Source organism: Eschrichtius robustus, chromosome 12, assembly GCF_028021215.1.
Source record: "Eschrichtius robustus isolate mEscRob2 chromosome 12, mEscRob2.pri, whole genome shotgun sequence".
Taxonomy (NCBI): Eukaryota; Metazoa; Chordata; class Mammalia; order Artiodactyla; family Eschrichtiidae; genus Eschrichtius; species Eschrichtius robustus.
Genome location: NC_090835.1, coordinates 1,096,872 through 1,209,627, shown reverse-complemented (window position 1 = coordinate 1,209,627; position 112,756 = coordinate 1,096,872). Strand labels below are relative to the sequence as shown.

Here is a 112,756-nt window from a genome sequence, read left to right as displayed (position 1 = left end):
GGGAGCTGGACTCCGTCTCTCCATGGGAAGAGCTGCACAGTCACAAATGCAGATGGCGTGGGGACTGAGTGGCCCTTCACGGGGGCCGTTCATGCAGCAAACCTCGACACCTGCTGAGGAGCAGTTTCTCGGGCCCTGTCCTCCACACCCACGCCCAGCAGTTGGTCCTGCCTCTTTAAGGAGCCACTAGAAATTCAGTTACTCTCACTCCCATTTGGTGCCCTTGCATCTTACTTCCTCCCTTCCTCCTCATAGACGTTTCCGGCATTTCCCACTCTCCTCAGACCTCAGAGTGTGTCTGGAAGGTCACTCGAGAACCTGCAGGGCGGTTACCTCTGGGGACAGGAGTGGGAAGGAGACTCAACATTCACTGATAACTTTTTGGTTCTCGCTGGCATTTTTAACACATGCACATATATTACCTTAACTTAGAAATCGTGAGGTTTTATTGTACCAGGCGCTGTGCTAAGTACTTGACCTGCGCTGTTCTCTTCAGCCCTGTGAACTAGAAAGTAATCGTAATTATTCTCACTTTGTAGAGGCACGAAGAGGGTAAACCACCCGCCCAAGATCATGTCGCTGAAGTCAGCACAGCTGGGCTCTGCATCCAGGCTGTCAGGCCCCCAAACCCATCGACTTCACCACTGTGCTCTTCTGCCCCTTCTTCACAGAAAATATCCTGAGACGGTTGTCTCCACTCGCTGCCTCACACCTTTTCCACTCACTTCATAATGCAGTTCGGGCTGTCTTCTGCCCTGATTAACCATGAACTGGGTTCTCTCCAAGGTCACATGTGACCTCCTTGTCATCAAATCTATTGTGCACACCTCAGTCCTCTTGATTGACTTCTGGACAGTAGTATTAGACTCTGTTGGTCCTTTTTTCTTACCATATGCTGTACCTTTGGATTCTGTGAGATCACACCCTCCAGATCATCTTCCTCTGTCTCCATCACCTTTGCAAACTCTCCTCCCCCTCCCCCTCTCCCATCCTCCCTCCTCCCCCTCCCCCCTCCCCCTTCCCCTCCCCCTCCTCCTTCTCCCCCTCCTCCACATTTCCTGGACAAGTTACTCCATTCTCATGACCTCAATTAACAATTATTTCCAAATGTCTGAGTCTCATTCTGCACCTGCTACTGCCCATCAGGCCCCTCCTCGGATGTCCCAGAGAACTCAAAATGTCTAGAATTACATGTCACCCCACCATCAACACCTACTCCCCCTCCTTTATGTTCCAACCCAGTAAAATAGACCAGAAACCTTAGGATTGGAGTTTTTGGAGGTGGGCATGGCAGAGGGGCTGGCAGATGGGCACATACATGCACCACCTGAAATAAAAAGCCCAAGAGATGGGTTCAAAGGCAGAATGGAGGTGACAGAGGAAAGAATCAGTGAACTGGAGGATAGGACACTAGAAATTACCCAGTCTGGACAACAGAGAGGAAACAGACTGGAAAAAAGTGAGCAGACCCTCAGGGACCTATGGGAATATAATGGAAGATCTAACATTCGTATCCTCAGAGTCCCAAAGAGAGAGGAGAAAAGATGGTGGGGCTGAAAAAGGAACAGAAGAAATAATGGCTGAAAATGTCCTAGATTTGGCAAGAGACATAAAGCTGTGACTCCAAGAAGGTGAGCAAACCTCAGATGGTAGATACTCTATAAGAAATCCATGCCAAGACACACCATCGTCAAACTTCTGGTAACTAAAGTCAAAGAAAAACCTTGAAAGCAGCAAGAGAGAAATGACATGTTGCCTGTAAGAGAAAAACAATTTGAATGACAGTGGATATCTCTTCAGATTCCGTGAGGCCAGAAGAGAGTGGCAAAACCTGTTTCAAGTGCTGAAAGAAAAGAACTATTAACCAGAATCCTATATCCAGCAAACATATCCTTCAGGAATGAAGGGGAAATCAAGACATTCTCAAATGAAGGAAAATAAAGAGAATTTTTTTCCAGCAGACCTATCCTCAAAAAATGGCTGAAGTAAGTTCTCTAAACAGAAAGAAAATGATAAAATGATCCTTGGAGGGCTTCCCTGGTGGCGCAGTGGTTGGGAATCTGCCTGCCAATGCAGGGGACACGGGTTCGAGCCCTGGTCTGGGAGGATCCCGCATGCCGCGGAGCAGCTGGGCCCGTGAGCCACAACTGCTGAGCCTGAGCGTCTGGAGCCTCTGCTCCGCAACGGGAGAGGCCGCGATGGTGGGAGGCCCACGCACCGCGATGAAGAGTGGCCCCCGCTCGCCGCAACTGGGGAAAGCCCTCGCACAGAAACGGAAGACCCAACACAGCCAAAAATAAACATAATAAATAAATAATAAATAATAAATAAATAAATAAATAAATAAATAAAATAAAAAAAAAAATGATCCTTGGAATACCAGGAAGGAAGAAAGAACATGGTGAGCAAAAATACATGGAAATAAAATAGGTTTTACTTTTCCTCTCGAGTTTTCTAAACTATATCTGATGGTCAAAGCAAAAATTATAACACAGTCTGATGTGGTTCTCAAAGTACACAGAGGAAATATTTGACAAATGTAGTATAAGTGGGGGAGAGTGAAGGGACATAAGGAGATGTTAGGTTTTTACAGTTCACTAGAACTGGTAAAATGACATCAGTGAACCATGATATATGTGTGTACATATATGTATATATGTGTAATATACATGCAATATATATATGCTATATATATATGCAATACTAGAGCAACCACTAAAAGTCTATACAAAGAAATACACTCAAACACAGTACAGATAAATAAAAATGTATAGAATTATAAAAAGATCCTGTTCCAGTAACCCACAGGAAGGCAAGAAAAAGAAAACAGAAAAAGGAAAAAGAAATAACAGAAAACAAGTAAAATGGTGGACTTAAGCCCTAACTTAACAGTCGTTACAGTAAATGTTCTAAATATACCAATTAAAAGACAGAGATTGGCAGAATTAATTTTTTAAAATGAACCAACTATACGTTGCCCACAAGAAACTCACTCCAAATATAATGATAGTCTATATGGAAAATCCCAAGGAAGCTACAAAAACAAACAACAACAACAAACACCCTCCTACTAAGTGAGTTCAGCAAGGTCAGAGGATACAAGATGAACCTACAAAAATCAGTTGTCTTTCCATGCACTGGAAGTGAATACATGGAAACTGAGATTAAAAATACATGACATTTACAATTATTTGAAAAAAGATGTAAATCTGACAAAACATGTATAAAACATGTATACTAAAAACTATACGACACTGAGAGAACTCAGAGAAGACCTAAATAGATGGAGTGACATACCAAGAAGAATCAACATAGTAAAAACATGTCATCAGCAGATTGATGTACATGTTTAACACAATTCCTATCAAAATCCTACCAAGACTTTTTATAGATATAGACAAGATTATTCTAAAATTTATATTGAAAGGTGAAGGAACTAGAATAGCTAAAAATGTATAAAATAAGCATAAAGTGGGAGGAATCAGTTTATCCAATCTTAAGATTTATTAGATTGCTGCAATAATGAAGACAGTGAGGTACTGATGAAGAAATAGACACATAGATCAGTGAACAGAATAGAGAATCCAGAAACAGATCTAACAAGTTGGGCAATTCAGTGGAAGGCGGGGGAAGCCTTTTCAGCAAACTGGAGCAATTGGACATCAACAGACAAAAAACACAAAAAACAAAACTGATCTAAGTCTCACACCTTATATAACAGTTAACCTAGACTAAATCAGAGGCTGAAATGTAAAATATAAAGAGAAAAACATAGGAGAAAATCTTCAAATGTAGTACGAGGTAAAGAGTTCTTAGACTTGACACCAAAAGCAGACTCCATAAGGTGAAAAATTGATAAACTGTTATAAAAATTAAAAACTGCTTTGCAAAAGACCACATTAACAAGATGAAAAGACAAGCTACAAATGGGAGAAAATATTTGCAAATCATATCCAACAAATGATTAATATCTAAAATACAGAAAGAACTCTCAGGACTCACAGTAAAAACAAAAACTAAAACAAATAGGAACTAAAACAAAATCCAAACAAGATGAAAAGACAAGCTACAAATGGGAGAAAATATTTGCAAATCATATCCAACAAATGATTAATATCTAAAATATAAAAGAACTCTCAGGACTCACAGTAAAAACAAAAACTAAAACAAATAGGAACTAAAAAAAAATCCAACTAGAAAATGGTCAAAAGCCGTGAAGAGGCATCCAGTAAATTGGATATACAGATGGCAAATAAGTACATAAAAAATACTCAACATGAGCCATTAGACAAATGAAAATTAAAATCACAATGAGATACCACTACATATCTAACAGGATGGCAAAACGAAAACAAAGAAACAGTGACAACAGTAAATGCGGACGAGGATGATGAGAAACTGGATCTCTCATACATTTCTGGTGGGAAAATGAAATGGGACAACCACTCGGAAATACATTTCGGCAGTCTCTTAAAAAACTAAACATGCAGTTTCCATAGGGCCCAGCAAATTGTACTCCAGGACATTTATCCCAGAGAAATGCAAAAACCTGCAGATGAATGTTTACGGAAGTTTCATTCATAGTAGCCACACACTGAAAACGATGCAGACGTCCTTCACCTGGTGAAACTGTTAAACCATGTGGTACGTCCATACCATAGGATACTACGTGACAACCTGGAAATGCTGAAAGAAAAAAGCGAATCCTAGAAGGCTACACACTGTGCAATTCAGTTTATACAACTTCTTGAAGTTACAAAAGTTTAGAGATGGAGAACATCTTAGTGGTTACCAGTGGGGGTGGGAGAGCAGAGGGTGTGACTAAAAGAGGGCAACATGAGGGATCTTTGTGGGGTTGGAAGGTTATGTCAACATCCATATCCCAGTTGTGACATGGCCCTATATAGTTTTGCAAGATGTTACCTCTGGATTAAAGGGTACACAGCATCTCTCTGAATTGAATCTACATTTATATAATTGAATAATCGAGTCTACAATTTTCTCAGAATAAAAAGTTTAATTAAAAAAAAAAGCCAGATACAGAACAGCGCAATCCCACTCTCTTAACTCCCAGTGTGGGCGCTGACCAACCCCCCGTGCTGTCGTTTACGTTGGTAACCAAACTAGGAGAGACTCTTCAGGCTCTTAAGCACCACTTCCACTGGGGTTCTGCTGAAAACTGTCCCCCAAACTTTCACAGTGTGTATTCAAAATCATGAGATGCTGGAGCTGGGAAAATCTGAAAGCTGCATACAGGGGACTTGGTGGGCTTTGGGTCCCCCACAACGTCCATTGGTCCCCAGTGGCCACTTCTTGAATAAATTCTAATGCAGGTGCTCGCAGCGTGCCAGCCTCCGCCTCCGGGCTCTCTGCTCCGAGACGGCCGCTCCAGACTGGCCGTGCCTGGGTCCTGTCACTTAGCCACCCCTCTCCGCAGCGCTTACCCCCAAGCGGCTTCTCAACGGCTTCGCTCGTTGTATTTCTTAATTTAGAGCACAGGCCTTAAGCAGCCTGGGTCTCCTCCCCCTTCAAGACGTGTGACCCTGAGATGGCAGTTTCTGGAGGACAGTGGTTCTTTTCAACACTGCTATGGTGTAAAGTTGTTTGTGAAAGAAGGAAGGACGCGAAGGCCTTCCGAGGTCAGTGTGAGCGGGGGCACCTGTCACTCAGGGACAGAGGTATTGTCAGTCGTGGGTTGCAGGTGAGGAGACGAAGCCCCACAGGCAAATTGGAGGTGCTGATGCTGAGCCCAGGTGGTCTAGACTCTGATCCAGTGCTGTCCCTGTGCCCCAGCTACACTGCCAGCTGCACTGGATGCTGTTCGGAACTCCCTGTTCCCAGGGGTCTTGTTAGGCGCCCAGGGAGGGTTTCTGGGGCAAGGCCTGCACTTGTCTGCCTCTACCCTACCTCTTGGCGATTGTGCACGTCCTCCCCCAACCCCCCAGCTTTCTGTGTGTGTGTGTCTGTGTGGTGTGTGTGTGTGTCTCTGTCTGCATGGGGTGTCTGTGTCTGAGTGCCTCTCTGTTCCTTTTTATGTGTTATGTGGGTTTGTGTGTCTCTGTGGATCGCATGTGTCTTTGTGTGTTGAGTGTGTATCCGTGCGGTTTGTTGTTTGCATGTGTGTATGTGTGGTGCCCACGTGTGTGTGTCTGTGGGGAGGTCTGTGTGCATGTGTGTCCCTGCATGTGTCTCTGTGCGGGTGGGTGTGTGCGCGTGGTGTGTGCGCGCGTGGGTGTGGCGTGTCCTCCCGCCGCGGAGGCTCCCGAGAGCCGTCTCCGTTCGGGGAGTGACAGTCCCCGGCGGCCACCCCGGGGCGCGGCCGGCGGGGAGGAGCGCGTGGTGGGTCCGCCGGCCGCACACGTGGGCCCGGCGCCGCCTCTCGCGTTCCCACCCCCTCCGGCCGCCCCCGCCGAGAGCCGGGATAAGTGGCGGCGCGGACGCCGCGCCCTGTCTCCTCGGAGCCGGCGGCGCGCAGCTCTCTGGCCCTGGCCCGCCACAGACGAGGACCAAGCTCGGGGACGCGACAGCGGCGCTCGTGGCCCCGGTAACTGCCTCCCGTCCCCGCCCCCGGCTGCCGCGCCGTCCCCGGGTGGGGCAGCCCCGGGTCCCCGCGCTCCCGCGTCCCCGCGTCCGGGCTCGGCGTGGGCTCCCGCGCCCCTGCGCGCGTGTGCACGAGTGCGCGCGTGTCTGTGTGTACATCGGTGCGCGCGCGCCCCGCTCCCCAGCAGCAGCCCCGAGCCAACTTGGACCCGTCAACTCCGTGTCCCCGTGCCCGCCCGCGAGCAGAGCAGCTGGCGGCACCTCCAGAGACAGCGCGGGGCTGTGCTGCCCGCGCTGGTGGAGACGGGAGGGGAACAAAGTTTGTCGGGAGCCCGGGTGACTTTCCTCGGGGACCCGCATGTGTGCGTGTGCGGGGGCCTGGGAGCGCGGAGCTGGTTCCCTGGCTTCCCGGGCAGTGGGCGCCGGGCTCCCGGCCCCCCCTTCACCCCGCCTCAGTGGTTTGTTTAGGAAAAGTGATGGTGAACTAGTAGTGGAGGCTCGCAGGCGCCCGCTGCCCGCCCCGCGGAGGGAGGGCGGCCCCGGAGAGCTGAGAGGGCGCCGCACCCTTCAAGCCCAGGCGGCATCTGGGAGCCAGGGCGCGAGGTGGGAAGCAGGGGCGTGGGGCGCTGTGCAGGCCGCCCTGTGACCGCAGAGATGAGGGAACAGCCCGTGTTTGCCTGGCTCTAACTGTCAAGGCTGTGTGGTTGTGGACCGCAAAAGCCAGGACGTGATGGAAACAGGTTTGTCATGGCATCCTTGGAATTTCAGACAGGAGGAATTAATCGGACTATCATCCACCTCATTATCGCGCCCCTTTGAAACTTCCTTGGGGATTTTAAGATAGATGGGTCTTTTGCAGCTGGGTCTTTATACCCACAGAGCTGACTATAATTTCCACTTGATTACAGCTAAAATAGTCTTTAAGATGAAGTTTCCTGAAATGATTTAAAATAAACACAGATGGGAAGGGGGAAAAAGCTGTAATGAGGCACTTAAAAAATAAAGTGAGCATTTTTCTTAAGAACAAATGGGATTTTTCAGTCTTAAGAAATATATATGTACTTTAAAAAATCTTTGAAATGGAGGTTTTTTGTTTTTTGTTTTTAACCTGCTTTAAAAAATTGTTACTGACTCTGAACAAGGTTTCCTTCCTGATCTCTATGTGTTTTGCCATATCCCTGACTTTGGAATGTGTCCTTCTTCCTTCCCAGGACCTGAAGATCCTTTCAGAATGCCGGAGGAAAGTTCTCCCAGGCGGACCCCGCAGAGTGTTCCATACCAGGACCTCCCTCACCTGGTCAACGCCGACGGACAGTACCTCTTCTGCCGGTACTGGAAACCCTCAGGCACACCCAGGTAAGTCTCCCCCGAGAGCTATCCGGCTGTGCCCTGGGGGGGGGGGTTCGTGCCCCCCTCCCCCTTTGGGTGCAGCTCTTGTGCGGCCACTTTCTCCGTGACCAACTTCACGTGCCATTTTAACATCAGGTACAGCGGGCTAACAGAACTGAGATTTATACATCATCTTTTTTTAAAATTAAGAAGCAGACGTTCTATTTTCATTATAACAACTAGGATACGGATTCTACCGTATGGCAGTTTTCAAAAATTCCACATGACTTTATTTTTTGTACTGGAGTTGATTTCCTGTTGTACAGGCATTCCTTTAAAATCCAACCCAACAATTACAGAAAACCACCTAATCAGATAAGAAAATCAAAATCATGTATATATAGTAACTTTTGTTCTCTTTTCCTGTTTGAGTATGAGCTTCAGAAGGTGTCATACCTATGTCACAGAAAGAAAGGGGTCTGGGTGTTTCCTTCTGATTTCTTGCCAGCTCAATTACTTTGTACATTTTCCATCAAGGATTTGTCTTGCTATTAGAAACAGGCGTTGGGACTGCACACAGTAAGACAGCTGGTCTCCTGCTTCCCTCCTCTTGTACGAAATAGGGAAAACCCTGCTTGTTTGTGTTGTTCAGGGAAAGAAATTATTTGCGGTAACCAATTGGCCTAGTGACAAGTGAACATTTTCTGTTCCATGGACATGTTACCTGTTTCACAGGCCTTTTGTCTCCTAGGGGACATGTATGGTGTGGTGTGGATTATAGGATTATGTCTCCCTTTATGTTTCAGTCATCACCCAACCCTACTACGGGTACAAAATTCCTCCTACATTTTCAACAAGGTGTGTATAATCCAGGTAGCTGCACATTAAAAAACGAAAGCAGAGATATGGACTTTAAAGACCTGGTTTAAAATCATAGCTTCAGGGCAGCCATATAAACCGGCTATTGCAATGGGCAGTTAAGAGTTCCTACAGGTCTGGCCATCTCCTTCTTAAAGATTTCCTCTAGAAGAGAGAGTGTGTGTGTATATGCATGTGTGTCAGACAAGGAGGTGGGGTTGTCAAGCGTTATCATTAATTCTCCATTCTGACTTAAGTGGCAGTACAAGTGCACACTCTTGGTTTAATTTCTAACAACTTCGTGGTATGTAGTGCATTATTTGATCAATATACAAAAAAAAGACAAAGAATTGGGAGCTAAGTTTGTGATGTTTGAGTCTCAGACTTTGGGGGCTTTCCTGGTTAAGTGGGGAGGTTGTCCTCGCTCGAGGTCGGTGGAAGGGAGACCCTGCGGTCCTCAGATGGGGCGGGGCGGTGCTGAGTGGGTGGGCGAAAGCCGATGGCTGCCCTTACTTGGGCTGAGAGTGGTCTTCACAGTCTCCACCCCGAGTCGCACTGTGGGGACCTCTCGTTAGAGGTGGCAGACCGCCACTCCCAGTTGTTTAAACCGACAGTCTCTTGGGGTCAGTGTTTACCTTGCAGCGGACGCTGATGGGAATAAGAACGGGGGTGGATGGTTGAGGCAGCTGGGCCCTGGGCTGTGGAAGAGAGGCCGCCCGCCTACCTGCCCAACCTCCACCCCCTGAGATGATGCAGGTCAATAAACTCCCTCTGTCAGGGGGTCCTTAAAACATTTCCCCACCGGCCCTGACCAGTTGGAAAGTCCTGGAGGCCCCCGCGGTGACAGATGCCGCATCCTGGCGTCCTGGGGGAGGGGTCAGGGCAGGCCGAGTGGTGAGGACGCAGCGGGGGGCCTCAGGGCAGAGGTCTGTGCCGACTGGTGAGGGAGCGCGTCCCTATCGGAGAAGCTGAGCCCAGCTGCTCTGGCAGATAGCAGTGTGGCAGCCCTGCCCTCTTGCTGCTCTGGGTCAGCTCTGCTGCTTCTGTCAGCACTGCTGCCTCGAGGAGCGGGAGGGGACCACTGGCCTCCGCCTTTCCCCTCCAGGGAGTGTCCTCCACGGTCTTTCCCCCAGTTAGCTCAGAGTCTTGTCTGCTCTAATCGGTGGGGAAAACACCAGCAAATGTCCCTTTTCTCTGCTCCTTTTAAAAAATCTTTCCCGCAGAGGCCCTTGGGACCTCAGAAGCCACTGTCTTACAGACAGTGTCCAACAGAGGGGTCGGTGCCTGTCTCTGTTAGTTGGCACTGGGATGGGTTGGATTTCTGGTCAACAAGTTGGGCCTGTTCAGAACACCTGCCAGAACATTCAGCCCCCGGAGGATTTGCTGGGTTCCCAGACCAGCTCTGCAGGCGGCTCAGAGCGACACAGGGTCATGGGCATCAGCCACACTGGGAAACTGGCTTAACCTGCTGATGGAAACAAATTGTGTCTCTACAAATACTGGCCTCCTCACACTGGGCCCTGGGAAAGACGAAGGCGATTCCTGGGATCGCTGTTACCACGTGTGCGTCCAAACTCAATGCTGTTTTTAACAGAGCAGGCCAGAGGCTCAGTCTTTAATCATTATGAACCAGAGGCTTAAAGCCTACGCTTGGTAACGCCAAGGCAGATTCGTGCTCATCTGGTAGTATTTACGGTAACAACAAACGTTGTACTTAAGGTGTAGCAGAATTATCTCATATTAATCGAGTATCGTGTGTTCTGGAGTCTGGACTAGTCTCTTAGACATGATCCCATTTTATCTTCACATCAACCTGTGAGGCAGATGTTATCATTATTTTCCCTCTTTTAAAGCTGGTCCAACTGCATTTTGTCCACATTCCTCTGGTTCCAAGTCTCTTACTAAGGAAGACAGACTTTTCGTCTAGGTATTGTCTTCCTGATAAATTCTTATATTTTTTGTTAGGGTGAAGGTCACTTCTTATGGTAAAGAATAATAGAATAATTAATCCTCCCTAATTGTTTCTTCATAATATATTAAAAGTGGGAAATAGATTAAAATATGATCCATTCTGAAACAGAATCTTCTGATGCCCTGGGGGCTGGCTGCCTTATCGAGACTCCGTACTTTGGAATTGTAAAATACTGGTTCTTCAGCAAGTTTCCACTGATGGTGTTTTCAGGGTAGTGGAGACTAGCCCAGGTGAGGCTTGAGTTGCTCTATGGTCTCTCGTGCCCTTGGATAGTATTTCACACCTTTGGATTCAGTCCACCATGGGGCCTTCAGTCCACTTAAAGGGCAACCTTGAATTAACTTCTGAATATTACTTAGCCATCCTGCCCCACGGGATGAATGACTGGGCAACATCGTTGGGGGGCGGGGGTGGGGGCCTGAAACAATACTCAGTTTGATGACTTGGCTCCAAAGAAGTCCTCCCTTGGTTCTGCTGGACCAGGACGGCTAGAGAGCTCGCTGTAATTGTGTGATCGCACAGCTGCAACCTTCTGGGCGGTTAGTTCCCGGCATGGGCCGGTCATGCCCATCTGTCTGTCCGCAAGGCCGGTGTGAAGTAGACACTTGTGGAATAAATGCCCAGATGCTCCTTCGAGCAGGGGCTCCCCCCGTGCTGAGTGTGCTGTCTCTGGGGAGCACCCCACCCCCGCCCGACGCTGAGGAACTGACCGGGCTCTCCTCCAGCTTCTGTGGTGATAACAGCCAGTGTGCCGAGGGGGCCGTTTCAAAGAGCACTGTCCCTCCACGGGCCGATGGCCTGATGCAGATGCCTGGGTGACTCCTCAGTGGACGCTCCAGAGCCCCTACCTTTGCAGGGGCCTCCCAACCTGAGCCCCGGAGCCCCTTCTCCAGGCTGCGTGGCTTTGCCCGCTTCTCTTTTCTTGCCTCCACTCAGGAGCTGGCCTTCCTCCAGTGACCCTGTGGCCACTGGCCGCCGTGGATGCCTCCTCTCCCCTCCCCGGCTCCGCCCGCCCAAGCTGCCCCCTCGCATTCTCAGCCGGTGTGGTTGTCAGGACTTTCCTCTTGGTGACAAGGTGCTGGGAGTGGGGCCCATGGCAGGGGCTGGACTAAGGAGGGTGGCGTGGCGTCGTTTCCGGAACCTCCCTGTGTTCTCAGAGCCGTGGCTGTTGTCGGTGGATCTAGAATCAACATGCCAGGACTCCTCCTCCCCTCTTTATTCCCATTCCCCAGAGCGGGGCTCAGCTGACATCCCCTACCCCTGCCCTACCCTTTCCTGGGTCACTTTGCTCCCTTTCTCCACGAGGCCTTCGCAGTCTGTGTCTGGAGTTTCGGGCGATGACGCCTTAGGGCACTTCCTCCCACCTATGCATATTTACCTGGAGAAGAAGCCATTCCCTGAAGCTGGGATGTAGTTAAATGCTAGAGAACGTCCTCCCTTCCTGCCACCCTCATTATGTCCTTCCATCAGCCACCAACCACTTGGGTGTGGCATCTGTGACTCTAGGAGCTGGGCCCCTCCCGGCCAACCTGGTCCAGACCACAGGGAGGCAGAGTCTCCATCATCTGGTTGGACTTGATTTCGACGGCCCGCCCTCTGGAAATTCTGTTCCCTTAGATCAGATTGGCATCTGCCCGTCCTCTCCTCCGCCTTAGGCTTTCCAATTAGGTTGTGTGTCAGTTACTTGGTGCCTTTCTCCCCGCTGCTCACGGTGTGGGTTCAGTGTCGTGGGCAACGTTCCCCGGGGTCTGTGTTTCTTGGAGTGTTTCTTCCTCTCTGTGGGCCCCTGCAGCCCTCGTGACCCCACCCCCTCTGAACTCCTGCCGCCTGTGTGGCTAGGCGTTACCGAATCACTTACCTTTGGTTGGTACGTCCCCAGGGCCAAGCAAATCACATCCTTTCACTGTCCCTAAAAGTAGCCACTTTGAACTCCATTCTCTTGGTCTCCAAGGGTGTGAGGACCGCCATGCATCTATCTCCCAGCCCAGCCCCTTGGACCTTCCCCCGATTGTGAGGGTCTGGGATAGCTCTTGGGCTCCCCAGAGCCTCTGCAGGAAGGCAGGCCCTGAGGGCTCAGCTCCATGAGTGTCCGCTCTTCCCGCTTAGCCATAGCCATGCTGCCACCCAAGAAGTCGGTTAGCAGACCCTGGTTTATTGAAGCCTGCGTGTCCCAGACAGAGCTGGGCACCAGGGTGGGGAGAGAGGAGCAAAGGCCGCTGTGTTTCAGGAAGCGGTGGGCATAGTTATTGTACAAGGGGCAGGTACCTGGAGACGGGACCGCTGCTGGCCACACAACACCTTGGTTCAAGTTAGACAAAGGAGCCCATCCAGGTAGACGTGGCCTCACAGGTGTGAGGTTTGGTGAGCAGAGCGTGGGCTGAATTTCAGCTCCTCCTCACCCTTCCAGCCAGCGCCCTTGAGCGGTACTGCTCCTGTGAGAAGGGCGTGCAGGGCAGGGAACCAAGTGAAGCTAGAAAGGTGGATGGGTGGGGCCAGGCGCCCAGGATCCAGAAGGCCAAGCTGCAGGCTTGAACTTGAGCCTCAAGGGGTGGGGAGCCATGGACAGGTGTTAGGCCAGGAAGTGGTGCAGTCAGGCTTGTGACTTGGACAGCCAGCTGGCTGGAGGTGTTTGCCATCATCCAGGTGGCAGGTGAAGGGGGCTGAGTCAGGCGTGGTAGTGGCACCTCAAGTTGCAGGGGACTGACCGTGTGTGGTGGTGATGGTGGCGGGGGGCGCTCCCAGGTGTCTCCCTGGGTGACAGCGCACAGGGAACACCTTTAGATTGCTCCGCTCTGAAGACCCGGGGCTGCTCTCTGACAGGAGGACATGTGGCGCTCCAGGCGCTGTGGGACACCTTGCTAGAGCATCCCTGATAAGCCAGTAGGAAAAATGGAGGAGAGAGAGGTATCGGGGCTGCACAACGAACCACACTGCGGGCATCACCAGGAAAATGCTAATGCGGGAGCGGTCGATTGCATGAAGGTAGGAGAGGAATCCTGTCTTCCATCTTCTCCCCCCGCTGAGGAATCAAAAGCCACCTTTGACTTATATGTGTTGGCTCATGAAATTCCTACGTAGACACTGAGAAAATGGACCTTACTATGCGTTTTATAGCAAGGACATTATTTTTAATCAGATCACTGCCTTCCAGTACTACTTCAGACTTCTCTTGCCTATTTTAAGAATTTCCAAAAGTTCCTTCCTCTTGTGAGGAGCCGTTGGTCCTCCTCCTGGTGCTTCTGCCTTTCTTACAGCACAGCAAACTGCCTTATTTTTAAATAGGGCATCTCTTCTGGGCTTTTTTTTTTTTTTTTTTTTTTAAAGATTCTTCAAACAGCAAAGATCTTTTGATGGCGAGAGGAAAGGCCGCTGCTCTTCTTGCAGTTGATTTTTCCAACAGCTACGTTAAGGGATAATTTTTTCCAGTTGCTATAAGAATGTTCTGCAGATACAAGTCTGGCTTTGTTTGCAGTGGAGTTGAAGAAAAAAAATAGCAAAATAAGCTGCTTCCTGAACGAGAGCCATGTTCACCATTGTCTGTCTCTTGGCAGCTTTTAGGTAGAGATGCTGATCCCAGGCGCACTTTGTCCCCCAGTGCCAGCCAAACATGGGTTATTGTGTCAATGGGGAAACGGTCCTTAGTGGTGCGAATCTTTGCAGCTGAGATTACAGGATGACCCTTGTCCCATATTAAGGGTCAGCCGAGTCTCTTGTTGGAGGAGGTGCTTTCACTTCACAAGACTTGTTCACTGGGGTGGGGGTGGGGAGGCAGTGGTGGCCATCGAGTGGGACTGGGGGTGACGTTTTCTCTGTATCGAGGGCCTGGTCCACTCCCGGGGGGGGGGTGCAGGGAGGAGGGCCGCCAGAGGAGCTTGCTCTGTGTCACGTTGTTGCGTCTCGCGGCAGGCGTCCCTCCCGCACTTTGCTGGCCATCAGGCTCTGCTCTGGCGTTCGGCAGGCTCTCTGGTATGCAGGGGTGGAAAGCTTCTCACTTTCCTCAGAAAGGTTCAAAGGAGCTCTTCTCATTAACCTTCTGGAAGGAAATGGGGAGGAGGGAGGAAGAGGAGGGGCAGAACAGAAGGAGGGTTTGGGCAGTGCGTCCTCCCTGGGGGCTTCCCGCGGCTGGTGGAGGGTTTAGGGGGTGGAGTCTGCGGACCTGTTGCCATCATGATGTGCGAGTATATGCCGTTTCCCAGAAAGGACGGTGGGTCACAGACTCCCCCAGACTGTCAAGGTCGGGGCGGCCCGTGACCCCAGCACTCTGTGCAAGCTCATCATGTGCTGGGGAGGTGGCTCAGAGGGTGAGCACGGTCACGGGGGGCTGGCGGGGCCAGAGGGCAATCCCGGAGTTCTTCCACCCCACCCCGTCTCTCAGAAGCTGCTCCCACACCTTCCTCTTGTGGGTTTAAAGCACAGATCAGCCCTTCCCAGTAAGCGTTTAAACAAATGTCTGGCTTGGGGCCCGGCTTAGAGAGGTCCTAATTGCCACCCTTCTCCCCGCCCCCTGCCCCCACCAGAGGAATCATCTCCCACGCCTCTGTTCTGGTGGTTCTGTTTTCAGTGGTGAAGAGTGTGTGGGCACCTATGCGGTGCCCAGGGGGGGCTGAGGAGCAGGGGTAGACGGACCTCAGGAGGACGCAGGAGACGGACTTAGACCCAGAGGTGGGAAGAGGAGCCCAGGAGGCCTCTGGGAACAAAGGAGAAGAATCAGAGGAGGTAGGGGCCCCGAGTGGAGTGGGGGGAGGGTGGGAGAAAGAATGGCGAGAGAAGGAGCTGGAAGGCAGGGAGGAAGCTGCAGGCTCTCCTGGTCAAAGCAGGCCAGTTTCCCCCAGGCTGTCCACGGCGGCTGGATTAGAGATGAAAGGCCCCCGCTTAGGAAGCGCTGCCTTTAGACATTTTAGGAGCTCCGCTCTGTTCTTCCCGTTCAGTCACTCTTGTAGCGGTATGTGCACGGCCGGATGGTGCAGCGGAGAATGGCGAAGGCCGTGGAGCCAGGCCCCAGGACCAGCCTGAGTCCACACGGACGGGGTGGGGGCCGTCACTGGACCAGTGTGTCGGTCTTCTCACCTTTCCCCCAGGTGATTATACAGTTAGACATCAGTGGGTGGTCAGTGCCTGGCACCCAGTAATGAGATGTGTGTCCTCTTTGCCTCCACCGTCTGGCTGGTGAGCTCTGGGGACCGTGGGCATGTCTGTTACTCACCACCCTTCCTTACTCCCTTCCACCTTCCTGGCCGGCATCAGTCACATAGAACCAGAGGCGAAGCAGTAACCTTTACAAACTCCACCTTGACCTCTCTCGCCATGTTGCAGGCTGTGTGCTTTCCCCAGACTCCAGGTTTTTACTTTTTTTTTCCTTAACAGTTAAAACTCAGTTCCATTTCAGTGAGATTTCAAACTCCATGATAAACTTCTATAGATGCTTAGTTTACAAAGTCATGGGGAAGCCGTTGGTGGTGAAATTCTTTTTGAGATAACACATAGTTAGCAAATTAGATACTTTCTTTCATGTCACATGAGACCTCTGTGACAGTGTTTGAGGTGTCACTCTTGACTGGCTGGAGGACCAAACGACTCTTAGGGAGGGAGGCTGGGGGCCAGTGCAGACAGACCCACCCGCTTCTCAGAGTCCCATCTTCAGTGGCTTCAGTCCTTGCCGTGTGTTTCTCCTTCGGTCCCGATTGCGGGCCCGGGTGTGTGGAGATGCTTGTGCTACAGAATGAGCTTGTGCTACAAGGGCCGTCCTGGCACCTGCCGTGTCTGCAGTGGCAGGGGGTCGGTGCATCAGGAATTCTCTGGGTTGGTGCCCTGTGCTGGGCTCAGCTGGGCAGTCCTTGTGCTAGTCTTGGCTGGGCTCTCCATGTGTCTCTGCGCAGGGCTGGCGGCTGGCGGGGGGCTGCTGGTCTCAAGTGTCTGGCCCTGGCAGGCTGTTGGCGGGAGCACGGCTGTTCTTCCCCACATCCCCTGTCCTCCTTTCCCAGGCCGTTAGGGTGGCAGTGTTTCGTGAGCAACAACGTGCTTTCCAAGTCTCTGCTTGTGTCGAGTTTGCAAATGTCGAAGTCAGTCAGCCAGAGGCGGTGGGGACGCATCCACGGAGCAAGGTGAGGGGAGGATAGTTTGTGGCCATGGTTGAATCTATCACATTCAACAATGGAAAAGATTTTTGTGCTGAGATTTGGGAAACCAGTGTTGAAATTTTATTTCTGCCTCTGAGTGACTCTAGACAAGGTACCCTCAATTAGACCTTCCAGCAAGTTCCCAGAGGGTTTTGTATTTTATGTAGCTCTGGTGTGTTTTGCATCTCATAGTGGTAGAACAACCTGTGAGCTTCTCCAGGGCAGAATTCATGCTTCCTTAGTGCGTGCCCCTTATATAGAGTTTTGTGCCTGGCACAAACTAAGGGATCTAAACATGTTTGTTGAATGAATGAATGAACTTCCCGTATTTAGAGTAAGATGATTGGGCTAGATGAGTCTCAAAAATCCCTTCTGGCATGGTTTTCTAGGAAAAGAACAGAGCATTTCCATCAAGTGTAGGTCAGAGGGGCTAACTGTGCAGGAAATGCAGCACCTAAATCCAGAAGTATGAATGAACGAGTTAGTAACACCTAGGATGGGAACATTCCCTACAGGTGATCCCCTGGGATACTAGGTGGCTGGGTTTTAGCCAATTTAACTTTGAAGTAAAGGTCTGTGTGTGAAGACACACCTACAAGTGGGAACTGCAGGACGGCAGACAGTGTTTTCCGTGTTGGCACAGAAGTCAGCGTGGACACCAGAATCTGGAGTGGCGTCAGCTTCCTCTTGATGTGGGGGATGATTCAGTGGGCGTTAACGGAGCTCCAGATGTAAACTCAGCGCTGTGGTAGACAGCGATGGGGGGGGTCCTCAGAGCGACATGGAGACCCAGGGTCTGCTTGACTGCAGACCTCCGATCCCGTGAGTTCTTTCTGAACATCTTGTGCATGCCGTGTCTCATTCTGGCTTGGAGATATGGAAATGAAACAGCCCCCTGTCTGCCTTTGAAGACATCTCCCCACATTTATCAGGGAGACAGTTCCAAGCACCGTGGGAGTTCGCTTGTGAGGGCAATTTATTCGGGGGGAGGGGGTGGTTTCAGGGAAAAGTTGAGGTGACTTTAAGCCGGCCCTTGAATGTGGTTGGAGGAACCACTTTCACACAGGCATGGAGGTATGTTCTGAAAACGACAGGAAGTCTTTGGAAACTGTAGTCTACAGTACATGGCAGAAGAAGAGTTTGGAATCACAGGAGCCTGAATTTGAATGGCCCTTGTATTAGTCTGCTAGGGCTGCCATAACAAAATACCATAGACCTGGTGGCTTAAACAACAGAAATTTATTTTTCTCACAGTCCTGAAGGCTGAGGGTCCAAGATCCAGGTGCTGGTTGGGTTGGTTTCTGGTGAGAGCTCTCTTTTGGCTTGTAGATGGCCACCTTCTCGCTGTGTCTTCACGTGATCTTTCCTCTGTGAGTCTTTCCTCTAATTGGGTAAATCTTCCATGATTCAACTTGGATGAGGATCCTGACTTTTCACATTTTTGCTTCTGTGATTCCATGGTAGATGCCCCAGCCTGTATGAAGTTGCCTTTGCCTTGATGTCTTGTGTCTAAGACCACCTGGTTTCAGCAAACCCTACTGGCCGGCTGGCCTGAGGCAGGTTCAGACACAAGAGTGGGAGATACCAGGGACAAACTCTGTCAGTACTGTGCAGACCCAGTAGTTGCCTTCTCTCTAGCCATTCCTCCTTCTTTCTTACTGATTTTTGTCCCCGGTGGGGAGGGGGGCACTAATTGGAATATTTACACCTGATTAAAACCATTCTCACTTCCCAGTGTTATTTGTAGCTAGAGGTGGCTATAGGACCAGTCTATCTCCTTAAGACACTAGAAAAAGAACAGTAAATTAAACCTAAAGCAAGCAGAAGGAAGGAAACAATAAAGATGAGAGCAGAAATTAATGAAGTAGAAAATAGAAAAACCATAGAGAAAATAAACAAATCCAAAAGTTGGCTGTTTGACAAGATCAACAAAACTGACATCTCTAGATTGATCAAGAAGAAAAGGGAGAAGACTCAAATTACTAGAATCAGAAATGAAAGAGGAAACATTAGTACCAGTCTTTCATAAATAAAAAGTTATAAAGGAATAGTATGAGCAATTGTACACCAATAAATTAGGTAACTTAGGTAAAGTGAACACATTTCTAGAAAGATGCAAACTAGCAAAACTGACCTAAGAAGAAATAAATAAAATCTGAATAGACTTATAACAAGTAATGAGATCGAATTAATAAGCAAAAAAACTACCCACAAAGAAAAGCCCATGCCCAGATGGCTTCACTATTGAAATCTACTAAACATGTAAAGAAGAATTAATACTAATTATTCACAGATTTTTCTTAAAAGAGAAGAGGAAGCACTTCCCAACTCATTCTAAGTGGCCATTATTACCGGGATACCAAAAGCAAACAAAGACATGCAAGAAAAGAAAACTACAGGCTAATATTTCTTATAAACATTGATGCAGAAATGCTCAGTTAAATACTAACAAACTGAATCCAACAACAGAAAAAAGGATTATACAATATTACCAAGTGAGATTTATCCCTGGAATGCAAGGATGGTTTAATATCTGAAACTCAATTACTACAATACACTATATTAGTAGAATAAAAAAAACTCACATGATCATCTCAGTATATGCAGAAAAAGTGTTTGACAGAATCCAACACACTTTCATGATAAAAACATCCAACAAACTATGAATTGAGGGAACCTTCCTCAGCCTGATAAAGAACAATGACAAAAGTCTCAAGCTAATACCATACTTAATGATAAATGACTGTATGCTTTTCTCCTAAGATAAGGAACAAGACAAGGATGTCCATCTTACCACTGCTATTCGTTACTGTACTGAGGGTCTAGTTATGGCAGTTAGGCAAGAAAAAGAAAGAAAAGGCATCCAGATTGAAAAGGAAGAACTAAAACTATCTCTGTTTGCAGATGAGATGATCTTGTATATAGTAAATCCTAAGGAATCCACTAAAAACTATTAGAACTAATAAATGAATTCAACAAGATTGGAAGATACAAGATGAATATATAAAAATCGATTGTATTTCTATATACATGCAGTGAACAATCTGAAAATGAAATTAAAACAATTTCATTTAAAGGAGCATCAGAGAGAATAGAAATGCTTAGAAATAAATTTAACAAAAGAAATGCAAAACTTGTACTCTGAAAACTGCAAAACGTTGCTGAGAGAAGTTAAAGAAAATCCAAGTGAGTGGAAAGACATTCCATATTCATGGATTGAAAGACCTTAATATTGTTAACATGGCAATACTCCCCAAATTGATCTACAGATTTAATATAATCCCTATGAGAATCCCAGATGGCTTCTTTCTGGAAATTGATCAGCTGTTTCTAAAATTCATGTGGAAACTCAAGGGGCCCATAAAAGCCAAAACAATCGTGAAGAAGAAGAACAAGGTTGGAGGACTCACATTTTCTGATTTCAAAACTTACTATAAAACAACAATAATCAAACCAGTGTGCTGTTGGCATAAGGATGGAAAAGAATTGAGAGTCCCGGAAAACTCATATATCTATGATTAATTGATTTTTGACAAGAATGCCAAAAGAACTCAATAGGAAAATAATAGTCTTTTCAACAAATGTTGCTGGGACACTTGGATATCTACATGCAAAAGAAGGAAGTTGGACCTCTTCCTCACACCATATACAAAAATAAACTCAAAAACCAAAATGCAAGGGCTACAACTATAAAACTCTTAGAAAAAGACATAGGAGCAAATCTTCATGACCTTGGATTTGACAGTGGTTTCTTAGATATGACACCAAAAGGACAAGTTACAAAAGAAAAAACTGATATATTGGACTTCATCAGAATTAAAAACTTTTGTGCTTCAAAGTAAACTGTCAAGAAAACTAAAAGACAGTTCACAAAATGGGAGAAAATACTTGTAGATCATCTATGTGGTAAGGAAATTGTACCTAGAATATAAAAAGAATGCTTGTAATTCAGTGATAGAAAGACAACCCAATCAAAAAAATGGGCAAAAGACCTGAGTAACATTTGCCCAAAGAAGCTATACAGATGGCCAATGAGCATGTAAAATGATGCTCAGCATCAACTGTCATCAGGGAAATGCAAATGAAAACCACGTGAGGTACCACTTCCCATCCACCAGGGTGGCTGTAATAAAAAAGACAAAGTGACAAGTATTGGTGAGGATGTGGAGGAATCTGGGCCCTCATGCACTGCTGGAGGGAATTTAAAATGCTGCAGCCACTTTGGAAGGTAGTCTGACAGTTACTCAAAAGTTAAACACTGTTAGCATATGACCCAGCAATTCCATTCCTAGGTATATAGCAAAAACATTTCGGGTTTAACAGATACACACTACTATGTATAAAATAGATAAACAAGGACCTACTGTATATCACAGGAAACTGTAATGTTTTGTAATAACCTGTAATGGAAAAGAATCTGAAAAAGAATATATACATATATTGATTTGCATTCCCCTGATGACAGTTGTACACAAATATTCATAGCAGCATTATTCAGAATAGTCAAAATGTGGAAACAATCCAATGTCTATAAGTGATGAATGGATAAATAAAATGTGGCGTATCAATACAACGGAATATGATTTGGGCATAAAAAGGAATGAAATACTTATACATTGGTGAACCTGAAACAATTATGCTGGGTGAAAGAAGCCAGTCACAAAAGGTGACATATTATATGACTCCATTTACATGAAGTGTCCAGCATAGGCAAATCTGTGGAAACAGGAAGTAGATTAGTGGTTGCCAGGGGCTGGGGCAGAGGTTGGGAAAGTTGCGGGGTGATAGCTAAAGATACAAGGTTTCTTTTTGGGGTGATGAAAATGTTCTAAAACTGATTATGATGATGGTTGTGCTACTCTGTAAATATACTAAAAACCACTGAGTTGTACACTTTAAAACAGCAGATGATATGATCTGTGAATTATATCTCATTAAAGCTGTTACCAAAAAATGCAGATACCTAAGGAAATGAGTTAAGGAATGTTATGCAAACATTTTTAACGATGTTTACCAAAAAAACTAATGACACAAAGTTATTTAAGATATAATGGTACAGAGAAAAAATATAAATTTAAGTATAAAACTGTGATCTCAACCATATTAAAAATACAATCATGGAAAAGAGGTTAGAAATTTGACTACAAAAATTGAATGCGTGTCTTCAGGCCTTGCATCATCTTTGGAAAGGAAAGGCAACTAGTCTTCAGAAAGGCCCCACCCGAGTCTGACACCTTGCTAGATACTTCTTTGGCTTCACCTCCCTGAATCTCACAGCACACCAGCGGGTTGGCATCGTTCTGGATATTTTATTGACGTGGAAACTGGTCCCAGAGAACCATGGGCTAATGAATGCAGAGCCAGGATTTGAACCCTCATCTGTTTGCTTTAAAGGCACTGTTCTCTCTCCAGCACCCAGCTCTGCCATGTCAGACGCTTACGGAGCCGCTCATAGAACCCGGCTGTGTGCACAGGCGCTGTTTATAATGCTCATGGCAGCTGGTGAAGGTAGGGATGACAACCCCACCTTATAAATGAGACTGTTGCTTGGAAAGGCATGGTGGCTCTGATGAGGGGCCCTGGTGAAGTGACAGGTCGTGGTGTGAGCCTATGGTCCGTGGTCCATCCACCTCCATTCGCGTCCAACTCTACCGTCTGCTCTGATTATGCCGTCCTGACTGTAGCTGCCCGTCAGGGTCATAACAGAGCTCTGAGCTCTGTGCCCGTAAGATTGTGACCATTTCCCTTAAATTCATCACTGTGTGCTCGTCTTACCTCTCCTGCAGTCTCAGTAAATTCCCGATTGTTTATTGCCATCCGTTCGGCATTTCACCACCCAGAAGAACTTGGAGCCATCTGCAGACTTGGAAAGTTCATGCTGTTCTCCTTCCAGGAAAAGAAAAATTAATGTTACATAAGATGGGACCGAGCACATTCTAATAGGAAGGTTGGGAGCCACTTCTCAGCCTGAAGAATCCCTGTTACCTCTGCCCGTTACTTCCTGTTTCATCCAGGTCCAAAATCACACTGCAGCTATCTTTGCAAACACGGTTCCTTGCAAAACCTCTAAGAATAGGTGTTGCCTCCATGCCCACATAGAACCTGCCCTGTCTTCAGGGTCTCCTCTGGGTCTGAGGAGAGGTTCCTCCTTGAGAACTCACGGGCCTTCCTCTGGGCAGTCCGTGCTGGTCACATTGTCCTCCGTCCTTCAGGCAGGGATAGGGGTCATCTCTGGGGGTGGAGGTCCCCAGGACCCTCGCCCACCTCCTCCTAGCGCCTCTCCAACTGTGGCCACTTCTCCCTCGTGGAACAGTCTCTCCCCGACTCGCTCATCTTGGGTCATTTAATTTTGTCTTTGTAAATAAAATTTGCTCTCTTCTTCTGTGGACATATTCATGATAAGACATTGAGAGATTAAGGAAGAGTGGAAAGCTAGGACGACGGGCCACCCCAGGACAATCCTTGCTAACATTCGTGGATTCTGAGAAACTGGAAAGCACCATAAAGATTATCAGCCCCTTGGCTCTACAGATGGGGCGCCAGAGGAGCTAGGACCATTCAGCCACCTGCAGAGACCTGGTGCCTGTGGCAGGAATCGGGGTCTGAGCCGAGTGAGCCAAGGGTCCCCCTCCAGGAAGCCAGAAGTCGGCAGGCAAGCGAGAAAATGAGGGGCAGGTGGCCAGTGAGCGGAGGCGATCGCCTGACTCTGCTGGGGCGGCTTCGAGCTGAGGTGACCTTGACCTGGGTCTGGACGTGAGCCTGCTGCCCAGTGAGGAGGCGGCCCGGAGCTCTGTGTCCACCTGCCATCCAGCACTCTGCTGCCCGCGGCTCGCTCCGGTGCTTGCCTCACCGGCAGTGGGGCTTTCTGCCTCCTCATCCTCCAGGACCATTTGAAGGTTTGCCTAGTAAATGTCCACCTCTCGTGCGGGTCATTTCTGTCTCCAGCCTCCTCCATCTGTGCTCTCGGTGAGTCTTCAAATGCCCGGTGGTGAGAGAGGGGCCTGGTGACCCCCTCCCTGTCAGAGGAAGACCCTGCGTGTCCTCGTTGCCACAGGCCACCAGCGCTGTGGCGGCTGCAGCTGTCTGAATTGAGTTATCATTTCCTCATTGTTCTCTTTGACTCAACTTTCTTTTTCACTGGCAAGCTATTTTAAGAGGAAGGGCTATTCTAACTCGGGAAATGGAAAACCAGTATCAGGTGCCATCAGTGGAAGGTGACCACAGGACAGAAGAAAACCCTGGTGCCGAATCCCAGCTGTACCCCGGGCTTGCCCCCAGCCTGGGCCTGTGGCTTCTCTCTGTCCTGAACACGGAGGCGGGTCATGTTGGAGATCTCTTTCAGACAGACCGGCACCTTGCCCAGGGCTCCCCGCGCTCAGGGCGGAATGGGGGGGATGAAGCAGTAGTAGCGTCGCCCTGCGCACGTTCCCGTTCCTCGATGCTGTGCCTCCAGCCCTCCCCGGTTCAGCCTGAGCGCTGCCCGCACGGGGGCCCCACAGGTTGGGAGCCTGAAGACAGGCGTGCCACCCCCCACCCCCGTGACGTGTTGCACCAACTGGGAAACGTCGAGGCTTGCACCTTCCCTTCCAGAGACTGGTGGTCTGGCATCTCCAGGGGCACGCATGTTCACACCACACACCTGCATTCACGAGTCCCCCGCGAGAGCCTGCCACTCTCTTTTCTGTGGAACGTGACACTGCAGCAGGAGCGTCCCAGATGGCATGGGGTGCCTCCATCACCGTTGCTGTGCATCTGGCTGGCCTCTGGGAGGAGGCAGGGGAGCAGTGGGAGGCCAGAGCACCCCTCGGGCACCTCCACGTGGCCTGCAGGCGGCGGCCCGCTGTTGGGAGCGAGAGCAAGCACAGGTCCTTTTCTGTGCAGGGAGAAGGAGACCTGGGCTTGAAGACAGAGCTCAGAGCTCCTTCACGCAGAAACCACGTCAGTCACACCAGCATCTGCCCTTGGCTTCCCTTTTCTGAAATCTTGGGACAGCTGTGAAGCTCTTCATTAATGGACCATCCGAAGAGTCATGCCATGTGCCTTCCACAGACCATTAGTGATTTCCCAGAAGGCCAGTTCCAAACATTGATCTCGACAGCGGCCCCCCGAGGAGCCCTTTGGCACGAGAACCTTTTCAGAGCCGCAGGGCCACGGCTGCCAGAAGACGCCTCCGAAGAGATCACACATGTTAATGAAGGGTCTTAATCTCCTGGCCCCTTACAGTTCGGAACTGCTTTGCGATTGAAGATAAATCATTCCTGGAGGTTGCATCCCCCAAAGCGTAGGAAAGTACTTTGAGGCAGGAGGAATAATAATTTCCGTATCAGTTTCGAACTTGGTTTATGGAAGGCAATTATCTACCTCGCTTCACTGGAACTGACGTATATGCTGCACCTTTAGCAGATGATAGGAGGGGGGGGCTGACGTGGGAGGGGCTGAGTCATCTCCGTCGGGGCATCCAGGTGCCACTTTTGCTCACTGCATTTTGGGCACTGGAACTGCCAGCTGCTGGGTACCTCAGAGGGCCCCGTATTTGGTGGTTTCTGCATTTTATTGGCAGCAGTAAGGCAGGCAGCTGAGTTAGTGACACCCTCTCGGACCAGACTCTTTCTGTTGTTGCTGATGTTGCTTTCCAGTTTTATTGAGATGTGACTGACACACAGCCCTGTATGAGCCTAAGGTGCGCAGCATAATGATTTGACTTAAAGGGCTTAGAAATGATTATCACGTTAGGGTGGTGAACATTGCTCATCTCATATAGATGCAAAAAAACAAGTTTTTTTTCCCCTCCTTGTGATGAGGACTCTTAGGATCTGCTCTCTTAACAACTTTCCTGTACCATGTACCGCAGTGGTAACTGTGGTCACCGTGCTGTACGTCACATCCCAGGACTTACTTATCTTATAACTGGAAGTTTGTACCTTTTGACCCCCTTCCTCCATTTCCCCCTCCTCCCACCCCCATCTTTGGTAACCACAAATCTGATCTCTTGTTCTGAGAGTTTTCTTATTTTGCTGCTGCTGCTGTTGTTCGGTTCCACGTATGAGTGAGAGCACGTGCCATTTGTGTTTCTCTGACTTATTTCACTTAGCATAATGCCCCCAAGGTCCATCCATATTGTTGCAAATGGTAGAATTTCCTCAATTTTTATGGCTGAATTATATTCCACTGTATATATTGGGTTGGCCAAGAAGTCCGTTTGGGTTTTTCCATAACACCTTGCGGCGACACCCGAACGAACTTTTTGGCCAGCCCAATATATGCCACATCTTTATCCATTCATCTGTTGACGGACACTTAGGTTGTTTCCATAACTTGGCGACAGTAAACAATGCTGCTATGAACATGGGGGTGCAGATATCTCTTGGACATAGTGTTTTCATTTCCTTTGGATATATTTTCAAGTGAAATTGCTGGATCATATGGTAGCTTTATTTTTAATTTTTGAGGAACCTCCATGCTGTTTTCCACAGTGGCTGCACCAATCTACACTCCCACCAACAGTGTAGGAGGGTTCCCTTTTCTGTACACCCTCTCCAGCATTTGTTATTTGTAGACGTTTTAATGGTGGCCATTCTGACCAGTGTGAGGTGGTACCTCACTGTGGTTTTGATTTGCATTTCCCTGATGACTAGCGATGTTGAGCATCTTTTCATGTGCCTGTTGGTCATCCATGCATCTTCTTTGGAAAATGTCTGACCGCAGTCTTGGACCTGGTGTGTCTGGAGTGTCTGGTGCTGCAGGAAGCAATTCTGCACTGTGAGGGGTGGAGCACAGTGGCCCTTGGCCCCCTAACCCTGACTGTTTTCTCCATGGTGCTTTAATGTGACCAGGCATATGTTTATTTGCTGATTATCCTGTCTCTGGCCCTGGACGGGAAGCTCCACCAGAGTAGGGACTTTATCTAATTCAGATGTGTCCTCAGAGCCTGGTCCAGAAACCCAGCGCTCAGTCAGTCTCTGTTACTGAAGAAATGAGGGGCTGAGAGCCAGGCGGCCATTGGACTGTGCCAAGTGGTCCTGTTGCTCCTCCACCTGGTGTTACGGGTGGAGTCATGGCAGCCGTTCATCCCCTTTCATGGGGCTTCGTCTTCTCTAGGGAGAAATATGTCTATGTCTATCTGCATATAGATGGATGGATGGATGGATAGATAAGATTTTTTTTTTTTTAAGGAAATAGATGCTCTGGGAAACATGCTGGAGGAGACTTGCAGCATTAGGACTTTGCTCTGCAGTTCTTACCACTGTGCTTGTTAGGATCTTGCGTTAAAATGGATGTGAGGACAGTAATATCAGTTGGGGCGTGAAGACAGTAGCTGACCACATGGGACCCACATAAAACCTGCCTCCTCCAGCACAGGGTGACTGACGGGGCTGTTGGCAGGAGAACACTCTACTACGCTGACAGTAGCCAGCTTTGTGGTGTGTGTGCTGTGTCATCTGCACTGCCGGTCCTGTGTTATCCTCATTTCACAGGGGAGGAAGCAGAGAATTCAGCAACTTGCCCACCGTTGCAGTTAGGGAAAAGCAGAGCCTGGGTTTGAACCCACATCAGCTTGCGCCTGCATGTGTGAGGGATCTCGTACATGAGGGTCTGCATTTGTTAAGGTTCAGCCCAAGTGTTGTGAAGAAGAAACGTGGTGCTCATGAAAGATGGAGGTCTATGTCTCTCTCCGTCACCAGTCCAGGGGTCCACACAGCCGCTCAGGGCACAAGTCCCTCCCGCCTTGTTGCCCCACCCTCCGAGGGTGTGGTCCAGTGACCACAGCTGGGTCCTTGCCGCCTGGGCTCCAGACCATGGGAAGGAGAAAGCCAGTGTGCGTCGGGCAGATTGTCTTCAAGTGGCTGTTGTGGAAGCCGCATACATCAGTTCCCTTCACATCCTGCGGCGTGAGCTGGTCGTGTGGCCACATCTCGCTGCAAGGGGAGGGTGGGGACTGTGGTCTGTGTCTGGCAGCCATGTGTCCAGGTCAAACTTGGTTCCTCTGGAGAGGGGAGTGGAGTTTGGGGCGGTGGATCTGCGTCTGCCATGAAGACCTCTCCTCTTTCATGGATGTCAATGCCGGGCCAAGCAAGGGAAGTGCTCTCTGTTCATTATTATCATGCAGGCATGTGGTCATTTATTCATTTAATAACAGTTATTAAGAGGTTTGGGGGCTTCCAAGAAGCGCAGTTCACTGTCTCTGCCGGTAACGTAGCTGGGAGATGAGCTGTCGGCCACCGAACAGGGAAGAGTAAAGAGGCTGAGTCACGATCTCACTCGTCCTTCACTCCCCTTCGTTTGCCAATCTCGCCCTAAGAGAGGGCTTGAGGCTGGTAGCTGGTCACATACAGTTGGCAAAATGCAGTCCGCACGCATAGGCTCTTTCATCTTCTCGCCGCCCCCCCCCCAAAAGGGGCAGGTAGGTCCATACTGGTGAGGGCTGGAGCCATGAGCTGGGGCCCTCGGGGATCCTGGTGGGATGGGCAGAGCACAGGTTCAAGGTCAGGTGGATCCAGATTCTACTTCTGACTCTTCTGATTGCTAGTGCGTTATCTCAGCTCTTTGAGTTTCAGTTTTCTCATTTGCAAAATTGGCTACTTATGTCACAGGGCTCCTGGGAAGAGTCTCCTGGGATGAAGGGTGTGGCTTTGGGTAAGTGGACAGTCCCAGGCGTATTTCCTTCCCTCCGGCTGCTTCGGAGCCCCCGGTCCCTGACGGTTTGCCCTGCGTGTTTGGCGACGTCTGAGGTGGCCCTGCCTGTCCCTTCCCTCGTGGGAACTCTGCTGGCCCTCGTCCTGAGCCTTGTTACCTGTGGTCCTGCGACTCCTCCCACCACCCGCTTGCTCTGCCCATGGTGTCTCTTGGCCGCTCCCCGGCTGGGCCGCGTCGTCCATGGCCTCAGCTCCCTGCGGCCGCCCTGACTGCCCATGCCCTCCCCGGGCCGCCATGGCCGGAGCACCCCGGGAGGGCCAGGAGCAGAGCGTCTTAGGACAGGCAGAGGTGCAGAGCCCGGGCAGGGGCCTGGCAGGGGAGAGGGCCCAGCGAAGGTGCAGGTGTCAGCACGACAGAAAGCTGGGGTTTGTGTCGGCACAGATTGGAGTGGGAGGGCTGGGGGCAGGGTGTGGAGTTGGAGGCTGTTGTGATCCTCGATCTGGGGGAACGGGGGCCGGGGGTGGTAGCAGAAGGGGTGGAGAGAGCGCACGTGAGAGGCGAGGCCCATCTCGGGGAGTCAGGCCCAGGGCTCCATGTCCAGAGGCTGCAGGGGTGGCCAGCGCGGCCGCAGAGGTGGGCCTGGGGCTCAAAGCAGAGGCCGAGCTGGAGGCTGGCTGCCTGTGACGCGCGCCCAGGATGCACCTCGAGCGCCGGAGGCTCAGGGGGCCGGCGAGGAGTACACACCTGTCTTTTCACCTAAATCGAACTTCCCACCTGAACCCAAACTACCCTCTGCTGGAATGAGCAAGTTTTCCTTCAAAGCTGATGGAATCCATCAACATAGTGAGCGGCTTGCTCTGTGCCGGGCGTGGTTCTTTTTTTTTTTTAAATAAATTTATTTATTTTTAATTTATTTTTGGCTGCATTGGGTCTTTGTTGCTGCATGTGGGCTTTCTCTAGTTGCAGTGAGCAGGGGCTACTCTCCGTTGTGGTGCGTGGGCTTCTCATGGTGGCTTCTCTTGTTGTGGAGCACGGGCTCTAGGCACACGGGCTCAGTAGTTGTGGCTCGTGGGCTCTAGAGCGCAGGCTCAGCAGCTGTGGTGCACAGGCTTCATTGGTCCGCGGCATGTGGGATCTTCCCGGACCAGGGCTCGAACCCACGTGTCCTGCATTGGCAGGTGGATTCTTAACCACTGTGCCACCAGGGAAGTCCCATTTTGTCTTGTTTTCAATTGTACACTGTTTTCCTAAGCTGGCATATTTTAGGATATTAGTGATAGTCAGAATACATAAAATCGTAGGCATGTAAGTAAGGAGTTAGAGACAATTATAATAAAAGGATGGTGTCAGATCTCAGTCTTTTTGCCCCAGGGTTCTGCTTTCAGAGGGCTTCCAGCTCAGAAAAAGGCTGTGTGCAGAGCAAGACTAGATCGAGTCTTGAAAGGTCAAGAGACATATCACTTAGGAGATGTGTGGTAGTCTTGTGCATCCTGGAGACACCTTTCTTTGCCTGCAGACATTAAGGCTGTGGGCTGGGGAGGAACCTCAGCCTTGCTCTGCCAGGCCCAGGTCTTCTCGGGGACAGCCACGTGGGGCGGAGGGCTGAGGGGAGCCAGCCAGGAGAAGCTGGCGGAGACCCAGGAGTGCGTGTGCTGGAAGCAGAGTGGAAAGCAGTCTGGGGATACGTCCTCTGCAGAGAAACAGTGGGGCTGGGGGCGAGGCTGGTGCGGACCCCCCGTGCCTGGTGCCGGGGTGGCACCGCATGCTGCTCCCTGCTGGCCCTGACTGCAGGCACACCTGTCAGTCGCAGGAGCCCACGGGCTCTGCAGAGTAGGTGAGATATCACCTTAGCAGGCTAGGTAAGGCCGGCATCCGGGTGGCCCGGGGGGTGGGGGGGGATGCGATAAGTGCCCAAAGAGAGATGTTAGCAGTGTGATAAATTACGGGTTAAAAATGCATCAGACTGTCCATCCCCCTCTGCTTCAAGCTGGTTGATGCTGGATTTGCTTTTGCACATTTGTATGGAAACACACCTTAGGTGTGGCCTGTGATTTCCTAGTTGACTGACTTCAGGGCAGGCCAACTCTGGGATTTCATTATCCTTGCACAGGGAAGCCTTTGCTGAGTGGGGTCAGTGCTGGAAGAGTGGCTGCTCCAGGCGTCCTGTGACACCTCCTGGGGCACCATCGGCTTCCGTGTGTTGCTGTCTGGAGGGTTGTGTGACAGTGTTCCTTTGATGGCCCAGGAATCGAGGAGCCCTGGTCTCAAACTGAATCCAGCCCCGTCACTGTCGTTCTGCTGGGACGTCTCCCATCTACTGGATTCCTAGCGAGAGAATTTGAGGCCAGACCCCGATTTTGGAACCTATGTGCAGTGGTTTCACGGTACTCGTTCGTGAAGGCCGCGCTGAATGCAGAAGGACCAGCTGCAGGTCCACAGAATGCGAGAGTCTTGATGCTCCAGGTGGTGGTGACATCATCCTGGGGGAATTAGGAATTGAAGCTGTTCAGAACCAGCCTTTTCAAAACCAGGGCCCAGTGTAGGAACACAGTATGAGTCCAGAGCATGGAGCTGAAAAGGCTCAGGCTTCCTGGGTTCAGCAGAACAGGGAGCTGTGGTTGATTAGTGATGTCTGCTCTGGATGCAGGAGGGGTGTTTATCGTCTAACCGTGTCCTGGGTACTTCCCAGGTGTGGGTGCAGTGCCGGGGGGCCTTCTCAGGTGTTCTGTCCGTTCACTCACAGCAGCTCTGGAAGTAGGTGGTGCCGCACTTCCTGCAGGAAACTTCATGGAAAGACGTTGAGGAATCAAAAGAAGGGTCCAAGAGGGAACATAGGTGTGATTACAATTATAAACCATAATTACAATTGTAGGTTGTAATTATAAATTTATAATTAACTTACAAATGATGAAAAACAAAATTTAATGTCTGTGGAGAGGGAGAACCTGGAAGGAAATATAATGTTCCTGACAGTATCACTGGGTGGTGGGATTATGGATGGATTTGATTTTTCTTTATGCTTGTCTGTAGTTTTCCATTTTTCAAAATGACCCATATTCCTTTTTCAAACTTACATAAATTATGTGTGTGGGTGTGGGTGTGTGCGTTTTTTCATATTATACTTGTGGAGATTTGGTGGCCTTTTTGTCCCTTCATAAATTCACCAGGAACATTCATTACTCCTCCTCCTGTGAGTCCTGGTAGCTCCCTAGGGGTAGTTCCGCACCTTTTGCTTCATCTGGACTAAAAGGTTTGGGCAGGACCCTCACAATTGCCCCTCAATTCTTGACACTGGGCACATCTTGACCTTTTTCAAAAAGGATGAGCAAACGATGAAAATCACCAGAAACCCAAAAGACTTTGCAGCTCCACAGAAGGGCATCCTTCTGAGGACTTGAGGAAACGTATTATCATGTAGCTTCGCTGCAAGAAATTTAGAAACTTTCCAGTAACTTCCAACAGGATCCAGGAAGACTTGGCTATAAAACATTCTATAAAATAAGAATGGGCACTTATGAAGAGGGAATAAACTGACATCTGAAAAGGCTCCAGGAGATCCAGAGCTTTTCCAGCCTGGGAGATGAGATTGTGCATACAGAGTGCAGAGCCCAACACCTGGCACACAGGCTCTCAAAATATGCCGTTCTTATCATTTTTAAAATAAAATTATATTTATGTTATAACGTACACACACACATTACCTGTTTTTTTTTAACGTTTTAATAACGTTGGCATATGAGGATTTAGGCTAAGTGGGGTTTTTGAAAGCACCCCGTCGTGCAAATCTGCCAAGCCAGGCCCTTCTTGCCGTGGACGTGCGTGGGTCGCAGTGAGAGCTGCTGAAGCAGCCAGGGTCCCGGGCGGCTGTCGTCCTGCTGCATGCCTGCTTCCCCTCTTTGGTGGGAGCCGGGGAGACTTGTGTCTGGCTGGCAGCAAGGGGAGTGGAGAGGCCCTGCAGACTTGGGTGGGCTGACAGTGATCAGCACTGCTCCCACGTCAAAATGGCTCGAGTCGCGACCTCCTGTTGGGTTTAGGTCCATATGGGGCACAGGTGGGCCTGCTTATGTGTATACAACCCCGAATACCCTGGCCGGAAGACCAGGAGGTGACCTGCCTGGCAGCCACATGGCTGTGTGGAGCAGTGGTTGCAAGTGCAAGCACCCTTGGCGTGTTCTCAGATGGCCTGGCTCACGCAGTGCCACCACGGGCTTGACAGGGAGAGGAAGCCGTGCACCATGCGCTGGGCGGGCATCTCGAGGGCATCGTCATTTACACCTCTGTGAGGCGGGGCTGGTTTTTCCCTTTCTACGGGTACCTACCTGAGTGACTTGCTCAGATAGCGGAGGTGGGGTCCGAACTCAGGGAGAGCTGATTTTTAAAGCTCACCCATTTTTGGTGACTCTAGGTTTTCTCTGTGGCCTTCCCGTCAGGTCTTACAGAAGGACGTTTGTGGACCACAGCTGTGTTTTTCTGCAATGTTACTGGTCTGTGAGATAAAAATAAAGTGAATGGATTGATTTAGCACGAGTATCTTAAAGCCAGGTCTGTAGGTGTCGATCTCCATAGAGAGAGATGTGTGGACTTGGCCCCCTGAGTGGCCCCAGGCACAATGCACTCGAAAGGACGGGGGCCCTGGCCGCTCCTTCCCACGAGGACGGAACTTCAGCAGATGGAGCCAGTTGCAGCATGAAGGATTTCCATGGAAGTGAGGAAGAAACTCCTGGCCTCAGGGGTTCAGTGCTGGGCTAAGTGGGCCACGTGGTGTCCTGGGGGGCGCAGTAAGCAGGGAGCTCATTCAGCAGGGTGACTTGACCACACTCAGCAGATAAGAGTTTCTCCGCTTCTGTGTCTTGGGGCAGCTAAGAGATGCAGAAGACACCTCCAGCCTAGAGACAAGTATAACCAACTGCCAGGGTGTGGAGTAATCAGGGCGTGGACATGAGCTCCGGCTGGGCAGTGGTCACCCTGGAGGCTGCAGGGTGCTCTGAACCAGGAGGGCACGCAGACCAGAGGGGAAGGGAGGTGGGCGGCTCTGTCTGCAGGGCATGTGGGTGCGCAGGATGAGCTTTCAGCTCTCTAGATCTGGCCTTTCGGGTGACCCGGAAGCAAGCTCGTGGTGAGGGGTACAGCTCAGAACGCAGGGATGTGGGGAAGCTCGGTGGTCTCCGCTCGGCTTGTCTTCTGTTTCTGGGAGCATCTTGGTATTGGGTGGGGGGCATGTGCGTCATCGAGAGGAAGTGGAAGAGGGCCTCACAGGGGCTCGCCGGCCACGCCTTACACGTGCACTCTGGGGACCCGGCCACGCTCTCTAGCGGGGAAGGCAGGAGCGGCCGGCCTGGAGGACCAGGGTCAGATCAGAGCAGGAGGGAGGGCGGTGGGGAGTGGGGGCCCAGACGGGAGGGGGAGTCACATGGGCAGCGGGCAGGCCAGGCCTCCGCTCTGGAGGCTCTGGGAAGGCAGCACCATGGGTTACTCCAGGCCTTCAGCCCCGCTTTGTATTCGTAAGTCCAGTAAGTCAGGGGGAACGAAGGGCCTGCTGTGCTTATATCTCAGGGTTATTGACTCAGAGCAGACCTTCCGTAGGTGGTCTGCAGTCTCCCACTACTGCTCAGGGCGAGGGCCATTGGGACACCACCTGACTGCACATCTGGACATGGTCACGTGGTGTCTTCCCCTTATCATGTGGTCCCACAGTGGCCCAGCGTGCAGGGTTCAAAACCTACAGCTGTGTGACCCCAGGAGAGCTGCTTAGCCTCTCGGGGCCCCACTTTTCTCATCCGTAAAATGGGGAATCTAGCAGTGCCCACTTCTGGGTTGTGAGCCCTGAGTGAGCTAGCGCCCAGCACACTTAGACCAGTATCTGGCCAAAGTAAATACCAGCTGTCAGCACTGGCTGTTACATAATGCCTGGCTGCCCACCGCGTCCTGCTGGGTTATTTTCCATAAATTCTCTCAATCATTCCTCACAAGGCCCGGGAGATAGGCATTATCGATCTGTTTTACAAACGACAGGTCTATTTCTAGTTTCCTCTGTGAAGTTTTAGACCCCCTTCACTGGCTCTGTTCTATTTCTGTCCCCGCTGCACACTGTTCACGCTGTGGGAGCCCTGCCAGGGAGGAGGAAACAAGTCCTCCGGCAGCTGGGTTTGGACTCTGCAGAGCCCGGCGTGCTCCCGCTCTCGTTATGGGGAAGGGGTCCAAGCCAGCCTCACGGTCCCACCCGCAGGCCTGGTGACACATGTGCTGGGGGTTTTTTGTTTTTTTTTTTAAGGCTGCGTTGGGTCTTCGTTGCTGCGCGCGGGCTTTCTCTAGTTGCGGTGAGCGGGGGCTGTTCTTCACTGCAGTGCACGGGTTTCTCATTGGGGTGGCTTCTCTTGTTGCAGAGCACGGGCTCTAGGCACACGGGCTTCAGTAGTTGTGGCACGTGGGCTCAGTAGTTGTGGCTCACGGGCTCTAGAGCATAGGCTCAGTAGTTGTGGCTCACGGGCTCTAGAGTGCAGGCTCGGTAGTTGTGGTGCACGGGCTTAGTTGCTCCGCGGCATGTGGGATCTTCCCGGACCAGGGCTCGAACCCGTGTCCCCTGCATTGACAGGCGGATTCTTAACGACTGCGCCACCAGGGAAGCCCCGGGGGAATTTTTTTAAGTCATAAAATTTGGCAGTAAAGAGGGTGGTGGATGTGGATGATTCTCTGACCATCTAGTTTTCTGAGTGGGACGCCTTGGAAATAAGCAAGTACAGCCCCTGAAGAGGCAGGAGGATCCCCTCCCGCCCCCTGCATTGGGGGACGTTATGAGGGTCAGTGGGGCTGGTGCCCACAAAGGCTGCCGCTTCCTGGGTCCGGTGACCCCACCTGAGCTGCTGCCTGGTGGTGCAGACATCTACTGTGTCCCTCCGACCAAAAATCTCCTCCAAGAAATCCTTGGTTTTCTGAATTTTTTCCCTAATGAAACGAGCAGAACATCTCTTCAGCTGGACAGTCAGTTCTTCTTGATGAGTCGGCATGTCTGGGAGAAGGGTGCACAGGAAGGGGGCTGACGTCTTCTCCTGCAGCCAGGCCAGGCCGAGTGTTTGACGTTGTTCCCCTCAGTTCTCCCGATGACCATGTGCCCACCCTGCCGGTGTGCAGACGGAGGTGGGGGCAGGTCCCAGCCGAGGCCAAAGTCCTGTAGGAAACAGGTGGGGATGAGTTCTTTGCATCCCAGCACCGCTCTCTGCCTTCGAAGCACGTGAGGCGGCTGGCCCGTTCCCCGCCCGCCCTTCCGGGGCCTCTGCCCAGTGTGGGTCCATGAATGGGCTCCCTGTCCAGCGGCTGAGTGAGGCAGAGCCCATGACAGGGGCTGAGGAGCCCCTCAGCGTATTTTCACATACATTCTCTCATTTCATCTCCAACCCCATCAAGGAGGCGCCAGTGCCCCCGTTTCACAGGTGGAGAAACCGAGGCCCACAGAGGTGCAGGGCCAGCTCATGGGGGCTGCAGCGTGAACCCGGCCTCCAGGCTGCAAGTAGGACCCCCTGTGCCGTCGGAGAAACATCCTCACCGAGGACAGTGCCAGGCAGGACCCAGAGCATTCCACACCTGTTTTCTTGTTTACCTTGTGACTCCTCTGTGGTCAGTGGTTTTACGATTGTCCCCCTTTTACAGCTGAGAAAACTGAGCCCCAGAGAGGTCAGTCACTTAAACAGTGAACAAGCAGAGGAATAAAGAGAATCAGTTATTTGATGGAGGGCAAGTTCCGCTTTGTCAAACCTGGGCACAGATAAACCGGCCCTGGCTTGTAAGTGCCGAGGAGCTCCGCAGTGTGTTCATCTCAAGGCGGCATGTGCTTTATTGGGAGCTGCCCCACCTCCCAGGGCTGGATGCCAGGCAGGCCATCTGCTCCTGGGGCCGGGCCCGGCAGTCACCCTCTCCCGGAACGGGAACGACTGGCTCCCTACTGGCTGCAGCCGGTGAAGAAGTTCCAGGAAAAAGATCTTCGCCAGCGTCTTCTGGGGCCTCGTTCCTGCCGCTGCGGGTATTGCCTTGTCTGCATAAACGGCCTCGCTGATGTTCTGCTGCCGTCCTTTGTCGAGGATGCAAACATGAGGGGAGGAAGGAGGGAGGGGATCGCTTTCCCTGGCACCTGCTGGGGGCCTGGCCACGCGGGTTCCTCGGCAGACGTCGTCGCCTGCCTCCCTGCTCTGTTGTCCACAGCAGCCCCGGGGGCTTCAGGAAGTCAGATCAGGTCACTGCCCTGCTCGGTCCCATCCTCTGCATGCATAACCCCCGGCTCTTCGCAGCAGCGTCCGGATGGGAGGCCTTTTCTCTGGGCCTGGGGTGGGCAGGACCCTGCCAAGGACAGCTCTCGTTCCCACCACGCCTGTCTCTTTCTCAGCCTGCCTTCCCGGCCGCTCCCACCAGGGCAGATCAGGCTCCCTGCCGCCCCCCTCTGTGTTCACGGTGCTTCTCACAACACACACTGACATGTGTGGTCTCTGCTGAGATCTGTCTTTCCCACTAGACTGTCAGCTGTGTGAGGGCAGGGACAGTGCTGTTGGTCCATCTTGTGTCCCTGGGGCCTGGCACGTGATAAGCCTTGAGTCAGTATTTCTGGGCGATCTCAGTCAAAGGACTGCCGTTGCTGCCATCCTGTGAGTGGCTAGGGGCCTTGCCCGGGGTCACGCGTGGCAGTGCCGGGAATCAAACCAAGTTGTGCTGGCTTCAGCCGTTGCTCCCTGTTCACAGCCTTGAGTGAGGCTGGTGTTTATTTACTTGGCATGCTGGTTCCACAGTGCTATGTTTCCCAGAGCTGAAATGTAATCACGGGGTCTCCACGTGAAACCCCAAAGGAGCAATGCCAAGTGGCGGCCAGCATGCAGTGGTGAATGTGCTGGGCGGGGGGGTTCCCTTTTCCCCAAAGACACAGCGTAAACACGCAGCTCGGGACATGGCTGGATGTTCCCGTGGCAACGAGGTGGGGACCTGGGAGAGGCTGGGGCCCGGCCTCAGGTTTAGATCACAGGATGGGACAATGAGCCGAGGCTCCACCTACAGCAGCCCTTGGGGGTGGGGGGAGGCAGGAAGGTCTGCCGGGGGGAGGGGGGGTGTCCTGGCGGGTGGGTGGGGCCAAGCAGAGGGACACCCTGGGCATGAGGTCTGAGCCTGTGGGATGCGGTAGGCAGAGGGATCCAGGCTCCAGGGGTCTTGCAGCCGGTCAGCACATCCTTCTAAGCTCCTGTGTGCGCCAGCATCTTCCTCAGCTGGGAACTTCGTCATAAATGAGATAAATGAGACCTCTGCTCTGGAGAGTACATGCCGGTCGGGGGTCAGGGGAGGCCAAGCAAAGCGTGGCCGTGGACCAGTAATTCAGACGGTGTCGCGTGCTGAAGGGACCCTTCACCTGAAGTGGTCAGAAAAGGCCTGAGACCCAAGCGACAGTCCAAGCACAGTCAGAAAGAGGGGTCCCCAGAGAGGCCTTGGTTGGCGCAGGGGTTCCCTGCTGGCGCCCACGTGCCTAGCTCTCGGGAGTCGACTGTGTACACCTCTCCCGAGCACCGTGTCCAGTGGTGTCACGTTAATAACTTGAAATCCGCTGTGCTGAGAGCATTTACACCATGGAAACTGGCAGACGCTACAAATGAGGACCACTCACTACGGTTATTAAACATTTAGCAATGCACCCTGATCTGCTTATCTGAGCGCTAGGAAGAAGGGTAGCCCTCGGCCGAGGGGAGAAGGGAGATGAGGGCGTGAGCACGGGGCCAGTAGCTCCTCTCTGACGCAGCGGGAAGTCTCATGTGACTGGATCTTCTCTTTGCTAGACAGATTCTACAAAATAAAGGCTCAGGTCCAGGGAACAAGGAAGTGTGGGGAGCAGGAGGGGAGACTGATGTTTCAGAATCGGGGTCCAGGTGAGAGCTGAAACCAGGAACTACGGAGAACCCCACTTATGGCAGCAGCAGCTCAGGACGGGAACGAGGCCAGTGCCGGAGGGCGTGTCTGTGGAGAAGCCTGGCCTGGGTCTGGGGGAGGCGAGCGTGCAGGTGCTGCCCACCTGTGCGGGGGGTGGGGGGTGGCAGAGGCCTGTGCTGCCCGCAGTGGATGGCCACGTCGGTCTGCTGGTTTCCACAGGGGTGGCGGCAGCATGCCTCAGAAGCCTCTGCCGTGGTCCAGATGAGCCTGTGGTTTTCCCAGCGTGTCCCCCCGGGAGGTAAGAGGCTCCCAAGCGGCTGGGAGTCTCCACGCCAGGAGGGCTGCTTTCTCGCCACTGGGGGTCCCACGTGGCGCCTGAGCGGCATCGTTGGCCACGCTGCACGTGGTGAGAGGCGCTTCTCTGCCTCGGCCACACAGCGGAACCTCTGGGGCACTCTCCCACCCAGACCAGTTAACCAGAGCTGCTTCCGGGGGTGGGACACAGCCTTGGCACTTTGGAAAGCTCTCCATGTGATTTCAGGTTGTGGCCCGAGTTGAGAACCGCTGGGGAAGAAGTTCTTCCTGTGCAGTAAGAGCACCCGTTCTCCCACACGTGGTGTCCAGGGTGGGTTCTGTTAACAGACAGTTCCCAGCATGGTGGCGGTGATGGCCGTGTGCCACTCCTGTGGATGCAAATTGAGACTCCGAAGTCCTCCTACACCCAGTGGGTCCTGACCGCAGGGAGAGGCTGGCTGTCACGTGACCCGGCTTGTCTGTCTGTGTTAACTGTGGGCTGAATTAATCCAGCAGCTGCCACATTCCCCAAGGATATTAAAGTGCTTGAGCTGCCCCTTCTGGGAGCACAGCCCCTTGTGCCGATGGCCGATGATGGCTGTTTAGAGGTTCCAGCCATGCTTCTGGGTAGCTGAGAGAAATCCCATCAGCCGACCCCGGAAGTGTCAGGTGGGCAGGTGTAATCTGCCCAAATTGATGTCTGATCAAACAGAGGTGGCTGGACATTCCATGGAGCAATGAAGAGGGTGTGAAATGTCTGTTGTATTTTAGGAAAAGGGCAGGGAGGACAGATGCAAAAGGAAACTGAGGTTAGTGCTGGTGCTTTGTGCACTGCTCAAAGAATAAAATGCGGGGTCCCTCTGCCCCTACACACCCTGGCAGAGGGGAGCCGCAGAGAGAACACAGGAGTCTGTTCGCTCACCACATATGTGCCAGTGCCACTTGGCTGCGGCAGCTCTGGGATTCTGCCAGCAGCAAGGTGGACAAGGCTTCTGGCCTCTTGAGCTGACCTTGAAGTGGAGGAGAGAGCCAGGAACCAGGTGAGCAAGTGAATAGCAAAGCAGTGGCAAACTGTGATGTGCAGTACGGGCCCAGTGCAAACAAGGGCAAACTGTGATGTGCAGTACGGGGCCCAGTGCAAACAAGGGCAAACTGTGATGTGTAGTGAGGGCCCAGTGCAGGTCAGAAAGGCCTGAGGGATGGAGGCCGCTCTAGGAGACGTCTTCCATGAGTCCCGGGCACGAGGAGCAGCCATGGGAGATCTGGGGGAGGGTGCTCCGGGGAGAGGGGCCAAAGACCCTGAGGTGGGAAGAGCTGGCGCTGCTGAAGAATGGCTGGAAGCCCCTGGTGAGGACGGGCGGTGAGCGGGAAGGGGTCGAGGAGTGGTGACACAGGAAGGGACAGGACGACTTGTACTCTGAGCCTGCTGGTTGCCCACTGGAGACCTGGAAGCCGGGTGGTGACATGCTCTGATCTACATTCTACCCACTTGCTGTGTGACCTCTCTGGTTTTCACTCTCAGCTGTAAAGAAGGTAAAGGTAGGATGATTATGAGGATTAGAAATCCTGTATGTGGACTTAGCAGAGGAACTGACACATAGGAAATGCTCCGTGAAGGGGCAGCTGCTGTCCTCCCCTCTCCTCCCCCTCCCCCTTGTCTTTATGGGCGTGGCTCACAGCAGTTCCCTCCTTGCCTGAAGGGGACTCTAGCCTCTCTGGGCCTCATGCTACGAGTACTAGTCTGGGCAGTTGTATATTCAAGAATCTGAGTGCCCTCCTGTAGCCCTCCACTGCTGGCTGACTCGGGGGTGAGCGCGGTGTGATGGGGGCCGCTCTCTGTGTCCGCAGGTGGGCTCACCGCATGGAAGCCTTTCGGCGGGGGTGACTGAGCGCCCAGCCAGGCTCTGCTTTCAGTCCTGAGGCTTCCGCTGCACAGATCTTGGGTGCGAGATACCGCGTTTATTTCAAAATGTCACAGCCTCTTCCTTCCTTCCTTCCTTCCTTCCTTCCTTCCTACCTACCTACCTACCTACCTACCTACCGCATTTGCAGAGTGCCAGCTGTAGCTCAAAACTGTGCCAGCCACAAAGAGGCAGCAAGAGAGAGAGAGTCAGTGTGTCCTCAAGAAGGCTACAGCCAGCGGGGAGGGCAGCAAGCCGCCTGGCCCCTGCTGGACAGAGGGTTTGGAGCCCAGAGGAAGCTGTGGAATCTCCCTCCTGAGAGGGCCTGGAAGGGAGGGAGGAGGGAGCCAGGTGGGCAAAGGGGGGAAGAGAAGAAAAGCTGCACATGGAGCACAAACTCCAGCAGCTGAGGGCAAGCACGTGCGGAATGGAGTTATCCGCACGACAGTGGGAAGAGCTGTCTGTCGGCACAAGTGACAGAAAACCCAGTGCCTGCACAGCACAGCCAGGAGCGGGGCTGGGAGCAGGGCTGGAAGCGTGCTGGCTTCGGGTCTAGCTGGATTCAGGGCCCAGACAGCACCGTTAGGGCTGGCTTCCCCCTTCGTGCCTCTCCTCCCTCGGGTTGACCTGTCCTCTAGGGTCGGCTCCTCCTGGACCCATTCGCTTGGCTGGAGCCACTTGAGCCAGTGACTGCGGCTGCGACCACGGTGCCCTGATTGGCTCAGGTCTGGCCCCTTGGGTGGGGCCGATGGAGGACCCCCCGTACGCCAGCACCTGCAGAAGTGAGCTCCCAGGACTCCCTCAGCCCGCGGCTGGAGACACTGTTGTGGTGACTGTTCTCTAGGAACCGGCTCCGTTCTGGGTGACCCTGAAGCCCATGTTTTAACAGCGTGCCCTCTCACTTAGACCCGTGATTTAGTCTTTGACTCTCCGCTGATGTTGCGGGAGCCCTGCCCCGCCCTGGACACGGCCTCCGTGGCCTGCGCCTTCCTAACGGCCATCTCTCGTCCCTGCAGGGCCTTGGTCTTTGTGTCCCACGGAGCGGGGGAGCACTGCGGCCGCTACGACGAGCTGGCTCGGATGCTGGTGGGGCTGGAGCTGCTGGTGTTCGCCCACGACCACGGTGAGTAGCCCGGGGCTGAGCCCCCGCTCCGGGGCGCCCCCTCCCAGTCCTCCCTCCTCCTCAGCTTTCCACTTCTGATTCATGCACTGAAACTGGGAAAAGACGTTCTCCACGGGATGTTTGTAAGTGAAAAATGTGCAGTTATGTCAACAAAGAATGTGTCTGACCAGCAGTTTCTGTTGAGTCTGGGATTGAATGCAGGCTGATTAGAAACCTCCACTGAAAAGCCCGGATGTGTTTGTGTAAGAACTTGCCCCAGGCCAAGTCACCCTCTCTCACGTTTATAAAGCGCTCTCTGCACAGAACGGGCCCTGGTTTCCCCCACAGGACTTCAGACAATGCCATGCTCAGTACAAGTGCCGTACACAGCCCAGTGCGGCCTCAGGATGCTTCCAAAGCATTCAGACCAGGAGAACAGTAAGGGTCTCAAGGGCCGTGTGGTCATGAGAAAACCCCGAACACGGGCACATTCACAAGCACATACAGATGCACGCACACATGTGCACACACACATGTCCCCAGGCCAAGTCTTTGATTCTTCATCAGTAACAAAATCCATAGTAACCATCAGAATGCAGCATTTGTTGCCTAAATCAGTATGTAGTTCCTCAGTCCTTTGGGTGACATTCTCTGTGGCTGGGAAGGCTCCCAGTCGAGATCTTTCTTTGTCTAACAGTCTTAAGAATGAAGAGTTCCTTGTGACTGACCATGGTGATTTCTGCACTGCTTCAATGTAGAAATCTATCATCCTGGCCCAGATCCAGAAACGTTGCTTCCGTTTTATCTGATAGGGAAATAATTAAGTGAAAAGAGGGGTAGGGGAGAAGTGACAGGCCTGGGAGTCCTTGTGACAGGAGGGAAAGCTTGCCTGGGGCGTTTTGTATATAAGGAACTGCAATTTGGTCTACCAAGAGCCCCTTTTCAGCCACATATGTGCAAGGGTCCTCATAACTGAGAATATTGACTAAATTCTTTCTTACTATGGTCGTAATGTTCTGTAGTGCTTTGCAAACAGTCCCAGTGATATTTGTGAGACTGTTTGAGAGAGAATATTCGAGGATTATCTTGATTTTCACTGTGGGACTGTCATTATTTACTTTGCCACCTTCTACACCGTAAGACCCATGATAGGAATGACTTTTTTCCTATCGCGTTTGTCTCTGTTAACGTTTGTTGCAATGAGCTGAACACCATGGGGGCATTCTGAAAGAAAAGAATGTTTGTACTATGCAAACACGAAACACCTCCTACGGAATTTTAAGTTACCTGCTTTTAATCTGGAGGTCAGCTACCTTCTTATCAGCTGCCTTTGGCCAAATCTGTGGGGGGGAGTAACTGTCCTGCCTTGTTTATGTTGTCTGGGCGTAGAAGTTTGAAAAACAATTTGAAAAGCCTTCTTTTTTAGAGTAAAGAGAGAAAAGAAACAGCCTGCCTTTTGATGTTTCCAAATTAACATCCAAATCTGAGGCCTGTCTCTCTCTGACATTCTAAATATAGCTGAAAGCTGGTTGCTTGCATTCACCTGTTTTAAGTTCCTTGATTGATCAGTTTCTTCCAACGACTCACAGGAAATCTCCCGGGCAAGTGCGTGTGGGCGGTGTTTTATTCAAGAAATGAACCCAGTGTGACTTTGGTTGTCTAGAGATGAGTGTGGCTGTGGCTTCCTTAGTGGGAGAAAGCGGGTGCTGGGCTGCCTCTGTGCGGTCTTGTGCCGGCTGGGCAAGCAGACGCTGGTGGTTACGCCCTGTGCCTGGTTGCTTCTCGCAGGGGTGTGGAGGGGAGCGGGGGGGCCGGAGGGACTTGAGCCCAGGCCTGCTGGTTCTGCAGCCCAGCCTCCTTTATCACACCGCACATGACTCGGTGTTCACACCGGCATGACGCCTACAGAGAGGTGCTTCATTCTTTCCCACATAGCTTTTAAATTTAAATAAAGTCTCTATGGGGGAAATGTCAGGGCATTTATGGGGCCAACTGGAGGGATACAAGGATTAAAAAACACAGAGCAAAAACACCTCCCAAGGCCCCAGGGCCTCGCCAGTGCCAGGCTGGCCTAGACCTCCCCGTTTCCAGTCATGCTGTCGGTTGTCATCTGCACTCCTGTGCTTCCGGGGGGACCTGCCCCCCAGATGACAGAAGGGCCCCGACGCAGACATACCTGGGTCCAGGTGTCTGCTGGACTGCGATTCCAGCCGTGAGACTCGGATGCCTGACCATTCCGAGCCTTAGTTTTTTCATCTACCAAATGGGCCAGACAGGGCAGTGATAGAATAAAATAAGGCTACGGGGGCCCAGGGGAGGGTGGTACCTCCTCCCCTTCACTCTGCCAGCCCCTAGACCCCCTCCATCCCCAGCGGGGGACACCGAGGCTGGGAGCAGGGGTGCCGGGTTCTCGGGTCCCCTGCCTGGTTGCAGGGGCTGCAGTGAAGATCGGCTGAAGGATAGATGGAAAACGCTTCACAGAGTAAACAGACCTACCAAGGGCGGTTTCATGGCTGGTTTCTGTAACACAATTTGTAGAAACCCGGGTTTCTACAAATGCTGTGCTAACTTGATTTTAAGGTAAATCTCCTTGCTCAGCTGTGCTCCAGCAAGAAACCTGGAGACTCTGGGTTGGGTGGTGTGGCTGGCAGCCTGGTGTGCACGGCAAGGTGCTCAGTTAGCACCCCGCTTACCTGTGTTTTCTGTTTGACCTTAGAATGTTCCAGGATGACCTCATGGGCCTCAGGGCTTTGCCAGAAATGAGAATTATATTCCTGCCCTTTACTGAGTGCCATCTGCATGCCAGGCTCTGACCAAGGCCCTTTTCGTGCAATTTCCAACCCCTCATAACAGTTATTAATACGTTACCCCGTTCAGAGGTGAGGGTCTGAGGCTCTCCTTGTCCACCAGAGCACACGTACCAGTCGGGGGGCTGTTTGACTGCATCAGACCCCTGACCTCGGTAGCTTACCAAACAAAGGTTTATTTTTCTCCCATGACATGCGAAGCCCGAGGCGGCTTCGGGACGCCGCCGTGCCGTCCACGCCCAAGGCTCCCTCCGTAGCTTGGCTCAGCTGTTCTCAGCGCATGGCTTTCATGCCCACGGGTACCAGCTCCAGCTCCCGGGCTCAGCAGGAGGCAGTGCAGAGCTCCCCGTCGTGTTGCAGCTACACCGCAGGTGCCAGGACAGCATCACGCGGCCAAGGCCAGCTGCAAGGGAGGCAGGAGATCTAACTTGTTTGCTGCGTGTTTGCTGGTTCAGACAAAACAGGGCCCTGTTGCTAAGAAAGGCACCCAGGATGGACGCTAAAGCACCGTCTCCTCTGACAGCCACGCTTCCAGGCGTGTTCTTTAAGAGAGCATTTCTCATCCGTTTCTGCTTTATATATTTTCTGAGCTATGTTTAGCACAGTGTCACCTTTCTATGTGCTTTCAGAAGGTGTAGACGTGAAGGTTATTATTAGGATCGTCAGTGTGTAGTGGTGAAGGTTGCCAATCGTGCGTTAACCTTGGGTCAGGTGCTGTACGAGGAGCAGTGCACGGACACAGGCACTGGCATCCTGATGGCCGAGGGACCTGCCCCCCCCGCCCCCTTAAGCAGCCCCTGTGAAGCGCTCAGCTTTGTCCTAGTACTTTTACCCTGAGGGGTAACTCTTCCTTTGGTGGAGGCAACGGAAACTGACTTACGGTGTCGTGTGCTCGCTTCTCGCTCAGCCCCACAGCCTTCTCCTTGCTGTGCGGCCCAGGCCTGGGCAGAGAGTAGAGGCATCAGCAGTGTTTGCCGAATGAGTGAAGGAGGGAGTGTATGACCCAGAATAGATCAGACCAGAGACGCTAGGAATATCAGCAACCACTCACGTGAAAGGACCTGCGTCAGCAGGGTGGAGAGGACCCAGCAGGGGGACCAGGACTTGGTCTGGTGGCCGAGGCTGGGGCAGGGCTGCTGTCGACTGAGCTGGGGCAGGGGAGCCTTGAGGCCTCTAACTCGGGTGCTCGAGGCAGGCTCGGCCACCCACCGGCACACGGCTTCCCAACGCCTGGCAGGCTGACGAGGTGCTGGGTCTTGTCGGCTGAGTAGAGGAGCTTGAGGGGAGAAGAAAGGGTGTAGAGGAGGGGCCCATAGCTGAGAGCCGTGGTCCTCTCCGGGGATGCCCCTGAAACACTGGGGGTCTTGAAAAATACTGATGCTGGGGCCCCTCACTCCACAGAGACTCTGATCTCTCGGGACTTTGGTGTGGCCGTGGTGTCAGGACCTTTGAAATCCCCCAGGTGAGTCTAGCAAGCAGCTGAGGTTGAGAACCACCGTCCCAGGCAGAGGAGGCCGTGCCGTACCGGCAAAACTCAGACGCATGGGATCGCACGCTTACGTCCTGTTCAGGTGGGACTCCCGGCCCGAGGGTTTAGCTGGACCCTGGAGTCTAGCCCCAGGAACGGAGGGGGAGCCAGCCCCTGGCCTGCGAAGCTCAGGGCTCTGTGGTGAGACCCTGTGGACGCTCGGGAAGGACGCTAAGCAGGGAGTGACCACCCGGCGAGATGGGATCCAGGGCAGGGCCAGCGAGGGAGGGGGCGGCAGGCGGAGTTGGGGGAGCTTCCGGGAGGTCTGAGCAGGTGGAGAAGCAGGGGTGGGAGTTTGTGTGCTGTTCTAAATACAGCACCGAGGAAGCCGGGCCTCTCGTTCACGCCGTCCCTGGTCACCAGCTGCTCACGGTGACTCACTGGAAGCCCCTTGGAGCAGTGGTATGAGCGGGAGAGAGGGGCCGGAGAGGCGGGCAGCCCCCAGTCCCGCCTGCCGCTGGGGCGGGGTGTTGGGAGGACGTGGGCGGCGGGAGCCCTTCCGTCTCCAGCACAGCGGCTCCAGGCCCTTCCCGTGAACAGCCTCCCGACTGCACCGCGGTGCGTTCGCAGTTACACTGGTGGGGCCCGAGTTGCCCTCTCTTTATTGACAGAGTATAAAAGACCCATTCCTAACTGATGAACAGTGAACTAATTATGTGCAAATGTTTGAGGGAAAGTGTTAAAGGCAGTTTGTATGTGTCTTATTTATCTTTTAACTTTTTAAAAAACTCAGCCGGGGCTGGGGTGTATGTGAGAAGAGGAAGCTCTGGGGGAGTGTCTGTGGGCGGCGGTTAAGCCTGACTCTCTTTGGTGGGAGCCCTGCCCAGTCAGAAGAAGAGTATTTAGGAAATTCAAGGGGAGAAGGAGGTACGTGTGTGTTTTCCACGCAGGGAGTTTTGAGTCAAGGCCCCTTGCGGGATCTAGTCTATAATTGCTGTCAGTTACACTCATATGTTCTGTTTCCAGTGTTTGAAAACTGTGTACATTTGTTGCTGTAGTAAACATGAGAGTGAAATGGACGCCTGGAGAGTGCACGGGGCCCCACCCGCGGTGGGTGCAGGCGTCCGACGCAGAAGGCAGGCCCCAGCCGCCTCTGGGTCCCTTCCAGGCCCTCGTGGTCCCTCCTCCTTGCCCTTCTGTATGCGCGTTATGCATCCCCAGACCTGCCAGCTTGGATATCCGTCTCTGACGTGGGATTGTTTGGTCCCTTGCCTCTTTCTTGCGTGAAGCAAAAGCCTCCACGAGCCTCCGTTTCCTCATCTATAAAATGAAGAAGATGATGATGATGACACAGCAGTGAAGCTGCCTGTGGCTGAGACAGATTGAGAGAGACCGGGTTCACACCTGGGGGCAGCAGGGTCCCAGGAAGGCCGGTGGAAACCCAGACGGCTGGGCCCACCCCCAGATTTTCAGCTTCAGTTGGGCAGGTTCCAAGGAGTGGGCCAGGGTCACCACAGGTGTTTCTTGGGTAGAATTTACTTTAAGTAAGGTGCAGCGTCGGGAATTCCCTGGCGGTCCAGTGGTTAGGACTCCGCGCGTCCACTGCCTGGTCGGGGAACTAAGATCCTGCATGCCATGTGGTGCGGCCAAAAAAATAAAAAAAAAAAGTGCAGCGTCAATGTCGTTGAACTTGGAAGTGTAATATCTGCAGTCAGCAGACTGGGCATCTCCTGCAGCAGATACAGCCCGGGGACCTCCCTTGTGCAGTCTGTGCTGGGCGTGGGCTGCAGAAATGACACAGACCCGGGTACCTACCTCCAGAGCCTCCCAGGGCAGGGAAGGCGGCAGGTACCCTGGGCCTCTGGTGGAAGTGTCCCTGGGGTAAAGGGGGACGGGTCTTCCCTGGAGGGGGAGCATGGGGAGAGGCTTCAGAGTACACGACTCCGGTGACCTGGGACAGGGCACTAAGCCTCCCCGAGCCTCCGTTTCCCCACCTGTGACTGAGTCATAGCATCTACCCGGTGAGGAAACATGATGTGGTAGCTGCCGGGCGCCTATCAATATCAGTAGATATCGGCGCTGCCCTCCGCCACCCACAGACCCCTGCCGTCTTCATCCCCAGACGCGGTCTTCAAGACGAGGACCTCATTGTCCCCAGACTAGGGGCGTACTTCCCATCTTCTCTGAAGCAAGGGGCTCACGCTCCCCGTTTTATTTAAGCCGAACTCCATGTCACCCTCGACGGGACCTCTTGAAGGATGTCCCTGTCACCGAGCGCCCTCTTTATCACCATCTGGGGGCTTCCCTTTATCATGTCCGTTCTTTACCCGCTACTGATTCCATTTTTAAAGACATTTAGGGGACTTCCCTGGCAGTCCAGTGGTTAAGTCTTCGCATTCCAGTGCCGCGAGTGCGGGTTCGATCCCTGTTCAGGGAGCTAAGATCCCACGTGCCTCACGGCCAAAAAACCAAAACAAAATAGAAGCAATATTGTAACAAATTCAATAAAGACTTTAAAAATGGTCCACATCAAAAAGAAAAAAATCTTAAAAAAAAAATGAATAAAAATAAAGACATTTAGACAGTGATTGCTGGGGAAGGTGCCCTGATCTATTCATTCACATGTGAAGCAGGTGACAAAAACACGCAGCCCTTTTGAGGGTCAGAGGCAAGTTTTGGTCTGAATCCTGCATCAGGCTCAGCGTGAGGGGCTTTGAGAGCCACATGGATGCTTCTGGAAGCCCAGTGCCGTCTTTTCTCGTCTCAGGGCAGGAAGTGCCTGATAACTTGTCACCCTGTTACCTTTCTAAAGGAATTTCCTCCAAAGGAGTGTTTGTTCACTCAGAACTACTCACCTGGCCCCGAGGTGGAAATATTTCAGGCTTTCTGGTAAGGGGAAAACAGACTCCACTCTCCGTCTCTGGAGGAAGCAGTTTCTGGAGTGTTCAGGTGTGTCACGTGTTGGAGGAGGAGAACAGTCGAATTACCTACATGTGGTGCTGTGCTAAAAAGGAAAAGTGGGTAATTCTAGGGAAGGGAGCTCTTCTCAGCACCACGGATGCTCTGTGCACAGGTCAGGAACTGAGAGAAGATGGACCTCATTTTAACGTATATGTAGGTTATATTTGAAACTAGAGCAAAACATGTACCTTGGTTATCTGGGAGACTTGAGTTCAAGTCAGTTCAACCACTTGCTGGCCCTGTGACCCCAGACAAGTTGCCCAAGCTCCCTGAGCCTCAGTGTTCTCAGCTACAGCAAGAGAAGGATCACAGTCTCTACCTACCCCATAGGGTCAGTGAGGGGATCAAGTGAGGTAGTGCATGTAGAGGGCCTGGCCCCGTGTGGGGACTGGACACGCGACACCCACACAGGCCCCACCCCCTCCAAGTGCAGGTCACTAGGGTAAGGGAAGCAGGGAAGAACGAGACAGGCAGGGCGGGGGGACAGTCCCTGCAGAAATGGCTCCAGGTGAGCTGAGACTTGAATGACAGCTGGGACTCCATCCAGGCAGAGGTGCAGAGGCGCAGGGGCCCGGGGCAGGACGCGGGCGCGGGCTTCCCCGTCACGAGCTAGGCACCATGAGTCAGAGGCGTGTCCTCCTGCATTAAAGGTGAGCATCCCAAGCTTTGGAGAGGCAGAGGCCAGGTCACGTCGTAGGAAGGGCGTGCGGGTTCCCTGCACCATCCAGGATGCGGATGGTTGAGAAGAGAAGCCGTGATCGGGCTGGGTGACCAAAGCCTGGGGCTTGGGGACCATCAGCCGCTCGGGAGGAAGGGAACCTGCTGCTGCCAGAGCCTCACAGATGGCCTGGACCAGGGTGCCGAGCAGGGCTTGGCTGCTTCAAACGGATCAGCTCCTGGGTCGCTACGACCACCGTCAAGCAGCTTGGTGGCCAAGGGATTCTGGAGGCCTGGGTAGCATCAGCCACCTCCTAACGCACTGCTTTGTGTGGGCGCTGGACCAGCGTGTGCCTGCGGCTGCAGCCTACCCGGCGGCCCGGCCACCTCCAGCACCAGCTGCGGGCCTGCCACTGCCCACCCTCCCGCCGGGTCTCCCTGCCCCGGGTCCCCTCAGTGTTCCTGCGACACCTTCCAGCAGAGGAAGGTTCTTCTCCACGGTGCCTTTTCGGCTGTCTGTCCACACGTTGGCCTCTTAGCTCCTCCAGCTTTGGAGCCGGGACTTTTTCTCCTGGTCACTCCCTGAGGGGAGGTGTCATGACTGGGAAATAAGGAAGCTGAGTGGCCTCTGAGGTCGCTGCCATCCTCTCTCTAGTCGGGGCCCATCCCTGGGGGGAGCGAGGTAGGGAGAGACAGGGTCGGGGGAAGGAGGATACTGGAGGAGACCCCACAGAGGGCAGGGTCAGGGGCGCAGAGCTCAGAGCAGAGCAGGAAATGGACACCAGCCCGGGCCTGCACCGGGTCAGCAGCAGGACATGTCCGGGGGCCTTGTGCTTGGACAGCAGAGGTCCCCACCTGGTTTGGGCAGGAAGGAGGGGGCCTGATGGCCTTCAGTATCCGGAGCCTCCCGTTCCGGGCTGAGTCAGAGCTGTCCTTGACCCTTCAGAGCCTACAGCCGTGGACGGGTTGCTGGCCAGGCGGCTCGGGGGGCTGGTGCCTTTAGCTGTCGATTTATGACACCCTTGGTCACGGGCGTCTTAAAAACGAGCTGTGGAGATGTGCTCTCTGGGCCTTTTCTTCCCGGGCAGCTGCTCCCTGGCTGCTGGGTTCGTGTGCCGGCAACCCTGGCGACCCCCGAGCACGCCAGCCCGTGCCCTGCGTTGCGCTCCACGAGGCCAGCTCCTCCCCACCGCGTGCCAGGCGCCTTCTAAATTGAAACCGTCTGCACCCGCTTAGGTAACAATTACTTTGGATTATTTTTTCCCATCTGCAAACGCTGAGTCTTTTCCTGAAGACGTTCAAGTCGGGTGGATCGGCACCTGTCTCCAGTGTTAGGGACCCGCAGACTCTTCCAGCGCACGTGAGACCAGGGGCCGGGAGCGGCCAGGGTGAGAGGCAGGACCTGGAGTGATCGCCTGGGTTCAAACCAGCAGGCAGATGGTGTGGTCAGGGACGCGACCCGGGGCCCCCCTTCCTTGTGAGGTGGGGATGCTGGCGGTGGTGCCTGGATGCAGAGCTCCCGTGGTCGCCACCCGGGAGGCCCGAGAGTGAGCAGGCCTGGCCCAGGGGAGCCTGGCAGGGGTGGCCGCGGGTCCTACACGTGGACTCGTGACTGGAGCTAAAATGGTGATTGTGGCTGCCGTCCTCTTTTGGTCCCCGACAAAGCCGCAGGCCGCAGCAGGCCTGCAGGGACGGCCCGTCTCCTCGATTCAGGCGTGGTGGGTGCGGGTTCAGGGTCCCACCCTGAACAGCAGGCTGGGGCCAGGACCCAGGTCCCCACACGTCTCCCCAGGCTTGGGAGCTGCCGCTGCCCTTCAGTATGTTAACATTAGAAATAACTGGCTGCAGATGGACCAGGAAGAGGAGCCACCGAAAGAAATTTTAGAACAGGTGGGGCCAGAGTCGGCTTCACTGGGATGTGTCCCTGGGGAAGGCCACGCTGACGGCCCCATGGGGGGCTGCCTGGGGGAGGGGCCTCGTCTCTGTTCTGTGAGCTGGAGCCTTTCGGAAGTGGGAGCCCAACAGCATGGGACGGGGCCTGGCCGGCCCACCAAGAGCTAAAAATAACTGCTGAGATGCCGCCAAGGGCCAGGGCCTCTGGGAGAAGGGGAGCAGCCGGCGGGTTCCCTCCCCCCACCCTGGGAAAGGACCCCAAGTGGCAGACGAGGCGCTTCACAAGTGCCTGTTACCCACCTGCAAATAACGAAGGCCCAGCTGCGCCTGCTTCTTTCCCGAGGGTGTTTTGTAGCCTTTGCTTAATTTCGCTGCACACGTTGCTTCCAAGGTAGCAAGAGGGATCTTCGCTCCATTTCCCAGGTGAGGCAACGAGCCGGGCGGGCCGGGACCAGAACCAGAACTCCTGCTCACAGCTCTGGGAAGCGCCCTCAGTGCCTTGATTTCTGTCCCATTAGCGGTAAGAGGAAGAAGTCAAAGGCCGCCGAGGACCCCAGCGGGATACTCAGACCAGGGGCATCTCATGGACAAGCACCCTGGGGGCACCTCGCGTATTCGGCACCTGCCTGGACATCCGAGAAGGAAGCTCTGCGTGTGAAACCTGGGCGAGTCGGAGCCGGAGAGCTGGGCTCCCAGGGGCCAGGCCGGAGAAGTGAGTTTGCAGGACACGCTGGGACGGACGTGGCCTGAGTGGCTGCACCCAGGCTCTGCCCTAGACGAGCTGTGTGCTGGGCCTCTCTGGGCCTCTGCATCTGCAAAAATGAGACCAGAGAAACCTGCGGCGTGAGCTGGACCTAACGCAGAACATGCTCGGAACCGAGCGTGAAGTCGGGGTGCGGTCTCCGCCCGAGGCCACTGCACGGTAGCAGCTTCCCCAGGAGGACCGTGGGCTCCTGCCTTGATTCTGGAAGCAGAGGGTGGGCAGCAGGGGCCCTGCCTGCTGGAGCTGGAGGAGCCCTGGAGAGACCCCTGTTCCTTAGCATCTCACGCCCACCCAGATCCAAGCCAGCCAGCCCAACACAGCAGTGTGGAGGAAGGGGGTTGCCTGGTGAGCCCCAGAAAGCAGGCAGACTGTCATCGCCTCCTGGGGGGCGACCCCCACACTGCAGGCCCCTCTCAGCATGGTCAGCCAGAAGCACGCACCCAGCTGTAAGCGCCAAGACAGCAACTCAGTGACCCGGCTTCCTGGGTCCTGCCTGGAACCTCCTGCGTAACAGGGTCTCGGTGAACGTCTGCTGAATTATGAGGCAGTTGACGAAAAACGATCATTTCTCTGGGTTTGCCCAAGTTCAGACTCGTGAATCGTGTGTGTGTGTGTGTGTGTGCGTGTGTGTGTGTTTATGTTTATGAATTTGGACTAGAGGATGGGCCCTGTTTAAAGAAAATCAAATAACGCTTTCCCACTGGGGAACATCCATCTTCTCCGTGCTAGTATTTTTTTCCATGGATCACCCCCCACTTACCCCTTGCAGCAATGTGGTGAGACAGCAAACGTGCCCATGGAGGAAAAGCAAGCTCGCTCAGAGATGGAGAGTAACTTGCCCAAGGCAACACAGCCAATGCGGGGAGGTGTGGGGCGGGGGGGGGAGCAAAGCTGGATTCAAATCCCCAAACCCTTTGCCTTGCTAAGACCTTGACTTTTGGAAAACTGCTTTGGAGTGAGGTGTCGCAGGCCCTGTCCGACCGGCGATGGCTGTGAGCAGCCTGGCTTGGAGTGCAGTCCCCAGGCAAGTGGCCCTGGGGTTTCTGCACCTCCCAACAGAAGTGCCCAAGCAGCTCCAGGAACAGCTTGTGACGCACAGTCTGTCGGGGGAGGGGTGCCAGCTCCCCACCGAGCCCTCCGCCAGGGCTCTGCTCGAAGATGCTCTGACCCCCGTGGGCGGCACCCAAGCTCAGCCAGCGGACAGAGAGTGCTGGGCCGATTCCAGGAGTGGAAACGCAGTCCTTCTGCCCCCCCGATTCCTCAGAGACGGTGTCGCCGCATTTCCCACGCTGACTGCATCCTCTGAGCACCACGGGGGGTGGGGCTCCCCGTTTTCAGAGTGAGCCCAGCCTGGGCGAGCTTTGTGTGATGCTCCAGAGGGACGCAGCTCGGGGTCTGGCCCCGTGTTTCTGGCTGTGTGACTGGGACAGTCCAGTCTCTCTCTCAGAGCCACGTTATCCCCGTCTGTGTGACGGGCCTGAGGCTTCCCCTAGAGACCCTAAATCACTGCAGCCAGCATAAACTCCATGTGCAGTAAATGCATGATTCTTCCCCTCCCCTCCGCTCTGCTCTCGTTAGGAAGTTTGAGACCGCCCTCCCGGCCACGCTTGCTTCCTTACTTCAGCACAGGAAACCAAGTTGGCTGGCAGGGGCCAGCTGTCTTCCCCAGAGTCGAGGAGAAGGGCCGGATCATTTTGGCACCATAATAGTAATTATTTCTTTCCCTGGCTATTGTGCAGATGTCACCAGGTCGGAATACTCGCTTAGAGGGTTTTTTCAGTGGAAACTTGCTCTTTTACCAAAAAAGGAGAGGAATCATCTGTGGTGCTTCATCTCAAGGCCCAGGGACAGAGTCCAAGGCCCCTGGGGGGTGGGGGGAGGGCTGGGCTGATCTGGAGCAGGTCAACCCCTCCTTGTGTCCACCGACCCACCAGCCAAGAGCCCCTGAGGTCATGCGGCTCCCGGGCTTGAAGCATCTTGGTAAAACGGCACCGTTTCTGTGAACTAAAGTTTCTCCAAGCGGGAGAAGCTGCCGTGAGATGTGAGGACAGGCCTGTGATGAGATTTCTAAATGACGCAGGTGGACACAGGCGTCCCTCTCGAGCTCGAGACCCAGAACGGGGGTGAGCTGACCTCTACTGAACACGCTGTGTGCCGGGCACGATACTGGGGGCGCTCTCTCGCATCTGTGTGGGGACAGGTCTGGACACAGTTGAGACGTTGGCTGGCCTCCCGGGACCTGCCTGACCCCGTGCGTTTCCCCTGCCGCTGTCACAGAATAGGGGACCATTTGAAGTAGCTGTTGGGAGCCTCCTAGACCATCCTCACCTGCGAGGACACCAGTCACAGTTTGAAGCTAGTGTGTCTATACACATTTTCAAGTTTCCCCTTTAGCGATAGCTTGTCATCGTCATGGTAAATTGGCTGGTTTTCCCATAAAGTATGTGTGACTTTAAGGCCTTTTTAAAGAGCGATCGAGAAAAGAAAACTGTAAGTGATGTCCCCACTCTCCATGCTCCAACAGCAGAACTGCTGAGAGCACAGAGGATGCTTTGTCTCCCAGTGCCGGGGACGGGGGGCGCCCGGGAGGAGGTGCTGTGGGTTGAACCTGCTGCGGGGCCGGGATCGTGGGTCAGTTTGCACAGAGAACTCGTGCCATTTCCTCCACATCCGAGAGCTTCACTCCTTCATCCGTTCATTTCTTCATTCACTTGTTCATTCTGTGATTTACTGATCACCTGCCAGGGCCAGGCCGGCTTCACACCTGTGAAGGAGACGGCGCAGTCCCTGCCTTGTCAGACACTAAGCGGAAATGAATGACTTCAGAGTGTATAACTCAGAGATCAGTGTCAAGAGGAAGATGAAACGGGGTGGGGTGGGCAGTGGAGCAGGAGGCTGGCCTCACTGAGGTGGTGACAGCTGAGCCGAGACCAGAGGAGGGGAGGGAGGGGAGGGGGGCCGTGAGTGTCCGGGCCGCAGGGCACCTGCAGAGACCAGGCGGCAGGAGAGCAGGCGCCGTGGGCGGAGGGGGAGGTGACACAGGTGACAAGGGCAGGCCATGTAGGGCCCAGTGGACCCTGGGCCCCTCGTCTGTAAAATGGGAGTAAGAGACCTCACGCGCTGTGCTGCAGACTTGATGGCATCGCCGGCGCCAACACGTGTGGGGGGAGCTCAGTGACCTTGAGCAAACACGTACCCCTTTCCTGCAGCACAGACGCAGGCTGGCAGCCTTCATCCCAAGGCGCTGATGCACCTGGCCAGAGGCAGCCGAGTTGGGGTGCCCTGAGCCTGCTTCAGGTGTCCCCCAGCTCACGACACCATCGCAGCTTCCTTCGTGTCCCCAGGGCTCTTCCGGGACTTTATCTTTTAGGAGTTCAGGGAGGAGTTTCTTCCTCTGGGGGAATCCATTCATCTGGGAATGGGGACACATCTCCTGCCAGACTCAGGGCTGGGCCTCGAGCTGTCTCACTGGTTTTGGGGAGTTGGAGGGTCCCAGAGCTAAGATGTAGGATCCTTGAGGACAGGAACCGTGTTGCTAATTGTACATGTATGTGTGTATTATGTACTGTATGTTGTATGTGTGTATTATGTATTGTATGTCGTATGTGTGTCTGTGCCCTGGGATATGCCTCGTAAAGGTTCTCACAAACAGTAAGAAATCAGTAGGGAAGTTCCTGGTGTTCCAGTGGTTAGGACTCAGCGCTTTCACTGCCGAGGGCCTGGGTTCAATCCCTGGTCGGGGAACGAGGATCCTGCATGGTGCAGCCAGAAAAAAAGAAAAGAAATCAAGAAATACTTGTAGATCACAGCTTTTCTGACCGAATCAGTCAGCAATTGCCACAGTAATATTGTGTAGCAAAGCCCCCCAGACTCGTGAGCGTAAGACAACAATAGCTTTGTTTTTCTTGTGTGCCTGTAGGTTAGCTGACTTGGGCCGGGCCTGGCTGCGCTCAGATCGGGTCCGGTCCTCTCCATGAGCTCTCATCCTCCTTGGGCCAGTGGTCTAGCCAAATCCTGCTCCTCCCAGGGTGATGTCAGAAGCATGAGAGAATGGTGGGACCATGTGATGCTTTTTAAAGTCTCGGCTCAGACTGGCCCCACCATCACCTCTGCCCATAGTCCACTGGCCAAGCCCAAGGTCGGGACATCATACATTCCTCACCAGGTGTGAGGACCCACAGTGACTTGGGGCAGAGAGCTCAGGTGGAGGAGGTTTCCCTAGAAAAGAGCTGAGGCTCATCCCAGTGTTGACCTGGGCCCAGGTTATCAACGATGGAGCCCAAGGTGATTTTAAACAGTACGTAGGCAATCACTTCTTATTTTATTATTTTTACTAATTTTTGGCCATGGTATTCTATTCTATTCTATTCTGTTTATTGATTGATTGATTGATTGATTGCTGTGTTGGGTCTTCGTTTCTGTGCGAGTGCTTTCTCTAGTTGTGACAAGCGGGGGCCACTCTTCATCACGGTGCGCGGGCCTCTCACTATCGTGGCCTCTCTTGTTGCGGAGCTCAGGCTCCAGACGCGCAGGCTCAGTAGTTGTGGCTCACGGGCCCAGCCGCTCCGCGGCATGTGGGATCCTCCCAGACCAGGGCTGGAACCCGCGTCCCCTGCATTAGCAGGCAGACTCTCAACCACTACGCCACCAGGGAAGCCCCCCTTATTTTAAAAGATATATGTTTATTGACCAGAGGGCAGACAGCAGAAGCAAGGAGAACTACAATCCTGCAGCCTGTGGAACAAAAACCACATTCACAGAAAGGTAGACAAGATGAAAAGGCAGAGGACTATGTACCAGATGAAGGAGCAAGAAAAAACCCCAGAAAAACAACTAAATGAAGTGGAGACAGGCAACCTTCCAGAAAAAGAATTCAGAATAATGATAGTGAAGATGATCCAGGACCTCGGAAAAAGAATGGAGGCAAAGATCGAGAAGGTGCAAGAAATGTTTAACAAAGACCTAGAAGCATTAAAGAACAAACAAACAGTGATGAACAATACAATAACTGAAATGAAAACTACACTAGAAGGAATCAATAGCAGAATAACTGAGGCGGAAGAACGGGTAAGTGACCTGGAAGACAGAATGGTGGAATTCACTGCTGTGGAACCGACTAAAGAAAAAAGAATGAAAAGAAATGAAGACAGCCTAAGAGACCTCTGGGACAACATTAAACGCAACAACATTCGCATTATAAGGGTCCCCGAAGGAGAAGAGAGAGAGAGAGAGGACCCGAGAAAATATTTGAAGAGATTATAGTTGAAAACTTCCCTAACGTGGGAAAGGAAATAGCCACCCAAGTCCAGGAAGTGCAGAGTCCCATACAGGATAAACCCAAGGAGAAACACGCTGAGACACATAGTAATCAAATAGGCAAAAATTAAAGACAAAGAAAAATTATTGAAAGCAGCCAGGGAAAAATGACAAATAACATACAAGGGAACCCCAATAAGGTTAACAGCTGATTTCTCAGCAGAAACTCTACAAGCCGGAAGGGAGTGGCATGACACATTTAAAGTGATGAAAGGGAAGAACCTACGACCAAGATTACTCTACTTGGCAAGGATCTCATTCAGATTCGACGGAGAAATCAAAAGCTTTACAGACAAGCAAAAGCTAAGAGAATTCAGCATCGCCAAACCAGCTCTCCAACAAATGCTAAAGGAACTTCTCTAAGTGGGAAACACAAGAGAAGAAAAGGACCTACAAAAACAAACTCAAAACAATTTAAAAAATGGTAATAGGAACATACATATCGATAATTACCTTAAACGTGAATGGATTAAGTGCTGCAGCCAGCAGACACAGGATCGCTGAGTGGATACAAAAACAAGACCCATATGTATGCTGTCTACAAGAGACCCACTTCAGACCTAGGGACGCATACAGACTGAAAGTGAGGGAATGTAAAAAGGTACTCCATGCAAATGGAAATCAGAAGAAAGCTGGAGTAGCAATACTCATATCAGATAAAATAGACATTAAAATAAAGAATGTTACAAGAGACAAGGAAGGACACTACATAATGATCAAGGGATCAATCCAAGAAGAAGATGGAACAATTATAAATATATATGCACCCAACACAGGAGCACCTCAATACCTAAGGCAACTGCTAACAGCTATAAAAGAGGAAATCGACAGTAACACAGTAATAGTGGGGGACTTTAACACCTCACACCAATGGACAGATCATCCAAACAGAAAATTAATAAGGAAACAGAAGCTTTAAATGACACAATAGACCAGACAGATTTAATTTATATTTATAGGACATTCCATCCAAAAACAGCAGATTACACTTTCTTCTCAAGTGCACACGGAACATTCTCCAGGATAGATCACATCTTGGCTCACAAATCAAGCCTCAGTAAATTTAAGAAAATTGAAATCATATCAGGCATCTTTTCTGACCACAATGCTATGAGATTAGAAATCAATTACAGGGAAAAAAACATAAACACAAACACATGGAGGCTAAACAATATGTTACAAAATAACCAAGAGATCACTGAAGAAATCAAAGAGGAAATCAAAATACCTAGAGACAAATGATAACGAAAACACGACGATCCAAAGCCTATGGGATGAAGCGAAAGCAGTTCTAAGAGGGAAGTTTATAGCAATAGAATCCGACCTCAAGAAATAACAAACATCTCAAATAAACAATCTAACCTTAACACCTAAAGCAACTAGAGAAAGAAAAAACAAAACCCAAAGTTAGCAGAAGGAAAGAAATCCTAAAGATCAGAGCAGAAATAAATGAAATAGAAACAAAGAAAACAGTAGCAAAGATCAATAAAACTAAAAGCTGGTTCTTTGAGAAGATAAACAAAATTGATAAACCATTAGCCAGACTCATCAAGAAAAAGAGGGATGAGGACTCAAATCAATAAAATTAGAAATGCTAAAGAAGTTACAACAGACACTGCAGAAATACAAAGCATCCTAAGAGACTACTACAAGCAACTCTATGCCAATAAAATGGACAACCGGGAAGAAGTGGACGAATTCTTAGAAAGGTATAACCTTCCAAGACTGAACCAGGAAGAAATAGAAAATATGAACAGACCAATCACAAGCAATGAAATTGAAACTGTGATTAAAAATCTTCCAACAAGCAACAGTCCAGGACCAGATAGCTTCACAGGTGAATTCTATCAAACATTTAGAGAAGAGCTAACACCCATCCTTCTCAAACTCTTCCCAAAAATTTGCAGAGGAAGGAACACTCCCAAACTCATTCTACGAGGCCACCATCACACTTATAACAAAACCAGACAAAGATACTACAAAAAAAGAAAATTACAGGCCAATATCACTGATGAATATAGATGCAAAAATCCTCAACAAAATACTAGCAAACAAAATCCAACAATACATGAAAAGCATCATTCACCATGATCAAGTGGGATTTATCCCAGGGATGCAAGGATTCTTCAATATACGCAAATCAATCAATGTGATACACCATATTAACAAATTGAAGAAGAAAAACCACATGATCATCTCAATAGATGCAGAAAAAGCTTTTGACAAAATTCAACACCCATTTATGATACAAACTCTCCAGAAAGTGGGCATAGAGGGAACCTACCACAACATAATAAAGGCCATATACGACAAACCCACAGCCAACGTCATTCTCAATGGTGAAAAACTGAAAGCATTTCCTCTAAGATCAGGAACGAGACAAGGATGTCCACTGTCACCACTATTATTCAACATAGTTTTGGAAGTCCTAGCCACGGCAATCAGAGAAGAAAAAGAAATTAAAGGAATACAAATTGGAAAAGAAGAAGTAAAACTGTCACTGTTTGCAGATGACATGATACTATACATAGAGAATCCTAAAGATGCCACCAGAAAACTACTAGAGCTAATCAGTGAATTTGGTAAAGTTGCAGGATACAAAATTAATGCACAGAAATCTCTTGCATTCCTATACACTAATGATGAAAAATCTGAAAGAGAAATTAAGGAAACACTCCCATTTACCATTGCAATAAACAGAATAAAATACCTAGGAATAAACCTACCTAGGGAGACGAAAGACCTGCATGCAGAAAACTATAAGACACTGCTGAAAGAAATTAAAGATGATACCAACAGATGGAGAGATATACCATGTTCTTGGATTGGAAGAATCAATATTGTGAAAGTGACTATACTACCCAAAGCAATCTACAGATTCGGTGCAGTCCCTATCAAATTACCAATGGCATTTTTCACAGAACTAGAACAAAGAAATCTTAGAATTTGTGTGGAGACACAAAAGACCCTGAATAGCCAAAGCGGTCTTGAGGGAAAAAAACGGAGCTGGAGGAATCAGACTTCCTGACTTCAGACTATACTACAAAGCTACAGTAATCAAGACAATATGGTACTGGCACAAAGACAGAAATATAGATCAATGGAACAGGATAGAAAGCCCAGAGATAAACCCACGCACCTGTGGTCAACTAATCTATGACAAAGGAGGCAAGGATATACAATGGAGAAAAGACAGTCTCTTCACTAAGTGGTGCTGGGAGAACTGGACAGCTACATGTAAAAGAATGAAATTAGAGCACTCCGTAACACCATACACAAAAACAAACTCAAAATGGATTAGAGACCTAAATGTAAGACTGGACACTATAAAACTCTTAGAGGAAAACATAGGAAGAATGCTCTTTGACATAAATCACAGCAAGATCTTTTTTGATCCACCTCCTAGAGTAATGGAAATAAAAACAAAAATAAACAAGTAGGACCTAATGAAACTTAAAAGCGTTTGCACAGCAAGGGAAACTACAAACAAGACGAAAAGACAGCCCTCAGAATGGGAGAAAATATTTGCAAACAAATCAACAGACAAAGGATTAATCTCCAAAATATATTAACAGCTCATGCAGCTCAATATTAAAAAAACAAGCAACCCAATCCAAAAATGGGCAGAAGACCTAAATAGACATTTCTCCCAAGAAGACATACAGATGGCCAAGAAGCACATGAAAAGCTGCTGAATATCCCTAATTATTAGAGAAATACAAATCAAAACTACAATGAGGTATCACCTCACACCAGTTAGAATGGGCATCATCAGAAAATCTACAAACAACAAATGCTGGAGAGGGTGTGGAGAAAAGGGAACCCTCTTGCCTTGTTGGTGGGAATGTAAATTGATACAGCCACTATGGAGAACAGTATGGAGGTTGCTTAAAAAACTGAAAATAGAATTACCACATGACCCAGCAATCCCACTACTGGGCATATACCCAGAGAAAGCCATAATTCAAAAAGACACATGCACCCGAATGTTCATTGCAGCACTATTTACAATAGCCAGGACATGGAAGCAACCTAAATGCCCACTGACAGATGAACGGATAAAGAAGATGTGGTACTATATACAATGGAATATTACTCAGACATGAAAAGGAATGAAACTGGGTCATTTGTAGAGACGTGGATGGATCTAGAGACTGTCATACGGAGGGAAGTAAGTCAGAAAGAGAAAAACAAATATGGTATATTAACGCATGTATGTGGAACCTAGAAAAGTGGTACAGATGAACCGGTTTGCAGGGCAGAAGTTGAGCCACAGATGTAGAGAACAAATGTATGGACACCAAGGGGGGAAAGTGGCAGGGTGGTGGTGGTGGTGGTGGGATGAACTGGGAGATTGGGATTGACATGTATACACTAATATGTATCAAATGGATAACTAAAAAGAACCTGCTGTATATTAAAAAAAGAGAAATCATAAAATAAATATATATCAGTTAGGAATTAAGTTTGGTTGCTGGAATAAAGATGGATCATAACAGTGGGTTAAACGAGAAAAAGTTAGTTTCTCTCTAACTGGAAAGATGTCGAGATATTCCAGGCCTGTGTTTTAAGATGTAGGTTTTATTATTACTCAGGTATGGGGAAATCAACAGATCAGGGACAGGAGACAACTGCCATTGAAAAGATTGTTGTAAGAAAAAAAAAAAGATAATTGTTACAGTCCCAGAAGTGGGGGATGCCACCCCCATGCAGGGCCACATGGGGAAGGACCAGGGAGGGGCAGAGGGAGCAGGGAACTGCGGACAGGACGCTTTATTGTGGTTTCCCTGGAGAGGGGTGAAGCAGGGTGAGCAGGCTGAGACTGGCTGGTTTGAATAACTTCAGTGGGCTCTGGGGAGTGGGGGCCTGCTCTAGTTGTCTGGTACAGACCCTGGGGTGATTAGGGCAGGAGGATATTGGCCTGAGTGTGAGAGCCAGATAGAGGAGAAGGGGGTGGGGTGAGTGGGCTCTGGATTGGTTAGTTTGCATATGAAACGCACCCTGGAAGGCAGGTTGATAATTCTGTGGGAATTGGATAACCCTAGGAGGGCTTCCCCCTGCTTTCCCCAGGGTCCATAAGGCCCCAGATGTCAAAATGTTATAACAAGAGACACGTTTAATACACCCTGGGATGACAGCTCTGTTGTGTTGTCAAGAAACCAGCTTTTATCTATCTGTTCTGCCAGATAGAAGAGCATCCAGCCTCAAGTGTCCCTCTTGGTCCAAAACGGCAGCCAGAGTTCCACCCGTTACATCACATTTATATTTCAGACATTAGAAATGCTGCCTACCTTCCGTCTAGATAGTTTCATCCATCAGTTTCCTCATATATCTTAATGACTAGAACTTAGTCATGTGGCCACACCTGATTACTAGGGAGGCTGGAAGATAGAGTGCTCTAGCTGGGTTTATTGCCAGTCTGAATAAAATCAGGGTGAGGTTACTAAGAAGAAGGGAGAGAACGGATATCGGGTAAGCAAATAGCAGTCTGTGCCAGTTAGTCTCTGTTTATGGGAAGCGACTCTGGTTCTCCATTAACAGGAGTGTTAGAAAATGTCTGATAAGTGTGTTGGTATAAGATATGAGTCCCCGTGTAAAGAAATATACTGGGTAAATGTTAACACATTTGGTGCATGACCAGGACACAACTGTGAAGGTGGTACCAGTGATGGACGCTGGGTGACTGCCTGCTGTGGAAGAGGTTTGGGGCCACAGAAGGCTTGGTGCATTTGCCGGGGCCCGCGGTGGGTGCCCCTCGTTCTGGGTTCGGAACAACAGTGACCCACGTCCCACAAATCTGCCAGCGTCCAGTTGTGCTGAGTCACCGCCGGCTGGTGGCCGCCCTCCTGACCATGCTTCACGTCTGCATGCTCCCACCCACGTGCGCTCAGAAGCAGCCTTTTCTTGCAGCTGTCGTTAAAATGTCCTTTGATACATGCCTGACATTCCGTGTCACTGCCGTGTGTGGGGAGGGGGCTGAGACATGGGAGAGCGGGCGGGCCAGGACAGCGTCCTGTACTTTATGGAGCTGCACACAGATATTTAAACCTGTCACAGAGACCAGAGCACACAGCTCATGTGAACCCAGTTTTAACCTTGGATTTTCCCCTGTCCCCGGGTCATGGTGGCTCATGAGAAGTGAAATTGAATTAAGGCTTTATCTTCTGCTTTTCTTTCTGAGGTTGAGCAATGTTGGGGCAGCCCCGTGCAGATGGGGCTGAGTCAGCTGGGAGAGTGGCCGGAGTCTGATGGCCCTCCTGTAGCCAGCCCCTCCCAAAGGCTAAGGGTGCCGGGAGACACGCGTAAAAACAAAACACCCGATGCCTTGTCAGAGGTTGCGTCCCTCCTACACGGTCCCCTCCCTTGGGCTCAGGGCAAATTTTGAAACAGAAAGCATCGGGGGACGTTCCTGTCTAAAGGGTGCAGGATATGTGAACGTGAGTGCACACATTTGAAAATACATCTCAGAAGATGCCTGCCCAGAAAACCCCTTTCTTTTCAACATTCCCCTCTCCCTCGCCGTGGTTGTGGTTGGTTTCCTCAGGTGCTGAGTGGGAGAGGGTATGGGGAGCCCAGCTGGGTGCCCTGCAGGGGGAGGCTGGGTGCAGGCACGAGCCTCCCCGCCTCCCGAGACAAGGCCTTGGGGAATTCGGGCACGCCTCCCTCTCCCAGGCACCGCTCAGGACCCTGCCTCCTAGCCTGTAGGGTGAACCTGCTGGGACTAACAGACGAAGGTGGCCAGCTGTGGACCCGGGCGCCGCGGGTCTCCTCCTCCTGGGTCAGATGGGGGGTCAGCAGCAGCACCTGCCTGGTAGGGCTGCTTTGAGAAGTAGTCCAGGTGTGATGTACATGGAGGCCCTGGCTGGATGTACAGTATTTCTAGGTTTCCCAGTAGCCTTCCCTCCCTCAGCAAGAGGTTTAAGAATTCTCATCTTATGGTCAAGGAAACTGGAGCAGAAGTGAAGTATTTCTTGCAATCTTGGAACATTTTGGTATGGAGCTTTTTATATATATTTTTTGTTTCTTCTTTATTTTGCCTTTTATGGTTGTGAGGGTGACAGCAGGACTGATTCCCTAAAATGGAGAAATTTTCTCACTCAGTCTGGGTGCCTCCTCCTTTCAAGGGGATCCCAGGAGCTCAGCGTGAACTGGGTGGGGCCATGGATGGTGAGCCTGGCGGGTCACAGGGTCGGAGGTTGCCACGGGGGCTCTCGCCGGGAAGCACCAGCAGGAGAAGGAAGCTCAGAGAAACGGGGGAGCGGGGTAAGTGCGGCCCCCCCACCCCACCCCAACCGCTGAAATGGCCACCAACCAGAAGTGACCGAAACAGAACACTGGCGTGCGGGAGGCAGGGCCTGCAGAACCAGGAGGAAGCCAGCTGAGATGTGCACGGCGGGGCAGAGCCCCAGAGGCTGTGACATGGCTGTGACGGGAGTGCCACCCAAGGAAAGACGGGGCTCGGCCAGTACCAGCTGGTTCAGACTGGTCCAGGCTGGCCCACCCTGCACACCACGCCAGAGGCAGGGGTGGAAGTGGAGACCTATCTGCGAGGACCGGGTGCCTGCTGGGGGTGGCGAGACGTGCATGTCCCGAGGACCAGGGTCCTCGTCATCTTGTAGCATGTGGCCCTGTGTCATCGTGGCTTCCGAGCTTCCTTTTTTTTTGCAGAAGGAACTTTCCTCCCCGTGTACCATATGCTGCCCTTGTTACTGTCACCACTTCCAGCGAGGAGAGAGGTGACAGTGTTTGCACAGGGCTCCCGAGTGGCAGAGCCAAAACTCAGGCCCAAGAGTGTCTGATGCTGATTCAGTGAAGCTGCAAGACACCCAGCTCAGCAGCCGACCCACACACGCCCAGAGAATCCATGGAACAGAGATCCGTGCCAGCTTGGAAAACCTTGGGTCCAGGGCCGTTGTGCGTGACCCCTGAGGGCATCCCCGGGTCCTTCAGCACCAGGGAGAGGGTGCGGAAGCGAATCTGCCTTCACTGGGCCAGGTGGCCCCCATCAGGCGGGGGCTCCATGCTGCTTCACTGTTTGTTCTGCTGCTTCTCTTCCTTTTGTCTTTTTTCTTTTTTTAAGTCTTTTTGGGTTCCTTTTGCACTTCTGTGAATGGTGTCTCCCATTTTCGTACTGATCCCTTTCCTAGTCTTTCTCCCGTAAGAATCTGATGTTTATTTTACAATGCAAAAGTAGAAAGTCTTTTTTTAAAAATTTTTTTGAATGCAAGCCTGTTGACTCGGAAAAATCAATCAAAGGTACAAGAGCAAGGAAATGGAGGGCAGTTTTTTCCTCTCTTGGATAAATATAGCAACTTCAGCCGACATGCTTTTTTAGATTAAGGCAGGAAAGATTAAACTCTGTTTGACAGTCCTGTGCTATGTGGGCTTGAGGCTGCAGGAGGGGAGGAAAGGGAGGGAGCCTGAGAGAGATGGGAGCGGCAGAAACCAGAAGCACAGGACCAGGGACGCTCCGCTGGCTTTTCAGGAATCGTCAGTTCAGTGGTCTGCGTGCGGCTTTTGGCGTCTCCACCCACTGCTTGCTTCTCTTTAAAATGCTTGCTTGACCAATGAGGCCACATTCCTCTTTCCCCCCAGAGGGGCCCAGCGTGTATGCACAAACCTGCTCTAGTTGAAAAGTTGGGAACAGCCCTCGTGCCCACCCAGAGGGGTGGCTAGTCCAGACCAGGGCACACTCAGACCCCGCCTGCTGAAAGGAAGGAGAGAGAGGTATAATTTTGGCTATGGAAAGGCCTCTAAGACATATTGTTAAGGAGAAAAATAGAGTGCCATTTATGGAAAGAAAAAGAAGAGCATAACACAAAATTATCTGGAGGCACAGACGTGAGTGTGACTGTAGAAAAAAGGCCTAGCAGACACACACCCAAGTGATAGGGTTAGCAGATGGGAGGCTGTGTTCATGTGCCTTGTCATTTAAAGTAAATAACAGCTTAAAAATCAACAGATGCAAAGCTTGTTGACTGAGGTATTACTTACGGCTCTTCACCTGCCACAGTGCTTGGCCTGGCCAGGCCCTGGGGGGCTGGGAGGCCCAGATGCCCATCACAGGAGAACGAGCCTCAACATGTCAGACAGCATTCTCTGAGGGCGGGTTCAGACTGTGCCACGGTTTTCTCACCCAGGACAGTGTGACAGTTGTTGTGAGAAGCCACCTGCCATGTGTCTAGCCTGTGGTCCTGTGAGTCCACGCGGTGGCCTGGGCTGTAGAGGTGCCGGGCGGGTCAGCAGGGCTTCTGGAAGCTGCGAGACCTCTGGAGGCTGGGCCCAGATCTGGCCGACGTCACCGGCGCTGCGTGCGGTCAAAGCAAGTCCAAGCCGGGGTCAGGCCCGGCGGGGAGGAGCTGCGGGCCCACTGCGAAGGGCGCTGCGGGGGGAGGTGCAGCTGTGTTCCCGCCAGCGCAGCAGGGGACCACGATGAGCCCACAGGTGTGTTTCCGAGAAGGCAGAGATGGCAGAATGTAATGAGAAGTGTTTCTTGGAGCTATGTTTGATAGCTGCTTTTCTCCGTCTCGGTGGCGGGTAGGGAATTGTGCTGATTCCATCTCGGTGGCGGGTAGGGAATTGTGTTGATTCCATCTCGGTGGCGGGTAGGGAATTGTGTCGATGGCGCTGATCCAGGCCAGCAGCCGCGGCATCGCACCTTAAAGGGCCCTTCAGACTGATTGTCGTTACCTCCTTACCCCCCACCCAGATCCCTAGGCTCCAAGCCCGCGACACCTAGCTGAGTCCCAGCCTGTCACTTTCACACCTGAATGCGCTACCTGCAAGTACAGTCACTTCTCGAGAGCAGATATGATTGTAGGCTGGTTGCAGAGATGGCTGATTTTATTTTCGGGCTTTATGTTTCTGTACTTAACGTACAAGTGTGATTGTTTTAAAAAATGATTAAAAAGCCTTAATGTTTTCCGCCTGATGGCAAAATCCCTGTTCAGTGTAGAAATTTTGGGAAACACACACAAAAAAAAAGACAAAAAAACTAACCTTAATCTGATTTCCCAGAGACAGTACCCCATTTTGTGGTATATTCGTTCGGCTGTGTGCGTGCGTGTGTGTGTGTGTAAATGACACCAGAGTGGATAGATGTCCCCTTACAGGTCACTGGGCCGGCCTCCACCTGCTGTCTGGGGCGTTCTCTGTCTCCTTCATTTTTGCACTTCCCTCTGCTTTTTCTGAAATGGGAAAGTGGGAGCACAGCATCTTGAATCTCGAGGGTAGCAGATATGGAGGCCGTGTCCTTAACTGCACAGATGGAGAGGCAAGGCCCAGAGAGGGCAAGTATCTTGCTCAAGGCCACCCAGCAGGCTGGGGACAGGATGGCGCCTCGATTCCTGGCCCAGGGTCCCAGACCACCTGTGTGGCCTCCTTGTCCCTCGGAGGCTTCGCCTACAGCAAACCCCAAAGAAAGAAGGGGCCTGAGTTTCACCAGGAAGCTGTGGTGGTCCCACTCGCTTGGGCTGGGCTGGGCTGGACTTGAGACCCGGCGGTCCGTGCCCGCGGGCCTGTCGGTTGACCTGGGGAGGCCCTCTCGCTTGTGACCCGCGGCGGCCCTCTCGCTTGTGACCCGCGGCCTCTGGCTCCTGTTGCTCCTTGCGTCCTTGGGGGTCTGCTGTGGGCCTGGAGATGTAGGGATGAGGTGAGGTGTCCTTGCCCCAGGAGCACTGTCTCTGGGGGGTGCGGTTCTCCAGGTAGAGCGTGGTCACCCCGTCGTGTGCTGACACTGGAGCCGGGGGCCCCAGAGGACAGGGAGAAATCGGGGGGTCTCCTGGGGGGGGGACAGGATGAGACAGGAGAGCTGAGCTCCACGAGGTGGGGGGGAGTGTTCCAGAAGGAGCCCCGGAGCATGTGCAAGGCTGGACGTGCGTGGTGCCTGGGGAGGGCAGAGGGCAGAGGCCTGGGAGGCGACCTCGGTACTGACCCTTCCTCTGAGCCCCCAGGCCTTCGAAGGACAGGAGCTGGAGAGGTGCCCAAGGAGCTCCCCGTTTCTGCTGAGTAGGAGGGGCAGGACCTTCTCGCACCCCGTGGCCCACTCGCTCACAGGGGCGTCCCCGTCAGGGTCTAGAACAGGGCCCATCAGATTAGCAGACCCCCTTCCTGGGAAAAATGAGGAGGGAGGAGGGCGGGGGCGGGAGCACGTCCCCGCTGGGCCCGAAGACCCGGGAGGGTTTTGCGGGCAGTGCTGGGCCAGAGGGGGCCGGGCGCTGCAGAGCATGGGGGTCGGGGAGAGTGTGCACCAGTGAGTCGGCGGGCAGGCTCCCCGGGAGGGGTGAGCGAGGGGCGGGGGCAGGCAGCGGAGGACCCTGTGGTCCTACCACCAGAGCAGGTGAGGGACGCAGCACGAGAGGCCTGGGCTGGAGGCGAGCTGCGGGGAAACATGGCACTGGGACCTGGGAGCCCAGTGAGACGGGAATTTGCCCGGGCTGGACCAGGGAGGGGAGGGGGGGCCGCCGTCTGCACAGGGCGTGAGCAGCTTGGAGAGACTCGGGGCACACAGGAACATCAGACGCTTGGAGGAAGTGGCCGTGGGTACTTAGTTTTGGTTTTTCCCCGAAGGAGAATGAAGATGACGTGCCCGTTGGAGCTGGACTCTGCTCCGTGTTGGCCACCCCCCGAGCCCCCTGGCTGTCTCCCCGACCTTCTGGCTCCACCGCTCTCCCTCTTCCATTCCCCCTGATTTGTGCCCGTCTGGGCCATCTCTGTCCCAGGCTCCTGGCCACTGAGTGTCCTGTTCTGGTTTTTTAAAAATAAATGTATTTATTTTATTTATTTATTATTTTTGGGTGCACTGGGTCTTCGTTGCTGCGCGCGGGCTTTCTCTAGTTGCGGCGAGTGGGGGCTACTCTTCGTTGCGGTGCGCAGGCTTCTCATTGCGGTGGCTTCTCTTGTTGTGGAGCACGGGCTCTAGGCGTGCGGGCTTCAGTAGTCAAGGTACGGGGGCTCAGTAGTTGTGGCTCATGGGCCCTAGAGCGCAGGCTCAGTAGTTGTGGCGCACGGGCTCAGTTGCTCCGCGGCATGTGGGATCTTCCTGGACCAGGGCTTGAACCCATGTCCCCTGCATTGGCAGGCGGATTCTTAACCACTGCCCACCAGGGAAGCCCTCCTGTTCTGTTTAAACTCTGTTCTTTGTGTTTGCTGCAGAAAAGTCAAAGCCACTTTGTTAGCAGGGGGGGTGAAAGCAGGAGATTTCACAGCCGGTCTCCTAGGAGCTGGTGCCCTGTGCAGCCACTCCTTCCATGCTCCACGGCCAGTCCCCACGACAGGCGCCAAGGGGGCTGCTCTGGGTGAGGCTCAGGCCTCCTCGGCCTGAGTGGGGGCCATGTCGTAGAGGGGGGCAGACCCCATGCTGGGACTCAGGCGTCCCCGCACAGGCTTTCCCGTTCCTGGAGTTGCCACCGCAAGGACGAAACGCAAAGTGTGGAAGAAGAGGAGCAGCGTTTGCTGGTTGGCGTTGGCTGCTCTCACCTGCGCTCTCATTTAATCCTCCAGCACCTGCCGGCTAGGATCAGGGCAGTTTTAACTGATGGGAGAAACAGGACCACAACAGGGAAGCCGTTGCCCAAGCTCACAGCCAAAACGCAGCAGGACTTGAACCCACACCTGGTGCCAAAGCTGTGTTCTTTCTTCTTCCAGAAACTCTGCCAGTTGAGGGGTTTACGGGGTCGAGGAAAACATGCGAATCAGAACGTGGTCTATTTAATCTGTTCTCTAACAAAAATAAAGATGATCTTAAGGACACGGAGAAGGTAGTTTAAAAAGGAAGTATCTGTAAAAGCCAGGTCAGGTCGGGCATTCGCCTGATCCGGGCATATTGTTGCCCATCCCTTTGACATTATATGAAATTTTTTTTTTTATTAACATCTTTATTAGAGTATAATTGCTTTACACTGGTGTGTTAGTTTCTGCTTTATAACAAAGTGAATCAGTCATACATATGTTCCCATGTCTCTTCCCTCTTGCATCTCCCTCCCTCCCACCCTCCCCATCCCACCCCTCCAGGTGGTCACAATATATGAAATTTTTTTTAACATTAAACCTTTTTCTGAAGTTTCGAGCTCTTGGGATTGCTGATCTCGTGGAGTTCTGTCCTTTGCCTCCAGCGTCATTTGGGATTTGCCGAGCATCCTGTTATTTTGTCACAGACTTTTATTCCTTGATCTCATCGCATGCTGGAGTTTCTGTTGTGAATGCCTCTCCCTGCCCCACAGCTGTTGCCTGTTTATAAGCCACGGGCACTTTCTGTATGTATTCAACTTTCGAGAGATCTGGGTGAAAGGTCTGGCAGTTCTGGGTGATTCTGGCTCACCCAGAGTCGCCCAGAGCCCCGCCTGCTCAAGAGACAGGAAAAGAACGTGATGTGTGGGAAGGGGTGGCTGATCCCACGGGGGAACCGGCCTCGCCCAGTCATCCTGCAGCTTGATACAAAAGGAAGATCATCTCGCTAGACACCACGAACCATAGTTATGACACTTTTTGTCATGCTGTTTCCTCTTATTTATGCAGTGGAGAGTAGGATGTTTTCAAATAAACCCTCTAAATATGAAATCCTGAGAATGCATTATTTCTGAAACGCTGCACCGTTAACAGCCTTTTAGCTGGTTATATTATAAAGCATGTTGTAACAGCTCAAAAAAAAAAAAAATATATCTGAGCCGAAATGTGTTTCCATAGCCCATATGCTGAATTCTGGCATCTTTATACCTTTTTCAAGCTGTTGTCAATTAGTAGAGAAATTAATTTCTGTCTTTGTGTCCTTCGTACAGTCGAGCTTGTGTATGGGTGCCGCAGAGAACTCCCCTTTCTCCTCCCATCGAGGGGAGCTCGTGCAGCAGGAGTTCAGGAGATGAAAGCGTGTTGGTCCAGGTGTCCATGATGGAAGCCTGGACCATCAGCAAACAGAAAAAGAGGAAATGGCTTTTGTTGAGGGAAACAAACTGTTTTCCAGGCCAGCAAGCTGTGATCGTGGACTTTCTGCCATATGCACGTTTTTTTTAAAGAGAGAGAGAGAGAGAGACAGAAGCAGAACCTCCCGGATCACACGGTATTCCCCGAGAGGCAGCACGAAGGTCCTGTCCAGCCTGCACCAAATCGCCTGTGACCCCTTCGCCCTCCGAGTGTCCTTTTGTCCCACACTCTCTGCTCTTGGAGCCTCACAAGGGCGTTTTTAGCATTGGCAGACTCTGTCGGCTGATGATTGAACATGGTTTTTGGTGGCCTTTCAGCTGAAGGATGCAGCTCCTCTACTTTTTTTTTTTTTTTTTTAAACATCTTTATTGAAGTATAATTGCTTTACAATGGTGTGTTAGTTTCTGCTTTATAACAAAGTGAATCAGTTATACATATACATATGTTCATATGTTCCCATATCTCTTCCCTCTTGCATCTCCCTCCCTCCCACCCTCCCCATCCCACCCCTCTAGGTGGTCACAAAGCACCGAACAGCTCCTCTACTTTTAACTTGTCTTTGGTCTCGTGTCCTTACTCTTCAGTATAGAATGCTGTTGCGCATGGGACTTCTGCAACATGAAATCCCATGATTGGGGATTGTCACAGGAGTGCAGAAAACAAGCCAGACCTTCGTTAGAAACGGGCTTTGAAACACTGATGGCTAAATTTTAAGTAGCATGATCACGTTGCAGCCTAAGGGTAGGGAGGATCTATGGGGATTCTGGCATCCTCGTTCCAAAAGAGCATTGAGGGGAACTCAATGGAAGCAGAAAACACAGAACAGTCTCAGGGAAACCTGCCGGACCTGGAATGTGTGCGTTTTCTGTCACACCTCTTCTGGGTGCACCTGGTATGGCCCAAGTAGTCACACAGTTGCTCCTGGCAGTCGGGACTTCCAGCTGGGTCAGCCCAGAGCCCTGGTTATCTTTCGAACCATTGTTTGGGTCACATATGTGTTCTGTGGCTCTCTCCCTACCACAGGTAGAGAAATGAACTGCCTTTAAAAAAGGAGAGAAAAACATTTGATTACAAGTTCTTCAGACCCAAACAGTAGCTTTCCATAGGGTTTTTACCTGGAAGCAAAGTACCGTAATGGGAAGAAAGTGGGTTTGTTACCTCCTCTAATAAAAAAAGAGCTGGAACTCCCGGTGTGGACGAGGATGTGAGGAAATTCAAATTTCTGTGCTTGGCTGGGGACAACGGAAATTCTCAAGTTGGAAGGCATTTTTGGTTCTATAAATGAGGACTCCCCAAAATATTCATATCTTTTGATCTAGAAATCCCATCTTGGCAAGTTTATCCTGACAGTTCTATAAATATCTGTGAAAAGATGTTCATCTCAGTGTTCTTTAGAATAACAAACATTGCTGGCAACCTCAATGCTCCACCACTGAAAGTAAAGTGAGTTTCGATTTTTATCCCCCTGATGGGACATCACGCAGTCAGTATAAATCACAAGTATAAATTATGTGTCAAAGTGGGGGAAATATTACAGTCTTATGTGTTAAGTAGAAAATCAAGCCCCTGCCCCAGAGCCTAGCCAAGACCAGACACCCAACAGGTAATTGGGAAGCGTTTGTTCCAGTTGAAGCGGTCGGCTTTTACCTTCTTCCTGCAGCAGCCCCTACAGAGGACCCTTGTCAACGGCAGGACTGACCTCCCCAACCCCATGCTGACGTGTACCCCCTGAATGGGAGGTGAGGGTGCTGACTGAACGAGGAGTCCGGTTGTACTCCCGGCTGCTCTGGCTGGAAAGCACTCCTGGCCACCTCCACCAGGACCTTCTGCCCCACTGTGAGGCCCATGGGTGCCCCAGCGGGAGCCTCTCGCCCGGCAGAGGACACGGTGGCTTTGTCTCGTCTGGGAGAACTCAGGCTGGCTGGGAAGAGCCAGGAGGCCGTGCCAGCCGGCCCTGACCCTGCCGAGGTAGCACCCAGGGCCACAGGCAGGACAGGGAACAGACAGTATGGTTTGGTGGCTTGTTAAAAACATAAGTGGTGACAGTGGAGGCGTCCCTCACAATTTGAGTTTTTTTTTCTCCCAGTGATGTGTGCTGGAGGGTGTCCCAGGTCAGTTGGTACAGTTCACTTTGGCCGCCACAGAAACGAGACCAGACTTTCGTTGTGTTTACTTCTGCTTGGCGAGGGCAGGACTGGTTTGTTGCTTTAAAAAAAAAAATTTATTTGTTTGTTTGTTTGGCTGCGCCGGGTCTTAGCTGTGGCGTGTGGGATCTTCAGTTGCTGCACGCGGGCTCTTAGTTGCGGCGTGCATGTGGGCTCTAGTTCCCTGACCGGGGATCGAACCCGGACCCCCTGGTTTGGGAGCACAGAGTCTTAGCCACTGGACCGCCAGGGAAGTCCCTGTTGCTTTTTTTGGTTAATTTTTCATTTCCACAACTAATATTTGCCGTCCACTTTGTGCCCAGCCCTGACCTGTGCACTTCACACAGGTGGTCTCGGTTCACGTTGCCCACGGTCCGAGGAGCGGGAGTGAGGAGACAGGGGCCCAGAGGAGCTGAAACCCTGCAGGAGGCTGCACCCTGTGGGGGCCGGGTTAGGTCCAAGGACGTCTGATCCCAGAGCCGTCCCGTGACCCATACTTGGGCTGCCCGACGCTTTCCTGGCTTTCCCCAGGAATCGGCCTTGAACGTGTGTTACTTCCGTAATCAGAGGAGGGGTGCAGGGTTTTATTATTTAAGTAATATTTTAAATGCAGGCCAACGGATGCAGGTGTTTTTCCTAATTCCACATGGCGCCTCTGCAATAGAAATTGTTTTTAACGCTGCTGAACGGAACGTTCCACGATGGGGCTGATGAGGCTGAGGGCCTGCGTTTTGACGGTTTGCTCTTTAGTTAATTTAAATTTGCCCCACGTGGCTGTGGCTGCCGCCCCTCCAGAGTCACTGCCCCATGGCATCCGGGGACCAGGCACCCTTGTCCGGGGCCCTGCCGCCACCCTCCTGCCTGCTCCCCCCAGGACCGAGCTCCGCCCTCCACAGGGAGCCGAGCCTCGCGCCCAGGTGGCCCGTCTTTAACCCCTTCAAGGGCAGGCCCGGGGTGGGGAGTGGGCGGGGCCAGCAGGACGCCCACGGTCCAGCCGATGGCCTTGGCACAGGGCCTCCTGCTGCCTTGTCTGTTGCTCTGACAACACCGGAGGGTGGAGGATGCCCGAGGCCGGACTCCAGGCCCCGCCCCGCCCCCCCCCCCCCCCCCCCCCCGCCTCCACCCCATGCGGTGATCCCACGGGACCCCCACTGGCTCCTTAAGAAGCAGAGCCCTGGGGTATGTTTGCTCCTGCGTCTGCTTGAGGAATCAACAGGAAGGGTCCAGACTTCCCGGGACCACCAGCACGCTGACCTCACCCTCGCCTCCTAACTTCATAGCCTCGTGTGCAGTAGTGACGCTGACGCATAATTAACGCCGGTTTTGAGGGTCGAGGATGCTTCTTTCACTGTGTCCTGGGGGTAGTTGGTGTGTCCTGGAGTTGACAACGGCAGGGAACACTGCCCAGAGAACACAGGGCTGCTCTGGGTCCCCGCCCACGTCCTCACCCTGACCAGCAAGGCAGTGAGCGTTTATTGAGCGCTTGCTGTGTGCTGCACTCAGGGCTGACCACTGTGCCTCGCTCTCCCTGACTCCCCACGCACCCTGTGGAGTGGGGTCCACAAGCGCCCCTTTGTGCAGGCGGGGAGGCTGAGCCGGCTGAGGTGAAGTCACCGGCCGGAGCTCACAGGGAGGTGAGGTGGAGCTGACTCCTGACCTCCACCCTCGGCTCTGTCCTCCCTATCCCGTCCTTCCCTGGTTCTCCGGGTCCTTAAATGGGGTGGTGACCCTTCCTCGAGACTTGCGCTGTTGTCATCAAACAGGAGGAGCCACGGGTCCAGGGGCTGGCACAGGGCTGGGAGCTAGTAAGTGCTCCTCTTTTCGCCTTTGTAACATTGTAGCTGAATTTGAACTTGCAGTGGTGTTGGTTCAGTACCCGGATGTGGAAGGGCGTGCCCCCTGCCGGGCCCTGCCTGGGCCTCAGTGTGTAGAGCTGGCCCTTTGTCAAGGGCAGAAGGGGCCGTTTCTCCTGCCCGCTCGCTCTGTGGTCACTTCCATTGACTCTCTGTGGTTGAGAAACGCTGACCACCTTCTGTCTTTTCTGAAAGCTCTGGGGTCCTGACTTCAGCTAGTTTTAGTTGCTGGCATCTCCAAGGCTTTCAGAGAGTTCTGCTTCCTAAATATTAACAATACAACGTCTCCCATCCTGGAGAAAGGGATCTGTGCTTCTTTCTAAAGCAGTTCACTTCACCATGGGTGATCTCCTTTGCTTTTTAAAAGTAGCATTTGTTACAGTTTCAACAGAGGTTAAACTTGGGTTGCCCGGTTTTCATGTTTTCCTGTGGGTTGCAGAAGCTCCAAACAAATGTCAGGCAGCACATGGGAGCTTCTGTCATCTGGTGGGGACTGAACAGACCTACCTTAATGTTTTGAGGAGAAAAGTTCTGTTAGATGTTAAATTTATTTTTAGTTAGAAGGAAACTGAGGCGAAAGCAAGCCATGATTATGCAGAGGAGAAATACAGGTTAGACATGCAGAAGAATCTCTGATGGAGAAGAGCACTAAACACCACAACTTGTGGGTTTTCTCCTCGGAGACTGTATGGGGATGGAAGTGAGTGTTTGGTGAAGACCCGCTTCCTGCCGGGTGTGCTGCTCTGGCTCGTTTACTCCAGCAGCTTTATGATGAGGTGAGGAGATGTCTCCTGGTTTTACAGACGGGCAAGTGACTAGTGGTAACTCCCGTCGTAAAATTGGTGTTTCGTTCCCTTGCTTTTTTATTCTCTGCTTTTATCACATAGGTTTGGCTCTCTAAAGAATAGTTTGCTTTTGCTTGTTTTTTCGTTTTCTTTTTTGTTTTTTTTTTAGCTTTCTATAAAATGGCTAAACTTGAATACCTTACTTTCTTTTTTTCACTTTGTATTTTGTTTGTAAGGTTCCTACATGTAGATTTCGTTTACTCGTTTTTTCACTACTGTAGAATAATCCCTTTAGCTACAATGTGTCCATTCTCCAGCTGTGACAACAGGCTGTAGCGAACGATGTTACCCCGTCTCCTATGGTGCCAGCACAGGAATTTCTCTTGGGTGTGTGAATGCCTGGGGGTGGGATGGCTGGGTTGTAAAGTATGGAATTTGAACCTTGCGAGATGCCAGATAGGCTTCCAAAGTGGTTGTACTGGTTTCTCTCTGTGTAACATATACGGGCTAGTGACTCCCTTTAAGTTTGGACACGGGAGCTCAATCAGGTCTCCTCCCGGCCCCTCACAGTGCTCTGTTACACCGGAGCTCGTCCAAGTGGCTTTATTCTCCCTCTGGGTCTGTGTGGCCCTGATTCCCACACGTGGCTCCTGCCCGTCCAGGCCTGTGGTTCTGGCGCCACAGTGGGAAAAGGTCAGAGGCGCCACAGTGACCGTCTGTCTCGCTGGCCTGAACCACACGTCCTGCAGGAGTCCCCCTCCTGCTTCGTGCTGGCCTGTTCGCTGGCCAGGAGTGCAGGGCCAGCCCCCGCGGGATGGAAGTCCATCCTCTTACTGGTCAGATCTTCCCAGGGAGACAAAGCCACGTCCCTAGAGCCTGGGTCAGGGAAATGCTGTCTGCCTGGAGCCTCCAAAGGAGCAGAGGCGAGAAATGAGAAATCTCTGTTTGTGCAGACTCCCCAGTGGGGAGCGTGTGGTCCGCAGTTAGGGCCCTGCTGTGGACCCCTCACCAGACAGGGCGTGGCGATGCTTTTGCTGTGAAAATGGCAAAATTGGGAGCCTGGTACCCCAGTGTCTAGAGGAAACCATGTTTAGACTTGCGGGCCTGGTGTGAACGCCTGCCTGTGTTTTCAATCACACACGCCCATCTCTTCTGATTAAAACAGGAAGAATGTTTGAGGTAGATGTAGGGGTAGAATAGAAGAGCGCAGAGGCAGCGTGTTGAGACACCACCGTGTAGGGGGGCGGGCTCTGGAGCAGACTTCCCTGGGTCAGATCCAGCCGTGCCGCGAGGCCCTGGTCTCCTTGTTGGCAAGGGAAGTGGCAGTAAAAGCACCAGATTTGGGGTCTGAAATCAGTGCTTGAGGCCTTGCCCGGCCTGTAACTCACCGGGAAGCTGAGCTCCATCCATTCTGTCCGAGGGTCACTTTTCTCTGCTAGAAAATGGGGGAAAGAATCTCTAACTCATGGGGTTGTGAGGATCAAGTGAAATAACCCTGGGAAAAGGGCTGTGCAAATTACAACCTGCTGCGTAAATATCGGGTGTTGTCATTACTGGTTTTTTAATGCTTTGTCTCTCTTTCCTTACTCGAGGCTACGTTTCACCAGATTTTTCTTCTCTAAGAAAAGAGTACTGAGCAGAACTGGTTCCCTAAGAAAAGGGAAGTCAGATGCTCATTTCTTCCTGTTCCAGCTTTAACAGGATCATCAGCTCTCTGGATACGTCCTCGTGATCTCTTTTTAGCACACGGTGGTGCCGTGGAAAGTTATTTCAGGTAGAAATATTTTGTATGAGACAAAGAGACAGGGATTATTTCATCATTCAACAAAGAATTATTAACTACTTAATTGTGCACGGAATACGACGCTGGAGTGTTTTGAGGGTCCTTGGGGTTGGTTTTAATCAGATGTGGTGAGACACACAGATATGGAAATGGCTGTCACGAGGGAGAATTGATTATATTCACAATTCCTTAGAAAGGGGGCAGGGCACCCCACACAGGGCCACTCAGGGAAGCACCAGGGCTGGTCAAGAGGCAGAGGGAGTGGGGGGAATGTAGACGGGAGCCTTTACTGCATTTTCTACGAGGAGGAATGGTGAGGCGGGCTGAGCAGGCTGAGGGTTGGCTGGTTTGAATAATTTCAGTGGGCTCGCGGGCTTAGGGGCTGCCCTGGTTGTCCGGTACCTGGCCCTGAGCGACAAGGACAGCAGGAGAGTAGCCCAGAAAGTGAGAGGTGGGATGTGGGCTCTGGGTGGGTTGGTTTGCATGTGAAAGGCCAGCTCACAGGCCAGTTCTTTCCTGTCTCTAGAAATTCGCTAACCCTGGGAGCAGCAGTCCCTCCAGGGACAGCTTTAACCAGATGGTAAAGCATCAAAATACAGAAAATAAAAAACACAGTACATAGCAGAATCAGGGCAAACAAAACAAAAAATATGCTGGATATAAGGCCTGTGATGCAGGGTTCTTTCTTGTAAAAAATATGAGGAAAAGAATTTTAATTGCAAATGCAGAACTGTTGCTCGGTATACGTGGCGGGAAAGGAAATGTATCAATCAGTGTGGCCAGGGTAATGGAGATGAATCTCTGGTGAGTGGCCATTATGGAAATACTGGCTACAGTTCATTTCAACAGGTGTATAGCAGGCACCTGCCCCCTGCCAGGCCATTGCGAGGAGCCCTGAGGAATATGCAGAAGAACAGAATGGGATCCTTGATCCCGAGGTCAGCCCTGGCAGGTGTGGGGCACGTGCGGGCCCAGCCTCCTCCTCGAGTCCGTGGCAGACGTCACCAGTTGCCCACAGCGCAGTGCCGTGGGGGCCGCCAGCCACCCGTCAGAGCTGCTTGTCAGCCGGGCTCTAGGGACCCTCGGTCCATGGGGGAGGAGTGGTGCTGGAGGAGAGAAGGAGGGGGAGCTCCAGTCAGCTCACCTGTGATAGAGACAAGACCTGGTTGGGGGGGGGAAGGAGAAACTTGCACCTGTGTGGAGGGAATTGACTCCGTGGAAGGGTTAGGAGTGGCGATGGGCCTTAAAGGATTTGCTCCTGGCCTGGTGCAGGGCAGAGGGCCCGCAGCAGGGGGCCGCTGTATGAGAGGCGCAGCAGAAGAGCGTGGATGTGCTTTGAGGGGCAGCGGCAGGGAGGCGTGAGTGTGGCTCCGATGGTGCTTTCTAGTGCGGGAGCAGGACCAGTTGGAGCCTTTACCCGAGGCCCCGAAAAGGGCTGGCACCCGTGGACCGAGCTCTGAGACAGCGGAGACGCTGACCCCTGCAAGGTCAGAGCAGCTTCCAGAGGGGTGCGGAGGGGGTCAGGGCAGGCAGGGGGGCTGGGTGGGAAGCTCTCGCCAGGTAAAAGGCGATGAGCGTCTCACCCCCTGCAAGTGGCATAGGCATGCAAAGGCGCAGGCCGATCCAGGGGGCTGAGGACCTAGAAATCTGGAAGGGTTTGGGGGCCAGCTCGACAGAGGGTAGAATGAAGGTCAAAGACAGCAGGCCTGTTTTGAGCCTGAATGATTCAGAAGGTGAATGGAACCCAGGAGCAGAGCCACTTTGGAAGCTGTCGGGGGACTCTTCTGACCAGGGGTTCACGAGGCGGACCTGCAGCTCTGGAAGGAGCGTGCCAGAGCTGGAAGAGCGGGCGGGCGGGCGGGCAGTGCGCATCGTGGGGAGAGGCAACCACGGGACGGGGGAGAGGGGCAAGGGAGAGCTTGCGGGGCGGCCGGGGCGGGTAGCACTGCAGTGCCTTCGTCACGGGGCCTGACGTGTGAGCAGGCAGACAGCAGAACTGAGCAGCAGTCCAGAGATAGGCCAGACTCGAGTCGAAGGGGAACCTTCGTATGGGATCGGGGGGACACCACAGTTCAGCGAGGTGATGAAGGACTTCTTCATGAATTCTGCTAGAACAATTAAGAACCATTTAGGAACTTGATAGAGGTGGTTGAACAACATTGTGAATATACAAAATGCCACCGAATTGGTACACTTTACAATGGTTAACGTTATGTTATGTGAACTTCACCTCGATTTTAAGAAGAAAAGAACCATCAGGAAAGAGGCCCTGTCTCACACCACGTTCCACAATAAGCTGCAGGTGGATCAAAGATTAACATGTAGAAAATGAAACCAAATCTGGAGATGATGGTGGCGATGGTTGCACAAAAGTGTGAATGTACTTAATGCCACTGAGCTTGTGCACCTGAGAAAGGTTAATGTAGGACTTCCTGGCGGTCCAGTGGTTAGGACTCTGCGCTTCCACTGCAGGGGGCCCGGGTTCGATCCCTGGTCGGGGAACTAAGAATCCCACGTGCCGTGCGGTGTGGCCAAAAAAAAAAAGGTTAATGTAAATTTTGTGTTATGTATATGTTATCCCCCCCACAAGAAATGAAACCATAAAGGAACTCATAGAAAAAAATGCTGAGTTCCTTTATACTCCTGGAGTAGAGAAGGCTTTTATAACTAAGAATCAAAACTCAGAAGCCATAAAAAGAAAAGATTGATAATTTTTTTAAGGGTTTGTTTTTTTTTTTAAAGCAACTAGTGCTCAGGCTTTTTTTTTTTAATGAATTTTTTATTTATTTATTTTTGGCTGCGTTGGGTCTTCGTTGCTGCGTGTGGGCTTTCTCTAGTTGCGGTGAGCGGGGGCCACTCTTTGTTGCGTGCGTGGGCTTCTCACTGCGACGTCTTCTCTTGTTGTGGAGCACGGGCTCTAGGCGCGTGGCCTTCAGTAGTTGTGGCGCATGGGCTCTAGAGCACAGGCTCAGTAGGTGTGGTGCACGGGCTTAGTTGTTCAACGGCACGTGGGATCCTCCCGGACCAGGGATCAAACCCGTGTCCCCTGCATTGGCAGGCGGATTCTTAACCAATGCACCACAAGGGAAGTCCCAAGATTGATAAGTTTTTCAAATAAAAATCTTCTGTAGCTTAAACACAACATCAAGTCAAAGGACAAATGACCAACTCATATACAAAGAGCTCTTAAATATCAAGAAATGCAAAACCCTGCAAGCAAAGACAGAAATTCTCAGTTTACCAGAAAAGAAATACAAGTGACTCTTGAAATATAAGGAGATGTTCGACCTATACTTTCTCCTCTGTCTTAAGGGCAAGAATCCAAACACTGAACGACTTGCTTTGTTGGGAGGCTGATAGATTCAACCCAGCACAACCCACGTGGACGGGAAGTGGGCAACTTCTACTGAAATGGCACCTGCATGCACCTTTCAACCAAACAACCTTGCCACCTAGACATACACCCTGAAGGCGCACCTTCACAAAGTTGGGATAAAACATTCCCAGTGATTCATTACAGTCAGATGTTTAATAAACGAGAGATTGGGTGTCACACAGATGATTTTTGATGAGAGATGGCCAGAATAAGCTGTACTTCACCCACACAGAGGAGGAGCACTGCACCAGCCCTAAGACAGAGGAAGAACTCTTGGCCTGTTTGTGATAACGAAGTAATCTCCAGAATACGTTAAAAGTGAAAAAAACTGGCGTAGAATAGGGTGGATCTGTAGCATGCTACCTTCTATTAAAAAAAAAAAAAAGATAATTTTCTTATTTTTGCAAAAACAATTGCTTTGAAAGAAGAAACAGTACATAGTTAAAATGATTAGCCATGGGGAACAAGAGGGGAGAGGTGGAGGAGACAGGAATAGAAGCAAGATGTCACTGGATGAATCTTTTTTTATTTTTCTAACTTTTGAACCAGGTAAATGTTTACGTATTCACAAAAGAAAATAAAATTGAAAAGTAAAACAGCAAAATCTATAGTTGTGAACAAATTTATTTTGAAACGAATGAATCTAATCGTATATCAAGTTAGTAACATAAGCACACAGAGAAAATAATGATCACGTATTTGTAATAATTCGAACTTTAAACATAATACTCTGGGGCTTCGCCGGTGGTGCAGTGGTTAAGAATCTGCCTGCCAATGCAGGGGACACAGGTTTGAGCCGTGGTCCGGGAAGATCCCACATGCCACGGAGCAGCTAAGCCCATGTGCCACAACTACCGAGGCTGCGCTCTGGAGCCCGTGAGCCACAACTACTGAGCCCGCGCACCTAGAGCCCGTGCTCCACAGCAAGAGAAGCCACTGCAATGAGAAGCCCGTGCACCACAACGAAGAGTAGCCCCTGCTCGCCGCAAGTGGAGAAAGCCCGTGCGCAGCAACGAAGACCCAACCAATGCGGCCAAAAATTAAATAAGTAAGTTAATTAATTAATTTTTTTAAATGGCAGTATTAAACATAATACTCTGGCCATATCATTACTGAACTATCTTCCAAGGACGGGGGGTGGGGTAGGAGAGTATTGTTTAGTGGGTGTATCAGTCAGCTTGGGCTGCCATAACAAAGTACCCCAGACTGAGTGACGTAAACGATAGCAATTTATTTTCTGAAAGTTCTGGAGGCCGGAAGTCCAAGATGAAGGTGTCGACAGGGCTGGTTCCTCCTGAGGCCTCTCTCCTGGGCTTGCAGGCGGGCGTCCCTCTGTGTGTGTGTGTGTCCTAATCTCCTTTTCTTACAAGGACACCAGTCAGATTGGGTTAGGGGTAAGCCCAGCGAACTCATTTTAACTTAATCACCTCTTTAAAGACCTGTCTCCAAACACAGTCACGTTCTGAGCTGTGGGGTTTAGGACTTCCGCACCTGAAGGGAGTGGGGAAGGGGGTGCAGTTCAGCCTGCGCCAGGAGCATGCGGTTTTAGTTTGAGGAAGGTGGGAAGGTTCTGGGGGTGCATGGTGGCGACGGTTGTACAGCTGTGTGAATGTGCTCGATACTGCTGAGCTTGCACTGAAAGATGGTGAAGATGCTATGTTTTACCCCAGTAAAAAATAAAAATGAATTTAAAGGGGCTGAGGGTGCCGCTGAGAGGGTGACAGAAGGGGGCCCCAGGCTGTGTGCGGTGGGCGCTCGTGGGGGACGGACAGCAGGAAACAGGAGTTCGTGGTCTGACCACACAGAGGGTTTCTGAGTTTGAGGTCTGGGCGGCCAGCCGTTCCAGCCGCTGTGAGCACCCCCCGCCCCCCCATTCTCCATCCGTGAAGTGGGCGGCATGGTCACTGCAGCTCTGGGCAGGTCCGCTTGCTGTGCTTCCTTGTGCTCCGGGAGCTCCTCCTTGTTTGCAGTTTTCAAACCCTCACATTGCGCGGTTTCTATGGCGACTGACATCCCTCCGAGAGGGGAGCGTGGAGGGACCCTCAGAACACAGGGAAGTGAACAGCACGGATATGGGACAGGCGGTACAATCCAGGAGGGAGGGAGCATGACCTAGTTTTACGGCTGCTTCGCTGAGAAGATTCTGGCAGGCGCACTTGACTGTCTTATGTCTGTCGCGTTGTCTTCACCAAGAGCTGTAAAGGGAGGTGACAGGATGCAGCACTTTACCTGGTGAAAAGCTAACGCTTGGAAACAACTGTGAGGGTCAAGGACTTGGGAAAGCCCGAGGAGCTCCGAGCCTCGTCCGTCTTGTTTCTGGCCACTTGGCGAGAAGCGAGGCCTAGTGAGACTCCACGTGCCTGTCCTCTCTTTCTTCCTGGGATACGGCCACAAGGAAGGCATCCTGGCTGTGTGGACAGGCTTTGTGATGTTTGCATCCTGGCTCGTGACTTCTGGCTGTGTGATCTTGGGCACGTTCCTTAACCTCTCTGTGCTTCAACGTCCTAATCTGTAAAATGCGGGGAGAAGAATTCCCACGGTCAAGAGTGCTTGGAAGGGCTTGGTGGGTCTTCCCTAAAGAGTGGCTGGTAATTCTGTGAGGAGACCCCTTGGCTTGGCAGGAGTCAGCCTCTGGTAACTGGTTCTGTTTCCCGTTGTCTTCCAGTCGGCCACGGGCAGAGCGAGGGGGAGAGGATGGTGGTGTCTGACTTCCAGGTTTTCATCAGGGACGTGTTGCAGCACGTGGACGTTGTGCAGAAGGACCACCCGGGGCTTCCCATCTTCCTCCTGGGCCACTCCATGGTGAGCAGACCCCGGAAGAGCCCTCTAAGTCAAGCCGGGCCCCGGCCCCAGCCGCAGCCCTGCGGTGGGTGGAGGCTGAGGGTCCTGGGATGCAGGGGGCCGCCCTGCCTCTGGCCCCATCGCTCTCTGCCTGGCCAGCACGGCCCCCTCTGGGAATTCCCAGACAATTTATGCTCAGGAAGCAAGGGCCAGCATCTTGGAGGCAGCCCCAGAGAAGCTCACCTCCGCCCGTTCCTTCCTGCCAGGGCCCAAGGCGCCAGGAAGGTGCCACTGCATGGTGGGGCCCCAAGGGCACTTCTCCCTGCACGGCCGCATCTCAGGGCGGGAGGGCCCCTCATCAGCCTGTGGAGAAACACAGGTCCTGTGCGTCCTGCCCGTTTCAGAGTCACACAGTACACATGGGAATTAGGACGGGGTTCCAGAGGAAACAAGTCCTTACACGTCATTCCAAATCCCTTGCACCTTTGATATACATTAAACCCCCCAAGAATCAACCAACTATAATCTTTAAATCAGGGCTCTTCAAACTGGCAGCATCCAGGCCAAATCTGCCTCTAGACCCCCTGCCCCAATGGCTGGCAAAGAACGTTTTGAGCTACTTGATTTTGAAATCTGGGTGACTTTTCACTCCCTTCCACCCCGGTCACGGTCGGGCTCTGTTCCTACGCGTCAGTTACCTGCCTGGCCCTTGTAAGCGTGTGTGATTTCAGCCCTTGGTTCAGATACCTTCAGCTTTACCAAATAGCCAAGGCCGCATGCCTTCAGCACCACCCACGTTCACTAACTATTTTTCTTGGAACCTAAATTTCTGGGACCTTTACTGAACCAGGAAAACAAAAAAAGTGTAGCAATCTCTTATTATCATCAGATTTTTTTCAGATCTCATATTAAGGCTGACGGAATGGGTGAATTGGGGGTCTGCCAGCTTTTGGCTTGAAATGAAATAGAAATATGTTATTGTTTAACTTGCAGCCCACAAGCAGGAACCTTATTTAGATCTCTCTGAAATGTTTGCTGTTGGAAAACCCGGAGAAAAAAACATGTGAAAGCAAGTAATTGCAGGTCCAGTTTATCCAACATTTGAGGGTGTCTATTCCAAGGTACCATCCTTGGGGCTCTGGGCCGGGACTGCAGCCCAGCAGGAGACCCGCGATGGGGCAGTTAAGAGCCCACGCTGGCGACGCCCACACCCACATGCTGCCCGTTCTCATTGCAGGGAGGTGCCATCACCATCCTCACGGCCGCAGAGAGGCCCGGCCACTTCTCCGGCATGGTTCTGATCTCCCCGCTGGTTCTTGCCAATCCCGAGTCTGCCACGACTTTCAAGGTAAACGAACTTCCGGTTCCGTGAGACGCCTGCAGCTTCCCTGGCCCCGGGGCGTCCGTTCACAGCTAGAGTCCGGGGGGAAAGGGTTTCTCCCACGATTGTGATAAGGTTTGGACAAGTAGCAAGCATTGTTGTCCCTGGAAGTCTGTAGTTTCTCAAGTCAGGTACTTTTTTTCCCAAAGACAAAAGGAAAATGACTTCCTGCTTGGTGCGTGTTTCGTTGGTGAACGTTAGAAGGAGGAAAGGTTACGCAGTTAGGAATCCAGCGAAGGGGCCTCTGTTAACAAGCCATGTGCTGGGCTGGAGCTCATTTCCGGGGACCGTTGGCCAGCCTCGGCCACGGTATGTGGACAGTGGAGCTGCAGGCAGTTAGTAATGTGACAGCGCCGGCCGCCTTGGCTGTGGTGCTCTCCGTCCCTGAGCACTTTCACCTCTGACCTGTCGGATCCTCCATTCTGTTTTTTTGGCTGTTATGTTCCACATGGCACAACCCGTGGTTCCCGCGTTGAGCTGGGCCTCCTCCCGCTGAGGAAGGAGATGGGACTCGTGGCCTCAGCAGGGCTTCTGGGTTGTTGGCACATTATGCACCTCAGGTTTCAGAGACAGGTAACCCGGTGAGAGTGGGGAATCCCAGCCCCGAGTCTCCCCGAGCAACGGTCAGTCTTCCTGGACGCTGGGGGGCACGGCTGTCCCCGAGCCGGTGCTCAGGACTCTCAAAGGAGCACGAGGGGTGAGTGAGGCAGTGGGTCAGGATCATTCAAGGGTCCTGGTCCGAGTAGAGTAAGCAAGACCAGGATCGCAAAAAGAGGGGGTCCCCACGGCGCGCCGCATGCTTTGATTCGTGGTTTGTTCTGCCCAGTGAGTGCTGGGCACGTGCTGGGCTTACACGTGAATCATCTCCCTTGGCTCCCACCCTCACCCCCGGGAGGGGTCGAGGCCTGCGTTTTACGGTCGGGACGACAGGCTTGGAAGGGACGAGCGACTCTCCAGGTCCACACCCCAGGGTGGTGGGTTGGGATCTGGGACTGTCCTCTCCTCTCCCCATCAAGGGTGTTTTCCCAGAGAAGAAAGTGGGTGTTTCCTGCAACGGATGTTTTCCCTTTGGGAAGAGTCCAGGACCATGGGGATTTTTGGATGAAGTGCACCAGGGGATCAGGGCAGCTGGGCCCCAAAGTGGAGCCCACAAGCTTTCCCCCGAGTCACTGGCAAAGGGGGAACTTCTGGGCCAGGCCACCAGCGTGACCTTCCGAGAGCCTGCCGCTAATAGATCACCTTGTCAAATCAGGAGCCAGCTGTCCCCGGGGGGATGCAAGTCTCCTCTCATTAACCAAGACAAATGAGATTGCCCGTTGCCCCCAGACCAGAGGACACATCCTCCCCACCGTGAAATCTGTTGCTGCTCTGGGCTTTGGCAGTTCTGACTGACATCCTGTGATTCGTCTGCCACCCCCGGACCACGGGCTTACCCTCCACGTCCCGCCTGACAGCCTTCTGAAGCAGTCTCACAGAATCTTTGTTTAAAATTTAATTGACACATTCTTGTAATAATATGTCTGTACGGTTCAAAATGTGAGAGAGGGAAAGGGCATGAGTGGAGCCTCCTCCCGGTTGCAGGCGGGCAGCCAGTTAGCAGAGTTTGTGCATCTCTGCGGGTGCGCACACCCCAGCGGGTCCCTGTGTTTCACACACAAGTGGGAACACGCTCTCTGTTGCTTCCTGTTTTGTTCTTTTGGTGGCCTCTTTGTTTTTGTGGGGGGGGTTTAGTTTGGTCATTTTCCTTTGTGATACCTCTTGGTGCATAGGACTAGGAAAGGCCTCGCTGCAGGCCTTGGGTCAGGTGAGGCCCAAGGGGGATGGCCCTGGGTCAGGTGAGGCCCCCTATGGGGATGGGCCTGGATCAGGTGAGGTGCCCTGCAGGGATGGGCCTGGGTCAGGTGAGGCGCCCTGCAGGGATGGGCCTGGGTCAGATGAGGCGCCCTGCAGGGATGGGCCTGGGTCAGATGAGGCCACCTGCAGGGATGGGCCTGGGTCAGGTGAGGCCACCTGCAGGGATGGGCCTGGGTCAGGTGAGGCCCCCTATGGGGATGGGCCTGGATCAGGTGAGGTGCCCTGCAGGGATGGGCCTGGGTCAGGTGAGGCCCCCTGCAGGGATGGGCCTGGGTCAGGTGAGGACCCAGTGACTGGCCTTTGGGTCTTCCCAGTGGTTCACTCTTACAGACCCCAAAGACAGCCTCCTGGAGACCACCCTGGCTGAGGGGGAGGAGGGGACCCTTCCCTGGCTGGAGTCACACTGTCAGGGCGCAGAGCACAGGGCAGTGTCCTGTTCTGTGACTCTTCTCCCAGAGCGAGGCTCCTTGACAGGTCACAGGTTTGTTTCATGGCAGCCAGTTCCTGATGGAGAGATTTTGAAAATCATTATAGCCAGCAGCATGAGATACCCAAGGCTTGGAGCACAGACGGGCTTGTGGAAGATGACAGCTCCCCGCTCCAAACGTGAGAATGCCAGACCACCCCCCACCCCAGATCCCGCACATCTGGTTCTTACTCCATTTTCAACAAGCTGGGGTATATTTAGCCTGGGGAAGAGACAAGGACGACAGAGTCTCCTGGCCCCAAATGCTGTCTGTGTTCAGATCGTGGTGGAAGCAGGAGAAATTGAGAAACAAAAGCCCTGTGCATCAGAACAAGTCTCAGTGGTTAATGGGAGGTTTCATGGGGATTGTCTCATGCCCCCGGGCATGCTCTGGGGAAGGCAGCACTGCAGCCAGCCCTGGGGACAGAGGGGAACCCTTGGGAACAGGTGTCACACCCTGAGCTCGCCAGGCCTTGTCCCCGGGCTGCAGGTTAACCCAGTCCTTTCTCTGGGGAAGAACCCGACATCCCCCTGGATTTCTGCCCGGGGTCAGGGCGGGGACTCAGCCTGCCCAGAGGGTAATCCTCTAAATGACCTTCTCTGCCTGTTGCCTGGAGGCTGTCCCCTGGGGTCAGGTCCGAGATGCGGGAGCCATCCCCAGTGCTTCTGGATGCTTCTCCACCCCACCCCCCGGCCCCCGGCCCCGACCGCCAACCAGGGCGCCTGGCCAGGTGGGGCTTGAGTGGCCGCCGTGTACCCAGCACTCATGCCAGACACGTACCATCTTATTTCCGCCCCCCCGCTTCCCATTTACAGGCGAGGAAATGAGGCCGATTGTCTCGCTCAAGGTCAGCGTGAGCTCTGGCTCAGGCGGCAGGCGTGGCAGGATGCTCCCTTCACCCCGAAACTGCCCTGGATCAACTCTAGCCCACTTCCCGTCTAAATGTCACTCTTCTGCTTTTAGTCACCAGAGTCCGGAAGGCCCTGGAGCAGAGGGGTGGAGAAGGGACACGGAAGGGGTCTGGGGAATGGCCACTCATTCAAACTTCAGGTAAAGTTAGACTCAGGAGCGAGGGCTTAGCTAGGTCATGAACTGGCCCCTGAATCTGGCAACAGTGATGCTACCGGGGGTGTTGTTACCTCTGTGAGGCATGCGGGCTTCCTGTTGTCTGCCGGGAGGTGCACTCTCCCCCACCCCAGAAACTCTGGGCTGTGTCCCGGCCATGCTACTCCTGCGCCCACGGAGGCCTGCACTTCTGGCCTCCTGTGCGCGGGTCAGCCTGTTGAGCTGCTGTAGAAAAGCGAGTGTAATTACTTCCCTCGTGTCAAGTCTTTTAGTGGCAGAAGCTTAAAAATGATCTTCGGGAGCCACTAAAACCTTTTGGATCAATAAAGGCATTTGGGCAAGTCACTAGCACGTAAAGTGATGGGGCTGCAGTTAACCCAGGGGCAGGCCAAGGACACGTGACCGTCCGCTCGCTTGCTTGTCGGGGGTGGACCTCACTTCCGGGACAGTCATCCTCTTTTGTAGCTGAGATAGTTTGGGGCTCCAGCTGTCACCTGGTTCCGCAGGTCACCTCCTTCCTGGGGTCCCCACTCTGAATGACATCAGCGTTTGCTCAGTCAACCAAGGAGTGTTGGTGGAGCTTCCCCTTGGGGCCGGAAACCAGAGGGCAGTTAGGGACGAGCTCTGGAGGAATTAGGTGTCACGCAACCACCTAGCAGCCCTTCAAGCTTCGTTTCATTTTCTCCATTTTAGAAATGGAGACACTGAGGATCATAGACCTTCTCTGGGATTCAGAACCAGAGTTCGAATCCCACTTCGCCCAGCTCTGAGTCTCCAGGACCGATTCCCCCACTTCATTACCTTTCGTTTCCAGGGCTGGGGTCCAGCGACTGTGTGTCAATCGTCATGGGTCTCGGCCCCCAAATTGTCCTCAGGCGATGTGCCCTGGGGCCCTGTTTAGTCGGGGTCACTGGGACCTCTGTGGTGGCACAGACCTGACTTAGCCTGTTGGACTCACGATGAGGGTGGGTTCTTTCCTCCAGGGGGCCCGGCAGGGGTCGCCCCTCTCCTGAGCTGGATCCGGGGCTCTCTCCACCCCCTGCAGGGTTGTCCGAAGAGTTCGGAACACTTACTCAAAATGGCGTCAAGATCTGTAATATCTTGCATTCCACTTCCTTTTTGGGTGAGCCACTGCCCCTCACTCCTCGTCTTCCCGTGGACACAGGTGAGGGGCTCTCACGGTGGATGGCGCTGGGGGAGGTCATGTCAGGAAGCAGCAGCAACCTGGACAAATTGATGTTCCGGGCGTGGGGTCTGCTGGGCCCCCTCGGATCCCCCTGCTTCCTCACCACGTGACCTCAGCACCCTCCTGACCCTCGTCTTCCTTGATCAGCCACTCCCGCTACTCAGTTTTCTGACGGAAAAGCTAATGAAATAGACAGACCCTAGAAGAGCAGCAGGGAAAGTGAGCGTCTCGAGCAGCCGTTCAAAGCATCCTTCCCCGCGTGCCGCCTCTTTTCCTTCTCTGGTCTTTGTGGGGAAAAGGCTAAGAAGCACCTGATTTTTTTAGCTGTGACATTATTGCCATCACAGGTTTGTCTCTACCCAGTTGAGTCTTGTTGGAAATGTGGCCAGAATTTACTGTGCTGGTTTAGAAAAAGAGCTGAGGGTCGGGGTGGTGCCAAGATCTCTCACTGTGGCTCCTTTGAAAGGGAGGCTTACACGTCAGGTGTGTCCGTGTCCCTGGTCCTACGCTGTGGGGGTCGGGGACACTGCACCGCCTGGGCCACAGCTCAGACCAGGTCAGGCAGAACCTCTCAGGGTGGTGCTTCTCTGACTCAGGCTGCCTGCCCCTCCACCCTCAGGGCGCACACGAACGCCGGGGGTCCCGTGAAAATGCAGAGCCTGACCCCTGGCAGCTGCCGGTGCTGCTGGTCTGAGGACCACACGTAGAGCAGGGGTCATGGAACGTCAGGAAGGGACAGGGCCTGATGGGGGCCACGCCCGCTGCCAGTACACCAGCGGGGTGCAGGGAACAGGACTTCAAAGCCAAGCGCCGTCTTCCTGTGGAGACCGGGGGCTCAGGGCCATAGGCTGTCGGAGCTGCAGCAGGAGAGTCCCCACCGGAACTCGGTGATTGTACCGGGACGGGAAGGTGGGGGGGCAGCTGAACTGCTGTGCATTATCTCGTCCCTCCAGGGACCAGACCCTTGCACTGTTCATTTCATAAAGCAAATGCTTGTCCAGAAAGGGCGCTCCTCCTCTTTTTTTCCCGTGAGGCTCTTCTTGAAGCTTCCCATGGCTGCGCAGAGTTCCTGTTAGTGATGCAGGGAAGACCGCTTGCTCAGGGACAGAGGGCAGGGCAGGTTTCCCTGTGGCCCTCTCCTAGAGGCAGCGTCTCCCCTGGCTGCCTCGTGCCCACACCCACCCCGGGAAACTAGAATGAGGACGGCATGAGCCTCAGCCCGCCTGGCCTGATCCTCGTGGAGCCTGTGAGCGGTCAGTGTCTCTTCCTGGGGGTAGAGGCCTTGGCACTTTGGGGTGTGAATGTTTGGGTTGAGAGGTGCCCATGTTGGGAGCAGAGACCGCAAGGGTGAAGGTGAGTGTGACCCTCCATGAACAGCTGGCAGCGTGCCCACGTCCACGCAGAAACGGTGCCCGCCTTGGACAGTGGAGCGGACCCTGTACAGTCTCTGCCTTCACGCCTGCCACGGGGCAGGTGCCCAGGCGGTGCATCCCTGGGCCTTTTTCTGCTGTCGGCTATCTGATCGGGGAGTGGGTAGGAAGCTGCTTGCCGAGAAAGAGCCGTGTCCTTGAGGAGGCCGTGCTGGATGAGGCAGGCAGACGGGCCAAAGTGGGCAGCGGGGTCTGGTCGCATCACACACGGCCTCCCCAGACTCCTGGGCCTGGCAGGGTCACACGTGGAGTCAGCTGAGAGGCTCCGTGTCCTTCAGGAGGCCGTGGCAGGGCATCAAGGACAGCGGAAAGTCTAGGATCAGTTTTACAAGCTTTGGGATCCACGTCGTTTTCCCCAGTAACATTGCCCTTGGGCCGCTGTTGCTGGAAGGGAAAGGGCAGCTGCACCCCAGGCCTCTGCCCCCTTCCAGCTGGCCGTGTGCAGTGGCACTGAGCCTCAGTGTCCTTGTCTGCTACACGAGGGTAAACCCTCACCTCACAGCATGTGTGTCAAGATTAAAAGACTGGGCACCTGGGGTTGTCACTGAGTGGATGTGGGTGCCGTCCCCGACGCAGGGTGCCAAGAGGCAGCACCTGTCGGCTCTGTGATACGCGCCCTCCGCGCAGACCGAGGATTCGCTGCTCGCCACCTTCCGTGCAATTCTAATTTCAGCGTTTCTCAGCTCGCTTTGGAAATAGCATCTTTCATCCCCGGGTGTCTGCACAGCCCGGAAACGGGAGCAGCCCCCCTCTGCAGGCAAGACGTGTGAGATCCAGGTTCACGCTTTTCCTGGGTAAACACCAGATCCAGCAGGAGGGGGTGGGAAGGCCTGGACCTGAGCCAGGACCACGTTCAAGGAGCACGCGTTAAGCACCTACCGTGTGCTGCTGCCTTTGCACACAGTGGTCCCGGGGGGAGCTAAGGGAACAGGCTCAGTGCTGTGCAACTCTGCGTCCACACGCCTGGAGCCACACGACCAGCAGTCAGGTCGGTGTCTCCCTCGGCGCCGTGACCGTTTGTGCCCCAAGGCAGTCGGCAGGTGCTTCCCGACCAGAGCGTGTCCTACCTCGTCTCGGGCGACGGGGTGCTTCTGCTCCTGCCGTGTTTTTTAAGGTCCTCTGAGAGCTGCTTGTGCACAAGCACTCAGCTGGGAGCTCCTGCAGATCATGCAAACTCATGACCCGTGAGGGATCTAGGGAGAGCAACTGCACAGAATCGGGAGCAGCAAAAAACAGATGTGGCATCGCGCTGTCACCACGCAGCCTCCCCTCGCCCGGCTCACCCACAGTGGCCCAGAGCCAGACAGTGAGGCCGTCTGGTCGGAGAGAGGAGGGTCCTTGGGTGCCCAGCCCAGGATCAGGCCTGCCTGATGTCCAGTCTGGGTGTCCCTCTCCTTAGCTGGCCCCGTGGGCAGCTGGTGGGGGGTGTCCCACTGCACTCACCCTGACTTCCCTCCCACCTAGGTCCTTGCTGCGAAAGTTCTCAACCTTGTCCTGCCGAACGTGTCCCTGGGCCGGATCGACAGCAGCACGCTGTCACGGAATAAGACAGAGGTGAGTCTTTCTAAAGACCTGGGGCAGCTGGGGCTGGTGGGGTGAGAAGGCACCAGCCCCGGGGGGGAAATCCAGGTTTTAGCTCTGCCTCGGCCGTTTACCACCATTCAGCCGAGGCTGTGTGCGAGGTGACGGGGACTTGAAGACGTGTGAGATGCTGCCTGGCTTCGGGATTGGGTGGGAAGGCGTGGGTGGCATTGCTGCCTGCGCGGCACCCATGTGTGCAGAGGAGCTGACCAGGTGAAACTCTGTGTGTGTCAGCCAGGTCTCTTTTGGTTGTAAGTGACAGAAACCCAACTCAAAGTGATTTGAGCAAAAGGAGGGATTTATTGGTGAGTGTAACTAAAGGCTTCAGGCATGGCTGGATCCAGGGGCTCAGAGTCTTGTTCACCATCTCTCTCCCCACCTCTCATATCCCCTGGTTTGGCCTCGTTCCCAACCAGACTTTCCCCAAGTGGAGGCAAAGCTGGCCACCAGCAGCTTTACATGAGCAACTGCAGTGGAAAGGCGGCACCTCTTCCCAACAAAAGTCTCAGGGCTGGTTCTTATTGGCTGACAGTCTGGGTTATTGGTCCAGGAAAGCGGGCGGCATCAGTCCCACCCAACCTCGTGGCCTGAGAGCAGAGAAGGGCCGTTCTGTTGGGGGGCGGGGTGGATAGGATCGAGGATGGAAGAATGGATTCAGGCCAGGCCACGTGTCCACTGGGTTGGGAGCTGGAGGGGGATCAGAGGAAGGGTTTCGTGGCAGAGGGAACAGCACGGGTGAAGATCTCGGCATGAAGAGCCTATTTGCAGAACAGCCGGTAGTTTGCTTCAGCCACAGTGTAGAGGTGAGTGGCAAGGGGTAAACTGAGGGCAGGTCAGGAGGCACCGCTGTGCCAGGGGTGGGCTACTGCCCTCAAGCAGAGCTCGCTGCCCTCTGTAGAAGCAAAACCAGCCCAGGAGGCGTAGCAAGCAGGGTGAGGCGGCCTCGGGGGAGATACGCTGGGGGTTGTGCGACGTCACCGTCACCGCCTCTGGGACCAGACACCAGGTTCAGCATGAACGACGGTGCACCTTGCCGCCAGGTCCATGCAGAGACCGGGGTTGGTCTGTGAAGGTGCTGCTCGGTGAACCAAGCCCCTCCCCTTTAGTGAAGGGCCAGCACCTCATCCCCTGCCTGTGACGGGACCCTTATGCTCCGTGCCAGGCTTGTGTCACGTGCTCACCCGTGCACAGCTCCCGTATCGCAGGGGAGCAGACTTGAGGCTCGCCCATGTGCCGGCACATGCCTGGGGTCGCCCGCTGACGGGACTAGCCTCAGAGCTTAGGTCAGTGGGTCCCCAGCCCGCTCCGTCTGGGGGGCAGCAACCCCGTGGACGGGCGGCACCCTGGCACCTGGAAGGGGTGGTCCTCAGGGTTGAGCACGTCACTGTGCTGCTCTCCTGCCTCAGCCTCCCACCTTGTGTCAGGAGTTTGAAACCCGGGAGTTGCTGGCTGCCTACGGACCCTGGAAGGTGGAGCGGGTGCCCGGCATCCCAGTGGCCTCCCCCTCTTCCTTGGGGCATGAGCAGTCGGACTCGGGCTTCATTGTAAAGTTTGGCCTCCTGGCCCTTTGAGCCACTCAGAGAGCGGCAACTACATGGGAATCATCCCTAACGTGCAGGAAGGGACATTCACAATCGGGGGTCGAAGCCCAGGCCCCCGAGGGCCAGCTGTTCATGAATGTGGCTTGTGTGGGCCCTGTGCGGGGAGCCTGAGGTGGGCCAGTCCGCCCAGTCGTCCACCTTCCGTTTGAATTTTAATTTAATCTAGTTTTTAAAGTATTTATGTACTTGGCTGTGCCAGGTCTTAGTTGCAGCATGCAGGATCTTTAGTTGCGGCATCCGGGATCTAGTTCCCTGACCAGGGATCAAACCTGTGCCCCTTGCATTGGGAGCGCAGAGTCTTAGCCGCTGGACCGCCGGGGAAGTCCCCAATCTAATTTTAAAAGCAGTAACTCCCAAACCTATATCCTGGGGCCAAATTTGACCCACCAGGGTCAAGAATATTTGAGTAAAGGAAGAAGATTTTCATTCCAAAAGGCAGATCTGTGTGGTGAGAAGGCACAGTGTTAGGACCCAGAAAGACCAAAGCCAATCATGACATGAGTGAGATCAACATTAACCCCATTTCAGAGGTGAGGAAACCGAGGCTCGGAGGTTAAATAATTTGTCCAAGGTTACACAGCCAGTCAGGGGCAGAGCTGGGATCCGAAGCCTTTGATTCAAAGGTCCACGCTCGGACGCCTCCTCCCAGCTAGTATTTACAAGCGTGAAGCTCTTTCTCCTGATTTGTAATTACTGGTCCACACAGCCCACGGCTGGAGACCATCGCTCTGTGTGCAGGATCGCTTGGGAGGGGAGTCGTGTGGGCAGGGCCTCCTCCACCCGCCGCAGCCAAATAATGGTTCTGGCTCAAACGTGCAATTTCCAGAAAAACCACTGATCTGTGCAGCAGCTGTGCTAGGATAGCAGTGGGCTGGAGGGGGGACCTCCCTTTGAGAGGAAACATCGAAGTGCAAATCCGAATTGTTTATCTCACCACCTGAAACTACGTGGGCAAAAAGGAAGGAAAGAAAGATAATGAAATGATTCTAAACCCTCATTGTTTGAAAGTAGCAAATTTCAGAGCTTCTGTCTCCTTTTTGAACTAATGGAAAATTTCATTGAAGGCCTTATGAAAAACAGAAGAGTCTGGGTGAATATCCAGCATGCAGGCTCCCCTTGTGTGCTCATCGCCCCCATCCATGGTGGCACGCCGTCCTGTGTCAGGTTTCTGACGGGCCGGGTAAGCGGGGTGACTCTTTAGAAGCACTAATAAATTTCCCTGCTGGGAAGGCTCTGAGGGTGGACCCCGGCTAGAATAAATAGGAAGCGGGAGCTTCCTGTCCTCGGCATCGAGCATTAGCCCCTCTCCTGCCTTCTCTCTGAGTCGCCCTTTCAACATTCTGCTGAGCTTTAAAAATAGCAATGCCGAGGGGGAAAATGTGTTCAGAAAAGGCACCTCCCAGATCCAACACCGGGTGTCTTAAGGCCCATCTTTAGCTGAGACATTTCCCCTGGAGCCCTGCAGCTATAAAAGCCTCAGGAAGAAAAGAACCATTTGCTTCACAAGCTTACTGAAGTAGGCCCTGGGGGAAGGGGCTGCAGGCTGGGATGCGGGGGGGCCTGGCGGGCTCCCGGGAGGATTCGGAAGTCAGCTGTGTCTCTGGGGAAGCAGGACGTTTGTTTGGGGCTTGATGTGGCAGCCAGGACTGCCAGCATGACACCCTCACTTCACAGCAGCGAGCCCTCAGACGCACAGGCTCCCAGCATGTAGGAGTAAAGGCAGAAATGCCTGGCGTTGTCTCAACACCACCCGGTGCACCGTGTCGCGGCCCTCCGTCTCCCCGTCCACAGCTCCGGGAAGTCAGTCTTAATATCAGTATTTGCATTTGGGAAACTTAGGCCCAGAGAGGGCAAGTCACTTATCCAGGGACACACAGCTACTAAGTAAGGATTTGAGCCTAGGTCTCTCATGTCCGAGCCTTAGTTCTGAAGTGCTGCTCCTGGAACTGAAATCCTGGGAACAAGCAAGCGGCTGCTCGGCCTTTGTTGTGTTTGTCTACACAGAGTCCCCAGTCAGCACATTGGCGTACAGTACTGACATACTAATCATTCCACCCTCAACCACGGGTTTTCGGAATGTGATGAATCCCTCCCACTCTGCAAAGCCTTGAATGTTCTAAATAGTTCTCCGGCCAAGGCCGCCGAGAGGGAGGTGTGAGGAGGAGGTGCTGAGGAGCTCCTGATGCCCCCTGCGCACCATCGGTGACCGTCCGCCCGCTCACAAGCAGGTGCCCTGCTTCCCTTCCAAGCCCCGTCCTCTGGCCCCGTGTCCAGGTCTTCTGCTGGGAACGTCCACTGTTTATATATTGAGGCAGTTTGTCTTCTAGAACCAAGTCTCTGTTCTCTGTAACTGTGCTGGGACGCCCTCCAAGCATCTCCTGGCTGGTATACATTCATGCCTGCCAGCCATATGGTGAGTTCCGGGCACCCAGGGAGCTGAGAAGGGGCCAGCTCTGCTCCCTTTCATTTCTGTGGTGGGCTCCGCTCCAGACCTCCCCCCCCCAAGTATTTGCGGTGTGCCTACCTCAGGGGTCAGGCCACTGTTCCCCTGTTGCCTGCGTGTCTTCTGCCCACACGGCTGGGAGGCCACCTGCCGTGGCCCTGGGAAGCTCCTGCCAGCTCTGGGAAAGCTCGGCCATGCCTAGGCGTTTGGCTCATCGTAACCAAGGCTAAAGATAGGCTGAGCCTCCCATGCTGCCCCCAGGACACAGCCTCCCAGGAGCCCCTCTGAGAGCCGGTTATTACTTTCCAGTATAACCTGCTTGCTTAGCTGATCTTATTCTGTGACTCGCCATCATTCATAGCTCATATCGCCACAGAAGACTTGTCTATTTCGGGCAGCTGATAATTTACCAACGCCTTAAAAAAAAAAAAAAAAAAAAGGAGCCATGGGAACATCTCTTGGCGTGGGCCTCCGTGCGTGGTGGCTGGCGGGGGAGCGTGTGAGCGGGCCTAGCTCAGGCCGGCGCCCTGCATAGGGGTCTGTTGATCTACCCCTGCTCCCAGCCATCCTTCCACCAGGACCCTGGCAGAAACAGCTCTGAGCTCGAGAGAGGCGGGTCCCTGAGGTCAGCGGCTGTAATGGCAGCAGAAAAGCCAGGGCCTCTGTGGAGAGACTGTCAGGGGCAGTTCCAGCTGCCAGCCAGGCCCCAGACAAAACGAGGCACCCCCTGCCCTGCAGGCCCAGCTCTTCCTCTCTCCCAAGTACCTTCACGGGTCCAGCAAGAAAGCAGCTGCAGGCCGGGCAGGGCTCACCCACCACAGTCTCAGAGATACCACTGGTGACCTCGCAGCAGGCCGGGAGATGAGGGTTGGAGGCCCATTTACGTGCGGATAGGATGCAGCTGACTTGCCAAGGCTTTTGGGATACCGGCCAAGCCCGATACGAGCCCCAGACAGTGCGGTCTGACCACGGGGGTCTCCTGCCCCAAACCGGCCCAGGGGATGCGTGGCTCCTGACAAGGGGATAAAAGTGACATGAAAGCCAAGACTGCGGGGAGAGGAGAGGTTAATTTCCATAATTCAAATTGGAGCTTTCCCTCCAATTTTAATTGTGGAAAATTTCAAATCTACAGAAAAGTCGCCATAGTAGTATAGCATACACCCGTCCGTATACTCCTCCCCATAATTCACCGATTGGAAGTACTCTGCCATACTTTCTTTATCTATGCTTAAATATGAAATATCAATATGGACATATATTTTAAATATTTTAAGATTTATTGTGGTAAAATAATACAGAATATAAAATTTCCCATCTTAACCAGTTTTAAGTGCACAGCTCAGTGGGATTAAATACATTCACATTGTTCATCTGTCACCACCATCATCTTCAGAACTTTCTCGTCTTCCCAAACTGAAACTCTTCCCCACTGAACACCAGCTCCCCAGCCCCTGGGCCCCCACCCCCACCCCGAGCCCGTGAATCTGACTGCTGAGGGACCTCACAGTGTTCGTCCTTTCATGACCAGCTTATGTCACTGAGCATAATGTCCTCAGGGTTCATCCATGTGGTAGCAGGTGTCAGAATTTCCTTCCTTTTTAAGGCTGAACAGTATTCCATGGTCTGTATAGACCATGTTTTGTTAATTCATTCATCCTCAACGGACACTGGGTTGCTTCCGCTTCTTGGCCCTTGTGAATAACACTGCTCTGAACGTGGGTGTGCAAGTATCTTTTCAAAACCCTGCTTTCAGTTCTTTTGGGTTTATACTTAGAAGAGGGGTTGCCAGATCGTTTTGATATGCGTTTCCCTAATGATTAGTGATATTGAGCATCTTTTCACATGCTTTATTGGCCATTTGTATTGATATATCTTCTTTGGAGAAATGTCTATTCAAGTACTTTGTCCATTTTTTAATCAGGTTTGCTGTTGTTGAGTTGTAGGAGTTCTTTATATCAATAACCCCTTATCCAGGTATATGGTTTGTAAATGTTTTCTCCCATTCTGTGGTAGTGTTCTTTGATGAACAAAAGGTTTTCATTTTAAGGTAGTCCAGTTTATCTATTTTTTTCTTTTGTTGCCTGTGCTTTTGGTGTCATATTCAAGAAATTACTGCCAAATCCAATGGCATAAAGTAGATGCATTGTTTTGGCTGAAATTTTTTTTAATGTTTCTTTGTTTATCGATTTTGGCTTCGCCGGGTCTTAGTTGCAGTACGAGGGATCTTCGTTGCGGCATGCAGGCTTCTTAGTCGCGGCATGCGGGCTTCTTAGTTGTGGCATGTGAACTCTTAGTTGTGGCATGCATGCGGGATCTGGTTCCCCGACCAGGGATCGAACCCAGGCCCCCTGCATTGGGAGCGCGGAGTCTTACCCACTGGACCGCCAGGGAAGTCCCCTGAAACTTTTGAAAGTAAGTAAGTTGCAGACCCTGTGGTCGTACTTCAGCATGTGCTGCCCAAGAGGAAGGACCCAGAATAAGCACATTCACGCACATCCCATTCTGTCGTCACACTTTGGAAAAGTAACAGTAATTCCCTGTCATCATTCCTTTCATTACCTCTCACCATCTGGTCCATGTTCTGATTTCCTCAGTTGTGACCAACTCTTGATTCCAAGACATGAGGCCACGCGATCTTGCTGTTTTGTGACCAGCAGTTGTGAACATGGTCCTGCAAGACCCCAGTGATTCTTTCTTGTTTCTCTTATTATTTATTCAATCCCTTGGCCTGTGAAAAGGTGGCCATGGCCCGTGTGATTGGGTGCAGAACGTGGGTCTGCTTTTTCCCTTCCCTCGGTGACCACTCAGGACCTGTGTCTGGTTCCAGGGTCACACCGCAGGGACCTCCACTCCCAAGGCACAAGCAAGGTGACCCTCTGCATCATTTCTGGTTCCAGTGCCCTGTGGTGGGTTTGTGCAAACGGCCTGCACCCACCTGCCCAGGGCCTGACCTGCCGGCCCACCTCCGGGCTCTAAAAGCAGATACAAGGATGAACAGGAGTTCAAGCTTTAGTAGCAAAAAGTACTTCTCGGGAAAAGATGTTCGGTAATTCACATGCCCTTGATCAGTGGCAGTTTATACGTGTAGGCTAATCCCGATTAGTCCTCTTTCTATCCAAAGTGGAACTGCAGGTCCTTATTTCTGGTGGCTCTCCTCTGGTCTGGCTCAGAAATTTCAGTCCCCCAGGGCGGGGCGCCTGCCCCAGGTTGGGGTCATAGCGGGAACTTGGGCCTTGGTAAACAGGGCTTACTTCAGTCGGCCGTGCTGGAGAGACTCTGTGGAATCAGGCAGGACCCTTATGTCCCCTCCCCACCCTGCAGGCGGCACGTCAGGCCAACAGACACTGTGTCACTCGCGCTTTGGACCAGGCCCTGTCTTCGGGGTCACATCGTGGGTCTGTTAACAGCGGGCAAAGAGGCGGGGGCGGGGGGAAAGCATGAGCTTTCCAACAAGAAGTCCAGAGGCGAGGCCTAGGAGAGGTTTTCTCTTGTCCGGCTCCCTCTGCAGCAGTCCTGCCGTTCAAGACAAAGGCGGGGCGAAGACATGGTCACTGCAAAGACCTGCCAGTTCATGTTCGGGTTCCCACAGGTTTCTGGCTCCAGAGAATACTTGGGTAGAGTTGTCCTGCTCTCCCCAGTGTGCCGGGGAAGGCTGTCTGATTTCCCTGGGGTGAAGATGGATGGATGAAGAGAGATGGAAGCGGTGGAGGAAGGAGATGGGAATCCCAGGTGGCCCTGAAGCAGGTGGCAGATGAGGTCTCCGTAGGCAGAGGGAGGGGATGGGCTGGAAGGGGGTCAGGAAGACCGGCTGCAGACATGTCTGTAGGTGCCTGGGAGGGAACGCAGGAGGTTAGGCCTGCTGGGCTGGGCCTCTCTGGGAAGTGTGAAATCACGTGGGCAGGGCACTCGCCTGTGCTCAGAGGCCCCCCCCACCCCATGGCAGGCCGTGAGGGGCGGCAGCACGCTACGGTCCTCACCAGGGACGCACCCGTTTCTCGTCTGAGGCGTGCTGGTTCCCTGCAACTCCACGCCCCCTGGCCGCTTGAGCCCACAGGACTCACCTTGACTTCCCCCTGTCTAAACGTGTAGCACAGCGTGGTGAGAGGTTGGGAATGCTGATGGTGGGGCCCGACTGCCTCGTTCTTATCCTGGCTCCGTCCCTTGCTTGCTGTGTGACGTTGGGTGAGTCACCCAGCCTCTCTGAGCCTCAGTCTCCTCGTGTGTAAAATGGATAATAATGACAGTCCCTGTGAAGGGGTCCTGCGGAGATTCAAGGAGCAAGTACATGTAAAGCACTCAGCACGGCACCTGGCATAGAGGTGAGGGCTCAGGGCTAGTTATTTCTAATACTGTTCTAATTAAAAATCTAATTTTGAGTCCATCCCAGAACAGCTTTTCAAAAAAGAGATCAAGAGATCTGACTGGGGTGGGGGGGGGGTGATTCCTGGATTTTGCTCAACGAGAAGTTTAAGAACGCTCCCAACTGTGGGTTGCTTCCTGTGCTTCAGGGCAAAGCTTTTTCAAAAGGCAGGCAGCCCAGCTGGCTTGTTCCCAGCTGTCGAGTCAACCTTGCCGAGAGCCCTCAGACCCCCGGACAGGGAAGGTGCCAGAAGAGGCTGGGGCTCGGGAGAGGACCCTTCCTTGATGGGAAACCCAGGCCGAGGAGCCTGACGCCCCACCTCGCTGCCCCGCGCTGGGGTCAGGCAGCCGCACGGCATTAGCCTCGCTGTGGGGCAGACCCAGCCTGGGCCCCAGGGTGCACATCCATCCAGACGCCCGGCATCCTCTGGGGCATGACCACCGTCACCCCCATTTCACAGATCAGCAAACTGCATCCCAGAGAGAAGAGCCTTGCCCGTATCACACAGCTGGGAAACGTCGGGGCTGGGTGGTCTTCCTCACAGGGTTTCCTCCCAAGAGAAAAGACTTCTCGTTTCAGCCGGTGGACACACCCCCAGAGGTTGGTCACCTGGAGCAAAGATGCCCTGGCTTAGTCCCGGGTCCACAGCCTCCAGCTGATGTGTTCGTGGCTGTGCTCCAGAAACGGGGGGCAGGGGGGCAAGAGAGATCACCAGAGACCGAGTCCTTGTTGTGCTTTTAACTAAACTTGTGCTTTGAGACCTCTGATTCACGTGCAGTTGTGAGAAATAACTCAGAGGGGCTGTGTGCCTGGCCCAGTTTCCCCCAGAGCTGACATCTTGCAAAACCACAGGGTTATGGCGACCAGGATACCCTCGGGGGTGAGTCAGGCCGTCCCCACAAAGGCCCCATGTTGCCATCTTGTAGCCCCATGCCCTCAAGCCTGACCACCACTAGTCTGGTCTCCATTTCTCTGATTTGTCCTTTTTTTTTAAATGTAAATTTATTTATTTTACTTATTTTTGGCTGTGTCGGGTCTTTGTTGCTGCACGCGGGCTTTCTCTAGTTGCGGCGAGCGGGGGCTATTCTTCGTTGTGGTGCGCAGGCTTCTCATTGCGGTGGCTTCTCTTGTTGCGGAGCACGGGCTCTAGGCTTGCGGGCTTCAGTAGTTGTGGCACACAGGCTCAGTAGTTGTGGCTGGAGGGCTCTAGAGTGCTGGCTCAGTAGTTGTGGCACATGGGCTTAGTTGCTCCGCGGCATGTGGGATCTTCCCGGACCAGGGCTCGAGCCCGTGTCCCCTACACTGGCAGGTGGATTCTTAACCACTGCGCCACCAGGGAAGCCCCCGATTTGTCCTTTTAAGAATGTCGTGGAGATGGAATCCCACAGTAAGTGATCTTCGGGCACCGACCGTTTGGTCTTTGGTTTTGAATGGGCTCAGGCTGCTGACCGGTGCTCTGGGCCTGGCCTGGGCTGGGAGGGAGAACGCTGTCCGTCTCCTGCCTGGGGGACAGGACACGACCCTCCCCCACTAGGAGAACTTTTGGTGGATTTAGGTCTTAAGCCCTCAGAAAGCAAAGGCCCTGGGGTTGGGCCGGGCTGGTTACCTTAGGCGAGGGTTTGGGCTTCTGAGCCTGTTTCCCTGAGAGGAGGTGGTCCCTGCCCTGCCTCCCGGCAGCCCCTCTGCCCCCGTGCGGTGGTGGCTGGCACGGGGGCCTGCCCTTTCCCCGACACAGCTGGCGGCTCCTCCCAGGTCTAGAATGGGCCATTGTGTACCCAGCGCCGACGTGCTCCAGACATGGAAAAAGAGCCAAGAGCGGGAAGCCACCTGGGCTGTCAGAGCAGTTAACCCGGAGCCGACTCCCTGAGGGGCTTCACGGCCGGTCAGCAGGGCAGGCGCCAAGCCGCTCAGGAAGGAGGTGGCCTCGTGGGCCCTGGCCCTGGGCGTTCGTTCACAGGGACACCCGGCAGCCAGGGCTCTCTGGCCCCGCGGCCTCTTCCCGAGCAGCCCTCCTTGCAGACCTTGAAGGAGCCCCTGCCGCTCCCGTGTTCTCAGCCCCCAGACTGGTGGCCCGGCCCCGCGGGAGGCCCGCCGTCTCGGCCGCAGGAAGGGGCTCATTCGTCTCGTGTGGCTTTTCCCAAGTGGTCTGGCTCGCCTGCACTGGAAGAATCGGGGTGGTGGGGGGACCTGGGACAGCCTGTCCCTCTCCAAGTGGATCCAGGACCCTGGATGAGGCCCGTGGGGGGTCGTCACAGGGGAGACGCGGTCCCCGCCCGAGAGTCAGATGGAGACACAGTGGACACTCAAGCCTCCTCGCGGGCAGCTGACCCTCTGTCCCCTCAACCCTCCTGACGCCACGCAGCTCTTGGAAAGAGAGCTGAGGGCAGAGGCGTCATGGCCCCGACCTGGTCCGGAGAGTTCTGTGGGCATGTGTCCCGTCTCAGCTCACAGCAGGCAGGCCACTTACTGTCCACTCGGGGCAAGAGGAGTGAAGCCAGGAAGCCAGGGACGGGGCCCGGGTAGCCCCACAAAGGGCATGGTCAGAGTCTCAGCCGCAGGCGGGGCCGGTGTCAGAGGAGGTCCCAGCAGGCTGATGGCTGAGGAGGGCGGGCCCGGCCGCTGTGCACGTCCGGCAGAGGGGCAGCCGTGTCCACAGGCGCAGGGGGACAGCAGACCTGCCTCTCAGGCCGGCAGGCAGCCCGCTGGAGCCACGTCCTGAAGCCCGCAGGGGTGTCCTGCCCAAGCCCTTCCCGGGCCTCGTTCCCGCACAGACAGCCCTGTGACCCGGCAGTCGTGGGTGCCCCTCACCCTCTTCAACCAGGGGACACTGTGTCAGGACAGACAGACTTAGAGAAAACAGAGTCCACTCAGACTGACACCGAAACATCTTCCGAGCTATCCCTGTGTGAAATCATCAAAGCGAACATACGATGCTGCTCACGTGAAAGAACCCCACAGACTGATGCTGAAACCGTCCCGGGGCACAGGCGTGCGGGGGGTGCCGCAGAGCAGGCTGGAAGCAGGGGCAGCGCGGCCGGGCTGACCGGGGGTCCCCACCCCGGGCCCGCTGACGGGGTCGGCTCTTCAGAGCCGAGCGGGAGGGGCTGCGAGGGACCGACGGGCTCCTGTCTCCCCTCCCGCAGGTGGCCATCTACAACACGGACCCCCTCATCTGCCGGGCGGGGCTGAAGGTGTGCTTCGGCATCCAGCTGCTCAACGCCGTCTCGAGGGTGGAGCGGGCGCTGCCCAGGCTGACCTTGCCCTTCCTGCTGCTGCAGGGCTCTGCCGACCGCCTGTGTGACAGCAGGGGCGCCTACCTGCTCATGGAGTCCGCCAAGAGCCAGGACAAGACGCTCAAGGTGAGCAGCTGCCCCACGTCCCTGGGGCGGGGAGAGGGGCGTCCCTCTAGGGCGCCTGCCCGAACCGTTGGTTTAGGGCTGGCCTGGCCCCCGGGGAGGCACGTCCCAGGAGCACGAGGTGTCTGTTGATTCTGTGGGAGCTCGAGAGTCATTAGCTGATCGTTCGTCCGGTCAAGGAAAGAACCGCAACTGGCCTCCGGGCAGAAAAGGTCGTCTTCCTCAGAGAGCGTTAGGCGTGTCAGGCACGACAGGACGGAAAATGCTGTTTCGGGTGGAGCAGTTCCCGAGTGTCTGGCTGAACCGGGAAGACCCCTGGCTGGAGGATGGGGAGAGAGCAGGTGCACCGGCTCTGTCCCTGCAGAGTGGCAGTGGAGCCTGAAGGTGGCTCTGCGTGGTCGGCTGGGCAGACCGCCGCCCCAGGGCACACGCGCGAACAGACGTGTCCCTGGACAGTGCCGCCCCAGCTTGGGCACGGCCGAGTGGACGCCCCGGTTGAGGGCCACCTCCCGCTAGGTTGTAGGGGGCGCGGGCTGCTCCCCGCAGGTGCCACACCTGCTGCGTGGGGGCCGGCACTGGCGCTCAGCTCTCTGCCCCGAGCCCGCTGCACCACTTGCCCCAGCACGCTGTGCTACAAAGGCTGTCACGTGTCCGCACTGTCCAGTGCACCCCCGTCGCGGCTAGGAGCGGCAGCCCCTGGCCCAACACCCCTGCCAGAGGGAGGCCCGGACGAACAGCAGGAGGAAGGAGGGGAAGGAAAGCCGTTCCCATCACGGCGGGAGACGGTCCCAGCCGCAAGTCCCACGTTGGCACACCCGAGAGAGAGTTGAAATTCAGAAAAAGAATTGAAATCAGGGTCTCGAAGAGAGATTTCCACCCCATGTTCACGGCGGCCAAGAGCTGGATGCAGCCCCAGTGCCCACTGAGGGGAGGTGGTCCGTCCAGGCAAGGGGGTGTTTTCCAACCTTGAAAAGGGGGAAGTTCTGACACGTGCTGCCACACGGATGAGCCTGGAGGAGGCTGTGCTCAGTGAAATGAGCCGGTCACAGAAGGCCAAATGGTGCGTGATTCCACGCACATGACATATGCAAAGTAGTCAGAGCTCACAGAAACAGAAAGTAGAGGGACTTCCCTGGCGGTCCAATGGTTAGGACTCCGCACTTTCACTGCGGGGGCCCTGGTCAGGGAACTAAGATCTCGCAAGCCAACTGGTGCAGCCGAAAAAAGAAAAAGAAAAGTAGGGTGGTGTTTCCAGGGGCTGGGAGGAGGGCACGGAGGAGGGCGCTGTAACGGGGACAGGGTTCAGTTGTGCAGGGTGAGAATATTGCACCGCGTGCAGGGATACCTAACACCACTGAGCCGTACACTCGAAAGTGGTTAAGATGGTGAATTTCATGTTATATGATTTGTACTACAGCTTAAAAAAAAGAAAACTTGGAGATAGCTGTTCGAAATCGCTGAAATGGCAAGTGGGCAGGTGGTTATACACACATGGAGAGTTCAGGGGAGGTCTGGCTGGAGATACAGATTCTGAGTCATCAGCACACGGGTGGTTTTTACAGCCAGGGGCCTGGATGGGGCTCCTGGGGAGAGGGGGAAAGAGGCCCAACCCCGCCTCGGCCGCACCAGCCTGCAGCTCAGGAGGGCGGCATGCTGCAGTCTTGACCAACAGGCGGGAAGAAGACCAGGAGGGTGGAGAGCTGTGGGAACCACGGAGGAAGGTGTTTCTAGAAGGTTACCCTGGTCAGCTTTTGAATGACGCTAAGAAGCCAAATCCTACGAGAGTGAAAGTGATCCCCAGCCACGGCGACGCGAGGGCCGTGGAGCTGGTGCCAGGACCACCGCCGTGGGCGGGTGGGAGTGAGGGTCAGCCGGGGCAGGCTGGGGTCCCACGGGGAGGAGAGGAGGCGCAGGTGGGGCAAGGCTGGAGGGGGAGTGGCGTGGAGAGGGGGCAGTGGTTTAAGAAAGGATCTGGTGAACATGTTGGGACCTTTCCAGCTGTTTGCAGCACCACCTGCTGACCAGGCGTGGGTGCGTGGAGAGGGGGTCCTCTCCATCCGCTGCCTGGCCGCCTTGCCTGCCCGTGTCACTCACGGTAGCCGTGACTTCCTGTCTTTCCTAATTGCAGATTTACGAAGGTGCCTACCACGTCCTCCACAAAGAGCTTCCTGAAGTGACCAGCTCCGTCTTCCGTGAGATAAACACGTGGGTCTCTCAAAGGACAGCGGCGGCAGGAACGGGGTCCCCGCCCTGAGTGCCCTGGCCAGCCGTTGGGCCACAGTCGGGGAAGCAGGCAGAGGAAGGGCAGGAGCTGGCTTCTTAGATGTGGCTTGCCAACAAACAAACAAAAATCACAAATTGGAGGAATCCCTAGCACAATTTACTAAAAAAAAGAAAAAAGACAATCTTGTCGCACATCAGGCCGTCCGCCGCTGGATCTGCCTTAAGTGGTGGACACTTTATGCAAAAGTAGGAGGTCACAACACTTCCCAGAGAATGTGCTGGAAGGCCTTAGGCCGCAGAGCCCTGCCCCGCCTCTCCCGCTCCGCAGGGTCCCAGGACCCCCACTGCAATAACTGGAGGGGTCCCCTCCCGCCACCCCGCGCCCCGCCCTCACTGCCTCGGCTGGGGCCCCCCTCTGGCCGCCGGGTGCGGGGCGGCATCCACTTCCCCGGCAGACTCTTGTGCCGCCGCGGCCCAGAACATGCCTGCACTTCCTCAGCACGTGTCCACCCGTGACCCGCGTTAGCTCCTTGTCCGCCGGGAGCCCGGGGTGGGCTGTGGGGCAGGTGGGGCTTGGCCCAGAAGGGGCACCCTCGCCCCCTTCCCTCCGCGGGGCACGTCAGGGCAGCTGCTCGTCGCTGGCTAGTGTTACCTGGGGCTCAGAGGGCGGTTGTGTTGGAGATGGATTGGCTCGTGTGTATAGCGTCTGTTCTGAAGCAGAGCCGGGTGGAGGGTGGGAACCAGGGGGCTTGAAGGCGTGGGTGCCTGACCCCCCTGTACAGCCCCGGGGGGCGGGCCTAGGAGCCCCGTGCGGGACAGGCCTGTCCCAGCTCCCGCCTGCCGGGCCACAGCCTCCCTGGGAGCCTCGGTGCTGGCTGCACAGCTACCTCTGGTGGCCGGAGAAGCTCCCCACGCGGTGGCCTTGCCCACGGCTGCAGGCCTGAGGCCACAGCAGCCCCGCTGCCTTTCTCGGTGCCAAACCCACGGCCCCCCACCCCTTGGCCCTCAGTTGCGCCAGAGGTAAACGGGGTCACCACCCACCCAGGGGGTACTTTGACTTTGAAATGGGACTCGCTGTCAGGTCTTGAGGCCCCACCTGCAGATGTCGCCGTGGTGGGGATGGAGCCGCCGGGGCATGGAACGCTGGGGGAGGTGCGGTCCCGCCACCCCAAGGCTTCCCTGCCTGACGCGGAGGCTGGGGGCTAGGGCTCCCCACTCCTCCTCCTCCTCCTCCTCCTCCAGTGGTGGGAGCTGATGCCCCACGTGTGCCCGGTTCTTCTGGGGGTCTGGTTCTGGGTCCACCTCCAAGGGCCCCCGAGCTGCTCACCCCCAGCGACGGTCAGCTGGCGGGGGCCTTGGTGTGTGTCCTGCTGCCCCTGCCCCTTGGGAGGGAGAGGCACCCAGGCACCCATCCCCGGGGAACAGCACCTGGGTCCCCACAGAGAGCGGCTTCATTGCCGCATCTTATTTCTCTGGCTTCTCTTTGGAGGAGAAAAACGTAGAAAATGCAGAGAGAGGTCGGCCCCACCTGCCCAGCTGGGCAGCAGTGAGAAAGTTCCTGCTCTCGGGCTAAGGAACGGCAGAAACTCCACCCACAAACCCCAGGCACCCAGCCGTCCCACCCCGCAGGTCACAGCCCGTCCCCCGCCCCCCCCCCCCCCAGAAGCATGCCATGGCAAGGCCATATCCCAGATTAAATACCAGGCACGTGGTTTGACCAGTAATCTTTCGATGCATGAATTTATTTATTTGAAAGCTCTTATAGAGGCATATTCAGTCACCTTTACAGATCTGGTTAAAGAATCGCCTGCATTTAAAAGAAAAAAGTTGTTTGAAACCAGGACTGTTTCCTCATCTGGGAGGGGGCACAGGGCACGCCCACCTGCTGAGTCAGGGGTGCAGGTAGCAGCGTCTGGAGGCCCCCGGGGAGCGCCCTCCCGTCCTTGCCGCACCGAGCAAGTCTTGAACTGGGGTCACCCTCCATGTTGGCGGCTCCGTGCCGATACCTGGAGCGCCACCGCCATGCCATCGCCGTGGTGCAGGGGAGCTGGGTTTGGAAAGGAAGCGAGGTCACACATGGCCTGGCCTCGAGGTGACACGAGGACAGAGGTCACAGAGGGGCCCTGGACATGCAGCCTATCCAAACCACGCCTGGGAGGACGGACATATTACTCGGGACACTGGGCCCAAGCACGCCTGTGAACTCGGTGCCGCCCTGTAACTCAGAGGCCGTGCTGGGCCACACGAAGTGGTTTCATGCCTGAAAAAATCTCTAGGAAAAGATGCCACCCGCAGCCACTGGAGGTGGCACAACCCCGCCAGGGCCCGTTCCTTTGCCGGGATGGGGGGTGGTGACCCCAGCTTCCCCTTGGCTCTTGGGGGCCCTGGGGCTTGTGATGAGAGCTCTGAAAGATGCTCTGGAAACCCCCTGCAGGGCCCCACCCTCCTGCTCTTTCCTTCACCAACTGCTGACATCACCCTGTTAGGATCGCAGTGATTTTTCCAAGCAATTTACTGGTTATTGTCATTGCTGCAGCTCAGCCATCTCCCTACACGTAAGCTGTTAGTGGGGACCCGTGTATCAGTCTAGAACTATTACAGGACCAACGTCTGCCACAGCTAAGCCTAATAAACCACATGTTTTCTGACGGTGTCGTCTGCCTGTCTGTGTGATCTGACTGCAACGTCCCTTGCGGAGAGACCAGCGGCCCTTTGCGAGGCTGCACTGGGGGTCTGGGCCGGTCCCCCGATACACCCCAGTATGCGGAGCGGACTGCACGCCAGCTTTCTCGTGCAGACTCGGCCGCCGCCGCCGCCACCAGGGGCCGGGCCGCCCCAGTTCAGGGCTCCACGGCTGACCCTCCTCCGCAGTCCCACATAACTTCTGACGATTTAGAAGCAAGTTCTGATCTCCCCCCACGTGGCCGCACCTCTGCCTCGCCCACCTGAGCGCAGGAGACCCCAGCTCGGGCGGGTGCCTGCACCCCTCCCCCCGTCCCCCCTGCGCCTGACCCAGAAGCGGAGGCTGTCGGCTGCCTGTCTGTCCAGGTGGACCATCTCCCTCTGGCCCCACTGGCCCCAGGGCTGTCACTGTCCCCTCCTGCCGGTGGCCACAGCAGCCTCCTCCGGGTGCCCCATCTCCCCGCTTGTGTCCCATTGGTCTTTTCCCACATAGCGACCAGAGCGGGTGTTCAACGAGTCAGGTGGTGGCCCTTCCCACTCCAACCCTCGTGGTCCCATCTCATGCAGAGGCGGCCACGGCCCTCCCAAGCCTGCAGGCCGTGGGCCCGTGGCCACACGCCAGCCTCTCTGTGGAGCCTTCCCACCACCCTGTGTGGAGCTACCCACTCCCTGGCCCCCGCCGCCCCTCCTGCAGCACAGCCACTGCCGTCTGACTCGACCGCGTTCTGTGGACCCTCGGTAGCCCTGTCCCACCCGGAGCTGAGCTGCGGGAGCTGGGTCCTCACGTCAGACCTCTGTGTGGTTTCCAGGGGTCCCTGGTAAATATCTCTCCAGGCAGGGAGGGGTTGGGGGACCAGGGCTCTCTCTGGGCCAGGCTGGAGCCTGGAACTGGGGTTATAGGCACAGGGCCCACTTCTTGGTGGGCGCCCGTGCCCTCACCCAGGCCACACCTCCAAGGGCCCCCTTGGGTTTAATGCTCTGCTGTTGCTGGCTTGAAATCCTCAATCTTTCTGGGCATTGTTCTCCTCCCGAGTTCTTGGACCATCCTTATGATCACTGCTCTGGGCTCTTCCTTGGGCAGGTCGCCCGTCTCCACGTCACTTAGTTCTTCTTCTGGGCTTTATCTTTTCCTTCGTCTGGAACATGTTCCTTTGCCCCCTCGGTTTGTTTGAGTTGCTATTTGTACTTTATGTCTGTTAGTTACGTTTCTCGACCTTGGAGAGGGGGCCCCTGTAGGAGACGTCCTGTGTGTCCCAGCGGTGCTCTCTCCTCTCGTCACCCAAGCTACATGCTCTAGGGGTGCCCCCAAGAGGGCTGCGTGAGCCCTTCTGTGGCAGGGGGCTGACTACGTGGGGCGTCTGGTGGGCCTGGTCGGCCCCTGGCCTGGCTGGTTGCCAGGCCTTGCCTCGTGTGGATGCCGCTGGCTGCTGGTTAGCGGGGTCTGGTCACGAGGCGGCGTGTTGTGGAATCCTAGGGGACCCCAGGCTAGTGCTGGCTCACTGGTGGGCAGAGTCGGGGTCCAGAAGACCCTGGGATGTTGCCCACCCACTGGCGGGTGAAGCCAGGTCCTGGGGTTAGTGCCGGTCTACTGGCAGGCGGAGCCGGGTCCTGGAGTCTGGCTGCAGGGCCCAGGGGTCCCAGAGCTGGTGTTGGATGGCTGGTGGGTGGGGGCCGGTTCCTGACACAGTTGGGTCTGGGGTCCAGGGTGTCCTGAAGCTTGTGGTGACCTGCTAATGGGCAGGGCCGGGGCCCAGCTGGTCCCAGGGCGGATCTGGCCTGCTCTGGGTGTGCTGGGTCCACAAGCTGCAGGACTGTGGTTTTCTTTTCTTTTTTTTTTTAAATTTAATTTTTATTTTATATTGGAGTATAGTTGATTTATAATGTTGTGTTAGTTTTAGGTGTACAGCTAAGTGATTCAGTTATACATATACATATATACACTGTTTCTCAGATTCTTTTCCCACATAGGTTATTACAGAATATTGAGTAGAGTTCCCTGTGCTATACAGTAGGTCCTTGTTGATTATCTATTATATATATAGTAGTGTGTATATGTTAATCCCAGACTCTTAATTTCTCTCTCCTCTGCCCCCATGTTTCCCCTTTGGTAACCGTAAGTTTGTTTTCTAAGTCTGTGTGTGTGTTTTGTAAATAAGTTCATTTGTATCTTTTTTTTTTTTTTAGATTTCACACATAAGTGATGTCATATGGTATTCGTCTTTCTCTGTCTGATTTACTTAGTATGATGATCTCTGGGTCCATCCATGTTGCTGCAGATGGCATTATTTCATTCTTTTTTATGTCTGAGCAATATTCCATGGCATATATGTACCACATCTTCTTTATCCATTCCTCTGTCGATGGACATTTAGGTTGTTACCATGTTCTGGCTATTGTAAACAGTGCTGCAGTGAACACTGGGGTGCATGTATCTTTTCAAATCACAGTTTTCTCCAGATATATGCTCAAGAGTGGGATTGCTGGGTCATATGGTAGTTCTATTTTTAGTTTTTTAAGGAGCCTCCATACTGTTCTCCATAGTGGCTGTATCAATTTACATTCCCACCAACAGTGTAGGAGGGTTCCCTTTTCTCCACACCCTCTCCAGTATTTATTGTTCCTACTTTTTGATGATGGCCATTCTGACGGGTGTGAAGTGATACCTCATTGTAGTTCTGATTTGCATTTCTCTAATAATTAGCGATGTTGAGCATCTTTTCACGTGCCTCTTGGCCATCTGTATGTCTCCTTTGGAGAAATATCTACCTAGGTCATTTGCCCATTTTTTGATGGGGTTGTTTGGTTTTTTGATATTGAACCGCATGAGCTGGTATATTTTGGAGATTAATCCCTTGTCGGTTGCTTTGCCAATATTTTCTCACATTCTGTGGGTTGTCTTTTCGTTTTGTTTATGGTTTCCTTTGCTGTGCAAAAGCTTTTAAGTTTATCTAGGTCCCACTTGTTTACTTTTGTTTTTATTTCTATT

At 53.3% G+C, this 112,756-nt stretch overlaps 1 protein-coding gene across 3 annotated transcripts; it reads left to right on the top strand.

Moving 5' to 3' along the window:
- Nucleotides 1-6,424: 6,424 nt before the first annotated feature.
- On the top strand, nucleotides 6,425-109,736 carry MGLL (monoglyceride lipase). 3 transcript variants are annotated; one of them, XM_068558960.1, is made up of 8 exons: nucleotides 6,425-6,544; nucleotides 7,752-7,896; nucleotides 41,552-41,658; nucleotides 84,026-84,162; nucleotides 85,379-85,489; nucleotides 92,989-93,078; nucleotides 104,653-104,868; nucleotides 106,994-109,736. In XM_068558960.1, the coding sequence occupies exons 2-8, from the start codon at nucleotides 7,772-7,774 to the stop codon at nucleotides 107,117-107,119; spliced, it is 912 nt and encodes a 303-aa protein (XP_068415061.1). In that variant the 5' UTR covers nucleotides 6,425-6,544; nucleotides 7,752-7,771; the 3' UTR covers nucleotides 107,120-109,736. The 3 variants fall into 3 exon arrangements, with proteins under 3 accessions (XP_068415061.1, XP_068415059.1, XP_068415060.1); XM_068558958.1 differs by lacking the exon at nucleotides 6,425-6,544 and adding an exon at nucleotides 7,247-7,280; XM_068558959.1 differs by lacking the exons at nucleotides 6,425-6,544; nucleotides 92,989-93,078 and adding an exon at nucleotides 7,247-7,280.
- Nucleotides 109,737-112,756: the final 3,020 nt, after the last annotated feature.

What these genes read in the sequence shown, in the direction of transcription:
- MGLL (XM_068558958.1), top strand. An exon ending in TCCTCCTGGGCCACTCCATG is followed by an intron (nt 84,163 to 85,378) that starts GTGAGCAGACCC and finishes TTCTCATTGCAG; the next exon opens with GGAGGTGCCATCACCATCCT. An exon ending in AGTCTGCCACGACTTTCAAG is followed by an intron (nt 85,490 to 92,988) that starts GTAAACGAACTT and finishes CCTCCCACCTAG; the next exon opens with GTCCTTGCTGCGAAAGTTCT.